Genomic DNA, 144179 nt, shown 5'->3' on the forward strand with positions numbered 1-144179 from the left:
ACCTCATGAACCCATTCCACAAAAATAGCAACATTATAATTGATCATCCAGGTAAATTAAAAGGCTTCACCTGTCCAGAATTCACAGCTGAGTGCTGTCCTGAGCAAGTGAAGATCACCATGGTGACAAACTTGACCAACTCAGCCACGGTGGTAAAGCTCTGTGGAATTCCTGAGAATTAGAAGGAATAAACTGACTCAAAGACATCCAGATGACTAGTTGAGTTAGGTTTGCATTATGATAATATAATATATAAATGTGCACATAAAGCATCATTTATCACCATAATGAGCTTTTTTTAATTAAAACTCACCTGTGCATGCTTGGGAAAGAAATCCACGTTCAAAAATGTCTGAAATCCACTTCTGCAGTTCGGAGTCTTTCTGGACCTCAGCGTCGTTCTTGTAGTAGAAGCTGAGCACTCCCTGCACAAACCTTTGAGAAATGTAGATAGATAAAATATAAAACACATTCCTAGTTGAGATATGCGTTGTTATACACACTGCAGTAGTGAGACAGTCTTTGTCTATGATTTTATTTTTATTATTGAGTGGGGAAATTACAATGTATACTCCATTTTGTTAGAGATCACTACACAAAGGCCACCACACACACACACACACACACACACACACACACACACACACACACACACACACACACACACACACACACACACACACACACACACACACACACACACACACACACACACACACACACACACACACACACACACACACACGTGTATTTTTGAGATTCTTTACGTTAAGCTAAGATAATAGCCTCTTGGCTGTAGCTCCGTACTAAACACACAAACATATTGATCTTCTCACATCTAACTCTGGGCAAGAAAGTAAATGTTTATATTCATACTATTTATATAGGTGAATCATTGATTTCATTTAAACCCCAAAAGAAATGCACATCCATAGTCTGTCATTCCAATACAGTCCTCTCTGCCATATTACAAATGATTATACTTGGATATCACCTCAGAGCTACAGGACTCAACCACACTGATTATTGTTTTTTATTGAAACTGACACCTTCAATGTTTAAGTGTAGGGATGCATCTCATCTCATCTCATCTTGCCGAGGTTCTCTATCAAAGTATTTATATCGATACAATTTCCTAACCAACTGCCACTCTACTCAAATCAAGAGGCAGGTAGCTAGGGCGCCAAGTAGCTCACGTGGTAGAGTGCGTGCCCATAGTGTGGTAACTTGAGGTAACTTCATCAGCGATGTCAAATTACTGTAGGTGTTTGGTTAATAGGCGTGTTGGAGCTCAAATGTTGCAGATTAGTAGTTAATACCTTTAGATCATGGACAGGAAACCCTACACAAATGTTGGCTAACTCAAAATTATTCATGAGAAATTGAACTGAGTTACATAAGAGAACAAAAGCTAGCTACTAAAGAGGGCAGGACTTGGGCTGCTTTTTTCCTCAATATGGGGACATCTGTACTACCTTTGGATGAGATCCCAAAGCTTGAGTCCATCATCCCTGTAGTAGAAGTTCGGCAGAGCCTCCACACCACGCTCAGCAATGTCGTCTGGTATGCAAAGGGAGCTGTAGGTCATTGAGGACAGTGATCTCTTCAGGATTGTCATCATACCCTCTCCACCAGAAGCTGAAAACTAGATAACAGCCAGATATGTAAGGGATGTAGTTAGAGACAAATACTGTAAATGAAATTGAAAAAAAAAAAAATTTGTTTAGTGAGCTTCTTGGTATTAACGTACCTTTGTAAAAACTCCAGTCTCAGATATTAAAACAAGTCGAGCTAAGTGGTTGATCTGCAGAGTGTAGCGAGTGTGAGGTATGAGGAGCTGAGGGAAAGAGGGAACTCTGTTAATAACACTGTTACATGTTAACAAAGTCAGAAATCTTGATGTTTCTATACCATTTAGCAGTGAGAAATGCTTGCAAATAAATACACACAAACATGATTCATCAACTTTGGAAGATAAAAAAAAAAATCTACAGTGAGTTCAGTATTCACCGTTCAGTTACCTTGTACAGTGGATGCACCATTGGCACATTACGCAGCAGTGACACTGAAAACACTTCAGCCAGCAGATGAGTGCGCAGCAGGTGAACATTGAGTTGATGCTCATTGAAATCTGCACTTCTCACAAAAATCTTGGCCATCAACCAGTCATACTCAGAATCAGTAGGAAAGAAGATGGGGTTGTCATCTGCTGGAGTCTGCTTCAGCTGCAGGAGAAGGAAGGGGGATGTGATTTATTTATTCAATCCATTTGATCCATTTCCAGTACTGGTTAGTAATGTTAAAGAATGTTCTGTATCTGTTGTATGTGGTTGCCTATTTACTATAGGTTTCATCTGCTATTTAGTTAGATACTATTCAGTTAGTTGATCCCTTAAGAGGAAATTTATATTTTCATTGAATCCCAGGTCAGAGCACAGGATCAGTTGATCCTCAATCATCAGTGATTTAATGGATAACTTCTTATGTCTTTGACAAAAGGAAAGAGGGAGGTAGGCTGTCTGGCAATTCCAATGAAAATACTTTATATGTAGCTTTTTCTCTAAACCACATTCTTCATATGCAGTATCTTTGCACTCCATTAGTGTAATTTTACTAAAGGTATTTCTGTCTACCCTGTATATATACAGTATATGACATGTACAGTATAGTAGTGCATGTCTGTCAGTCCTGGAAGAGGGATTACTCCCTAACTAAAGCTTCACTATGAGCTACATTTGAGTGCTAATCTCACCTGGATAGCAATTGGCATCAGTTTATCATCAGGTGTTTTGTGGAGCAGGACGAGAGGAGCCATCAAGTACTGCTTCTTCCCATTGATTGTGTTGGCTTTCACTCCATCCAAACGCTTGTAGTCACACAGGAATATGTTGCCTTTCTGTTTGAAAGTTTAGTGAGGATGAGAAATTATTTGACTCACACGCATACAGGGTGGATTCATACAATAAGTAAACATTCAACATGCAATTCCTAATTGAACATGTCATGGGGCAGAACAAGATTGTTTCAAATACTAAGGTCAATCAAGATCAGGATATTCACCTTCATTTCATTTGTCAAGTTACCCTGTCCACGGAGGAAGACCATGTCATCAGTGACAGGAAAGTTATCAGGCAGAGCTGAACAACGTCGGATCAAGATGGGGTTGACACCATTTAGATACTGGTAGCCAAAAAAAGCGTCCTCCTTCCAATGTTCCTGGACATAGTCTGGAAAATGATCAGAGTTAAACTTGACTGAGTTTCAAAATGTTGGCTAGAAAATCTTACTCCACCACTGTTAACAGCTTAGGTGAAACTGAAACAAGGGAAACAATGTGTTACACATGGCAACATGGACCATGTTCATGTAATGTCCATGATAGTACCTGATATATCAGTCCGTTTGCAGCAGAACACCCGATTGATAGCATCAATATCTGTCCACTTCTCCATGCAATTAGCCAGACCCTTAAGTTGCAGTTCAGTCAGCCTAGAAAATAAAAGTAAAGTAACTTCATTATACTGCCTTAAATCGCTTTGATAGTCAGGTACATAGTAACACAGATAGATTTCTGACTGAATTTAAGGACCTCACCCGGTGGATGCAGTGTAGAGAAACTCTGTGGTCTTAGTAAAGGAGAAGCGGACTTCATAAGGCAAAGAAAGAGGGTTCTCTGCCTTCATGCAGTGGGGTATTCCCTCTACATACACATGCCAGCTGGAATAAATATAGAGGAACAGAGAGGTGAGGAACTTTGGACTACATACCAGTGTAACTGCCATTTATCTAAGAATAATGTACTGTCCTTGGCATGTATTTATTTAAGTAATATTTCAGCATATGTTGTAGTATAATGCACCCTGACAGGTGTAACGTAATATTGTGGTTCATTTATCATTGTGTGCCATGAATGTATATTAACCAAAGGTGGAGGAGGTTTGGAGGCATGTTAGTTTTGGAGTGTATAAAATAAAAATGTGTTGTTCTGAGCTCTCACAGATAGTCCTTCTCTCGTTGATCCAGTTCCTTCTGCCGACTGTACCTGCCAAGATGATGGTTGTCTTCGAAGACTGTCAGAGCTTGGAGAAAGAACCACAACACAGTTTACATTTGTTTATATTGTATATACAGTATAGTATGTTGGCATGAGTTTACTCCAGCCTCCCTATAGACCAACTTGCAGAACGTGTCTTTCTTTTATGTCTTCTGTGGTCAGTGAACAGCGTACAGGATGTTAAACTAATTTTCACAGACCTGTTCCTTCTCGGAAGCGGTGCACCTTGCTGTCAGTGATCCAGCGGTAGATGGGAAAGTTGTAGGTATCTCCTTCAGGAGAGTTCACTTCCACCTTGGTGGGGAACCAAGAGTCTTCAGGGAACAATGGGAGACACTGTTTGTCCAGCTCTATCAGGACCAGCTTTCCAATGGAGACAGGGCAGTACACAGTAAAACTAGACACCTGGAGTAATAAAAGAAATGGTTTGAAAATGTTTATACATTACTTGACATTACAATACAAAGCAACTTACATTAAGTCCATTCAAACATTCGGATACAACTTGCAACTTCATCAAATATGCTGAATATAAATGGACTGTTCTTATATAGTGCTTTTCTAGTCTCAACAACTACTCAAAGCGCTTTAACATTGTACAGGAACCATTCAGCATTCACACACATTCATACACTGTGGCTGAGGCTGCTGTACAAGGTGCCACCTGCTCATCAGATAATCAGTCACACACGTTTACAACTCAGGGTTCAGTGTCTTGCCCAAGGACACTTCCTTACAGGGCCAAGGATCAAATCACCAACCTTCCGATTGGGAGGCAACCGCTCTACCACTGAGCCACAGCCGCCCCTGAACTGTTTCAAGTGCTACATTGACAACTTCAGCCATGCTTTAGTTTGTTAGAAACATTGCCCGTTTCTTGTTTTTGCCTTACTAACTCTCATGTCATTTCAGACTCTGCCACTCCCTACTGCTCTGCGCTACCTGCTCATTCCATTCACCTGGCCTGTCCTACCCCCATATTCACCTGGCCTGTCCTACCCCCATATTCACCTGCTCCTAATCAGCCCCTTATGTACTGGTCCATTTCCTAAATTCTTTGCCAGATTGTCTTATGTGTAACTCCAGCCTGTATTTGTCTGTTCTGTCCCTGCTTGTTTTTGGACCTTGGATTCTGTTTGCCCATCTTTGGTTTTGTTTGTCTGTGGGACTGATTTCCTGGATTAACCCTGCATAAACACTGATAAGTAAACTGAACTTTCCAAGCAATTCTGACTCAATTCTGACTCTTGCCTGCAGTTTTGTGAAACCTGCCAGCTACATTTAAAAACAAGAGATGAAGATAAAGTGTATTTGATAACCAAGAACTGAGCCGTAACATCTCAATATTTATACAATTCCTGAATGTAAAAGAGTGGAGAAAATCAAACTTGTGCAATATAATCACAGTATTTGATGTGAATAAAATCTCATATAGGCAACCTTGAGGAAGCATGTATACATTTAAACAGAGAGAGGGATATTTCAGACTCACTGCTCCAATGGTGAAGGATGAAGCTCCTTTGAACCCCATGAGCCACTTGCGTTTGCTCTCCCCGTCTGTTCCTACCAGCTTAATGAAGACGTTGTTAAAAGTGGTGGCACCGGCAAGATTGCCAGTGGATACAGTCACTTCATAATTCACCATTTTGACTCTGGAAAGCAGCAGAATCTTGGTGGGGAGAGATCAATAATAACCATTCTCAGCATGGATTAGGTTAACTACCACTAGATGAAACTGAGTGCAAATACTCTTTGACATACTGGTATCACAATGAAAATGGCATTATAAGACCTACTATTAAATTGGTCTTTTAAATGTCATAAAGCTTCTCTCTTACCTGTTCATGAGACCAAAATGTTCCTTTGATGAAAGTAATCACCTTTGATTGCTCTTTTTATACACGCAGCTTTGTGGGAGGTTCCTGTCAGTAGGAGTAGTCAGCTGTGGTGACAAATGCTTACATGACGTATGGACAATTCCGGCACTTGCAAAACAGGATGATAATGCAAATAATAGGAACACACCGACTTATTGGGAATTTAGCTTATTCACTGTAACCCCCAGAGTAAGACAAGTCGATACATACCCTTCTCATCTCCGTGCATACTGTAACGCTGCCTGACGGTTCCAGCATTTGCTCAGCCCAGCACAGATCCTGCAGGTAACTGGTTCCAACTAGCCTACTGCTCCGAATTGTGACAAAAGTGACAAAATAACGCCAACATGTTCCTATTTACATGTTGTGATTTGTATAGTCACAGCGTGTACAAAAAACAACGTAACATGAGACACAGCCATCTTCTAACAGTAAACAAACCAGATATTCTATATATTCTATTCTATTCTATATTCTCAGACAGGCTTGCTGCGAGCATATCACTCCGCCCAAGTACTATATTCTTATATGAGAAATTAGTTCCCGGTTTGTTTACAGTTAGAACAAGGCTGTGTCTCATGTTACGTTGTTTTTTGTACACGCTGTGACTCTATAAATCACATGTAAATAGGAACATGTTGGTGTTATTTTGTCACTTATTCGGAGCAGTAGGATTACTGGAACCATTCACCTGCATGTTCTGTGCTGGCCTGATGCCGCTGGAGCCGTCAGACAGCATTACAGCACGCACGGAGATGAGAAGGATACAGTATGTATCGACTTGTCTAACTCTGGGGGTTATGGTGAAGAAGTTAAATTCCCAGTCAAAGTGTTACAGTCAAATGAAAATATTACAAAATAACAAAGGGTTATCCAGATTCATCAGATTTTGTTTTATTATATAAAAAAAACTAACATGATGGTAACCAATTTCTGTGGTATTGCAAATACATATAGTGGATTATACAGTAGAGTAAATTCAGTGACAAGTAAAGAAAGTAAATGCAAATACTAGTTATGAATAGAGTTTCTAACACAAACATACACTCAGTGGCCACTTTATTAGGTACTCCTGCTCAATTCAATGCAATTCAATACAACTCTGCCATATATTCTCCCCTTTCAAAGTTTATAATTTTCAGTTTCTGTTGACATTCTTAGAAAAGTGTTTTAATGATATGTTTATTATTGAGGTCATAGTAAAAGGCGGTGTTGTACTGCACTATAGTTAGAGGTGTTTCTAATTGTTTGTCCTTCCTATTGATGCAGGCAGAATGTTAGAAACACTTCTGAATATAATGTGGCTGGGTACAACACCACCACCACTAACTATTAGCCTAATGTAATAATCCCTAGATCAGCTGGCTGAAATCAGACAGGCTGACAAGATATTTATATTGGTCACAGACAGCTCAATTTATCAGTGCAAAGCTACAACAACACTAAGCAGTTGTTCCAGAAATAATTGATTCAATCATTCTTGTTTTGAGACAGAAAATAACAAAGTGATAGCCCTGTATATTTGTTGATGAATTCAAACTGGATTAAGAATGGGATTATTTCAATGCATTTGTTTTTTCATTTTGTACCAGAGTTTAATAAGAATGTGTTAAAAAAAATATCAGCTCAAAGTGCAAAATACAGTCAGTTATAAAAGGGAGCGTGGCTTAAACAAAGGGGCGGGCCAAACCATCACCAATGAAGAAGGAACTCTCTGTACCTTAGATGGGTCAGCATTTATGAAAGGGGCGTGGCTTAAACATAGGGGGCGGGCCAAACCATCACCAATGAAGAAGGAAGTCTGTGCTGAGTTCAATGATACCTCACACTAGACTCTACCTTAGTTGGGTCAGCATTTATGAAAGAGGGTGTGGCTTAAACATAGGGGGCGGGCCAATCCATCACCAATGAAGAAGGAAGTCTCTGCTGAGTTCAATGATACCTCACACAAGAGTCTACATCAAATGGGTCATTAGTTATATAAGGGGGCGTGGCTAAAGCTTAGGGGGCGGGTCAAATCATTACCAATTATAAAGGAACTCTGTGCTGAGTTCAATGACCTCACACAAGACTCTACCTTAAACGGTTCAAATGTTATGAAAGGGGGCGTGATCATATTATAGGGGGCGGCTCAGTATCACATGTAGATCACACATTATAAGTTTCATGTAAATTGGATGATGTTTGTCATATAAGGCGCATTTCTTGTTGCCAGTGTTTCATCGTTAAGGTGTTGGGATGGTACAGACCAAGTTTAAAGTCCATCGGATGAAATCTCTAGGAGGAGTTCGTTAAAGTATAGCACCTTGACTTTTAGGCCTACTTCCTGTTGCCACTAGGGGGCGCTATGACTTTAAGTAAATATCGGCCGTCGTTTGTCCTCAGGGTTGGACTCTTATGAATCCTGAAAAGTTTCGACCCAGGTGGACAACGTACACTCAAGTTACACCCGGCAGACGCCGCTCCTTGCGACCGTGTATTTGTGCGCCAATCAGACACTGCAAATCGTCACCAATGAAAAGGGAACTCCCCGCCGAGTTCAACGATACCTCACACAAGATTCTACGTCATACGGTTCATTAGCTGTAATAGGGGGCGGGCCAAACCATCGCCAATAAAAAAGGAAGTCTCTGCTGAGTTCAATGATACCTCACACAAGACTCTACCTTAGATGGGTCAGCATGTATGAAAGGGGGCGTGGCTTAAATATAGGGGGCGGACCAAACCATCATCAATGAAGAAGGAAGTCTCTGCTGAGTTCAATGACACCTTACACAAGGGTCTACATAAAATGGGTCATTAGTTATAAAAGGGGGCGTGGCTAAAGCATAGGGGGTGGGCCAAACCATCACCAATGAAGAAGGAACTCTGCTGAGTTCATTGATACCTCACACAAGGATCAACCTTAAATGGTTCAAATGTTATGAAATGGGGCGTGGCTTAAGCTTAGTGGGCGGGTCAAACCATCACCAATTAAAAAGGAAGTCTGTGCTGAGTTCAATGACACCTCACACAAGGGTCTGCATCAAACGGGTCATTAGATATACAAGACACACAAGACTCTACCTTAAACAGTTCAAATATTATGAAAGGGGGGCCTGAGTAAGTGGGCGTGGTCATATTATAGGGGGCGGCTCAGTATCACATGTAGACCACACATTCTGAGTTTCATGTAAATCGGATGATGTTTGTCATATAAGGCAGATTTCCTGATGCCAGCGTGGGGCGCTATGACCAAAAGTCAATTTTGGCCTGTAGGTGTCCTCTGGCCTGGACCCTTGTCAATTGTGAGAAATTTCAGGCAGATACGACAACGTACACTCAAGTTACAACAACTTCTTTGTTCATCGCTAAACACTCAAAATGGCCGCCACGCCACGCCCACACCGTCTGACGAAAAGTTTTTCTTTTAATACATTTTCATCGTTTAAGTATAGCACCTTGACTTTTAGGCCTACTTCCTGTTGCTACTAGGGGGCGCTATGACTTTAAGTAAATATCAGCTGTTATTTGTCCTCAGGGTTGGACTCTTATGAATCCTGAAAAGTTTTGAGGTAATAGGACAACGTACACTCGAGTTACACCCACTTCCTGTTTCGGCGGCAAAACGCACAAAATGGCTGCCCCGCCACGGCCACGCCCTATGACAAAAAGTTTTTCTTTTAACAACTTTTCATCTTTAATGTCTTAAGATGGCACAGACCGAGTTTGAAGTTGATCGGATGAAATCTCTAGGAGGAGTTTGTTAAAGTACGACATGTGGAAATGGCCAAAATCGCACTAATTTCGAACTTTGAAATCAAAATGGCGGACTTCCTGTTGGGTTTAGGGTATTTAAGTTTTTAGGGTATTACGTTTTTTGTACATTTTGACATTTGACGTTATGTGTACCAAGTTTCGTGACTCTACGTTAAATGCACTGCAGGGGCTAAAGTTTTTAACTTTCTAGGGGGCGCTAGCGAGCCATTTTTGCGCGCCTATTCCCGAAACCCTTTAACCCTTTAAATACGTAAATTTTCACCAGACTTGATGCGAACGCCAAATTTGGTGAGTTTTTGAATATGTTAAGCCCCTCAAAAAGGCAATTCATTTGACGGGAAAAACAATAATTCCTTCAGTTTCAATAGGGCCTTCGCCGCTGTCGGCGCTCGGGCCCTAATAAGTCCCTGTAACTACTTGGTCGGAAAGAGGCTATACTGTATGTTATATTTGTTGTGAACTCTCATTTGACCTGTGTGGCGTAAACCCATGTGTGTAACATTAAGTGATTTCACTACAGAAATGTTAGGAAATCTGATTTTGAAACCTTTGTATCTATCTATGTATATACGATTTCATCATACACAACAGTTATTACAGAAACCAAAATCGAAAAATGTATAGACTTGTTGTGTAATGCAATGTACTATCAGGAATTTAATCTGGAATAGATAGCTTTAATTACATGTTAGGGGGAAGAATATAGAATATAAAATATAAAAATAGAACTGCAAGCAGTTATGAATGGGGTCCAAGCCTCCCCGGAGCCAGTCCCCCCTGGCGCCAGTCGCCCCTGATGACGCTGATGACACACCCCCCCACCATGTACGGTTTAGGCTGTAGCATCTGTTTTATCGGCGGAAGAATAATAATAAGAAACCTTAGAAAAGCAATAGGGTTCCACAGCCCTGCTGTGCGAACGGCGTAGATTTGCTACCGCCGATTCTTCCAGCCTCGGCCTTGGACCCGTAATAATAGGATTTAAATGGTAAATGGGTACAGTAAAGCCTGAGTGCACAGTGAGTGCTTATTGCTTTGCCTCAGAGCTAACAATAATGCCACTGGTGCGGTGCACAGAGATGTGGATGGCATTTAAGCACAATTGAGTCCTTTTATTGACCTTAAATTCTGTGACCTGCACCACTGAAAGGTCTGATGAATTACTGAGGTTTATCATGAAACTCAGATGTGGAATTTCAAGTGTGGGGTAGTCATCACACTGTGTGATGATGAAGATGATGATCAATCATCAAACTTCATGTGTAACAACCCTGATTTCTTACTTATGCTTCAACTTAAAGCACATAATGATTACTGCACAAATAGAGCTATGGCCCCGTGCTGATTACATACAGTTCACAAACAGCTTTATTTACACTCCAGTCTCTCTGCAGATACATTTTTCCAACACTTTGTAACTGTTATTTTTTTTTGAGTTTTTGCAACCAGGTTAGAAACTGATATATTACTGCTTCTCCCTAAAAATGCAGGACTGTCTCTTCAATTAAGGAGAACTACTTATTTTCCTCCCTTTCTTTCCAACATATGGAAGGAGGACATCTTTTCTAAATTGGGATATTGCCTGAAGCAGTATCCCTGCTGAGTTTTAAAATTTAAGTTTGGCTAATTTATTCCAAAGAGAGCACAAAAGGAGAATTTATAATGATCAATATAGTTCTCACTTCTGTTACGCTGAAGCGAGGCTAAGGTTCTAGTGTGTTTTAGAAAAGAGGCAAAGACACAACAGGTTTTTACCATACTGTACATTAGACCTATAAACATATAATGTAGTCAAACCCAAGCAAAACTCAACCAGAGTAACGGTTTCCTGAGGCAAGTCTTTTCAAATACACAAAGATGTATGGCTATCTCAGGATTTCCAGGGTTTTCCCCAGACTGCTGTGGATTTTACAAGACAGAGGTCTGAATATGGGGGATTAGTGTTTTTGCAAAATCTTTTATGTTAACAACACAAGGGACCCTATTTTAACAGTGGTGAAACAACCAGTGCAAGCAGCACTCACACAGCTTGGTTTTTTTCCTGAACTAGACATTGATTTTGCTCATCTGTGTGGTATTTTGATTCTGAGCGCAGAGCGAAGAAATAAGGCAATAAATCTAAAAATGTAAGTACTATGACTATTTTAACTACTATTTTCATTAAACACTAATTATTTTAATTACTATTTTACTTAAACACTCTCTAGCTAATAGATGGGTTTACATTGGCTGCTTTAGACTGTATGAAAAGCTTCTCCTGCAGTTCAATAAAGGCAGGGTTGGTAACTATTTCTAATATACACTTTTTTATATATAGTTTGAAATAGTCTTTACACCCAGACAGCAATAAATAACTTATGGGCTATGAAAAAGGAGTGTAAAAGATCCGTCTTCTGTAGCTGCTGTAATCCTGTAAAAATGTCTACCAATCACTGCCTCGCCGTCCACTTGGAAAGAACCAATGAAATGCCTCCTTGCCCGGCAGCGCGTACTCTACCCCGCCCTGGTACGAGCCTAATGCGCGTCGCATTGCTAACAGGAGTCATGTCTGTTTTAAACATTCGGTATTATAATATGAGGTGTTTGCTTTGCGGCGAATGAGACATGAAGTTAAATTGCATTACTTTCTCTCCGCCCTGCTCTAAAGCAGTGGTGCTCGTGCACATCTGTGTGGGGGTCGGAGCCCCAAGGAGATGATATTTTCAAATCTTGCTAGCTTCACTACCAACCCTGCAGCCGTCTGAAGGCATCAGGACAGATATTAAAATAAATCTGCAGCCTTTGATTTGAGAAGTATTGAAATTGAGGATTTAATAATATTTCCGCAGAATCTGGTATTATCAGATCATTTTTTAATTACTTTTGAATTCTTGCTACCTGACCATACTAAACCAGATAGCAGCTTCTACACTAGATGCCTATCTGACAGTGCTATAGCTAAATTTAAGGAAAGTTTTCCTACATCATTCCAGTCTATGTCGTGCCTTAACATAACAGAGGACCTCTATGTTAACCTCAGTCCCTCTCAAATTGATACATTTGTAGACGGTGCTACGACTTGCCTACGGACGACCTTAGACTCTGTCGCTCCTCTCAAAAAGAAGACGATAAAGCAAAGGAAATTAGCTCCTTGGTATAACTCCCAAACTCGCAAATTAAAACAAATCTCACGAAACATCGAAAGTAAGTGGCGCTCCACCAAAGTGGAGGAATCCCGTTTGGAATGGCAAGACAGTCTGAAAACCTATAGGAAGGCCCTAAGAAAGGCCAGATCAGACTATTACTCATCATTAATAGAAGAAAACAAGAACAACCCAAGGTTTCTTTTTCAGCACTGTAGCCAGGCTGACAGATAGCCACAGCTCTACTGAGCCATCTATTCCTCTAGCTCTGAGTAGTGATGACTTCATGAGCTTCTTTAATGATAAAATTATAACAATTAGAGATAAAATTCAACACCTTTTGCCCTTAACTTCTAACAGTTCATCTTTAAATGCAGGACCGCTAGAAAGAACGGCGACTCCCGACATATACTTGGACTGCTTTTATCCTATAGACCTTCAACAATTAATGTTAAAGATATCCTCAGCTAAGCCGTCTACCTGTCTCTTAGACCCCATCCCAACGAGGCTACTCAAAGAAGCGTTACCCGTGGTAAACACTTCATTATTAGATATGATCAACATGTCCTTACTAACAGGTTATGTACCGCAGTCATTTAAAATTGCTGTGATAAAACCTCTTCTGAAAAAAACCCACCCTAGATCCTGAGGTCTTAGCAAACTATAGACCTATATCAAACCTTCCCTTTCTATCCAAGATCCTTGAGAAGGTGGTTGCTAATCAGTTATGTGATTTTCTACATAGCAACAGTCTATTTGATGATTTTCAATCAGGATTTAGAAAGAATCATAGCACAGAGACGGCACTGGTGAAAATTACTAACGACCTTCTAACTGCTGCAGACAAAGGACTTGTCTCCATTCTTGTTCTACTAGATCTTAGTGCTGCATTTGACACTATTGACCATACTATCCTGTTACAGAGACTGGAACACTTAGTTGGCATTAAAGGAATCGCACTAAGCTGGTTTAAGTCCTATTTCTGAACGATCCCAGTTTGTTAATGTTAATGATAAACCCTCCAAGCACGCTAAAGTTAGCCATGGCGTTCCTCAAGGCTCAGTGCTTGGACCAATTCTATTTTCCTTATATATGCTTCCTCTAGGTAATATTATTAGGAAACACTCGATTAACTATCACTGTTACGCAGACGATACCCAATTATATCTGTCAATTAAGCCAGATGAAAGTGGTCAGTTAGCAAGACTTCAAACGTGTATTGAGGATATAAAATCCTGGATGACCCACAATTTCCTGATGTTAAACTCAGACAAAACTGAAGTTATTGTGATAGGACCAACGCACCGCCGAACTTCGTTTTCGAAAGATATAGTTACTCTGGATGGTATTACCCTGGCCTCCAGCACTACTGTCAGAAATCTAGGAGTTATTTTTGATCAGGATATATCCTTCAACGCCCACTTAAAACAAACCTCAAGAATAGCCTTTTTCCATCTTCGTAACATTGCCAAAATTAGGAATATCCTGTCTCAAAACGATGCTGAAAAACTAGTCCATGCATTCGTTACTTCTAGACTAGATTACTGCAATTCCTTATTATCAGGTTGCCCAAATAAGTCCATTAAGACTCTCCAACTGATCCAGAATGCTGCAGCACGTGTTCTGACGAGAACTAAGAGAAGAGATCATATTTCTCCTGTATTAGCTTCTCTGCATTGGCTTCCAGTGAAATATAGGATTGAATTTAAAATCCTCCTCCTGACTTACAAAGCTCTAAATGGTCAAGCACCATCATACTTAGAAGAGCTCATAGTACCTTATTGTCCCACTAGAGCACTGCGCTCCCAGAATGCGGGCTACTTATGGTTCCTAGAGTCTCTGGAAGTAGACTGGGGGCCAGGGCCTTCAGCTATCAGGCTCCAGTATTGTGGAACCAGCTCCCAGTCGGGGTTCGAGAGGCAGACACCATTACCACATTTAGGAGTAAACTGAAAACCCTCCTCTTTGATAAAGCTTATAGTTAGGGAACGAGGAGTTGAAGCGTCCACCTAACCCGGCCCACTGCTTCTCCTCGTAGTCATCAGTTTTTTTTTCTATACTGTATAATTAATAATCGAGCGAGAGTAGAGGGAGGCGGTCCAGTACAGCCCGACCCGGTTGGGGGAGTTCTAGCCCGACCAGGCACCTCTCTTTAACCTGCCTCTCTTAAGTTATGCTATTACAATTCTAGACTGCCGGGGAGGCTGTTCCTCCCTAAGACACACTGAGCTGCTCTCTCATCTCTACTTGTTACTTTTGTATGCATCCTGTCCCAGAAATGCTTGTTACTAATCTAGCTCTGGGGAGTTTACTCCCCGGAGTCCTTATGTTTCTTCTTCGCAGAGCTATGCTCTGCGATTCTCTGCATTTCCCGGCTGCATCCTGCTGCGTCCTGCTGCATCCGCAGCCTCCCCCCGTGCTCTGCAGCGCCACGTTACATCCCGCTACGCCCTGCTGTGATGTTCATACGCACAGAGTAGTCAGGATCCGGTATAGGAGACTGCAATACTCAGTATGACACGATGTGCCCTGCTATGACATGAACTTCCACGATAACCTTCAAAGTCAATGTGACTTCTAATGTGACTGTTATCACCACTGTTCATCACGCCCCCAACCGGCCCGTCAGACACCGCCTACCAAGAGTCTGGGTCTGCCGAGGTTTCTTCCTAAAAGGGAGTTTTTTCTTGCCACTGTCGCAATAGCCACTGCTAATGCTTGCTCTTGAGGGAATTACTGTAATTGTTGGGCTTTTGGAATTTATAGAGTGTGGTCTAGACCTACTCTATCTGTAAAGTGTCTCGAGATAACTTTTGTTATGATTTGATACTATAAATAAAATTGAATTGAATTGAAAAAATTGAGAAGTGCGGCACTAAAGCGCAGTGCCATTACGCATGGACACCCACTGTGTTAACTTTCATTAAATTACATTCAAATGACACCAAGCTGCTGCAAAATAACCCCACACACCTCTACACACATCACACAAATGCCCTATACAGCAATATTAACAAAGGTTTTAGGTTTTCCTTGGCCCATGCTATCCAATCCAATCCATTTTACATGCTACACCGTTCCAACAAGTTTTATGAAAATTGGGGCAAGAAGTTTTTCTTTAATCTTGCTGACAGACAAACAAACAGACAAACTGAGCCAAAACATGACCTCCTTGGCGGAGCAAACTATAAAATCCTGTCTCTCCTGTTTGTGTCTTGTGACTGGAAATATTTATTGTTGTAAAATAATTTAAAAAACTGAAAATATACTACAATTGTTTTTTTACATACATTGGTGAAAGCTACTGGGTGTTGATTGTGAAAGTGGAATAGTTTTCTTGGTAATTATGATACATATGGATTGTGAAACACTGAGTTGTGATAGTGTTGGGGAGTAATTTCACATGAAAATGTTGAAATAGGACAAACACTTCTTTAGAAATTCCTGGCAAAATGAAACAGTGTGTGTGTGTGTGTGTGTGTGTGTGTGTGTGTGTGTGTGTGTGTGTGTGTGTGTGTGTACAATAGACAGTATTAAACAATATCAAGTCAGTTAAATTATACCCTAATTAGAGAACTTATTATACTGCTTATCTGGCCAACATCCAATACAAAAAATATGTAAGACAATCTTCAAGATAGCGGTGTGGAAAAAAAAAAGCTTTTTTCCTCTTAACTGACGGGAGGGAAGGAGCAGGATGAATAAGAGATATGAGAAAAGAAAAAAGTGGGTCTTAGTGGGGGATTTGCTGGAAAAACAGAGTTAGTATCAGCACAAGGACAATGAACAACCCCAGAGTGGTATGTAATGGAATAAAAACTCTTGAGAAAAAAGAGATTGACCTATTTCTGAGAGTGTATTGACATTATTGCTACATATCTTAAGACAATTGGTGCTTCATTCTCGCTCAAATGATTATGTTCACTAAATCATATCAGCTGCCACAAGAACATATAAGGCCGCAGCCGGTCTTACAGGGAGGTATCTTGAGGTGAATTTTTGGCGTATTGCTATCTTGAGGCAGCGGGAAGTGATCGTGCCTTTGACCAACCCTGCAGCCGTCTGAAGGCATCAGGACAGATATTTAAATAAATCTGCAGCCTTTGATTTGAGAAGTGCGGCACTAAAGCGCAGTGCCATTACGCATGGACACCCACTGTGTTAACCTTCATTAAATAACATTCAAATTACACCAGGCTGCTGCAAAATAACCCCACACACCTCTACACACATCGCACAAATGCCCTATACAGCAATATTAACAAAAGTTTTAGGTTTTTCCTTGGCCCATGCTATCCAATCCAATCAATTTTACATGCTACACCGTTCCAACAAGTTTTATGAAAATTGGGGCAAGAAGTTTTTCTTTAATCCTGCTGACAGACAAACAAACAGACAAACTGAGCCAAAAACATGACCTCCTTGGCGGAGCAAACTATAAAATCCTGTCTCTCCTGTTTGTGTTTTGTGACCGGAAATATTTATTGTTGTAAAATAATTAAAAAACTAAAAAAAGCTACTAGGTGTTGATTGTGAAAGTGGAATAGTTTTCTTGGTAATTATGATACATGGATTGTGAAACACTGAGTTGTGATAGTGTTGGTGGAGTAATTTCACATGAAAATGTTGAAACAGCCGGTCTTACAGGGAGGTATGTTCAGGTGAATTTTTGGTGTATTGTACTTTGACCAACAAAAACCTGGTCTAAAGTCATTTAAAGTCAAGTAGCATTTCATTGTTATTTTAACAGCGCATTTGTAAAATGCGCATAGGCTTGTGCACAGTGCGTGCACACTATGTTTGTTACACACACACAGGGATGCACAGCAGCAGTCAAACATGCAAAAGATTACAAATAAAAATGTTACGGTGCAAATCCGGTAGCAATCATAATAGCAATGTGCCAAGGTACAAATGTGCCTGGCTTTTAAAGGGAATGGGAGATGACACTCTGATTGTTGTATTGCATGTTACACCCTAAACACACCTATGAATTAATGGAGAAACTAAGTACAACCCTTTTGAACCACGTGCCTGGCGCACAGACCCTTTTTTTCCGCCATTAAATGAGGAAAAGTGGATTTGGACACACCCAAAACTTACTTGTGCCATGAGCTTCACGCAGTGCGCTTAGATCGTTAAAATAGAGTCAGTATGTTACATAATGCAGTGTAAAATCCACGAGCTGACAAATTCCATTGTGGTACATTAAACCTTGGAATTACAAGTACATGCCAGTTGTTTTACAGCAGAGAAAAACCACCAGGTACCTAGACATCTAAATCTAGATTGTCCTGATTAACCCCACAGAGGTCTTAATATAATCCACTTTTTGTGACCGCAGACACCCACAACATAGCTTTGGCCAAGATCACAATAAAGGTGACAAAGGGTTATTAAATCCTGTGAAAGTGGTCAAATCCCTTTTGTTCATGTGGGTTAGCCTGAGGAGCCTTCAACTAGCAGGAGGCTCCATTCTCCAAAATCCTTGCTCTAACAACTAATCCTTACTGATAAATGGCTCTTTAACCCCCTTCACACAATTACCATTCCACTGATCTGTAGGGTGAGAATTACTCCTTCTGGTCCTTTGCATATTGTACAGGCAAGGTTTTCTGGGCCACTATATTCCTATACTTCTGACCTTAAAAGAAACTGTATAACAGGTGGACACTGAGTTGTAGTGTGTAGTCTTATCTTAATCCACTGACTCCATCTATTTCATACTTGATGACATCAATAATTGTATTTCAAAATCTGTGTTTTTATTGTTTTATCTTCCAACCTACTAGCTTGAACAAGACAAAAACACTTTTGTTATGGTTCTTTTAAAGGTGTTTGTAAAGAAGTAAATGTATTGTCCAATAATTCTTCTACTAGCTCCCACAGTTTACTGTATATTTACAAGCGTACTCACACTATTTACTGTATTTTCTCTCTAGCTCTCTTTTTTCATTCCTTACACCACTTTTTTCTGTCACTTGTAATGTGTACAAAGAGTGCAACACTATGAATGTTGCATCTCCTTCTCCGTCCTCCATCCTGACAGACAGCTTTTCACTTAGCCTTCCAGTGCACCAAAGTCCACCAAACCAAACATTTTTTTCACCTGTTCTGAAGTTATTAACACAGGAAGGAAAAGAGTTTAGATCATGGATCATCAGAATCTTTTTCCTTACTTGCATCTCAGTTAAAGTTAAAGTAAGTTAAAGTGTAAAATGCAAGATTTATAGAGCTTAAGTAACAGAAAGGTTTAAGTTGGAGCAGGTTTGCTAAGGTAAATTCTGCTCAAAACAACCTTATCTTACATGTGTTGTATTTGCTTTGTTGGACACAATCAAGTCTCTGTGCATGGCTTCCTGATGTGCCTCAGCAGAGAAAGATTGTGCAATGTATTTGGATGTTAAAATGCCACCATTATAGGGACTTTTACGGGACTGGTAGGTAAATTTCTTAATTTCAGAGAATTGGTAAGGATACTCCTCTACTGCGGATGTCGACAGCAATGATTTTTCGCCTGCCGGCTTCGGTCCTTTTGGTGGGCCCGGCCAATGACAGCTCACAGAGGTTGATGAAGTCCTCGGCCGAGATCCTCGGGGATACTTTCCGGTCGCACAGCGCCAGAGGCTCCCGAGACTACAAGAAAGGAAGTAACAGGAGATCAGACGAAGAGAGAAAAGGGAAGTGTGGACTTTCAGAGAATCTGTGAATGGAATTTGAATTATGGAATTTGAATTAGTAATCATTGTAAATGGACACAAAAGAGACAGAAAGAATAGTGGTAGGTTGGATATTATTGTTACCTTAAAAACAGGAAAATAGAATGATGTATTACCATAAAAACAGTACAACAGCTCAGAGAGCACCACAGACGACCAGCAGCAGTGACCAGAACACGGTCCTTTGCCAGTTTCAACGTGCGCTGCCAAATGGGTTCATTAAAGCACCGAGGCGTGGCTGCAGCAGGCCCTGATCTCTGCAAAGGTGAGCAAGTGTAATACTGCTATAATTCCCAGATTCCCTGAAATCATTTTAAGCATAAAATGTGAAAAGAAATGACGATGCTGATAGTTTTTTCCCTTAAAAACAAACAAACAAATTTATTGTGGTCATAAAGCATTCCGGCACTTAGTATATTCTGCACACTGCTCAGAGATTATAATATAAAAGTGTCAATAGAAGTTTACAAAGGACCATTTTTCTAAATCTGATATTCTCTCAGTAATAGGAAAGTTAGGTCTTCCTGTACAGACAGAGTTGCACTTGACAGATGAATCAGGGACAGAGGTGGGTGCAGATGTTTTTGAGGAACCTTTACAAGCAGGCGACCTTACCATCAATGTGTCGACAGAAAAGTCTACAGGTAAGACTTAGCTTTGTTAGGGAAAAATGAGGATCATGAACTGTAATGTACTGTGTACTGTAGAGACGTGAAGGTATAACCAATTTTTTGGTGTATTTCTTTTAACTGTCATGCAGTTGTGCTTCAACAAGATCTAGCAGAAATTTATTTTGAGTCGAATGCGTCGGACACCTTATCCCACGCCGATCGGGAATCAGCAGAAGTGGTATATAGCTAATTACATTTTCTAAATGTATGAAATTAGTTAATAAAACTGAAACATAAAGATATTGTGCAGACAAGCTGTGGTCTTGTTGCAGTAAAGGTTAACATGATAACTTATTTTCAGATTCTTTTTATTTTTAGATGGTGAGAGATATTCTTCAGTCCAAGCCAGGGGGAGAAAAAGTGTTGACGGAGACATTGACGGATGGTACATGGCGACATATGATAAACCTACTAGTGGCTGACATGATTGAAGTTCATGGGTAAGCATAAATCAACAATGTCTTTTTTTTTATAGAATAAGATGTGCACTTGTTACAGAACCCTGTTCCATTATTAAAAGCTATTTTTAACTATTGCTCATTAAAAAGGGGCTTATGGAAAAAAAGATTGTGTCAGAATAATTAAACAAAACTTGGTACCGGAGCAAAAAAGTCATCTCTGGAGAAAAGCTATTAAAGCAATTAAGTTATACAAATTAATTAGCCAATGGGAACACATCCCTGAAAAAAAACGGGCAAATGTATGATCAGTGCGAAAGAAGCAAAGGGAATTGTAAACAAAAAGACTAATAGTTATCATGATAACACAAATCATTTGTTTGCATTAATAAGGTTTACTTTAGAGATGACTTTGTCCTTTTTTTTGCCTTATTCTTAATAATAATAATAATTCTTATTTTAGTTTGACATTTAAGATTCTTTCATTATTTGACAAAAAAGCTAATTTCTATACTAATTTTAAAGCTTGAAAAATGTGTTGCTACTTTTAAAGGAGGATCCCACCAACCTATGTGCGAACAAAATACGCTCTTGGCATCATCAATCTATTCCTTACCTCAGTGATTCTTACTCAAAAAATGGATATGTAAGTTTGTAAATGAGCCATTCATTTACAAACTTACATATCCATTTTTTAATACAATTTATATAAGCTGTTCATTCACAGGAGGTTATTCTGAATTTGCATTGTATTGCTGTGACCCATTAGTTATGTTTAGTTTTGTTCTTTCATCTTGAATTTTACAGGAGCTCTTCTATGATGCTGACAGTGGATCTGGTTATTTGGCCTGGAGGATAAAGACAGTCCAGCGCAACACTGCAGTTGTCCCGGAGATGCTCAACCACCACTACCTATAAAGATGGTCCAAAGAGCAAGAGGGAATTTCTCCTAACTGACAAGCAACTGTTTGGCGAGGAAGGCCGCAAGGCAGTCTCCATGTTGAAGCATACAACTGATGAATCGGTTGTCAAAGAGAAAATGAGGGCAACATTTCAATACCGTCAGACACTAGTTCAAGACTCTTCAACAGTCCTGGATGTTTTCCCACGTTTTCTCGATACACCTGGCTTGGTAAGAAATGCATATGGTTTAATTTATTTATTTTTAGAGTGAACAGCTAGAATTCGAATGAGTATGTTGAAGACCTCTTGTCTAGGCATCAATCCTCAGATGAGTCTGGTAAGCATCGCTTATTATATTTTTAAAACACAATTTACTTGCCTGATTCCAAAATCTTGAATGTAGCATAATGTGAATATATTTATTTTCACATGTAAGTCTTTCTTACAATCTTCTACTTTCTTCTGCTTTCACCATAGGCTGGGACAGTGTCCTGTCAAGCATCCTACTGCTGGTTCACCTACTTCCCCCTACTGCAAAAGGGCCCAAGAAGATTCCTAAAATTAGCTCACATCAAGCAGTCAAACATGTTGTGAGATATATGAGGTTGTAGTAATTACATGGTAAGATCGCGCGTGCATGTGTGACGTCATCACACGCACGCGCATTCTTGCCATGCTATCCAAGGGGGTAAGCTTCGCTTCAGAACACGAACCTCCGATGGCGCCATTTTGTTCCTACGAAGCGATCACCTCTTGTTAGCATTACACTGACCGCCATTTTTTTTTTACGTCACTTGACTGCAAATAACTTTACATCTGAAGCGTTTAAAGACTCTATTTGTCCATTGTTTATTTCTAAAGAAACACGACAATGTATAAAAGGCTCCATTACCTTGTATCTCACGTTACGGCTCCGTAGCAGACGCTTTTATAAAAATAAGCTAACGTTTGTGTCATAACCAAGTGACTTACTGTCGCATAGTAGAGGAATTACCGTATAGTACAGGAGAAGCTCGCAGGCAGTTTCGACTTACATAAGCTGTTTAGGTTTAATTACTAGTGTTAACTAGCATGTTAGTTAGCAATAATTAGCCTGTGCTTATGTTATCTCCTTACATATACCTACACTCTCCGTCTCTATAAGATTGGAAATGATTGAGATTTCTCTCAGCACAGCTACCAGAAGACTTACAACTTTCAGACACGTTGCTCACGTTGTCTCTGTCAGTTGGAGGCTGCGCAGTAAAGTAAGAGATCACCGGAAAAGTGCTTCTAATAGCCTTCAATGATCTCCGTCCAGAGCAACGGGGTCTATTGGTCCATTATATATATGTCAATGATGCTATCTGATGATATGAGCGTGCGTGATGACGTTGCGGCCGAACGTCGGTACTCGCGATCGCCATCTAGCGCCCTAATATGGTAGTGCATCTAATAGTCGAAGCTGCGCGCGCATACCGCGAGCGTAATGACGTAGCGGTCGAACGTCAGCACCCCGCGAACGCCATCTAGCGGCCGAATATGGGAGCGCATCTCGCGAACGTGATGACGTAGGTAGCGCGGTCGTCCGCCTCACTGGTGCCCTTGAGCGGAGGCTGACTCTCACAGATGTAGCTATCCAGCTAACAACGGTGGACACTCGTTCATAGTGCGTAGGCGTGTAGCTCACTTTTTACCACGTTTCGTTTTTCCACAACAAAAGGCCATCTGGAGTTTGTCTTATGTTTTGGTGAAAACAATGAGTTTTTCAGCAGTGCACTGTTTAGCCTTTTGTTTCATGCTATTTAGCTCTTTTTTTAGATCCTTTTTAGCTAGTCTGGTAGCTAGCTTGCTACCACGTTTTTCCACATCAAAAAGCCCTCTGGAGTTTCACTTTTTAATTCTTCTTGGTGCAAGCAACGCTGTTTCGTTTTTTCAGCAATACCTACAAGTGGTAAGTAAATTTAAAAAGCAAATCTTGTGTTTAAGAATGTTCAAAGATATTTAATTCATTCAGTCATTCATGAATTAGCTAAAACTTTGACCGTGTGCGTAATGCTGGTGGGTTGTACCATATGACGCTAGTAAAAAAAAAAGTGTTAAAAACTTGTGTTAGATCAGTTGTTAGCTTGTAAATGTGAGGTCTATTGTTGTGAGTGTTAAATCGTCATAAAGGGGCTGGTTTGTGGTGCTGCTCACTTTTTTACCTGCATTTTGTAGCTAAGCGGCTAGCTAAAACTTTCCCTCGTTTTCTCAGTCTTCCTCAACAAAGACCTGTGAAGAAAGAGGATTCGTTTCCACAGAAATGGCTGCGTTTGGTGAGTAACTTTAAAAAAAAAGCTTATTGTAAGGTATTTAATTCATTCAGTCATTTGTGACTTAAAAATGTTTTTTTTTTGTTGTATAATGTAGTTTGCCTCATTAGGTGATTCTACAAAGAGCTGGGACAACGTGGCTGTGTTAGTTGATGAAAGTATTATACCACAAGGTAAAAACCTATAAATATATTATACACTACAGCATTAATTGATTTAGTACTGTGTTTTCATTCATTTTGTTTTTGTTTTTAAAAAGCGCTGTGTAGCCCAATCCTACAGACCCCAACACGACAGAACATAAAACAAAAGGCCACTCTAATAAGGAATAAGAACGCTGCAAACAGGTATTTACGGTTTATTTATCTCTTTCAGGATGTAATATTTATTACTATTTAATTTATCACTGTGTTTATAGTCATCTAATATATATATATTCTGTGTCTAGACAATCAGCCCCTGAACAAAGGATCCGTAAGGGCGACGGCTACTCGCTAGCCCATGTGGCTAAAATCAACCCTGTTAAAAGGACATGTGCTTCTATGCCCCTCTCTGTGAAAGCTGCTACCCCTAAAAACATTCGCCATCGTAAGCCTAAGAAGCAATTTATTGAGGTGAGTTGAAAAGGAAAACAGTGAAATAGCGTGTTGTATTTAAAAAAAAAAATCGAATCTAAAGCTAATTGCAGCCTGAGAAGCCATACCCGAAAGGCCTCCCGCCCAAAAGCAGCCACCATTCCTTTGTTCCGGTCTCATCTTACCCGGCCACTGTATCTTATGATCCTAACACAGCTTCAGAGGTGAGAAACCCTTTTGTATCTAACATAATATATTTACATAGTGTTATAAAAGCTTTTTAAATAAAATGTATATATTGTTAAAAAGGCTTTTCCTTTGTTTTAGCAACTAAAGGCTACGGAAGACTTAGTTTCATTGTATTTGACGCCTGAGGACGATTTCACACAGTCACCCCCGTGGAGCAGAAACGGATGTCTACACAAGCCTAAGAAGGGATCTAAGAAGAGATCTATTGAGGTGAGTTGAAAAGAAAAACATGAAAATAGCGTGTTGTATTTAAAAAAAAAAATTCTAATTTAATGCTTATTTCAGCCTGTGAAGACATACACGGACGGTTTCCCGCCCAAAAGACGCCACACTTCCTTTGTTCCAGACTCTCCTTACCCGGACACTGTATCTGCTGATCCTAACACCGCTGCAGAGGTGAGAAACGCCTTTGTATCTAGCAGAATATATTTACATTGTGTTATAAAAGCTTTTTTAATAAAATGTATATGTTGTTAAAAAAGGCTTTTCCTTTGTTTTAGTAACTAACGGCGAGCGAAGACTTAGAGTCCTTGCATTGGTCGTTGTCTAAGTGTGATTTCACACATAGTACACCAAAGCCCTACCAGCCGCCAAGTGTCTCCATTGAGAGGGAACAAAAGGATACCCCTTTACAAAAGACATCTGATGAGGTGTGTGTGTGTGGGTGTGGGTGTCTTTATTTAACCAAAAAATATGTTGTTATACCTCTAGACAATCCATGCCATAGAAGCAGGAGAAGGGTCTGAAGACACCGGACTAACAGCGACAGCCCCTACATCACGCCAAACAAATCGGGAAGCTACAGGAGAAGGGTCTGAAGACACCGGACAATAAAGAAAACGCACCTGAATAGAAATATAATAATAAAAAATAAAAAATGTATGTAAAACACATTCATTTAATGTCACAGGTTTACATACAACACTGACTTTTCACATAGTTGAATAAAGAAAACACACCTCAAATAAAAAACGTACCTCAATAGAAAAAATAATAAAAATAGGTTTAAAAAAAAAAAGTAAAATATAAAGTAGTGTAATAATAGAAAATAATAAAAATAGGTTTTAAAAAAGTAAAATATAAAGTAGTGTAATAATAGAAAATAATAAAAATAGGTTTAAAAAAAAAAAGTAAAATATAAAAAATGAGTGTAATAGAAAATAATAATAAAAATATGTTTAAAGTAAAATATAAAGTAGTGTAATAATAGAAAATAATAAAAATAGGTTTAAAAAAAAAAAGTAAAATATAAAAAATGAGTGTAATAGAAAATAATAATAAAAATATGTTTAAAGTAAAATATAAAGTAGTGTAATAATAGAAAATAATATAAAAGATTAAAAACTAGCCCGAGTCTTAGCAACGGATGGTGTAATACTAAAGGTTCTAGGAGTACTAGTTGCTCGTAAATCAGATGGCGTACCATGTGTAAATACAGGGGCCATTCTTATTGCTCTAGGAGTGCGAGGGGATCGTAAAGCAGCCATAGGCGTTTGTGTATTAGTTTCAGATGATGCAACCGTTTTAAAAGCCTCAATAGAACGGCGTACAATTGTGTTTGGGATTACGGATAGTGGCACATTTAAGCTAGCTAACGTTTTTAAAAATATGTTCCACCCTTTTGGTCTAGAGTGGTCTGGAACATTATTATGGCTTGTGACAATTTTCAGCAGATCATACAGATGACTGCCTGGCACATTCTTATTTTCAACAACTATTTCCCCTTGATTTGTCCAAGATAACTGGTCATTGTGGCGGGATAATGAAGCCAATATGTATTCCGCATTTCTTTTGTTTCTTATAGGCATATGTTCTTCATCTTTTGAATCATCCTTTGAATCAACTTCAGGCATTGATAATGTAATCACACTTTTCTTGCGTTCACCCTGTTTTATCATGACTAGGTACCTCTGTAGAATACTTGAATATCGTTTAGCTTTTTCATATACATCAATGTCAGGCTGTTTCAATATATCACTCATGGCTCGGTCCAATTCACTTTGTACAGACTGTCGCAGAGATACATTTGAGGAGTCAGATGTTTGAGGATGCTGTAATGCCGCCAATTGATTTTGTGGAACCAAAAACATTTTCTGCGTGTGTTCCATCTCAATTCCTGTTAAGACTTGCTATGAATGGGATAGCGCCCACCAGTAGAGGCAGTAGAAACCCACCTGTTTGATTGATTCTTTTTTTTTTTTTTTTTTTTTAAATGTTTAACTTTTTTATCAGCTATTAGTCTAATAACTTTCTTCTTCTTTAACAGCTTGTACTGAATATTAGACAGTGGTATGTGGCCTCTTAAGACGTTCAAAGCTATTTCACAAAGCGCATTGATAAAGTCTGGACTAGCGTTGCTCACAATGACACCTCTCGCTCTGGGTGATGCCTTATGTAGCATGTCTAACAATGTAAAATTCCTCTCCATTCGGCTTGACATTATTACACCTTTTTTCTACGAACGTATAAAACCTGCTGTGGGGATATCAGAGCTGTTCTGAGTCTTAAAAAATCGGGGGTTGTGGATTTATAATCTATCAATAGATAGCCAAAGGTGTTACTAGTGGCGTCGTTAAAAGCCTCTAAAAAATATTTAGTATTTCCGGGGAACATTTGGCGTGCCAGTAAGCTTATCTGATGTTGATCTCTAGCATTTTTGAAAATAATCATATAGTTTGTGTTCAAACTGATTGTACGACTAGCTTTACCTTGATTAAACAGATTCTGCACTAAATATATACAGCTAAGACGTCTATGATGGACATACTGGGTGAAAACTTTTTGAAATTCCAAATTATCACAGGCTTGATTCATTAAATTGTCTATAATGAGCAAATTATTCTTAGTAGTAGGCAAGAGTGTTTCGTCGCAGAACGATTCAGGGAGACCTTGTACAAAATTTATATTCACTGTTTTAAGCAATTGATCATATATTGGTTGCCAGCATGAATAGATGTATACAATGTTATCGATTTTTTTGTGAAATAACAGAGGACATGTTTTCAATAATGTCTTTGATAAAATATGTTTTTCCACAATTAGAGGGGCCGCTGATAACAAGGCTGAAAGGGTGTTGAAGCCTACCGTCAAATCCTGAAACATCCCTAGTAGCCATAAGGGACGGTTGTATAGTCTTGGAGCACCCGTCATTTGTTGTAAACGACCTGTACTTGTCAAGGTGTCGTTTCTGAGATGGAACTGTTTTTTGTCGCGCTTTATTGTGAATGCTGTTGTGGTCAGACGGTTAGGAGGCTGCTGCTTGGTCACAAAGGATTGAACAAGACCAATTAACGATTCATGTGTAACCACTTTGACATTTGCGGCGTTAAGGGTTACACCCTTGCATTTAACTTGTGTATGTCCTTGAGCGGTCCTATAAGCATAGCATTTAGCAGGGCTTGACATTAACTTTTTGAGGCACTTGTCCTTCGGACAAGTACATTTACGTTTCGCTTGTCCATGAACAAAAGTCACTTGTCCGGGTAAAGATTAATCATTTTATAATTTTTTTTATGTTTTGCTAATGCAGAATTTTAAGAAACCATTGAAAGCATCCAAACACTATCAACATTAATACAATTCAGTTTAAACAGTAGAAACAAATGTGTCCCAAGAATAGATTTCCCCTTGAACAAGAAAAAAGGATCTCCAGACTCATAATACAAAGTTATACTTTGCACGCTGGTGTGCAGAAGTTAATATATTGAGATTCTAAGTGAATATTTTAAAGTTTCTCATTACTTTCAGATTCCTAGTCAATATTCTAAGTTACTATGTCAATTGAGATATTTTGAGATATTGAGTCAATATATTGAGATTGTAAGTCAATATTTTGAATGTTCTCATTGCTTTGAGATTCTTAGTCAATATTCTGAGTTACTAAGTCAATATATTGAGATACTGAACCAATATGTTGAGTTACTAAGTCAATATATTACGATACTAAGCCAATATATTGAGATTAAGTCAATATTTTATAGTTTCTCATTACTTTGATATTCTTTGTTTATATTCTGAGATACTGAGTCAATATATTGAGATACTAATTCAATATTTTGACCAGAGGTAGTGGTGACTTGAACTTATACTATATCTAAAATAATTTTGTAGACATAACAATGGATTTTGCCACTAAATGTTGGTGTCAACGTTTTTTTTTTTTTTTTTCTTTCTACAATTTCACTTACCATGGGATCCTTTAAAAAGGTGTAGCTACTTTACAGTTGATTATTACCTGATATTTAATCCGCTACAAACGAGTGGCGGAGCAGCTAGTAACGTTACGAGGCAGAGAGCCAGCCGTCAAGAGTCAAATTGACTTCATGCTTCATCCGCACAAAGCACACTTCTATCGCCACGAGTGACAGCTTTATTCGGCTCGTTTTCTGTGAACGATGTGGGGACGGGGTAACGTTAAAGCGTAGTTAGCATGCTAACGTTAGCTAACTAACACCGGCTGCCTGGCTTGCTGGTTCCGCGGTGCTTTCATGCTGTATCGCTTACAGAGAAGGAGCTGAACAGTGGGCTCGGTCTCCCGCTGCTGCTGGGTCTAACGTTAGTTAATGTATTTGTTTCAAATCGGTAAAGTAAAATCTGTAACATAAACGGAATGAGTGGCACATAATAACGTATATAATGCTTCATCCACACAAAGCACATTGCTATCGCCACGAGTGACTTCTGTTTTCAGCTTGTTTTCTGTGAACGATGTGGCGAGGAGGTAACGTTAAGGTGGAGTTAGCAAGCTAACACCGGCTAGCTCGCCGTGCTTTCATGCTGCTTCGCTTTCGGAGAATGCGCTGAACAGCGGGCTGGGTCTAACGTTAGCAGCCCGCCGACCCGCTGCCCGGGATTGTGGGGTAAAATATGTATTTGTTTCAATTCTGTAACATTGACGAAATGAGTGGCATTTTGATTTGTTTGAGTTTTAACTTGTCCAGTGGGGCAAGTAAATTTCTCTTCCACTTGTCCTACAAAAAATCCACTTGTCCCGGACAAGCGGACAAGCCTTAATGTCGAGCCCTGGCATTTAGGACCCCCGGAAACAAACTCCATTATATAATCTTCGGTAGGAGCCCCGCAGACGCTGATGCTTATTTTTTAGAGCAGCCACTCTGTTATGGAACTCAATGCACAGATCACCCTGTGTTTTTTTTTTTTTTTTTTTTGGTGAGAGGATTGATTTCACCTGGCGCATAGCACTTATCACAGCCGTGAAAAAAGCAGCCATTAAATTCATAACACGTGTTTGTGGCTTCATAATAGCCATCTACAAAGAACTGCCCAAATGACTTTTCACCTCTGTTCAGAGTGTGCTGTATGTCAAGGCCCTCTCTGTCTGCAACATACTCTAGCCACCGTATTGAAATGTCAGAACACGTCTTGTTTTGCCTAACGTAGGCACCTTCGTATGTCAGAGCAACAGAGTCTTTGGGGAGGAACAACGTTTTAAATACACCCATACACGAGGAGGCCAATGTAGCGTATGCAAACGGGTCTAGGCCTGTGCACTCGTGGAAGGCCTCTCTGTATATTTTGCATGCTTTAATCAAAACCGTTACATCGTTAACACAATAGCTGAGCAGCTTCTTTCGAAAGTCAAAAGGTGTGTCGCGGACCGTAACGTACCACTCCATAAGATTTGATATCCAAAAGGTCAAAAGTTAAGTTCACTATGACAGCATAATGTTCTGCAAAAAACACTTTTGTGGCTGTTAATTTAATTTTGGGGCATTTTCAGCGTTTATTTATAGAGGACAGCTGAAGACATGAAAGGGGAGAGAGAAGTGGAATGACATGCAGCAAGGGGCCACAGTTCAGAGTCAAACGCACGGCTACTGCCTCAAAGAGTAAACCTTTATATATGGGCGCCTGCTCTACCAGGTGAGCTAACCAGACGCCCCTTGTGGCTGTTATTTAACAGCATAACACAGAAACAGAAGGGAAGACATTTGGTCAGATACTGAATTGGTGACACTAATCTTGGGTGCCCACCTTGACGCTGTGGTGATTTCTTTTTGCCAAAATAAAATAATATTCACTTCATACCTTTTATTAAATTGCTTCAACGTCTTACCTACTTAAGGTCTGGAATGCAACTTGACTGATTGGCGGAGGCATACAACTGCAAGGCGGTAATTAGGGCCCGAGCGCCGACAGTGGTGAATTGAAACTGAAGGAATTCTTCTTTCTTTTCCTGCGCAATGATTCATATGTATCATGTCAAGACGTGCAAAAAAGCTCACTCACATACCCTTAACGCAACAGGAAGTCCGCCATTTTGAATTGAAAGTTCAAAATTAGTGTGTTTTTGGCCATTTCTACATGTCGTACTTTAACAAACTCCTCCTAGAGATTTCATCAGATTGAAATTTGGTCTGTGCCATCTAAAGACGTTAAACATGAAAAACCTTTCGTCATAGGGCATAGCCTTGGCGGGGTGGCCATTTTGTGCGTTTCGCCAACGAAACGGGAAGTGGGTAGTATGACGAAAAAAGTTATAAAAAAGTCATAGTATAGTATGTTGAAAAAAGTCATAGTATATCATGTCAAAAAAAGTGACAAAAGGCATAGTATAATATGTCAAAAATGGTCATAGTATATGTTGTTGAAAAAAGTGATTAAAGTTATAGTATAGCATGTAGAAAAAAGTGATAAAAAAGTAATAATATATCATGTCAAAAAAAGTTACAAAAAAGTCATAGTATAGCATGTAGAAAAAAGTTATAGAAATGTCATAGTATGTTGAAAAAAGTCATAGTAGAACATGTCAAAAAAAGTCATAGTATATAGCATGTTGATGAAAAATTACAAAAAAGGCACAGTATAGTATGTCGAAATAAGGGATAAAAAAAGTCATAGTAAGGTATGTCAAAAAAGGGATTGAAAGTCTGAACCCCTCGCTCTGAAAACCATTGCCAATGTGTCCCATCCTTACTGTACACAGCTTGGATGGTTCCCCGCTTCCCCCTCCTGAGGTGGCGAACAGTTTTCCAGAAGCACCTTGGTGCCGACCGAAAGTCCTTCTCCATGTCTTCTCCAAACTTCTCCCACACCCGCTGCTTTGCCTCTTTCACGGCAGAGGCTGCAGCCCTTCGGGCCCTTCGGTACCCTGCAACCGCCTCCGGAGTCCTCTGGGATAACATCCCGGAAAGACTCCTTCTTCAGTCGGACGGCTTCCCTGACCACCGTTGTCCACCACGGTGTTCGTGGGTTACCGCCCCTTGAGGCACCTAAGACCCTAAGACCACAGCTCCTCGCCGCAGCTTCAGCAATGGAAACTTTGAACATTGTCCACTCGGGTTCAATGCCCCCAGCCTCCACAGGGATGCACGAAAAGCTCCGCCGGAGGTGTGAGTGGAAAGTCTGTCGGACAGGGGCCTCCTCCCAATTTACCCGCACTACCCGTTTGGGCTTACCAGGTCTGTCCAGAGTCTTCCCCCATCCCCTGACCCAACTTACCACCAGATGGTGATCAGTTGACAGCTCCGCCCCTCTCTTCACCCGAGTGTCCAAAACACACGGCCTCAGATCAGATGAAACGATTATAAAATCGATCATTGACCTTTCGAACATGGTGTTTGTTATAGACAATCCATGACTAGCACAGAAGTCCAACAACAAACAACCACTCTGGTTTGGATCAGGGAGGCCGTTCCTCCCAATCATGCCTCTCCATGTGTCTCCATCATTGCCCACGTGCGCGTTGAAGTCCCCCAGCAGAACAATGGAGTCCCCCACTGGAGCCCCATGCAGGACTCCAGTCAAGGTCTCCAAGAAGGCCGAATACTCCAAACTCCTGTTTGGTGCATATGCACAAACAACAGTCAGAGTTTTCACCCCCACAACCCGCAGGCGTAAGGAGGCGACCCTCTCGTCCACCGGGGTAAACTCCAACGTAGCGGCGCTCAGCCGGGGGCTTGTGAGTATCCCCACACCCGCCCGGCGCCTCACACCCTGGGCAACTCCGGAGAAGAAAAGAGTCCAACCCCTATCCAGGAGTATGTTGGTATGGTTCCAGAACCGAGACTGTGCGTAGAGGTAAGCCCCACCAGATCTAACCGGTAGCGCTCCACCTCCTGCACCAGTTCCGGCTCCTTCCCCCACAGAGAGGTGACGTTCCACGTCCCCAGAGCCAGCGTCTGCTGCCCGGGTCTGGTCCGTCGAGGCCCCTGACCTTCACTGCCACTCATGTGACAACGCACCCGACCCCAGCGGTTCCTCCCACAGGTGGTGGGCCCATGGGCTGGAGAGATGGGAGCCACGTAGCTTTTTCGGGCTGTGCCCGGCCGGGCTCCGTGGCAAACCCGGCCACCAGGCGCTCGCCGACGAGCCCGCCATCTGGGCCTGGCTCCAGACGGGGGCCCCGGGCTTCTTCCGGGCAGGGTCACTCCATCTCTTCCTCGTTTATTCATTGGGGTTTTTGAACCATTCTTTGTCTGGCCCCTCACCTGAGACCACTTTGCCTTGGGAGACCCTACCAGGAGCACACAGCTCCAGACAACACAGCCCTCAGGTTCACAGAGACACACAAACCTCTCCACCACGATAAGGTGATGGTTTACGGAGAGGTACATAAATAGTATATCATGTCGTTTAAAATATAAAAACGTCATAGTATGGTGTCATAACAATGTCATAAAACGTGATAGTATAGTATGTCATAAAAATGTCATAATACAGTATGTTATGACTTGGCTCTGGGACCATGACAAATAAGAGAAAACACATGTGAGGAGTAAACTAAATGAAAGGAGTTTTATTTAATAAAGGTCAATTACAGTACAACAAATGTAACCAAAACGGTTAAATCTAATATAGGAGAGTGGCAGGAAAACATGCTGCCAGGTAAACAAGAATACTGCAGAATGCAACTATACAGAAAACAGGAAGGAACTTCAAAATTACATTTTGTGTTGACAGGGGAATTGAATATGGGCTAAAATATGTGCCACCAGAAACTGAATTTGAATCATTTATATTTGAATTTGAATTGCTAAACTTGAATAATTGCATTGAAAAACTGAATTTGAATCACACAATTTGAAATTGTATTGTTTAATTTGAATCACTGCATTGAAAAACTGAATCTGAATTTGATCCTCACTGAAAATTCAACTCTGTATATATCCTCACATTCAGTTCTCACAATTCAGATTCAGATCACCAAATTCAATTTCAAGTTACTGAGACAGACATCCGGGGAGTTGGAGGATGAAGGAAGAGCAAGCGAGCACAGATCGATAGAGTTCAGTGGCGCAGGATCATCAGCACTAAAGATGCCAAACTGTTGTGCTGCTTATGGATGTTCAAACGACAGAAATAAAAAAACAGTAAGGATAACATTGAAATGAGGAAGAAGTGCTTGCCTTGCCTTGACCCAGAGACTTTTATTTTATATATATATATATATATATATATATATATATATATATGACTAGATGTTGCCTGTTCATTGGAACAAATGTGTCAATAAAGCCGGCATCTTGGCGCAGGGAAGCCACTGCTCTACTATCTCATAGATTAATCCATCACTATTGATTGAAAAAACACTTTTTGCACCCAACAATGCTGAAGTCAAAAAAAGATCTGCACACTGTACTAATAGCTCCCGGTAGATTTAATGTAACAGAGCGCTGCAATCTAATGAAGATCCTTGTCAAGCATCGTCATATTATAAAGGTCAGTTATCTTTCATGCTGAAGAAGATGTCGTCCAGATTAGGTTGGCATGGCTGACTCAACAGCAGACTATTGCAGGTCAGAGACTAGTGCATGTTCTCAAAGATTGCGAATGCTGAAATGAATTGAGGAACAAGTTTGAAGATGGCTCCACTTTGAGGATCTTGCCAAATATGCCCTCTTGACGGGAGTCAGACTGGAAGATTCAGGGTTCTCGTTGGCAGAGATCGCTGTGGAAGTCTCAAAGCGACTCTGTGGCAATGTGCTTAGGTGAATGAATTGGGTGGGAAATGCTGTAATGTAATTAGGATTCCTTCACGAGGATACCAACCCTATGGGGGAAAGAGATTCTTAATATGCAGGATAGTTATCCATAGTCAGAGTCGGGAAGGAGCTTGCACCTTAATTTACTGCAATACTCAAATAGCTCTATTTTCCACCAAAGCAGGGTCCATGTTTCAGACAGACATACAGGTCTGTCTGGAAGTTATGCAATTAGTAAATATGTAAAAGTTCATCTCAATGTCTGTATGTTCTGTTGTGTCTGCCTTTGTTAAATCTTCGGTTCTGTTATAAGATTACAGCCAATGATTAACCCCTCTCCCTCACCCCCTCCTCTACCACCACCACCACCAATGATATTAAAAATCAACCACACTAGCCTGTGTAGTGGGAGGCAACTGCAATCAACACCTCAACACCTTTGGTAGGTGTATTTTTGACATTTGGAGAGATCAGTCTTTATGCTAAACTAAGATAATAGCCTCTTGGCTGTATGCATTGTTATACACACTGCAGTAGTGAGACAGTCTTTGTCTATGATTTTTTTTATTTTGTGTTGATCCCCAGTGGGGAAATTACAATTTACACTTGGTTTTGTTATGAATCACTACACACAGGCTTGAAATCCACACACACACACGCCAAGGGTCAGTGCCCAAGAGGTCAAGCGGCAGCTACCAATCCACACTCTGTACCTTGGTCCGCAAGGCAACTTGAACCAGCGACCCTCTAGTTCCCAACCCAACTCCCTAATGACTGAGCTACTGCCAGCCCCAATGTTTTGGAACAAGTAATGATCTGGGTTTTACAGCGAGGTAGGCTTTGGTAGGTGTATTTTTGACATTTGGAGAGATCAGTCTTTATGCTAAGCTAAGATAATAGCCTATTGGCTGTAGCTCCGTACTTAACACACAAACATATTGATCTTCTCACATCTAACTCTAGGCAAGAAAGTAAATATGTTTAAATTCATACTATTTACGTAGGTGAATCATTCATTTCATTTAAATCCCAAAAGAAATGCACATTTCATATTCTGTCATTCCAATACAGTCCCCTCTGCCATATTACAAATGATTATACTTGGATATCACCTCAGAGCTACAGGACTCAACTACACTGATTATTGTTTTTTACTGAAACTGACACCTTCAATGTTTAAGTGTAGGGATGCATCTCATCTCATCTCATCTCACCGAGGTTCTCTATCAAAGTATTTCAGGCAGGAATATTGATGAAATTTCATAACCAACTTCCACTCTACTCAAATCAAGAGGCAGGTAGCGTGCGTGGAAAGAGGGAACTCTGTTACTAACACTGTTACATGTTAACAAAGTCAGAAATCTTGATGCTTCTATACCATTTAGCAGTGAGAAATGCTTGCAAATAAATACACACAAACACAATTCATCAACTTTGGAAGATAGAAAAAATCAAGTTGATAAAACTACAACTACAGTGAGTTCAGTATTCACCCTTCAGTTACCTTGTACAGTGGATGCACCATTGGCACATTACGCAGCAGTGACACTGCAAACACTTCAGCCAGCAGATGAGTGCGCAGCAGGTGAACATTGAGTTGATGTTCACTGAAATCTGCACTTCTCACAAAAATCTTGGCCATCAACCAGTCGTACTCAGAATCAGTAGGAAAGAAGATGGGGTTGTCATCTGCTGGAGTCTGCTTCAGCTGCAGGAAAAGGAAGGGGGATGTGATTTATTTATTCAATCCATTGGATCCATTTCCAGTACTGGTTAATAATGTTAAAGAATGTTCTGTAATTGTTGTGTGTTGTTGCCTATTTACTATAGGTTTCATCTGCTATTTAGTTAGATACTATGTAGTATGTTTGCACTCCATTAGTGTAATTTTACTAAAGGTATTTCTGCCTACCCTGTATACATATACATATATATATATATATATATATATATATATATATATATATATATATATATATATATATATATATATATATATATATATATATATATATATATATATATATATGACATGTACAGTATAGTAGTGCATGTCTGTCAGTCCTGGAAGAGGGATTACTCCCTAACTAAAGCTTCACTATGAGCTACATTTGAGTGCTAATCTCACCTGGATAGCAATTGGCATCAGTTTATCATCAGGTGTTTTGTGGAGCAGGACGAGAGGAGCCATCAAGTACTGCTTCTTTCCATTGATTGTGTTTGCTTTCACTCCATCCAAACGCTTGTAGTCACACAGGAATATGTTGCCTTTCTGTTTGAAAGTTTAGTTGAGGATGAGAAACTATTTGACTCACATGCATACAGTTTGGATATTACATACACTAAGTAAACATTCAAAATGCAATTCCTAATTGAACATGTCATGGGGCAGAACAAGATTGTTTCAAATACTAAGGTCAATCAAGATCAGGATATTCACCTTCATTTCATTTGTCAAGTTACCCTGTCCACGGAGGAAGACCATGTCGTCAGTGACAGGAAAGTTATCAGGCAGAGCTGAACAACGTCGGATCAAGATGGGGTTGACACCATTTAGATACTGGTAGCCAAAAAAAGCGTCCTCCTTCCAATGTTTCTGGACATTGTCTGGAAAATGATCAGAGTTAAACTTGCAGTAGAGTATCTGAATAAATACAGTGTAGTGTACTATTATGAATACAGTATCAAGTATTTCATGAAACGTCCATGATAGTACCTGATATGTCAGTCCGTTTGCAGCAGAACACCCGATTGATAGCATCAATATCTGTCCACTTCTTCTTGCAATTAGCCAGACCCTTAAGTTGCAGTTCAGTCAGCCTAGAAAATAAAAGTAAAGTCACTTCATTATACTGCCTTAAATCGCTTTGATAGTCAGGTACATAGTAACACAGATTTCTGACTGAATTTGAGGACCTCACCCGGTGGATGCAGTGTAGAGAAACTCTGTGGTCTTAGTAAAGGAGAAGCGGATTTCACCAGGCAAAGAAGGAGGGTTCTCTGCCTTCATGCTGTGGGGTATTCCCTCTACATACACATGCCAGCTGGAATAAACATAGAAGAGCAGAGAGGTGAGGAACTTTGGACTACATACCAGTGTAACTGCCATTTATCTAAGAATAATGTACTGTCCTTGGCATGTATTTATTTATGTAATATTGCAATTTTGCAGCATATGTTATAGTATAATGCATTTAAATGAACCCTGACAGGTGTCATATTGTGGTTAATTTATCATTGTGTGCCATGAATGTATATTAACCAAAGGTGGAGGAGGTTTGGAGGCATGTTAGTTTTGCCTCTTTATTGACCGACTTGCAGAACGTGTCTTTCTTTTATGTCTTCTGTGGTCAGTGAACAGCGTACAGGATGTTAAACTAATTTCCACAGACCTGTTCCTTCTCGGAAGCGGTGCACCTTGCTGTCAGTGATCCAGCGGTAGATGGGAAAGTTGTAGGTATCTCCTTCAGGAGATTTCACTTCCACCTTGGTGGGGAACCAAGAGTCTTCAGGGAACAATGGGAGACACTGTTTGTCCAGCTCTATCAAGACCAGCTTTCCAATGGAGACAGGGCAGTACACGGTAAAACTAGACACCTGGAGTAATAAAAGAAATGGTTTGAAAACAGTTATACATTACTTGACATTACAATACAAAGCAACTTACATTAAGTGCATTCAACCATTCGGATACAACCCATAAATTGCAACTTCATCAAATATGCTGAACTGCTTCAAGTGCTAGTGACAACTTTAACCATGCTTTAGTTTGTTAGAAACATTGCCCGTTTCTTGTTTTTGCCTTAATATACTAACTCTCATGTCATTTCCGACTCTGCCACTCCCTCCTGCTCTGCACTACGTGCTCATTCCATTCACCTGGCCTGTCCTACCCCCATATTCACCTGCTACTAATCAGCCCCTTATGTACCGGTCCATTTCCTAAATTCTTTGCCAGATTGTCTTGTGTGTTACTGTCTAACTACAGTCTGTATTTGTCTGTTCTGTCCCTGCTTGTTTTTGGACCTTGGATTCTGTTTGCCCATCTTCGGTTTTGTTTGTCTGTGGGACTGATTTCCTGGATTAACCCTGCATAAACAACCGTTTTGTGAAACCTGCCAGCTACATTTAAAAAAAGCCAGGACATCAAACAAGAGATGAAGATAAAGTGTATTTGATAACTAAGAACTGAGCCGTAACATCTCAATAATTATACAATTCCTAAATGTAAAAGGCTGGAGAAAATCAAACTTGTGCAATATAATCACAGTATTTGATGTGAATAAAATCTCATATAGGCAACCTTGAGGAAGGATGTAATACATTTAAACAAAGAGAGGGATATTTCAGACTCACTGCTCCAATGGTGAATGATGAAGCTCCTTTGAACCCCATGAGCCACTTGTGTTTGCTCTCCCCATCTGTTCCTACCAGCTTAATGAAGACGTTGTTAAAAGTGGTGGCAACGGCGAGATTGCCAGTGGATACAGTCACTTCATAATTCACCATTTTCACTCTGGAAATCAGAAGAGTAATTATAACCATTCTCAGCACTGATGTTACTTGATGAACATGAGTGCAAAAAAAAATAATTTAAATACTGATATCACAATGAAAGTGACATTGGCAAAACATAATATAACTAATATTAAATTTGTCTTTGCTCACCGATCCATTACAGTCTAATGGCTGCTAACTGAATAATTTCATGAAGCCTTTCTCTCACCTGTTGATGAGACCAAGAATTTTCTTTGATAAATTCCCCTTTAGATAAAAGTAATGACCACTGATTCCTCTTTCTATACATACAGGTTTGTGGGCAGGAATGCGTTGTTGTGGGAGTGTCCAGCCAGTAGCATGATGCCACCCATTTGATAAAGATAAACCGGCTTTTACGCCGTTAAATCTGAGACCATCACAGACAACTAAAATAATTAGTTTGGATTAAATGCAGCAACAACAACAAAACAAAGCATTCACCTACACAGTACATCCAGACTTATCCGATCGTTTTTTATAAAACTGTAATATGATAATTGATTCAACCATTCACGTTTTGAGACAGAAAAGAATAAAATAGTGCAATTAGATTTTAGATTTCTAAATATTTTTTATGAGATGCCCTGTACAATCTAATCAAGCTTGGTTTTTAGTTTGTATCCTCTCATCTACTGGCTTGACCTCTATGAGTTGACTATGAAAGCATTTATGAATGCTCGGAGAACAAAGTGACATGAAGCAGAGACACAAGAATATATACATTTAGTAACAATTGCCCAATTCATCTGAATGACATGAGAAATAAGAAAGGGGCACCAGAAAAAATGAGGATTGGTTCAAAGTACAGTAGGTTCACAGATAAATTTTCAGGGAGGACAACAGTGTAACAATTTATGATTTTATGATACCAGTTAAAACATAAGATAGAAATAAGAGAGGCTTTTCTCAGAGTTTTCACAGAATTTTAAAAAAACACAACTATCAGTATGTATGTCCAAAAGTTATTTAATTAGTAAATGTGTAGATGTTCATCTCAGTGTCTGTATGTTCTGTTGTGTCTGCCTTTGTTAAATCTTCTGTTGCGTTATAAGATTACAGCCAATGATTAACCCCTCTCCCTCACCCCCTCCTCTACCACCACCACCACCACCACCAATGAAATTAAAAATCAACCACACTAGCTTGTGTAGTGGGAGGCAACTGCAATCAACACCTCTACAGAAAAGCGAGGTCGTGCAGTAGAATACAAAGTATTACTGTATGAGCAAAGTCAACAACCATGGTGGAAGATAGTGTTGGTTTGTTACAAACTGACTTTCACAACTTCCAAGTTAAACCATTCCCATGGAGTATCGCTTCCAGTAAACAATAACACTAACAATGAAAGATGATGTAGTTAGGTATTAATGATGATAATAATGATTTCACACTCATTATGTAGACTTAGCCAATACTTAACCTTGGTGAGGAAATTTGGTCACAGTTTATAGTAGCTCTTAAAGACAGAAATAGATATTAAATCTTTAGTGCGTAACGTTTATATATTAACAAACGTCCGTTACATTGCTACAAAGCTAATTAAGACTATTGGCTCGACACAACTCTCTCTGTATTTCTCAGTATGGCTATCTTCAGAAGATTGTGTCAGCCGGTGACTTTCCCACGCAGAAGCTCGAGTGAAGATAATTACCTCTTCTGAAGAGTCTATGTTTTTTAAATCCTCCCGGTCTCCTTTGCTACTAGCAACTGCGTGGAGGAGGGGTGGGGGCGTGTGCGCGATCACCGAATGCTTGTTTCATGTGGGCGGACAGTGTTGTTGTCATTACTTAGAATTCCTTATGAGGATGACAAAAACTACGCACTATAGCTTTAAAAAATTACAACACAGAATAAATGAAGAAATTCACACACAAATTAACACGGCAACATAACAAGATAAGAGCAAATTTCTATAATATAAAGAATGTATAGAATATAGACAAATCATTGAGAAGTTAAATTGTTTTTTATCATTTTGGACAATATGCTAAATCAAATGTGTGTAGCACTGGGCTAATTAGGGCTTTGCTATGATTATTAAATGACGAATGAGCCACACCATTTTATACTCATGTGCACCACTTTTGTTTTTATTTCTATAGCACATTAGGTTCACTATAAAAAGCTTGATTCAAAGTTTTGTCATAACACTTTATAATAGTGGTACATGAAATATCATGAATTAATGCTTTTCCATGCATTAAGTCATGCATGAATTCATGATCATTCATGTACCATTGTTATAAAGTGTTACCAAGAAGCTTCTCAATGCAGCAGCTTCACATTTTTTATTTTACATTTGTAATTTATTTTAATAAGATGCCCCGTGTAGTCATTGATGAACTAAGAATATTTAAGATGTGCATGATTTAAAACAGCACCTTTTTTTCACCACAGTTTAATCAATCAGACTGTATACATAAACACAGATCAGCATGCAACAATCCCATGCAGTCATTTCTTTCCACTATAGTATCAGTTAAAAACAGAAAAATGCAGTTCTTCCCTTTCTCACTTTTGTTAATATGAAGCTGAATTTGGCCAACAGCTGAGGAGGTCACACCTTCTGATATTTAAATGGCAACGCTGTTTTCTAGCTTTGTTGGATCCATGTATGTGTAGGGGACCTCCAGCCTCTTGTTTCTGACATTGATGTCCACACTTAACACTTCAAGCTCTCCTTGAAAATCCTTTATCAGCTTGCAGGGAATCTTCTCATTGAAATGGTCCTCTGGGTATTGGCCAAGAGGGACCTAATGAGATAAATGATACATTTAAAAAAAACTGTTTAGAAATGTTTGAACTTAAACTATTGGCAATATAATGTACAGTTGTAGTGAGCATGATTTGTTTCTGTGGCTCAAAGAGGGTGTCTTGCCCTAATGACATATTGACCTACTTTTACAACCTGAACATAAAGGTGATTTACGTTCACCTTAAAGATTATTAGGAACACCTGTAAGATTTCTCGTTAATGCAATTATCTAATCAACCAATCACATGGCAGCTGCTTCAATGCATTTAGGGGTGTGGTCCAGGTCTAGACAAGAACTCCAAACTGAATGTCAGAATGGGAAAGAAAGGTGATCTAAGCAACTTTGAGCGTGGCATGGTTGTTGGTGCCAGACGGGCTGGTTTGAGTATTTCCCAATCTCCTCAGTTACTGGGATTTCCACGCACAACCATTTCTAGGGTTTACAAAGAATCGTCTGAAAAAGTAAAAACATCCAGTATGCGGCACTCCTCTGGGCGAAAATGCCTTGTTGATGCTAGAGATCAGAGGAGAATGGGCCGACTGATTCCAGCTGATAGAAGATCAACTTTGACTCTAATAACCACATGTTACAACCGACGTATGCAGCAAAGCATTTGTGAAGCCACAACACGCACAACCTTGAGGTGGATGGGCTACACCAGCAGAAAACCCCACCGGGTACCACTCATCTCCGCTAAAAATAGGAAAAAGGGACTACAATTTGCACCAAAATTTGACAGTTGAAGACTGTAAAAATGTTGCCTGGTCTGAGGAGTCTCGATTTCTGTTGAGACATTCAGATGGTAGAGTCAGAATTTGGCGTATACAGAATGAAAACATGGATCCGTCATGTCTTGTTACCACTGTGCAGGATGCTGGTGGTGGTGTAATGGTGTGGGGAATGTTTTCTTGGCACACTTCAGGCCCCTTAGTACCAATTGGGCATCGTTTAAATGCCACAGCCTACCTGAGCATTGTTTCTGACCATGTCCATCCTTTAATGAACAACATGTACCCATCCTCTGATGGCTACTTCCAGCAGGATAATGCACCATGTCATAAAGCTTGAATCATTTCAAATTGGTTTCTTGAACATGACAATGAGTTCACTGTACTAAAATGGTCCCCACAGTCTCAAGATCTCAACCCAATAGAACATCTTTGGGATGTGGTAGAATGGGAGCTTGGTGCTCTGGATGTGCATCCCATAAATATCCATCAACTGCAAGATGCTATCCTATCAATATGGGCCAACATTTCTAAAGAATGCTTCCAGCACCTTGTTGAATCAATGCCACAAAGAATTAAGGCAGTTCTGAAGGCGAAAAGGGGTCAAACACGGTATTAGTAGGGTGTTCCTAATAATCTTTTAGGTGAGTGTATATAATAATATTTCATTAACTCTCGGGCACTTACGAAGTCAGACGACTGCTTGCTGAGTAGCCACATGGTGGACATTCCCTGAACTGTTGTGTTGACGTCAGGGAATGTCTGCAGCATTGTGGCCTCGCTTGTTTCCCCCTTTTTGGTTGGTGGAGGAAGTTGCAGAGAGATGGGAGTGTTGGGCATCCAGCCACCATAGTCATACTGCAATGAATTAATGATGGACAGATTACTGCTTAATATTCTTTGAAGTCATGCCATGTTAGTCAATAGGTCAGTCGGTTCACCACTTTGGTCCACACTGATTCATGGTCCCCAGAGGATAGATCCTAATGACTTTGGTGATCCCCTGGCGTTTTACTTAGCGCCACCATGAGGTTAACATTTGTTTTTAACAATTTTCTTTGCTAGATTACATTAAATCTAGTTCACACGTTAATGTTGGAATCACTTTGGTGATCCTCTGACTTTTCATTCAGCACCATCATCACATCAAAATTATATTTGTCCAATCTTTATGATCCAATACCTGCAAAACTGACATTTCCATCCGTCTCAGCTGTTCTTTGTATTTTGTGTTAATTACTAAATGTTTGCATGTTAACATGGTGAACTAAGATTGTGATCTTGGTAAACATAAATACTAAAAGTCAGCATGTTAGCGTTTTCATTGTGAGTATTTTAGCATGTGTTGCATTTAGTTTGAAGCATCACTGTGACTAAGTGCAGCCTCACAGACCTGTTAGCATGGCTGTAGACTCTTGTTAATGTCTTGTTCATCTTTCTTCAGTTCACAACAAAACTGCAACACCTCATGAACCCATTCCACAAAAATAGCAACATTATAATTGATCATCCAGGTAAATTAAAAGGCTTCACCTGTCCAGAATTCACAGCTGAGTGCTGTCCTGAGCAAGTGAAGATCACCATGGTGACAAACTTGACCAACTCAGCCACGGTGGTAAAGCTCTGTGGAATCTCTGAGAATTAGAAGGAATAAACTGACTCAAAGACATCCAGATGACTAGTTGAGTTAGGTTTGCATTATGATAATATAATATATAAATGTGTACATAAAGCATCATTTATCACCATAATGGGCTTTTTTTAATTAAAGCTCACCTGGGCGTGCTTGGGAAAGAAATCCATGTTCAAAAATGTCTGAAATCCACTTCTGCAGTTCGGAGTCTTTCTGGACCTCAGCGTCGTTCTTGTAGTAGAAGCTGAGCACTCCCTGCACAAACCTTTGAGAAATGTAGATAGATAAAATATAAAACACATTCCTAGTTGAGATATGCATTGTTATACACACTGCAGTAGAGCAAGTAATGATCTGGGTTTTACAGCAAGGTAGGCTTTGGTAGGTGTATTTTTGACATTTGGAGAGATCAGTCTTTATGTTAAACTAAGATAATAGCCTCTTGGCTGTAGCTCCGTACTTAACACACAAACATATTGATCTTCTCACATCTAACTCTGGGCAAGAAAGTAAATATGTTTATATTCATACTATGTAGGTGAATCATTAATTTCATTTAAACCCCAAAAGAAATGCACATTTCATATTCTGTCATTCCAATACAGTCCCCTCTACCATATTACAAATGATTATACTTGGATATCACCTCAGAGCTACAGGACTCAACTACACTGATTATTGTTTTTTACTGAAACTGACACCTTCAATGTTTAAGTGTAGGGAGGCATCTCATCTCATCTCGCCGAGGTTCTCTATCAAAGTATTTCAGGCAGGAATATCGATGAAATTTCATAACCAACTGCCACTCTACTCAAATCAAGAGGCAGGTAGCTAGGGCACCAGGTAGCTCACGTGGTAGAGTGTGTGCCCATAGTGTGGTAACTTGAGGTAACTTCATCAGCAATGTCAAATTACTGTAGGTGTTTGGTCTGTTGTTAATGTTATTTGGAAAAGGACATTAATAGGCGTGGTGGAGCTCAAATGTCGCAGATTAGTAGTTAATCCCTTTAGATCATGGACAGGAAACCCTACACAAATGTTGGCTGACTCAAAATTATTTATGAGAAATTGAATTGAGTTACATAAGAAAACAAAAGCTAGCTACTAAAGAACGCAGGATTTGGGCTCCTTTTTTACAATATCGGGACACCTGTATTACTTTTGGATGAGATCCCAAAGCTTGAGTCCATCATCCCTGTAGTAGAAGTTCGGCAGAGCCTCCACACCACGCTCAGCAATGTCGTCTGGTATGCAGAGGGAGCTGTAGGTCATTGAGGACAGTGATCTCTTCAGGATTGTCATCATACCCTCTCCACCAGAAGCTGCAAACTAGATAACAGCCAGATATGTAAGGGATGTAGTTAGAGACAAATACTGTAAATGACATTGAAAAAAAACTTTGTTTAGTGAGCTTCTTGGTATTTACGTACCTTTGTAAAAACTCCAGTCTCAGATATTAAAAGAAGTCGAGCTAAGTGGTTGATCTGCAGAGTGTAGCGAGTGTGAGGTATGAGGAGCTGAGGGAAAGAGGGAACTCTGTTAATAACACTGTTACATGTTAACAAAGTCAGAAATCTTGATGCTTCTATACCATTTAGCAGTGAGAAATGCTTGCAAATAAATACACACAAACACGATTCATCAACTTTGGAAGATAGAAAAAATCAAGTTGATAAAACTACAACTACAGTGAGTTCAGTATTCACCGTTCAGTTACCTTGTACAGTGGATGCACCATTGGCACATTACGCAGCAGTGACACTGCAAACACTTCAGCCAGCAGATGAGTGCGCAGCAGGTGAACATTGAGTTGATGTTCACTGAAATCTGCACTTCTCACAAAAATCTTGGCCATCAACCAGTCATACTCAGAATCAGTAGGAAAGAAGATGGGGTTGTCATCTGCTGGAGTCTGCTTCAGCTGCAGGAGAAGGAAGGGGGATGTGATTTATTTATTCAATCCATTGGATCCATTTCCAGTACTGGTTAATAATGTGAAAGAATGTTCTGTAATTGTTGTGTGTTGTTGCCTATTTACTATAGGTTTCATCTGCTATTTAGTTAGATACTATTCAGTTAGTTGATCCCTTAAGAGGAAATTCATATTTTCATTGAATCCCAAGTTAGAGTCTCTGACAAAAGGAAAGAGGGAGGTAGGCTGTCTGGCAATTGCAATGGAAATACTTTAAATATAGCTTTTTCTCTAAACCACATTCTTCATATGTAGTATGTTTGCACTCCATTAGTGTAATTTTACTAAAGGTATTTCTGCCTACCCTGTATACATATATACACATACATATATATATATATATATATATATATATATATATACATACATATACATATATATATATATATATATATATATATATATATATATATATATATATATATATATATATATATATATATATATATATATATATATATATATATATATATATATATATATATATATATACACACAGTACAGGCCAAAAGTTTGGACACACCTTCTCATTCAATGCGTTTCCTTTATTTTCATGACTATTTACATTGTAGATTCTCACTGAAGGCATCAAAACTATGAATGAACACATATGGAATTATGTACTTAACAAAAAAGTGTGAAATAACATGTGAAAACATGTCTTATATTTTAGATTCTTCAAAGTTGCCACCCTTTGCTTTTTTTGATAACTCTGCAAACCCTTGGTGTTCTCTCAATGAGCTTCATGAGTTAGTCACCTGAAATGGTTTTCACTTCACAGGTGTGTCTTGTCAGGGTTAATTAGTGGATTTTTTTCCCTTATTAATAAAAAAGCAAAGGGTGGCTACTTTGAAGAATCTAAAATATAAAACATGTTTTCAGTTATTTCACACTTTTTTGTTAAGTACATCATTCCATATGTGTTCATTAATAGTTTTGATGCCTTCAGTGAGAATCTACAATGTAAATAGTCATGAAAATAAAAAGGAAACGCATTGAATGAGAAGGTGTGTCCAAACTTCTGGCCTGTACTGTATGTATATATATATATATATATATATATATATATATATATATATATGATATGATATGATATGATATGATATGACATGTACAGTATAGTAGTGCATGTCTGTCAGTCCTGGAAGAGGGATTACTCCCTAACTAAAGCTTCACTATGAGCTACATTTGAGTGCTAATCTCACCTGGATAGCAATTGGCATCAGTTTATCATCAGGTGTTTTGTGGAGCAGGACGAGAGGAGCCATCAAGTACTGCTTCTTTCCATTGATGGTGTTGGCTTTCACTCCATCCAAACGCTTGTAGTCACACAGGAATATGTTGCCTTTCTGTTTGAAAGTTTAGTTGAGGATGAGAAACTATTTGACTCACATGCATACAGTTTGGATATTACATACACTAAGTAAACATTCAATATGCATTATGTATGTATTCCTAATTGAACATGTCATGGGGCAGAACAAGATTGTTTCAAATACTAAGGTCAATCAAGATGAGGATATTCACCTTCATTTCATTTGTCAAGTTACCCTGTCCACGGAGGAAGACCATGTCGTCAGTGACAGGAAAGTTATCAGGCAGAGCTGAACAACGTCGGATCAAGATGGGGTTGACACCATTTAGATACTGGTAGCCAAAAAAAGCGTCCTCCTTCCAGTGTTCCTGGACATAGTCTGGAAAATGATCAGAGGTAAACGTGACTGAGTTTCAAAATGTTGGCTAGAAAATGTTACTCCACCACTGTTAACAGCTTAGGTGAAACTGAAACAAGGAAAACAATGTGTTACACATGGACAAAGCATAAAATTAGGAAACCCTTACACATTTCGATACGTTTACTTCTGTAACTTTTTTCCCTTTTTTGAGCCAAGTACAGAAGCCAATGAACTATTTAGTATTCAGTAGTTGTTGTTTTTTTTAGGTAGGAATGCAGTCGAATATCTGAATAAATACAGTGTAGTGTACTACTATGAATACAGTATCAGTATTTCATGAAAAGTCCATGATAGTACCTGATATATCAGTCCGTTTGCAGCAGAACACCCGATTAATAGCATCAATATCTGTCCACTTCTTCTTGCAATTAGCCAGACCCTTAAGTTGCAGTTCAGTCAGCCTAGAAAATAAAAGTAAAGTCACTTCATTACACTGCCTTAAATCGCTTTGATAGTCAGGTACATAGTAACACAGATAGATTTCTGAATGAATTTAAGGACCTCACCCGGTGGATGCAGTGTAGAGAAACTCTGTGGTCTTAGTAAAGGAGAAGCGGATTTCACCAGGCAAAGAAAGAGGGTTCTCTGCCTTCATGCTGTGGGGTATTCCCTCTACATACACATGCCAGCTGGAATAAATATAGAAGAGCAGAGAGGTGAAGAACTTTGGACTACATACCAGTGTAACTGCCATTTATCTAAGAATAATGTACTGTCCTTGGCATGTATTTATTTATTTATGTAATATTGCAATTTTGCAGCATATGTTATAGTATAATGCATTTAAATAAACCCTGGCATGTGTAACAACGTAATATTGTGGTTTATTTATTATTGTGTGCCATGAACGTATATTAACCAAAGGTGGTGGAGGTTTGGACGCATGTTATTTTTGGAGTGCATAAAATAAAAATGTGTTTGAGCTCTCACCGATAGTCCTTCTCTCGTTGATCCAGTTCCTTCTGCCGACTGTACCTGCCAAGATGATGGTTGTCTTCGAAGACTGTCAGAGCTTGGAGAAAGAACCACAACACAGTTTACATTTGTTTATATTGTATATACAGTATAGTATGTTGGCATGAGTTTACTCCAGCCTCCTTATAGACCGGCTTGCAGAACGTGTATTTCTTTTATGTCTTCTGTGGTCAGTGAACACCCTGTAAAACCATTTGTATCATATTCGCTACGCAAGTTTGTGAAACTTCTATCTCATCAAGTTGATCAATAATTTCCTTAAACACCTGTTGTATATAATCTGATACATGTATTCTGCCCTCTAGTGTCGTATCATTCCACTACAAGCAGTGGAATTCTTTATTTTTTTTTACCTTTTCAAAATGGCTGCTGTCATTAAATCCTCCACACACTTTTGGCAGGGAACAAGTTGCTAATTTTCATATAGTTATGGTAAGAATAACATTTATATTATTACAATTTTTTTTAAATAAATATCTTCTTTATTAAACCAATGCATAATTACTTAAAAATTAATTATTTATATTATAGTTAAATCGTGTTAAAAATGTGTGTATCAAATTTGATACTGCAGGTATTTAAGGTTCTTTATCCCTGAACTTTCATGTCACATTTTTGTAATGTAATCTACATAATGCCTACCACTACAAACACACACTATTTTGATGATTTAATTAATGTAATTAATGACTAAAATGCCATCTTAAAATACATTTTGGGTATTTTCAAAATAACAATAACATAATCGCTATGCTATATCGACCAATTTGTGTATTTTTAGATGTCAAAAAGTCTAGAGAAGAAGTATATTAAAAATGTCATTAGCATGATAGTACATGGCAAATCAAGTGACATGGAGCAGTTAGGGGAAGATGATGATGAGGAGGAGGAACGGACTCCTAAGGTTATGCATGATAATGGAAGTTCAGATAGCAGTAATGAGGAAGACTATCCAGATGAAAGTGTAGCCCTTACAAGCATGGAAGTTGAGGTCCCAAAAACAAAAGATTTTTGTACCTCAAATGAACATTGTTGTGAGCAAAACGTTGCCCAAAACACCCAATGTATCAAACATGATACAAAAAATATACCATAAACAAAATCATATGGCAAAATTTTTTTTTAATTTTCTGGTTATTTATTTATGTGTCAGGCTTTAATTTCCACAAACCTGTTCCTTCTCGGAAGCGGTGCACCTCGCTGTCAGTGATCCAGCGGTAGATGGGAAAGTTGTAGGTATCTCCTTCGGGAGATTTCACTTCCACCTTGGTGGGGAACCAAGAGTCTTCAGGGAACAGTGGGAGAGATTGTTTGTCCAGCTCTATCAGGACCAGCTTTCCAATGGAGACAGGGCAGGACACAGTAAAACTAGACACCTGGAGTAATAAAAGAAATGGTTTGAAAATGTTTATACATTACTTGACATTACAATACAAAGCAACTTACATTAAGTGCATTCAACCATTTGGATACAACCCAAAAATTGCAAGAATCATGTAACATCTCAATAATTATACAATTACTAAATGTAAAAGGGTGGAGAAAATCAAACTTGTGCAATATAATCACAGTATTTGATGTGACTAAAATCTCATATAGGCAACCTTGAGGAAGCATGTACTACATTTAGGGCCCTATCTTGCACTCAGCGCAATTTCCTTTGTATCATTCCTATTTTGCACCCGACGCACAGCGGACTTTTCCCCCCACAGACACACGTCGGTAAATTAGGGAATGTATTTGCGCTCCCGGGGGCGGTTCAGCAAAAAGAGTAGGCGTGTTCGGGCGCAAACGTTCCCAAGTGCTATTTTGCAGTTTCAGAAAACAATTCTGCCATTGACCACAAAAAAACTGGTCTAAAGTCAGTGGCGCTAGTCTAAAGTTAGTGGCGCGTTATTCAGATGTTATTTTAGGGGCGCATTCTTGGCCATAATGTAGCGTGTGCACAACGCGCTTATGCTTTGCTTCTCTCATCTACACGGACGCAGCAGTTCCCATTTTTGCAAACCATACATACTTACAAAGAAAAATATTACTGAAAATGCACTTGGATAGGTCAGGAGGCCCTTTACAGTACAGTCCTCAAAAAGTCACAGCATTCTTTGTGGCTTGTTGTGTTTTACACAACATTTCCATGAATCATGGATGTGTTGATGACATAAATGAGGAAATATTAGAGGACTTAAGGAGACGTGATGTTGAACTACGGTGGGATTGGATACTCCGACGGAATCTGGTCCGGGATTAATGCGATGTGCTCCTGATGGAGAGGGTGGACGGAGATGGAGTGGGGGGAGGAGGAAGGGGCACAACAGGAGCAGGTGGTGCGTTTGAAGGCCCACAGGTGAATGGTTCCAGCAATCCTACTGCTCCGAATAAGTGACAAAATAACGCCAACATGTTCCTATTTACATGTTGTGATTTATAGAGTCACAGCGTGTACAAAAAACAACGTCTCAGTTCCCGGTTTGTTTACTGTTAGAAGATGGCTGTGTCTCATGTTACGTTGTTTTTTGTACACGCTGTGACTATACAAATCACAACATGTAAATAGGAACATGTTGGTGTTATTTTGTCACTTTTGTCACAATTTGGAGCAGTAGGCTAGTTGGAACCAGTTACCTGCAGGATCTGTGCTGGGCTAAGCTAATGCTGGAACCATCAGGCAGCGTTACAGCACGCACAGAGATGAGAAGGGTATGTATCGACTTGTCTTACTCTGGGGGTTACAGTGAATAAACTTAATTCCCAATAAGTCGGCGTGTTCCTTTAAGATTTGCGTCGGGCGCAAGACTCATTTATCCTGCCGGTATAATAGCAACAGCGCCTAGATCCGCCCACAAAGCTACTTGCGTTTTGCGTTTCATATCGTTAAAATAGGGCCCTTAAACAGAGAGAGAGATATTTCAGACTCACTGCTCCAATGGTGAAGGATGAAGCTCCTTTGAACCCCATGAGCCACTTGCGTTTGCTCTCCCCATCTGTTCCTACCAGCTTAATGAAGACGTTGTTTAAAGTGGTGGCACCGACGAGATTGCCAGTGGATACAGTCACTTCATAATTCACCATTTTGACTCTGGAAAGCAGCAGAATCCTGGTGGGGAGAGATCAATAATAACCATTCTCAGCATGGATTAGGTTAACTACCACTAGATGAAACTGAGTGCAAAAAATCTTTGAAATACTGGTATCACAATGAAAATGGCATTATAAGACCTACTATTAAATTGGTCTTTTAAATTTCATAAAGCCGCTCTCTTACCTGTTAATGAGACCAAAATGTTCCTTTGATGAACTCTGTCACCATTGATTGCTCTTTTTATACACACATCTTTGTGGGAGTGTCCTGTTAGTAGGAGTAGTAAATAGTAAGCTGTCGTGATGAAATGCTTACCTGACATATGAACAATTCCTGCACTTCCAAAACAGGATGATGATGCAAATAATTACTTAAGGCAGCATCACAGTCAAATAAAAATATTACAAAATAACAAAACAAAGGGTTCACTTAAAAGGTTTATCCAGATTCATCAGATTTTGTTTTATTATATAAAAAAAAAACTAACATGATGGTAACCAATTTCTATGGCATTGCAAATACATATAGTGGATTATACAGTAGAGACAATTCAGTGACAAGTAAACAAAGTAAATGCAAATACTAGTTATGGAATCACCAAATGCACAAATCACTGAGTTATTTTTATTGTTTCTAACACAAACATAGACTCAGTGGTCATTTTATTTGGTACTCCTGTGCAATTCAATGCAATTCAATACAATACTCTGCCATATATTCTCAGCCTTCAAAAGTTTAAAATTTTCAGTTTCTGTTGACATTCTCAGAAAAGTGTTTTAATTATATGTTTATAATTGTTTTATTATATCATAGTAAAAGGCGGTGTTGTACTGCACTAGAGGTGTTTCTAATTGTTTGTCCTTCCTATTTACATACATGAGGCGGGCAGAATGTTAGAAACACCTCTGAATATAATGTGGCTGGGTACAACACCACCACTACTAACTATTAGCCTAATGTTTAAACATTGAACATTATAGTCATCATAAAAGTAGACTTCATGGCAGAACAGTTGTATTTGATTGCATTACCCTATAAAGTGGCCACTGAGTGTATAACAGTTCCCTAGATCAGCTGGCAGACAGGCTGACAAACATCAAGATATTTATATTGGTCACAGACAGCTCAATTTATCAGTGCAAAGCTACAACAACACTAAGCAGTTGTTCCAGAAATAATTGATTCAATCATTCTTGTTTTGAGACAGAAAATAACAAAGTGATAGCCCTGTATATTTGTTGATGAATTCAAACTGAATTAAGAAGGGATTATTTCAATGCATTTTTTTTGTTTAATTAGAATGTGTTAAAAAGAAAGTCAAAATTTGTTTCTTTGCTTCAATATCAGCTCAAAGTGCAAAATACAGTCTTTCAACTCGTCCCTTTTTTTATGTGAAGCCTATCTGGGGTCAGATTTGAGGGGAGGGGACAGTCAGGAGTCCAGTGGGCTTCAGCCTGTTGATCCCTCCATCCAGGATACAAACCCGTGGGAAATTTACCTTGACCAGGTGTGCTGCAAACTGGGAAAAAATGAAAAAAAAGTGAAAGAAAATGATTTTTCCTCCCGACAGGAATTGCAAGTATACCCATCACCTCACACGACTCCCAACATCTTTATGCGGTTTCCTTGAGTTAAAACTCAGAACTCCTGCAGTCGCCACACATGAGAAATATCATTTACATAATTACAGCCCATTCAACAATTAGGAAACCGCTAAATGTAGTATGTTATGCATTACATAATGTGTCAGGTATGTCAGTGTCAGAGCAGACACAAGACAAAAACTGTATGTAGTCATGTTTCCATCTAATTGTCAAGCAAATTTTAAGCAAACTTTTAAAATGTTGCAAAAAATAAATTGTGAATTAGAAGCGTTTCCATCAACTGGTTTAGAGCGAAAAAACTAGACTACACAAAGCGTAGTTTTGTCACAAGTAGATGTTATGCATGGTTGTAGATTGCAAACTGGCTTGCTAAATCAAAGAGTTTAGAAGCTAAGTTCTTTGGCTAAATGGAGAGAGGTAGCATAGGGTTGTGGCATAGACATTTGGTGTCAGCGAGACAACTGTTCACCGCTTTATATACGCAGTGTGCAGGGCCATACGATTCAAGCTGTTGAACCAATTCGTCAATTTACCCGACGTGGCTGAGGCACAGGCTATAGAGCACCATAACTCCACTATGCACCTTGTGCCACAAGTGTACGGCACACTGAATGGGACACATATCCCGAACCTTCCCACATACGATGGATACCGGGAGTATAGTCATGCGAGTTACATGTTCTCTACGTCACAACTTATTCAGCAAAGCTCTTTTCATCTCCCATTTTGTGCATTAACTCTTTCGAAAAAGGCAAAAACCACCTCAAGCGAGCGTAAAAACGTTTCTCCGAATCTGAGGAATTTTGCCGTTTCCATCAACATTTTCTAATGCGATACTTCAAAATGCGCATAAAAATACGTTGATGGAAACATGACTTGTGACTTTGAGGAAGTAAAGTGAGAATTAAACTGACAAAGGTTTTTGCATAAAAGAAAAAGAACTTGACTTTTTTCTGTCACAGTCTTTTGTGCACTCACTGTTGATAAAACACCTCAGAGTATTAAGCTGCCTGATATTTTGTATATGCAGTATACCCAATATTTTGTCCCTCTCTATTTGCTGTAGATACATCTTCCAATACAATGCACTACAATCCAATAACACCACTAACTATAGACTCAAAAGGTAATTCAACACCTCTGTGAGACAACAACAATTACATATTAGACTGAAACATAATACTGTAAGCTAAAAAAGAAAGTACTCATTAAGGTATCAAATATTACAGGGTAACATACTATATGTTATTTTTGTTGTGAACTCGCATTTGATCTGTGTGGCATAAACCCATATGTGTGACATTAAGTGTTATTTCACTACAGAAATGTTACGAAATCTGATTTTGAAACCTTTGTATGTGGTTGTAAGATTTCATCATACACAACAGTTATTACGGAAACTGAAATCGACAAATTGATAAATTGACTTGTGGTGTAATGCAATGTACTATCAGGAGTTTATCTGGAATGGATAGCTTAAATTAAATAAAGATTTTCTGGCCATTAAGGATTCACTGAATTTGCTTTTCTTCTAGTTTGTCTTTATTCACAGTCTACAGATATGTCTGGGCATTTCACATTAAAGCTTAATGACTATTAGTGGATTTGTATTGTGATACGATGTTATTGCTTTAAAAAGGATTTTTTTTCCCCCCCATATGATTCAATACATGTAGTATTAAACCAATAATACATAAAGTTACTGAATCCTTTATTTTAAATGTGTAAAGACGTTTGTGTTATGTAATGACTAAAAGAGGAAGACAGTTCATTGGACTGAACATGGGCTTAATGATTACCTAAGACAAGTCTGGCTTGTTGTCTGTCTGTTTGTCAGCAGGATTGTGGAAATACTACTGGTCCGATTTTCATGAAACTTGCTTAAAGTGTGTAGCATGGGCAAAGGAAGAACCCATAACATTTTGGAGCGGATCGGAATCACAGGGCGGATACACAAATTATTTTTCACTTTAGGTATCACTGCGAGAGAGGGCATGGCCTTGGCAGAGATCTGTGCACTTGTACTTATTTCAATGGTACATCACCTTTTAAAAAGCTCACCAGAAAAATAATAACAATCAAAAATGCAGGTATTATTTAAGCAAAATTAATCAAGCTTTACAGATGAGCTATGTGCAAAATCAACCTAAATGTAAAGACAACAAAATAACAAAACATTCACAATGTGTAAAATTGTCCTTAAAGTTCCTGCTCAACCTCAGATGTTTTCAGTTATTTTGGCTGATTAGAGCTCTAAAATAAGGAGTGAAAACCAGCAACAACTTTTGTGCAAAAATAATCTTTACAAGTACATTAATACAACTGTATTGAATAATTCATGTGTCTATCACTAAGCAACAAAAACTTTTGTCTGCCTGCGTTGTTGCTCACACTCTCAGAGCGGTTTTGTACAGTTTAAAAATTTAAGATTCAATCAGCTGAAATGTCGACATAAAAACTGAGCATTAAGAATCAGGCTTACTTCTGAATGGCAATAGGATTTAAATGGTAAAGGGGTACAGTAAAGCCTGAGTGCACAGTGAGTGGACTCATTGCTTTGCCCCAGAGCTAACGATAATGCCACTGGTGCGGTGCACAGAGATGTGGATGGCATTTAAGCACAATTGAGTCCTTTTATCGACCTTAAATTCTGTGACCTGCACCACTGAAAGGTCTGATGAATTACTGAGGTTTATCATGAAACTCAGATGTGGAATTTCAAGTGTGTGGATGGTCTAAATGCGGTGGGGGTGGGGGTGAATAGTCATCACACTGTGTGATGATGAAGATGATGATCTCTCAATCATCAAACTTCATGTGTAACAACCCTGATTTCTTACTAATGCTTCAACTTAAAGCACATGATGATTACTGCACAAATAGAGCTATGGCCCCGTGCTGATTACATACAGTTCACAAACAGCTTTATTTACACTCCAGTCTCACTGCAGACACATTCTTCCAACACTTTGTAACTGTTACTTTTTTGGAGTTTTTGCAACCAGGTTAGAAACTGATATATTACTGCTGCACCCTAAAAATGCAGGACTGTCTCTTCAATTAAGGAGAACTACTTATTTTCCTACCTTTCTTTCCAACATATGGAAGGAGGACATCTTTTCTAAATTGGGATATTGCCTGAAGCAGTATCCCTGCTGAGTTTTAAAATTTAAGTTTGGCTAATTTATTCCAAAGAGAGCACAAGAGGAGAATTTATAATGATCAATATAGTTCTCAGTTCTGTTACGCTGAAGCGAGCAAAGTTATTTCTGTGCACTGAAATGTCAAAGACAATGATTTATGTAAAATACAGTTTCAGCCTCGGCTAAGGTTCTAGTGTGTTTTAGAAAAGAGGCAAAGACACAACAGGTTTTTACCATACTGTACATTAGACCTATAAACATATAATGTAGTCAAACCCAAGCAAAACTCAACCAGAGTAACTGTTTCCTGAGGCAAGTCTTTTCAAATACACAAAGATGTATGGCTATCTCAGGATTTCCAGGGTTTTCCCCAGACTGCTGTGGATTTTCCAAGACAGAGGTCTGAATATGGGGGATTAGTGTTTTTGCAAAATCTTTTATGTTAACAAGACAAGGGACCCTATTTTAACAGTGGTGAAACAACCAGTGCAAGCAGCGCTCACACAGCTTGGTTTTTTTCCTGAACTAGACATTGATTTTGCTAGTCTGTGTGGTATTTTGATTCTGAGCGCAGAGCGAAGAAATAAGGCAATAAATCAAAAAACTACTATTTGACTATTTTAACTACAATTTTCATTAAAGACTAATTATTTTAATTACTATTTTACTTAAACACTCTCCAGCTAATAGATGGGTTTAAATTGGCTGCTTTAGACTGTATGAAAAGTTTCTCCTGCAGTTCAATAAAGGCAGGGTTGGTAACTATTTCCAATATACACTACCGGTCAAAAGTTTGGGGTCACTTAGAAATTTCCATTCCACTCCATTCCAGACACATTACCTGCTGAGATCAGTTGTATTGTTTTTTTTAACCAGGGCAGCAGTTTTCAGATTACATTATTTGCTTACATAATTGCAAAAGGGTTCTCGACTGTTGTAGAAAGAAGTGGCTGAAGAAACACTTGAAATTCATGCTTTTTGGTCTAAACGTCATACCCAAATTAAAAGTGGTACAGCTCCCATATACTTTGACACTCAGGGGTGTGACTGATATCATTGGAAAGGTGATTGATGTGGGTTTGTTTGTGTATTTGAGAAGTGTTGTATTTTTTAGTTTTTGGCCTTTTTTATTTGCACTTTTCAAATAGAAATAAAAAAAAACGACAGACATATTTGTAGAAAAGAATTCATATAAAATCCTTTTTTGAGTCTTTTAGCTTCTGAATTTTTTTCTGTAGTAAGCTGAGACGTGGCTAATGCTGTGTTGTCTGTCACCTGTCAGATGTGTTTACAGCAGTGTATTTTAATAATTTTACAGATTTATAACTTGGACAGAAATAAAAAATCTCCATTCTAGTCAGTAAGGCCTAGAATCACCCTGACACAACTTGAGTGTTTCCTTTCCAATGATATCAGGCACACCCCTAAGTGTCAAAGTATATGGGAGCTGTACCACTTTTAATTTGGGTATGACGTTTAGACCAAAAAGCATGGAATTTCAAGCATTTCTTCAGCCACTTCTGTCTACAACAGTCGAGAACCATTTTGCAATTATGTAAGCACATAATGTAATCTGAAAACTGCTGCCCTGATTAAAAAAAACAATGCAACTGATCTCTGCTGGTATTCTGTCTGGAATGGAAATTTCTAAGTGACCCCAAACCTTTGACCGGTAGTGTACACTTTTTTATATATAGTTTGAAATGGTCACCCAGACAGCAATAAATAACTTATGGGCTATGAAAAAGGAGTGTAAAAGATCCGTCTTCTGTAGCTGCTATAATCCTGTAAAAATGTCTACCAATCACTGGCTCGCCGTCCGCTTAGAAAGAACCAATGAAATGCCTCCTTGCCCGGCAGCGCGTACTCTACCCCGCCCTGGTACGAGCTTAATGTGCGTCATCGCCGCATTGCTAACAGGAGTCATGTCTGTTTTAAACATTCGGTATTATAATATAAGATGTTTGCTTTGCGGCGAATGAGACATGAAGTTAAATTGCGGTACTTTCTCTCCGCCCTGCTCTGAAGCAGTGGTGCTCGTGCACATCTGTGTGGGGGTCGGAGCCCCGAGGAGATGATATTTTCAAATCTTGCTAGCTTCACTACCAACCCTGCAGCCGTTTGAAGGCATCAGGACAGATATTTAAATAAATCTGCAGCCTTTGATTTGAGAAGTGCGGCACTAAAGCGCAGTGCCATTACGCATGGACACCCACTGTGTTAACCTTCATTAAATTACATTCAAATGACACCAAGCTGCTGCAAAATAACCCCACACACCTCTACACACGTCACACGGTCCATTATAACTCTGCATACTGTCCATTTAATCGGGAATCATGGGAAAATGAAATAGTGTGTGTGTGCATGTGTGTGTGTGTGTGTGTGTGTGTGTGTTTGAACCATGTGCCAGGAGCATGGACCCTTTGTTTCCCCGCCGTTAAACAAGCACAACTGATAAAAATTTACTGAGAAGAGAACAATCACACCATAAACGTTATCTCCTATGTAAATCTTTATCGTTTCTTCTGGCCTTCAACTTTACTCACTGATACTCTTTCATTGTTTTGTTGTTTCCTGTCTGTGGCTGATAGCCCATCTGTCTCATATACATCCTATGGTCTCAATGAGGATAGTCATACATCAAGGTGTGTTTCCAGGTAATCTATGAATGTAAAAAGTCCAAATGATAACACTATATAACTACTCAGAGAGCGCAGACATCTGCCAAGGCATGTCCTCTCTCACAATGTTAATGCAGTGTGAATTTTCCTGGTTAGAACCTTATTTTTCAGAATATCCTGACACCACATGAATGCAGCACAAATGCCCTGTATAGCAATGTTAACAAAAGGTTTAGGTTTTTCCTTGGCCCATGCTACCCCCTTCCACCAAGTTTAATGAAAATCGGGGCAAGAAGTTTTTCTGTTATTCTGCTGACAGACAAACAAACCGAGCCGAAAACATGACCTCCTTGGCGGAGCAAACTATAAAATCCTGTCTCTCCTGTTTGTGTCTTGGGACTGAAAATATTTATTGTAAAAAATATTTCAAAAACAGAAAATATATTACAAAATAAAATTGGTTACATACATTGGTGAACGCTATTGGGTGTTGATGGTGAAAGCGGAATAGTTTTCTTGGTAATTATGGTACATTTGGATTGTGAAACACTGAGTTGTGATAGTGTTGGGGAGTAATTTCACATGAAAATTTTGAAATCGGATAAAAATCAGGATGATTCCAAACAAACACTGCTTTAGAAATTCCTGGCAAAATGAAACTGCGTGTGTGTGTGTGTGTGTGTTTTCTCACCATAGCAGCACTTTTCATGGGGTGGCTAATGATCACAATGACACGTCCTCTGTAGTTCTGGAGTATTCCTGTTGAAGGACACTGCACCAGCTCACCATCAGGGCTGAACGCTGTGCTGAAGGGAATGTTGATGCTGCCTGAAATATGGCCTCTGCTGAAGCTGGAGGTGGTGTGGTTAAAGAGCACAGCTTTGAACAGGTACGGCACCTGCCTGGGACCAAGGCCAAAGAACCTTGTTTTGTTTTTCTCCCTACAGTTATAAGTAACGATAATATCCTTGGTCAACATGGATACAATAGACTGTATTAAACAATATCAAGTCAGTTAAATTATACCCTAATTAGAGAACTGAATAAGAGATATGAGAAAAGAAAAGAGTGGGTCTTAGTGGGGGATTTGCTGGAAAAACAGAATTAGTATCAGCACAAGGACAGTGAACAACCCCAGAGTGGTATGTAATGGAGTAATAACTGTTGAGAAAAAGGAGGTTGACCTATTTCTGAGAGTGTATTGACATTATTGCTACATATCTTACGACAAGTGGTGCTTCTTTCTTGCTCAAATGACTATGTTCACTAAATCATATCAGCTGCCACAAGAACATATAGAGTCAGTATGTTACATAATGCAGTGTATAATCCACAAGCTGACAAATTCCATTGTGGTACATTAAACCTTGGAATTACAAGAAGCACATGCCAGTTGTTTTACAGCAGAGAAAAACCACCAGGTACCTAGACATCTAAATCTAGATTGTCCTGATTAACCCCACAGAGGTCTTAATATAATCCACTTTTTGTGACCGCAGACACCCACAACATAGCTTTGGCCAAGATCACAATAAAGGTGACAAAGGGTTATTAAATCCTGTGAAAGTGGTCAAATCCCTTTTGTTCATGTGGGTTAGCCTGAGGAGCCTCCAACTAGCAGGAGGCTCCATTGGCTAAAAGGAACTGCCATTTCAAAATCCTTGCTCTAACAACTAATCCTTACTGATAAATGGCTCTTTAACCCACCTTTACACAATTACCATTCCACTGATCTGTAGGGTGAGAATTACTCCTTCGGGTTCTTTGCATTTTGTACAGGCAGAGTTTTCCGTTCAGAGTTTTATTCCTAGTAATAAATTAAAACTGCCCATATGCAAAAGCATAAAAAAGCAACAAAAAAGATGGGTAAAGATGCTATTGAATGTGGCAAGTGGTAGAATTGTTCCATTTTTAATCTTACTGTGTGCAAATTGTGTTTCTGTGTGTTCTCTTTAACCGTATGCAAAAACCAATCATAGCTTTTACAAAGATTTGGCATACACTCAAAGATGTGGAACTCTGACCTTAAAAGAACCTGTTAAACCTTGAGACACGCTCATCAAAATATAAAACTATAAAACTCAAAGCAGAGGAGTCTATCTGTATATCATCCAGGTGTAGTGTAGAAGATCACTGTCGGAGAGGCTACCGCACAATGGACACTGGGTTGTAGTGTGTAGTCTTATCTTAATCCACTGACTCCATCTGTTTCATACTTATATTTCAAAATCTGTTTTGTATTGTTTTATCTTCCAACCTACTAGCTTGAACAAGACAAACAAACGTTTGTTACATTTCTTTTAAAGGTGTTTGTAAAGAAGTAAATGTATTGTCCAATTATTCTTCTACTAGCACCCACAGGTTACTGTATATTTACAAGCGCACTCACACCTTTTTTTTGTCTTTTCTCTCTAGCTCTCTTTTTTCATTCCTTACACCACTTTTTTCGGTCACTTGTAATGTGTACAAAGAGTGCAACACTATGAATGTTGCATCTCTTTCTCCGTCCTCCATCCTGACAGACAGCTTTTCACTTAGCCTTCCAGTGCACCAAAGTCCACCAAACCAACATTTTTTTTTTCACCTGTTCTGAAGTTATAAACAAACACAGGAAAGTTTAGATCATGGACCACCAGAATCTTTTTCCTCACTTCCATCTCAGGGCTTCCATAAGTTAAGGTGTAGAATGCAAGATTTATAGAGCTTAAGTAACAGAAAGGTTCAAGTTGAAGCAGGTTTGCTGAAGTAAATTCTGCTCAAAACAACTTTATCTTACATGTGTTGTCTTTGCTTTGTTAGACACAATCCAAGGTTGTTCAAACAAGATCAAGTCTGTGTGCATGGCTTCCTGATGTGCCTCAGCAGAGAAAGATTGTGCAATGCATTTGAATGTTAAAATGCCACCATTATAGGGACTTTCATGGGACTGGCAGGTAAATTTCCTAGCTACAGAGAATTGGTAAGGATACTCTTCTACACTGCGGATGTCGACAGCAATGATTTTTGGCCTTCCAACTTTGGTCCTTTTGGTGGGCCCGGCCAATGACAGCTCACAGAGGTCGATTAAGTCCTCGGCCGAGATCCTCGGGGATACTTCTGCTTTCAGGTCGCACAGCGCCAGAGGCTCCCGAGACTACAAGAAAGGAAGTAACAGGAGATCAGACGAAGAGAGAGAAAAGGGAAGTGTGGGCTTTCAGATAATCTGTGAATGTAATTTGAATAATGGAATTTGAATTAGTAATCATTGTAAATGGACACAAAAGAAACAGAAAGAATAGTGGCAGGTTGGATATTATTGCTACCTTAAAACCAGGAAAATAAAATGATGTACAGTACAGGCCAAAGGTTTGCACACACTTTCTAATTCAATGCGTTTCCTTTTTATTTTCATGACTATTTACATTGTAAATTCACACTGAAGGCATCAAAACTATCGATGAACACATATGGAATTATGTACTTAACAAAAAAGTGTGAAATAACTGAAAACATGACTTATATTTTAGATTCTTTAAAGTAGCCACCCTTTGCTTTTTTATTAATAAGGGACAAAATTCCACTAATTAACCCTGACAAAGCCCACCTGTGAATTGAAAACCATTTCAGGTGACTACCTCATGAAGCTCGAGAGAACACCAAGGGTTTGCAGAGTTATCAAAAAAAGCAAAGGGTGGCTACTTTGAATAATCTAAAATATAAGACATGTTTTCAGTTATTTCACACTTTTTTGTTAAGTACATAATTCCATATGTGTTCATTCATAGTTTTGATGCCTTCAGTGAGAATCTACAATGTAAATAGTCATGAAAATAAAGAAACACATTGAATGAGAAGGTGTGTCCAAACTTTTGGCCTGTACTGTATTACCATAAAAACAGTACAACAGCTCAGAGAGCACCACAGACAACCAGCAGCAGTGACCAGAACACGGTCCTTTGCCAGTTTCAACGTGCGCTGCCAAATGGGTTCATTAAAGCACAGAGGCATAGCAGGGGACTGAAGCCTGGTCTCTGCAATGGTGAGCAAGTGTAATACCGCTATAATTCCCAAATTCCCTGAAATCATTTAAAGCATAAAATGTGAAAAGAAATGACGATGCTGACAGATTTTTTCCTTTAAAAAAAAAAAACAACCAACAAACAAATGTATTGTGGTCATTAAGCAGTCTGCCGCTTAGTATATTCATTCATATGCAAATCAAATAGGGTAGAAATACTAACAGCATTATCTATGAGTTTCAGCACACTGTGTGAAAGCCATTAACAGAGCAGAGACAGGCTAACTGCATGTTGAGTATGGTAAGTGCCAAAACTGCACCACACATAAAATGTTTGAAAGTAGTTAAATCCACTGGCTAGCTGAACAATCCGTTCACGCAACAGTGAATAAGTCAGTAACATCTGTGAGTCCAGGATTTAATAAACAATTCTGTGCACTGTCCACCTCAGCAAGTAGGCCTACCTTTAAATACAGGTATTATTAGTTTTTGATCACCCTGACAAGAGCTACACTTACTGTAGTTCCATTTCATCTTTCAAATTTTCTCAAACAATTGGGTTTTTGTTTCTGATTCTAATAAATATTCATAGCCTGATTATTTCAATGGGTATCTGATTTCAACTGTGACTATAGCCAAATCTGTCTCAATTCTCTATAGTAATAATTTGTATGAATAAAAGGGTGCAGCTTTACTCTGCTGCACCAACACAGATTCAGAATGGGAAAAGAGAAGAGATTTGAGGAGAGGTGCATTGCAGAAGCAGAGCTATGATCTACATATTCATAATGTCTAACTGCCATGACCAACAATTTGGTTTGTTGCAACGAAAGTCACTCATCTTTTACAAATGTAAAGTAAATGAGTGAACAGAAAAATAAAAACACCTGTATCTATTTGATGCAAAATCAGCCCTGCAATAAATACTACCATACACATAATGTTAAGTTTTTGTTCAGCTTATCACAAGTTGTGTTTTGAATCAGGGTTTTGATACTTTGTTTTGGTGGAATATAAAACAGCATTTTATTGAAAGGTGTTTCTATTTATGATATTAGAAACGCATTACAATATCAAGGTTTCCACCAGGAAATTGTAGTGATGCATCTTGCCTCAACGTGTAGGGGTGTGCTCTCTGTTGGGCTCTCTACATCTTTTTCAAACAAATTAACTATAGCCTACAGCAAATATACACAATTATTTCAAATTATGTGAAAGATAGAGCATAAGGAAGGATTTGATTTTTGTTTCATCGTTGTTATCTCAATAAACATTTTGAGAGATCAGATGGCCCTTTATTTAAAAAAGTTGAAATGAGCAAAATGTAAGCAGCAAGTTGTTGAAAACACATATAGCGGGGGAAATAAGTATTGAATGCGTCAACATTTTTCCCAGTAAATATATTTCCGATGGGGCTATTGGAATGAAATGTTCACCAGATGTCAGTAACAACCCAAGTAATCCACACATACAAAGATATCAAAACATGTATGTCCATGACAAAAGTTATGTGTAATAAAGTGGAATGATAATGGGAATAAATATTGAACACATGAAGAAAAAGGGGTGTAAAAAGGCATGGGAAGCCAATAAACCAGCTGAAATCTGTCAGTATTTAGGAAGCAATCCTGCGCCCTATTAGTGCAAATTAATATCAACTGGATTAGTCCAAATTGATGGCCTATAAAAAGGTTTCTCATTACCAAGATGTCACTCAAGAAGCATTTTATGATGGGTAAAAGCAAAGAGCTGTCCCAAGACCTTCACAAGCTTATTGTAGAAAAACATACGGATGGCATTGGTTACAGACGAATATCTAAACTTCTGAAAGTTCCAGTGAGCACTGTTGGGGCCATTATCCGGAAGTGGAAAGAACATAATTTCACCATTAACCGGCCACGACCAGGTGCTTCTCACAAGATTTCTGACAGAGGAGTCCATAAAATACTTAGAGTTGTCGAAGAACCAAGGACCACTCGCGAAGATCTTCAGAAAGACCTGGAAGAAGCAGGTACAGTTGTTTCAAAGAAAATAAATTATGCACTCAACCGCCATCTATGCACGCACACCACACAACACACCACTGCTCAAGAAAAGGCATGGGGAAGCTTGCTTAAATTTTGCTGCACAACATCTGGACAAGCCAATGACATACTGGGAGAATATAATCTGGTCAGATGAGACCAAAATTGAACTCTTTGGCTGTCATAGCATACACCATTTTTGGAGGAGAAATGGCACTGCACATCACCCTAAAAACACCATACCAACAGTGAAGTTTGGAGGTGGGAGCATCATGGTGTGGGGCTGTTTTTCAGCATCTGGCACTGGCAGACTTCATATAAAGGAAGGATGAATGGAGAAATGTACCATGACATTCTTGATAAGAATCTGCTGCCATCCACCAGGATGAAACGAGGGTGGACATTTCAGCAAGACAATCATCCCAAACACAAGGAAGGAGGAAACTCTGAATTGGTTTCAGAGAAAGAAAATCAAGCTGTTAGAATGGTCCAGTCAATCACCTGACTTGAATCCAATTGAAAACCTCTGGAAAGAAGAGGTTCAGAGAAGATGCCCCCAGAACCTTCAAGATTTGAAGACCATCTGTGTGGAAGAATGGGCAAAAATCACAGCTGAGCAATGTGTGCGACTAGTTTCTTCATACAGGAGGCGTCTTTAAGCTTTTTTACAAAGTATTAAATTAATTTCAGCACGTGTGTTCAATATTTTTTCCCTGTGTCATTTCAATTTATTACACACAACTTAATTTATGGACTTATTTGTTTTGATATATTTGCATGTGTGGATTACTTGGGTGGTTAGCGGTTATCTGGTAAAAAGTTCATGCCGATAACCCCATCAGAAATATCTTTACTGAGAAAAATGTTGACGCATTCAATACGTATTTTCCCGCTGTAACTTCAGTGCATTTAAGCTCCAACTACTGTACAAGGCTGAAAGAAAACCGTGTGCATCTAGGATTTAATCTTTGTTTAACCACAGAGATCAGTTAACATGCTCCAGTGATAGATAAAATGACCTGGTAGATGGTAAGTAAGTTAAATACATTTTTAATTTGACACCTTCACATAAGAACGTTTTACATACTGTCACTGTAAAAACATGCAAGCTGGAATTTGTTAGACGTTATTTATCCCCAAAGAGAGATTCATGTCACAGCAGCAGTCCATGAACGAAACCACATTGAACAAAGAATAGTGCAAAGGAATCAAATATCAAAACAAAGTACTAATATACAGTAAGTTAAATTAAAAAGTAAAAAAAAAAAGAAGTATGCCCTTTAAACATGTGCATGCATACAGTGTGCAGAAAGGATGCGCAAAATGGAGGTCATAAGTTATATGTACAAATGTACAAAACATGTAGGCCTATTGTATTAGACTACATTCTCTTTAACTCTGGTGCCAGAGTTACAGAGAATACCGTGGCTCCGTCTGGTGCTTAGCGCTGCCCAGGTCGATTGTGATTGGTTTGAAGAAATGCCAATAAACCAGAGTAAGTTTTTCTCTCATCCCGGAATGCTGTGTGGACTAGCCAGACCCTTCTCCGCAGCGCTGTGGAGGAAGGTCTTGCAATGCGAGACTCAAAGAATGTAATAGTGAGTCCAGTTACAGTGAGTGAGTCCAGAAGGACCTAAGCAGCCTCCCTGATGTCCATTCTATGACAAGAATTGTGGATGAGTTAAAATATTTGATGGCCACTGTTAGGAATGACCTCCTCTGCCGCTTGGTGGAACACCTTGGTAAGACTCTTTAGCTGAAGACGCTCCTCTTCTCAACCAGCATGCCGTGGAAGGGCTGGGGGACGACTTGGACAGCATCCTCTTCTCTGTCATCACCTCCAGAGGGTCCAGCTCAAGTCCTCCTCCCATCACTGAGCTGGCCTTCCTAACTAGCTTGTTAGCATCTCTCGCCCTCATGCTCCTCCAGCACAGAAGTATAGAAGATTGCGCTAACCCACCACGAACTGGTATAATAAGTATCCTTCTTGTAGAGGGCCTATGTGTTTCCCCTCGTCTAGATGTACTCCAAGGCAGTTTTCATGTGTGTGCATAAATCAGTAGTGTACTAGATGCTGGTTAAAATAAAATACAATTTGCTTGTCTCATGCAGGGAGTTACTAAATCTAATGAGTAAACATAGGGGACAAAGCATAAGAGAGAACACAAGAAGAACTGGTCCTTACTGATAAATAAATGCTAACTCCAGTCTACTGTTCAATGGTCTTTGGGAGCGGTGTACATTATCTGCATTTGTCTAAATGAACAACAAAAATACAAAAAGTGGTGAAAATTGAAGAGTGGGTTAATCAATCTGCCTTTAAGGAATGCTTTTAAAGGATTACTTACAAGAGTAAAAATGCCTTTCAAGCACAAGATACACAACAGAACAGACAAGCAGTTGTTTTGACAACCCACTAATGCTATTTGTTTCTCTACACATCATTAAAACATAACTAACTAATAAACTGTTAGAACATTTATGTGGAAGGTCTTCAGCTATGTTACAAGCTTTCATCACAGAATGTCATTGATCTTGACGAATTATTAAAAAAACCTACAGGTTAGTTGGAAGGAAACCAATTGCAGCAATCGGCTGATTCATCATGTAGGAGCAGTGGTTCTACTCTGTTGTTTGACACAACTAACAGTGCTAAGCTGTGGACCTTTGAACCAACATGGTTGCATTGTTTATGACTTTGGATATAAGGACTTTAGACATCTCCATAGAGCTGAACGGGCTCAGTTGCTTGGCTGAATATTTTCAGTGTGCTAATCAACAAAGGGGAGTGTTGCAGTCAGACAAAGAGAAGACGAGCATAATTGAGGCCATGATCTGAGAAAAATGCTGACAACAAATACCTCTCACCGCGGCCTCACACATAAACACACACATACAAACTTCCACAAAGGAAGATTTAAAAGTCAAGAATCCTACCAGCTTTTCATAAACTTCCTGTTTGTATTATGGCCACACAACAGTTAACAATATTGCTCAAACATGAAGGATTTCTAATGAAAATTCATCTCTATTTTTGCTGACAAAAGACATGCCCTTTGTCAACTGAGTGGCTGAAATATACAGTAATGCTGCATTAGTGTGCCATAAGCAACTCTGCACTTTACTTGTGATTGAGCTTTTATAATATGAAATAAAACCGGGGGCTGAAGGTAACATGTATTGCAATCCAAAACTTTACAACAGCCCTGAAATAAATCCTATCTTTGTGAAGCTTATAGGTTTCTAATAGGTTATAAGTCTTACACGTTTCTGTTGACATCAAGTCAATGTGAGATGCTTTCAGTAAACTCTAGGGCCATTTGTATAATGGGTTATATTGAGAAATGTTTCTAATGGTTGAAACATGTCATATTGTCAACAAAACTTTATATAATAAGTTTCCAAATGCTACAATTTATTGCAGAGATTTTGTTTTAGATTGCATCATATACTGTACATTATAGAGGTATTTGTGTGATTGTGTCTTAGTAAGTGAAGACTTAGTTACACATTCACAAAACATCTGGAATATGTAACCCTACTTAATTGGGAATACTCTAGTCGCTCACAGTTTTACATGTTCATGGGTACATGTGGTGCACAAGTCCTGAACAACTGGAAGCAAGATCCATTCCTGTTTACTCGTGGACATTCACTCGCCCAATATGAAATACGGGCTCTGCCAGCTGTTAGATGACAGTGAGAAAAACACCTGCTCATCCATGGCAAATGACACTGGCTTCCTGTGCACTGTATCACATTTAGTTTATTTTAAATTTCTCAAAGCTACTAATGTTGAGCATAACTTTCTAGACAATAGTAACACCATCCTCTTTATGCACAGTACATTACAGTTGCCCAAATTCTGCGACATTTTGGCTGCCACAGAGCATGGTTACTGACTTGCAAACAGTCGTGCACAAATCTGCGCCATTATCAATGAAACATTTGAGAAAGAGGGAGACTACCGAACTTGATTAACTAACTGGAGACAAACTAAATTCATGTCAAAAATTTATGAGACAGTCGATTTAATTAATCACACTTTTGTATTTGTTTTGCTATGTTTACACCGTCTTATTAGTGGCTGAGAGAAAGGAAAAGGAGAGCCTGTTTTCTCCAATTCACTCACTCAGACCAAGCTGAGTGGACAGCAGCTGTCCAGTGAGATGAATGTCTGTTTACTACGAAATCTGAGAATCTGCTGACAAAGCCTCCTGCTCTTACCAGAGAGAGGGGCGATAGGCAAGCATTTAGCACAAACCTACAGCATATGCATCAGTACAGTGTCAGCCATAACAATATTTTTGGGAAGTCACTACATTGTAGAGAACTAAAGAAAATTGGCCATATGACTGTTCTACATGTCAACAGTAACAGTGAGTATTGTATGGTGCTTTATTACAGCATATTTATTTTTATATATATTGGATTTTTTAATTACATTTTAACCTAAAGGATACTGTAGGATACTGTAAGTCTGTCCTAAAACAATAGTTAGGTGCGCATATGGACATTAACAGGTTTTGCTGAATGTAATCATTCCTATTGTCCATACTGGCCCTAAGGAGGTCACAGTCTTTTGTGCACTCACTGTTGATAAAATACCTCAGAGAGTGTTAGTGCAGCTGCCTGATATTTTGTGTATGTAGTATACCCAATATTTTGTCCCTCTCTAATTGCTGTAGATACATCTTCCAATGCAATGCACTGCAATCCAATAACACCACTAACTACAGACTCAAAGGTAATTCAACACCTCTGTGACATAGTCTCAACAACAACAATTACATATTAGACATAACTATAATATATAAACTATAAACTATAATATAATTATGTATAATTAACATAATACTGTAAGTTGAAAACGAAAGTACTCATTAGGGTATCAAATATTACAGGGTAACATACTATGTTATTTTGTTATGAACTCTCATTTGACATGTGGCATAAACCCATGTGTGTGACATTAAGTGTTATTTCACTACAGAAATGTTACAAAATCTGATTTTGAAACCTTTGTATGTGGTTGTAAGATTTCATCATACACAACCGTTATTACGGAAACTGAAATCGACAAATTGATAAATAAACTTGTTGTGTAATGCAATGTACTATCAGGAGTTTAATCTGGAATGGATAGCTTATATTAAATGTTGGGAGAGGGGGAGAAAATAAAGATTTTCTGTCCATTAAGGATTCACTGAATTTGCTTTTCTTCTAGTTTGTCTTTATTCACAGTCTACAGATATGTCTGGGCATTTCACATTAACGCTTAATGACAATTAGTGGATTTGTATTGTGATACGATGTTATTGCTTTAAAATGATTTTTTCCCCCCCAAATGATTCAATACATGTAGTATTAAACCAATAATACATAAAGTTACTGAATCCTTTATTTTAAATGTGTAAAGACATTTGTGTTATGTAATGCCTAAAAGAAGAAGACAGTTCATTGGACTGAACATGGGCTTATTGATTACCTAAGACAAGTTAGGCTTGTTGTCGGTCTGTTTGTCAGCAGGATTGCGGAAATACTACTGGTCCGATTTTCATGAAACTTGCTTAAATGTGCACATCATGTTTCAGGGGTAGTTTTTACCCCCAGGTAATAAGGCTACTGAATTATAGTACAACAGGAAGGAGGACTGAGGTCTGAGCTTAGTTACTATGTTAACTGTGCTTGGATGTTTTTAAATGTTATTTATAATTGTTACTTATTGACTGGTGCTGAGAGAGTGCCAAGACACATTGTATTTCAACAGCTTAGGACAATAAACTTGACCTTGAACTAAATTGTGTAGCATGGGCAAAGGAAGAACCCATAACATTTTGGAGCGGATCCGAATCACAGGGTGGATACACAAATTATTTTTCACTTTAGGTCTCAATGCAAGAGAGTGCATGGCCTTGGCAGAGATCTGTATAGACTGTATAAAGCAATACTCTAATGGAATTAGTCAGGGGCATTTCTAGGACTTGAGGAGGTTCTGGGCTTAGCCTGGACCCATTTAAATATACAAAAAAAATAAATAAATAAAAAAAATAAAATAAAAAATATATATATATATATATATATATATATATATATATATATATATAGCAAAACAGCAATTGGCTTGCCCAGCTTGTTAATAACCAGTGTATGTTCATTTTAGCTACCCAGTTTGTAGATGTTGGTTTGATAGCACCAACATTTGGCCTAATCATAACTGGCCTGGCAACCCAAATTCTAAGGTTTTGTTTCCAGATCTGTGTGGCAAGTTATGATGCTGAGGGGTCGGAAATGTTTTTAGCGTTAAAAACTTTTTATAAAATGTTTATGCACCCATTTCTACCTTTTTCTGAATCAATTTATGCTGAAAATATCTTTATGTAAAGGGAAACGGGACAATTCAAAAAATAAAAACATAATGGAATATTTTGCAGTAAGGCTCTCAGGCATTCTGTATTGCTTTTAACTATTTATTCTCCTGTAGATCGACTTTTCGAATTATATCTGAGTCAGCACACATGTAGCCTAGGCATAAATTACTCTTCCCTCCTCTTTTGCGTCTTTTGTTGGGAAGAAACCTCCTTAAAAGGAGAATTCCGGCCAATTTTTACGTTCTTGATCGCTATAAATATGCGAGTATGACAATTGGACATGACAATTTTTCACCTCAATGATACATGAATTCATTTTAATGAATTAATAAACCCCTGGACTGTAATATTTCAGATGTGTTTGAGCAAGATTTCTGCTCATATCCAAAACTTTGTGCACATTCAAAATATATCTGTGTTCTCTGTGATTTGGAGGAGTTGTGATATTTTGAGAAAGATAATGTGATAATAGGAAATTACAAGAATACAGTCACTATATTTCAGAAAATAATCTACCTGCACCATAGTCTGCTGTGCATTACGTGGTTGCTCTGCTGATATGGTAGATCTCAGACCTGACAGACAGAGCCCCGTTTGAGACTCTGGTCTGTCTCTGAATGACACAAAGTTTAGCTAGGGAAGTGGCTGTACGCTGCTTTACATCAGAGGTGGAAAACCGCAGAATGCCCACAGCAGAGCGCGTCCTTTATAAACCTGAAGCTGCACAAACCACGGAAGCCACGCTGCTCATCTCTATTTTTACAGAGAGAGTGGACACTAAAACAACGCACAGGTCTGCTTCAGAGGCACATAGAAATAAGGCAACTTATGATTTTGGGGGTTTACATAGGCTATTGTCCGGTTTCATACAGTACAGGCCAAAAGTTTGGACACACCTTCTCATTCAATGTGTTTCTTTATTTTCATGACTATTTACATTGTAGATTCTCACTGAAGGCATCAAAACTATGAATGAACACATATGGAATTATGTACCTAACAAAAAAGTGTGAAATAACTGAAAACATGTCTTATATTTTAGATTCTTCAAAGTAGCCACCCTTTGCTTTTTTTGATAACTCTGCAAACCCTTGGTGTTCTCTCAATGAGCTTCATGAGGTAGTCACCTGAAATGGTTTTCACTTCACAGGTGTGCTTTTTCAGGGTTAATTAGTGGAATTTTTTTCCCTTAATAAAAAAGCAAAATTAATTCTGATATACATATATCGGAATATTTTTGGCACATTTATGTATATAGTGTATATTTATTTAAGTTCTAATAACTTATACTGTCATATTTTGTGCAGAACTGTGTTCATTGTCTTTTGGCAATGTTGGATATATATTTATTTTATTTTTTGGGGGGGCGGTGCTCGAAGGGGTTCTCGACCAGGGTGTAATTCAATGTAGAACCGCCACTGGTGTGGATGAGTTAAAATGTTTGATGGCCACTGGCAGAAATGACCTCATGTGCCACTTGGTGGAACACCTTGTGGCCCTAAGGAGATCCCTTCTTAAAGCAATTTCAAAGTGAAAAAAGGGATGAGGGCCATAACTCCCAGTCCTTGTTAAAGCTAATCTGAGGCTTCAGCACTCTGAGTTATTCAAATCAAGTGAATCTTCCAAGTCACAGCCTTTTTATTACAAAATTCCCTTGGTGTGGTGCGGTCCCTCCACATCTTAGTACGGGGAAACCGAATTAGGTAATTTGGTAATAAAAAGACTAACTTTGGAGGATATGCAATTTGTCTAACCCAGACTTCTGAGGCCTTAAGTAAAAAAATAGACACAAGCACACTCTTGTAACATCTTTGTTATGTCATTCAAAAACACAGATTGGCCCAGAAGAGTTAACTGTAAATACATTTCAAAATAAGTGTTAATTTGGATTACAATGTTGTTATTTTTAAGGTGAAACAATCGTAAGATTAACACTGGACTACATAAGACTTTTTTACTTTTTGAAGATGGACCTATATTGAACATATGGCAACATACAGTAGTTGGTGCTAAGGTTTTATCAGAAGATACTATTAGATACTGAACTGTATGGCACCAAAACTAGTAACATTGGCTGTTCAAAGATAGCTCACATGCTCTGATAGCAAGTCAGTTTATGCTGATTGTGGGTTTTCATGAGGCACTATTTTCTGATTGATCTTACAGAGGCAAGAGACTGCAAGTTGTCAGATGTGACTTAAACCCTAAACCAGCCCATACCATAACCTTTCATTTTATTTTACCACCGTCTTCACTTTTACTCTTGCAGCACGTCATACACCATACAAACTGTTAGCAGAAGACTTCACTTCGGCTCTTCAAACTTTGCCGACACGCGAAATAAAGTGTAATAAGTATAGACTGTATAATATTAATGGACAAAGCATGTCTGACATTACCCATTGGTTTGTGGAGATCTGCTAGGAGTTGTCGAGTTTGCCATGGGCGCAGCCATCCTGGTTGCGGATGTGACGATTTTAGACAAGAGGGAGGAGTGAGGAAGGAGCCCTTACACTCTACGTTACGTTACACACTTTCACTGGCAATCACATCATAGACACACCCTAAAACACCCCCTGCTTTATTGCCGATTTTAAAATCAACCAGACCATGAAATGAACATCATTCTGTGTTGCAGAAGACTTAAAACTAGCGATTGAGACCATAAACTCACTATGAAAATGTTTACTGAGGTAATAAATCAAGTGAGAAGTGGGTCACTTTCTCATAGACTTCTACAAAAACCGAACTCCTTTTGCAACTGCACATGTCGCCCCCTGCTGGAATGCAGGTTTAAGGCACTTCCGCATTTGCAGCACTTTGCCGAACCGGATGCTTTGTCCATTAATATTGTACAGTCTATAGTAATAAGCAAAGAATTCCTAGATTAACATTTAGATTGCTAAATTCTGGATTTCTTCTCTGCAGTTATACTGTACAATTAGTGTTGTGTGTACTTTATGTGTGTGTCTGTGGTCAGTCCAGTGACGAGAGTGCCTGAATGTTTTCTGAAGAAGAGGTGTGGTGCAGATAGATGTGGCAATGGATCAATGCCACCACCTACCCATTTCTCATTCGGCTTCGGCTGAACCAGAGAGATTACAGCAATCACTTGGGCACACAGCAGATAGGAGCTGACAAGAGTGTTTGGGAGCTTTCTGGACAAGATGCATTCAGGTGTGAAAAGGCAAACAGGGATGCGCCACAAAAACTAAACAAAGACAAAAGGCCTACGTGAAAGACAGCATCACATCAGTAAACACTTCTCAGAACTAAGTATCGACACCTTTTATGCTGTTTTTTTTAAATACATTTTTGCAATTGCACATATATCTGGACACGTACTGTATATCTGTATCTTATGAGGGATGGTCTTAGAATCGCACTTGCTGCTATGGAAGTTAAATTAACTTTGCTTTGGACAAAAGCATCTGTCAAATGAATCTAATTTAATGTAATGTATTTTGTTTATTGCAAAGCATTTTGTAACCATATTTTAAAAAGTGCTACATAAATAAAGTTTTACTTTATTTTTTGTATTAATGCATTTTAATACAAATCAATATTTGGCCACTTCGGGAATTAAAGACAGAGTTTGTCATGTACTGTATCGGGCATTAAACTAACTTTTAATTCCTGAGGAACTCATTCTAACATGAAAAATCAATACAGCTCAACATTCCTACTGGAGTCACCGTGCTGCTCTACAATCAGGTGTTGATAAGTGAAAAGAAATGGTGTTGGGTGATGTGAGTCACTATTTGTGCAAATCAGAAAGAGGGTGTAAGTAGCAAGAATTTATAACCTCAGAGTAGAATAAATGGATGGATGGCAACAGCCTGAAGAGATCACAACCTAAAATCAGCTGCTGATGATACACATTAATACACCTTTTATAAATCACCAATCACGTGTGTACAGTACCAATCTGTATGGATGGCACTGAATAAGATGAAGAAAAGATCCTGCAGCCTTGTTTTACAGATTGCTCATACTGACTATGTAAACACAAAATACATGCTCTAGATGTATCATTGAATAGAAATAAAAAATACCATACTAGACCAATTAGTTGTTTATTGATAATCATAGGCTGATTTGATTGATTCATATTCATTCAAACCAGTCATCGCTGCATTTAAAATTGAATTTTGACAGCATTACCTTAAAACTAAAATTATAATAGAATTTCAGCATTATTTTTTGGTAATTATTGATTAGTTTTTACTATTACTTTGAGTATTAGAATACAAATTACCCCAATATTAACAAGCTTATTAGGGCTGAATGATTTGTGGAAAAAATCTAATTGCGATTTTTCTGCCAGAAATGGCGATTTTGTTTTTACAGATAAATATGGAGCATTATAACATGAAACACCATCAAAACTGCTCTATATTATTATGCAAGGATCAGAATATGAATTGCCAGCAATAAGTGTTTATCTTTTAATAAGCATGAAACACTGAACAGTCAAACAGAACATTTATTACAAAAGCTAAAGTTATAATAATAAAAAACAAATTTCAATAAAAAATGTTAGTATTTTCCTGTAAACTGAAATTACTGACACGCCTAAATTCAATAGCAGCATCTACATATTGCACCTTCTACGATCATGTTAAATAACTTTTTTTAAATGAAAAATCCACTGAAAATAGGACATTTCTGTTAACAATCTGTGATATGTAACATTCTAGCACTTAACTTATGAAAAATCTGTAAATATAATAAGAAGAGGAATAAAAAATGTTAAACCAAATGTTACACCAAACATTCAACTAAATATTGCACAGTCGATTAATCACGGTCTTCACGATTAGCTAATCCCATTCTTTCGAATCGCGATTTTGATTTGAAAACGATTAATCGTTCGGCCCTAAAGCATATGACCCTGTTATTACCCCACTATTACCTATTTTTCATCTAATTAATACCTTAACTTAATATAGAATTGTTGCTGAGAAAAAAAAAATAGGGCTGTCAAACGATTAATTTTTTAATCGCGATTAATCGCTGAATTTCTATAGTTAATCGCAATTAATCGCATGTTTTTATCACATGATAAAAATTCTATCATTTTGCATTTCAGGACTGTTTTTTAGTACATATTAACAATGGAAAGCAATTCTTACCAGTGTATCTTGATTGGCACCGCATTTCGGTATCCAAACCCTAGTTACCAGAGTCAATATAGTGTGCAGTAACTTCTAAATAATTTGGATTACTCACTGACCTCCAGTGATCACTGGTTAATGAGACAACGTTTGCACTTTGCAGCAGTTCCAGTTGGGCTGCTTTCTCCGTGCAGTACAGGCTGTGTGTGCGTGATCTTCTACGATGCTGACAGGTCTGCAGTTAGTTGCCACCCATTTCGCAAGAGCTGTAGTAATTTTTGGGGATTTGGTTTCATCAACAGGTTGGCGAGTAGCACTCTCAAAATAGTGCTTTGCCTGAGCCCACTAGCATCAACCTGAGTCACGTTAACTGTACTATAGCTCGTAGGTGGTAGCTCAAGCTTGACGTGCTTCGGTGATATTTTAATTTGGCTTTACACAATGTGCATATGGCTTTCGACCTGTCCGGGAGTTTTGGAAAATAAAATGCGCCATTCAGAATTGTGTTGCTGCTTTCTCCATCATGCCTGCAGCAGCAGGAGTTGTTACGAAGTATGGCAGCTTGATGATAAGTAAAGGTGCGGCAAAGGGGTCAAAATAGTAGCCTGTTAGGCACGACACGAAGCCGAGTGAAGTGTAAGATAAATTAATAAATAGTGGCATGCGAAAAAATTAACGCGTTATGCTCGGCCTGAGCTGACAGCCCTAAAAAAAAATATTTAACATTGTATTTTGAGCAGATTGTTAACCTGTATTTACTGCCCCATTATTCCCTTGAGACATTTTCCCTGAAAATCAGTATTCCATGACATCAAATGAAACCACAATATGACCAAGATACTTTCATTTTTCTTAATACCTTCAAAATTACCAAAACATTACCCCGTTATCAATGATCAAGTTTAAATGCAATGCATTATCAATTGCGTCATCACTTGTTTGTTAAGATATAGATTTTTCTACAGCACATCACCAGCGAATAGGTTATGGTGAATTTAATTCCCGTAAAAACTCCTTTCTCACTCCGTCTCTGTGTTGTGTCTCGTTGAGGCCTTGAATAGTCTGAGTGTGTTGAAAGAGACAGCTCATTACCTCAGATACCTTGTACTCTATAAAGGGTACAGCATAAATCAACAAATAACATAAAAAGTAACAGCACACAACAGAGGATGAATAAAAGGAGACTGCATTCATTGTGTGTGTGTGTGTGTGTGTGTGTGTGTGTGTGTGTGTGTGTGTGTGTGTGTGTGTGTGTGTGTGTGTGTGTTGAGTAAAACTCACCAGGTCTGTCTTGGCCATGTCCTGGTAGTCAGACGAATAGTATGTTGCTGCTTTCCCAAAGCCGTTGTCACCAGCGGGCTTTGGTGGCTGAGCATGCTGTCGATAAGTAGCGCTCTTTGGAGTCCAGCAGAAGAGGTTGATGGATTCACGAACACAGCGCTCAATGTCAATTTCTGTGCAACAAGAAAGACAAGAGAAAATATATGAAAGTCACTTGCCAATGATGTATGCCAGTTGTGATATTAATCATAACCTATGAGCAAAGTCAAAATCAATAGAGCAGCCCTAATACCACTTCTATTAATGAATTGCTTTTCTTAACCTACACCCAGTGTAATCACTAAAAACAACCATTTTTTTTTTTTTTTTTTTTTTAAACTAAGCCAACTAAGCATTCAAACATGGATATTTTATACATCAGAAAACCTAGTAATTATCAAAGAAATTTGGGAATTAGCAGCCTTTGATGAAGACAGCAGCTTTTTACATTACAAGACAATGCTATGCCAAGCTAGCACCTCTGTGAGGCTGCAATTAGGCACAGCAGTGGTTTGAGCTAACATGCTAACAACAACAATGCTAACATTCTGAAGTTAAGCAGGTATATTGTTTGATTATTCACTATCTTAGTTTAGTGTGTTAGCAAGCTAAACACAAAGTACAGCTGAAGCTGATAAGAGTTGCATTTTTTCTGCAGGTATTTGCTAATAAACCAAAGTATTGGACAAATAAACATTTTGACCTGATGGTGGCACTAGATAAAAACTCAGAGGACCACTAAATTAATTACAATTCATCCTGAGGGGAACAGTATTGCCTGTGCAGAATGTAATGGCATCCCATTGAATAGTTGTCAAGTCATTTCACTTAAAACCAAAATAAAATTTACAACAGAGAGTATGCTGCTAATCTCTGGATTTTCATTTACCACTGACATAATTTTACTTGCACAAATGATTCAACTGCTGTGAGATAATAGAATTAATGAATACGAATGCGATTCCCTCACTTGAATCAGACATAAAGCATACAGGATTATGTAGCCTAAATGGAGTGTGGTAGGTTTAGTTGCCGAAGTGAGCAGCTTGACCTTGGCAATTTTCTGCCATTAATAATCCTAAATAGTCATCCAGCAGTGCCAGTAGCTCTTCGAGATAATAAGTGGCCATTGTTTAGCTGCTGTCCCTCATCTGAGCTCTTGTATCAAAATAAGTTTTTAGTGCAAAGCAACATTTTCTTCTCCTTCCCCTAATGCCTCTCCAGCAGTATCCATCCTTTTCCTGCTTCTCGCATTGAGAATAGAGAGGATTAGGGAACAGGGACTCGCTGGATTAGCCGAGGATTTGGGTAAATTAGGAATTCTTTTCTTCAGTCTTTCGCACTGACAACCACCCTCTTTCATTCCCCTTTTCCGTGGATAATAAGAAAGTCAACCTAATGAGTGCTCCTTGGTATGACCAGCACCTGGCCCAGGCTCAAGTGGATTATATAAGAGATATATCTTTCCCCCCATTTTATGTCCCACAGCAGCGTCAAGGTTAGGGGGTTGTCAGCTCTCATGGGCTAGGACCTCACAGACTCAGTTACAAGGTTCATTCCAGTGAAAAACACACTGGTGGTCTGAGATTCCTCACCGACAGGCTCACAGGCAATTCAGGGAAACTCTTTCCCTCCCTAGGGCGACGAATGCTGCATGCAATCACTCCTCCAGCTAAAAGAGGTAGTAGGAATGAGGAACAGGAGATTGATAGCAGTTTTAACAAGCCCTGGGCTCAGCTGGGCATTCCAAGGCAGCCAATTCTGTTAAAGAGCAATTTTTCTTTTTAGTCAGACAAAATTACATTTCAGTGATTATGTAGAGGTGTTGATTGTGGGCTGCGACTTGTTGCCACGAATAGTAGAATGGCATTATTAGTCAGGAGCAACTCGGGGGAATTGTGTAATTGGATTGTGGTGCAAAGGAAGATAGACCTGACAATAATGGAGATGAGAGAATTGAGTGAATTAAAATACAATCTGTTGCATTATAATGTTCCAACCCTTGATATTATAACAGACAAACCATAAAAAGTTACTCTTGATCATCAACCCATATATTATAAAGCCAACCATCAGCTGTGACAATTCCCTTCTCCCTTTTTGATTAGCTCTTTAATTGTAAACCATGCGGATATTGATAATATTGAAAGCGATTATTGTCGAGGGGTTTGTCCATCCATATTTCATACAGTTATACTGCAAACCACAAATTATATTTGGACAACACTTGAGGGAATGATGCATGCAGCTGCTCTATTCCATTTTCAAAATGGCACTAAGACATGAGAACGTGTTTCATTTGGTTTGATGAAACTTAGATGGATGATGTGCATTGTGTTTGCATGGATTTAAGTTGTGCATGCATCATTCTTGGAAGAAAACAGTAAAGTTTCCATAATTGTGTCTTTACTAGCACTGCTCCCTTTTCAGTGATCAATCAATGTTCAGGGCGCTCATTTATCCAAAATATTTATCCAGGATACAAGATCATGTAACCTAAACTGAGACTTAACTGAAAATTAAGAAAATGCTTTGGGAAGCCACAACTGTGGTTGCTTTTGTTGAACTTAAATTACAAGATAAAAAAATAAAAAAATGGGTTAAGCATATCCTGATCCTTGATGTTGTGGCCAAATGACCCAGCCGCACATGACAGACAGATGCACTAGAAACAAGGAGTACAGTTGTGCCAAAGCATTGTCTAAGTTGTTATAGTCTCCAAGGCATGTTCACAAAGTAAATAATTTTATAAAAAAAATGTACAATAAATAAAAAATGAAAAGACTCACTGGATAAAATGCAAGATGCAGCATTGGATTAAAATCAACTTGTCTGCAATGTTTTGGTTTGTTTGTTTTTCTTAATTAAATTGTTCACAGAGCAGCCTGTCCTCTGAATGTGTTGATTGCACACCAAAACCACTCTATAGTACTACATAATAGTATTATTAATTAAAATGTTATGGTTCTGAATGCTGTAAAACACACTGTGTCCGTCATTCTCAAATGATAACTTCTCAATAGTGTAGGGAGCTCAGAAATAACTTTTCTCTGAGATCTGAGTATTTTTAGACATAGTTCTTTGAGCACAATTCCTGGAGTGAATCCGAGATTATTAATAAATTCAGCCCCAGGTAAATACTGTCAGGACACTATGGATATTACCCAAGTCCTCCTTAACCCTGGTTGCTTGTAATAGTAATCTTTTATTTGTAAACTCATTTTAAAATGCTCCAGACAAGACTTTGTCAAATCCCCAAATGTAAATGTGAATGTTTTGTCAAATTCGCCACTCACTTCCAACACTTAACCTTCAACATCAATGTTCTACTTCTCCTTCTGCTCGTGTTTTCAAGGTGTCCCTGTGTGCAACGTTGCCTCGAGCACTGTTTTTCTCAGAACTAAACGTCTATAACTAAAGCTCATCGGTTCTGTGCACAGCACTGCTCATTGAGACAGATGCTAATGTCCCGTGAAGGCAAATGCCGCTGCATCATCAGTAAACACGCGGTTCCTGTCAGCCGGAGAGCTTCTTTGGTCCATTGTGAATCAATGAAGTCTCCAAACGAGAGAAAGTTATAGATTACCCGAGGCTACAAGACTAAGCAAATGGGAATCACAAAATGAGATTAATTGCCAACAAAATGGCAGGCTGAGATGTATTGCCTGCTTCAAGGCAAAATGTTGCAGTACAGGTCTTACATTTTATTTTATTTCAGACTCCGATATACTGTGTGATATCGTTCAAAAAACCTAATTGAAAAATAATAGTAACATATTGCGAAAAAGGAAGTTGTGTGGAGGATGACGAGTAACTGTATACATGAAACTATGTCAGTTGAGTCATACATACACAGTACAATCAGTATACTCATCATCCTTCACACGACTTTCTCTTGAAAGTCTGGCAATTAGGGACATGACCTTGTCTGTATCACTTCCCTTAATTTTGGACCTCTCCTCCTTGTTGGAATATTGGCAACTATAGACTTCACAGTGTTATGTGTAATAGGCTTGTCATTGAGAACTATTGTCACTGGCCCCATTTACTGCCTAGAAGGAGGGAAAGAGAGGAGTGTGTCTGAATCATTTAAAAGCCACTGTCCTGTAACATTATCTTGGCCGTTAACTTTTAGTTCAACAGTTGCAAACAGGAATGGAAAGAGAGCTGACTTTTTTTCACAACTGAATGTCCAGCCTACTAATGTGTCTTGTAAAGTTCATCCACTTCTATAAACCTAGATTAAATCAAAATGTATGTTCCTTTACATTTTTACCACTGACAGTCATCACCACTAAATACAGGCTTCCATTATGCACAGGCTGAAATTAACAGAAATGTCAAAGATGATGTGTACCAGACATGAATGGTTCAAAGTGGTTGATAATGTGCTCCTACAGAAGCAGGTTTAGGTAGTCACTTGCATGACAATTCAGTTTAAAATGGTTACTAGTTTACAATGTACGGTGTTAATATTTGTTTGCTAATTTACATCTTTAATTTATTCCTTGAGGGTTTCAAAACAAGATGTACATTAAAAACAGCTATATCCTATATTTTTTTAAGTATGGTTAGAAAATAAATGATTATATTTATTCTAATAATTCTATTTGATTTATTTTCCCTTGTGTGCTACATAAGCTAAATTGAGTGTATTTTTCGTCTTTTGTAATGTCCAGCCAGCATCAGGGTACATTTTTGTGGCTTCACACTTGCAGTTTCTGTAACTACAAGCATGTGGAGCATGTGGAGTCTGCTCTGAAACAAATGAATGTAAGCCTCAGTTGTATGAGGACATCAATTCTGCACGCTTGATAGCAGGAAGGAGCAGGTGCGGGCCACAAATTACAAGATATCTACCATGACTCACTGTGTGTGTGTGTGTGTGTGTGTGTGTGTGTGTGTGTGTGTGTGTGTGTGTGTGTGTGTGTGTGTGTGTGTGTGTGTGTGTGTGTGTGTGTGTGTGTGTGTGTGTGTGTGTGTGTGTGTGTGTGTGTGTTCATAACTACATGAATACGGCAAAGCACATACTGTACAGACTGACCTCCAAAACCTAGCTTCCAACAAAGGCAGGCTGACAAATCAGAAACTGATGCCACATTTCCACTGCATGGTACAGCAAACAACAAAATTTGTGATTAGCACCTGGTACCTGGTCCTTTTTTGGTACCACATCAGTTGAGTTTTCAAGCGAGCTGTCGATACTACAAGGTGGAGTTAAAACACTGCTGACCACTGACTGTTCAGAGAGGACTGTCACAAGAATCGTCACTTTTAAATAGTCAACAGATACCGTCAACAGCGCCTGCAATTTGTTTATTCTCTTGACCCAGATTTTTAAAAATAGCAGCCCAAAAAACTACGCCATACACTACGTATAGAGATGTAACAGAGAAAAGTAGCCGACACAACAGTGAGTTGAGTCAACTCGAGCCGAACCTTGCACTGGAAATGAGGCATGATATAACATACTTATGTAACACAGCCAAACCTACTGTGTTTACTTTCAGGTCTGATGCATTGCCTCACATGCAGTGCATGTCTATAAATGATATACCCACTCAAAATATTTAAAAGACTGACGTGAACAAGACTATCAGACTACAGACAAGCTAGCAGCTCTGTGAAGCTGAACTTTGGTGTGGTAGTACTTTGAGCTAAATGCTAACATCAGCATGCTAACATTCTCACAAGGGCACTACTAAAAAGCAGATATGATGGGTAACATGGTCACCATCTTAGTTAAGCATGTTGCAATGCTAACATTTGTATTTAGCCCTTAACATAAAGTATAGCTAAGGTGGCAGAGAACGTCCCTTGTTTTTGCAGGAAGTTGGTCATTAAACGAACTAAATTTTGAGCTGAGGACGGTGCTTTCAGAAATGTCAGGGGATCACCAAAGTCAGTAGGCTTCATCCTTTGGGAACCATGAATGCCTGTACAAAATGCCATGGCAATCCATCCACTTTTTGTTGAGAAATTACAGTCTGGACAGCACAGACACTGCCATCGTTTTAGCCATTCTGCTAGCATGGCTAAAAAACAAACCCTGCACATTACAGCCAATCAGGCCCCAGTAGTAAGACCTCTACTGTCATTTAGTAGCAGTGATGAATATTGTGCTAAACCGTTACTGGTATTGGAGTGGATTTAGCAGTCTGTGTCTGTTACAAGTTATATAATACTCTCTCTACTCCACCTTGCTGGAAAGTCCTGTTTGAGGTCAGTGTACAGCCCAAAATTCATTCCTAATATAGCTTAGAGAGAGTGCCAGATACTACACTGTACGTACCCAGGTATATACAAGCTGTAATAATAAGGCTGGAAGTGATATACAGAAACAAGCTGGCAGTGGTAGCCACTCTGAGGAAATCTTGCCAAAGAAGCTGCCTGCAGCTCTAGGCCAACATATTTTACCTTTATAAGGAGAGCTGGCTCTCCCTTTCCCTTCCGCCTCAATCACATGAATCTGTTGGACAGTAAAACACAATGAAGTATGGCAATGCTGAATGTAGGCAGGAGGGAAGGCTGCTTGCTTAAGTTTACTGAATGTTCCAACACACATTCTGGACAAATCATCCCTGTCTCAGCTGGTTTTGAAACGCCAATGTCATTCTGCCTTTCAGCTAGAAAATAGAGGACTGAGCAACAATTTGAAATAGAGTTTGAAAGGAAATTGTTTGAGCTACCCCCCAGGCAAGAGTTACATTCTGAAGACATACATTATGAATGCCGCTCTTGGATTTTATGTCACCGATATTTTGCTGAAGTAATCACTTTGTGCTGCTGAAAAGGAGCAGTAAAGAGGGAACTTTTTAAGAGACACAGTTAGGAGTCTTCACTCTGTGTCATATACAGTTGACAAAAACATCAAAATCCCTGGGGCAATGGGTCAGTATTTGCCTTTACCACGTTTAAAACCCCTTGGACAGTCTGATAAAAGTACTTAAAAAATCAAGAATCAACCCACGGAATTCCTCTGTGATTTGTCAGCCCTCCTCAGAATTACTCCTCTTGCATGCAATGCAACAAAACCTGCTGGGATTAATAACCATATTACTGAGGTAAAAGACTATATTTCAATATCTGCCACCTCACACACCTAACATTTGCACTAGGTGGTATAATGAGAGGTCAGAAAACTGTAATGGATTACACCCAGTCTGTCTGACAGTGCTATTTACCACCACCACACCATCTCTCTGTGTTAGTGGAATTTTTAATACAAATCCCTGTATCTTTGTAAAGTATAAGCAAAGCGGACAGTTGCTGCCCAGCCCTTGGCTTTATTTATCTGTGTCTACTGGCTTTTCTTGCATGAGTAATCCTGCATTTGTTGTCCAGGGCTGAAAAAGTGCCACTTAGTCTCCCTGGTTCATGTCTGATAACACAGAAGAACCCCAATACCGTGAATTTACTTCAGTGGCTAAACAGTCTACATGGACTTAAGATGGATTTAAAGCTATGAATGAAGATTATAAGTGATGGGAATGCTGGAGTACCATAGAGGTTGTGATTTCTGTAGCAGACAATTCCCAGGGTGCAGCGGTTGACTGTTCAACAGATGCAAAGCAGCGCGTGGCACACCTAGAGCACATCACAGAGGAAGTGTGTCTGTAGGAGAGCAGAGCTGTCTGCTTTGAGGATATCATTAACTGAAGACACATCAGCACACATTATTACTCTGAGGAATTAAAAAAATAGCCTCTTGCAAATGTCAGTCCTCACACAGATGGACAAACCTTTGAGTCAGGTTTAGGAAAGGCAGACAAAAGGATTTGTGTGATTCTCACTTGTTTGTAACTGCAGAGGCACAACGGCTTAACACATGCAGTAAATAAATAATTAAAGTTGTTGTTTATTATCAAGTAACATTTGGCCTAGCCCGAGTATGGAACACACCTGAAAAGAGGGACTAAGGTAGGACATAGTATTATACATAATTACCAGCTAATATTCTCACCTGGCAGGTCAGAGAAGAGTAGGATGCACTCATTGAAGCCATTTGCCAAGAGACGGTCCCTGAGCTGCTGCAGTATGGCCACGCCGATACAGAAGGGGAAAGAGGAGTTACCCAGCAGCAGCGTGTCCCACAGGTGGAAGATCTTGTGCAGCGGAAACACATCTGTGTGGCGGGTGCAGAAATAAGCACAACAAAAGGGGAGATTTTACAATTTTACTAAATATGAGAATGCCTGAAAAGACATTTCCTTTGTACAATAGGATCCTGCAAGCGGAACAATAGCATGCAACATGTACACAGTGCGAAATGGGGAATCAGCTTGTACATAATGGTTGTGATTTGCATGTGCATAGCACATTTGCTTAACATGGCTATATGGCTTTAAAATGGGAGGCTCACTTAGCAATATTGTGCATTGGCAAGGTTGCCTGGAGGGATATTTGATGTTGGGGAGGCAGCTGGGAAAATGTTTTTAGGTGGGTGTTGTTGTGGAAAAATGACAGGAAGAACATCAGGGGGCTGAGCAGCTTTAGAGCAAGGAGCCAGCACAGGTTATTTCAAGCCAACTAAAACCACATCCGGATGATGTGTCCCGCTGCAGTTCTTATAATAAGCCATATTACTTTCAGTATATGAATATTTCCTCCCGGTTTAGATTTATGCATGAGAACCAGTACTGTCCACCTGCTTCTATCATCCTGCGTTTTTTAAGGTGGATGCTGGGCAGTGGACATGTGTGTGTGGGTGTGAAGTGTGACTCTGGTGAGGCCGAGAGAGCAGGAGGGGTGAGAAAATGCCTCGGAGGGTCCGCGCCACATTTGTAGTCAGCTGAGCAGACCACTGCATGTGAGTGACAGGCAGTGTGTCGGAGTGTGTGTGTCTCCGTGTGAATTGAAGATGACCCTCCAACCTTGTCTCATATTGGATTGGGGACATTAGCAGTCAGAGGGGCACAGCTGCTGAATACTGGACTCACACACTGCCTCAGGGGGAGGATAAGAGGTAAAAGGGTCACACCTCCCACTCTCCGCCCCAGGAGTGGTCTCTGTGTGTGTGTGTGTGTGTGTGTGTGTGTGTGTGTGTGTGTGTGTGTGTGTGTGTGTGTGTGTGTGTGTGTGTGTGTGTGTGTGTGTGTGTGTGTGTTTTTTGAAGAATGAAATACCTCAACGCAAAGCGCTGATCAAGATTAATTTGGCTAAAATTAATGTATGATGGGTTGTTCTGGCTGTAAAAGTCTGCAAAGTTCTAATGCAACGATCTAAAACGATATTGAGAAGTCAAAACGTTCTTCAAACAGTTGGTACTGTATAATGGGTCTGTACTTAGAAGACACAGAGGTTAAGTGAATATTATTTAATTAGTGACAATAATCTAGGACCCCGGCTATATATGCTCATATTTCAGAGATCCAACTGCGCCCTGTGGAAGATAAAAGTGTAGTGCTGCCATCAACTGACAAACTGCAAGCTGAGAACCAACTTTATGTACCTCTGATGCAGCACAGAAGGTAAAAGGACTTATATATGATGCCAATATGAAATCAACCCGATTTCCACTATTAAGCAAGGAAACCTGCAATTATTGCTGAATTTTGTAATATTTCCTAATCTTCAGCAAATGCAACATCTCAAACATGTAGACATCATCAAGATCTAAAAATTATCACTACGGGTGCTAAACTCTTTTGGCCACCAGGACCTAATGAGTGACAGCTACTATAAACAAAAACTAACTCGTTAAAACTATTTTATTTTTATTCCCTGTACATACTGGGAAATGAGAAAACATTGCAAACACAATACAATATAATGTAGTCCAAGTTAACATAAAACAACTACACTCTTTTAAATGTCCCTAATTGTATTTACACTTTTCAACACTCTCAAAATAAAAGCTTGGTAGGTCTCAACAGAAGCCGAACATTCCAAGCTTTCACAGCAGTAGCAGATACTGCAGAGCTATTCTGATGGATTTTATTAGAGAGAGGATTTTTGCTTCTTTGGTAGTACTGCAAAAGAAGCTCATAGTGAATAGCTCTGCCAAAAGGTCCTCATGACCTTTTTTCTAATATTTCTGATTTTTTTTCAAAGATTTCAAAGACAAATCTAGCAGCATTGACCCCTACATCCACAGCTGCTCTTGGAGTTATGTTAAAAGGAACACGCCGACTTATTGGGACTTTAGCTTATTCACGGTAACCCCCAGAGTTAGATAAGTCCATACATACCCTTCTCATCTCCGTGTGTGCTGTAATGCTGCCTGACGCCCCCAGCATTAGCTTAGCCCAGCACAGATCCTGCAGCTAACTGGTTCCAACTAGCCTACTGCTCTAAATAAGTCACAAATAACGGCAACATGTTCCTATTTACATGTTGTGATTTGTATAGTCACAGCGTGTACAAATAACAAGGTCACATGAGACACAGCCATCTTCTAACTGTATATAAACTGGGAACTATATTCTCAGAAAGGCGAAGCACTGCTATTTCTGCTACTTGGGCGGAGTGATATGCTTGCAGAACCTGAGAAGACCAGAGCAGCTTCGCCTTTCTGAGACTATAGTTCCCCGTATGTATACGGTTAGAAGATGACTTTGTCTCATGTGACCTTGTTATTTGTACACCCTGTGAATATACAAATCACAACATGTAAATAGGAACATGTTGCCGTTATTTGTCACTTATTTAGAGCAGTAGGCTAGTTCGAACCAGTTACCTGCAGGATCTGTGCTAGGCTAAGCTAATGCTGGGGGCGTCAGGCAGCGTTACAGCACACACGGAGATGAGAAGGGTATGGACTTGTCTAACTCTGGGGGTTACAGTGAATGAGCTAAAGTCCCAATAAGTCGGCGTGTTCCTTTAAAGAGGGAAAAGATGAATGAGTAGGATGTGGTACAGAAAATCCAATTTAAAGGCACTCAAGATCGTAAAAATAAATAAGTCTTTAATAAATATGGGCGTCACAAGTTATAAAAACTCATCACGCACCTCCTCAATGTTCTCCTAAGGGAGGAAAGTTTGCAGAGTGTTGATGCATTTTTCTAATGTCTTAAATCCATATCTATTAAAGGCTTTTTATTTTTACCATCCTGGAAAAGAGCGTCTGGAATTGATTTTGTCTGCCACGTCCTACCCATGGACCTAGACATCCTGTATTTTCCTTCTTAATGTTGCCTCGAAACTCTTCTCACAAACTGTAGGTTAGAATACATTAATTGTGTTTTTTTCAGCAGACTGTAAAACCATGACAATGTAATCAATATTCTTGAAATAGCTGTGTGATAACAACTATTCCAACACCCACAATGGCTTATATACTGTATTTCATAAAATATCTTCGGCACAATTTGGTGTTATTTTCCTTACTTGGTGCATCAATAGTCTTGTGAGTCACTACTTAAGACGCAGAAATTGGTGCAGACTGGCCCACAGGGAGCACTTTAACAAGCCTGTGAAGTCTACAGCGCAGTTCTGCCACTCTGTTTAGTCACAGAAACGTGACACTTTGTACAGACATGTATCTGCATACAAAGCCTTTGCCTTGTAAAAAAGCAGTCTCAAAAGAGACCATTTTATTAGCATGTTAGTTCAAAACAGTCCTGCATTTACAATTGTACAGTGTATAAGTTATAAAATGTTAAGAAGTTTATTTTATTTCATTATTACTGATTACTGCATTAACATGTAAAAAAAAAAAGAAAAAAAAGTTGGTTGAGGAGGAGCTAATTCTAACTGCTTTATATTGGTACTTTTGGGAACAACAAACATCTCTGAAATGTAACTAGTACTCGAGCTGTAGATGGAAATGTAGTTGAGTAGAAGTATTAAGTTGCAGAAAATGGAGATAAATTGGTAAAGCAAAAGTACCTCAAAACTGTACACAAGTACAGTACTTGATTAAATGTAATTAGTTACTTTTCATCACTGGATTTAAAGCCTCTTAGATGCAAAGTCAGTTCAGTTAATTGACTGAACCTGAAACATTAATTTGTTATTTATATCAGTTGCCTACATGACAATGTAGTTATAGATCATCCAGTTGATCAGGTCAGTTACATGATGACAACTGAGCAAACATCACTGATGTCAAATGTCAAATGTGGTTGAAAGCTTAGTAAAAGCTAGTAAGTGGACCTTGAGTTAAGTAAGTAAGTTTTGTCAAAATATGTGTGATGTTTGTGGCTGGTTCTTGGCTTTCTGATATTTTTCCACAAGGAGGAGAAACATTGCCGCAAGCAACTATCTAATCAGCTTTATGTTAGGATTTTAAAATGTGCCCAGATAAATGCAAAATAAATAAAAGATGTGCTGGTGAAAATCTGAGGTAGTGTAGGACTGAGCAGTCGAGTCCTTTCCCTTTAGCACCGGAATTAATTTGCAGCTAGAATAAAGGCCAACAAGAGATGAAAAACACAAAAACCTAAATAACCGGTCCATACTGGACCCACTGACCTTTACAGTCTTTTTTACTGATACTTTAATTGAAGCAGACTCAAAATAGACCTTTTTAGATTTCCCTCAGTGCTACATCATATCCACATTGTGAGTACAAAGAAAAGCTACTTACGTGTAAACATAGTCAGGAACCACGGAATAGCATACAGCTGTGTGGTAAGAAAAAAAAAGACAAAAGATATAGGCACATTTCTGAGATAATGCATCATTCATTTGTATGCAATATTCAGTATGTCGAAACAAATTGCTGAGAGCTCAAATGAAATAAATGAATTGCTTTCTAACTAGAGAGATTTTTTTAAAGAAATGCAGCAGCACACATCTCTACGGCTTTTGAGGAACAGAAACGGCAATAAAGAGCAAACTGCTGAGTTTGGTTATTAGTCAATGGGGAGAAAGGTGACAATGAATCTCATTATACAGATCTTGTCATCCACCCTTCTTTCCCCTCTTCCTCTCCATTCCACATTTTCCCCAGAGGAAATTCATAAAATTGAAAAGACTGCGCACACACTCTCATTAACCACCTGTTATAACACCTGCCAATCGCTGGCCACCGCCACTGAGGCTCTGTAATATTCAGTAGCGAAGGGTCTGGAGCAGAGTCTGCAGGAATTGGAACTGGAGCTTATCTCAGTCAGTTAATTGATAGTTAATTGTGTGGGAGCTGGTGTCTGTTCAGTAGACCTCTTCTGTGCCCCAGGAGTGATGACCAGGAGAGAGCCACTGCAGTCTCAGCCTCAATTTCAAACAGCTCGGTAGCAGGACTGCGAGTCCAGCCAGATTGGATTAGTGTAGGTGTAAATGGCAGACCCAGGAGAGCAGATGTGGCCAAATTGAGAATGGCCTGAATTAAACCGCTGGCCACATGCAATCTGACTCTCTGCCGGTTGGCTTCAGGCATTACTGGAGCGGAGTCCTTGAACACCACAACATTTCCAAAGATTACTTGTGGTTTCTACTTGCTTGCACAAGACAAATTGTATTGAGCTAGCCATGTTTTGGTATGCATATATGGGAAATCAAATCCACTTTCATACTGCAGTGACATTTGGTCTTTTAGGGCCCAATAGATTTATTGCCTCAGTAAAACAACAGTTAGAGAGTGTTCTCTAAAGTTCGCAGAGGAAAGGGGGATTTATGGTCTCTAAAGTCTAATTACTGGGATTGACATCAAGCATGAAAGCTGTATCAACAAAGCTTGTTCCAATATCATCCAGGCCTAACAACGAAAACATGCATACAAAGTCTCCTTTGAAAGGCAAGTCAATGCTGGTAGTACTGTGCATAAGTCAGCAGCATAACAGCATGCTTTTCTTTGAAGAGCCAAGTCTGAAAAATTGAGAAGCAAGATAGTGAAAGAATCACAATGGGACATCTGTTCAAGGGAAGAAAACAAAAAAATAGCACCAACAACTACAGGTAACATTTGTGAAACAAGCCAAAGTATCTTTTCTAATTTTCTTTTTCCCGATACTCTTTACATTATGACAGACAATCAACATGCACAGTTTTGTGTTTCACTTGCACCACTTTAGAAAAGAAGCTACAAGGAGAAGGATGAGGAGGCTTTAATCCCTGACTCATCTATGATAAAGCCCCACTTTTCACTGGGTAATGTCCCAGGGGCCGGTCCACAGGTGACACACATCCATCTCAGCACACTAACTGAAACCCTAGAGAGACCGTAGAGACTTTAACCTTGTCACTGTCAGAGCAGAGCTGTAAAGAGGAAAGTTAAGGGCAGGGAGAGGTGGCACAGAGTAAGAGGAATAAGGTAAGCCTGGCAGAGGACTATCATTAAGTGTGCCCGGGAGACATTAGTCGCTGTATAAATCATCACTAGTGGACTACTGGGAGAACCTGACCCTCGCCACAAATTCTGGAAGGGAGGATGTGGAACAAAAAGTGTCAATGACAAAGAAAAGATATACACAGTGATCTATGGTTGGCCATATCCTTTGGCCCTGGTGCGGAGACAAGAACTGGAATAATGTCTTACTATCTTTGACTTTCCATTAAAAGGTAAACTTCCACTTCCCTCCACTGCTGCCTATTGTCGTCAGTGTGTCGGGGCACTTGCACTCTTGGTAACTTACGTCTGGGATGAATCCAATCTCATTTAGATGGTTGCTTAGCTCTGGGTCATGGAAGGCAATCATTTGGGAGAAGACGGTCAAGTACTCTGAAACACAGGCAAAGGGGCAAGAGGTCTATACATAATCTATTGTGTAGCTTGAGTGCTCAAAACTTGAAAGAAGTCTTCTCGACCAAAGACTTTACAGTCAACAGTGAGAACGCAAGAGGGATTACACAAGACGTAAACATACACAAACTTAATGATTGGATTTAGTCAATCAATCAGTCATCAAGCAATGAGATCACATAATTCAAATACTTTTTTATCAAAATTAAAATTAAAAATTATTCTAATTCTTTTTTTTTTTGTATTATTTTATCAACAAAAGGGGCATCGACCAGACAGATAAACATTAGCTAGCTCTCCAAGGCATCTCGCAGGGGAAAGGAAGGATAATATTCACATTCCCCACAGAGTTCAAGAGGTGTATGGTGTAGCTGTTTATCAGTCACATAAGAAATGCTTGTGACATTTCTCTGCAGGCATTTACGGTTTCATTTGTTTTCCTATCTCTAAATGATGTGGCTCAGCTGCAAACTCCATTAAGACAAACTGAAATTAGTTTTCGCAGTTTAGGAACAACATGGAGCCAAAATTTAATCAACATTGAGCTGACGGCCTGATGCTCTGTGCCAGCCGATGATAATTTGTTTTTGAACTTAGCTGAATGCTCTGACCATGTTTAATACTTATTACTTAACTTGCAGTGGCAGTTGACATTAGCGCAAAAACACTGGATGGCCGAAGTGGAAACAAGTAAGATGAAGGAGAGTGTGTAATTTATATTACAATCAGGAGAAGCAAAAGAAAACTTAAAATTAAACTTCAAGATCACAATATCGTATTACTGCGCAAAACACAGCAGATCAATACAACTTTTCCAAACACAAGTGCTTAGTCTAGTATATCTCACCTTGAATGACATGAGAGTTGTCCTTCAGGAAAAAGTTGTACAAGTACTTGGGGATGAAGGCAGACATGCAGGCATATGCCAGGGCTGTAAAGAGTATAAGATAAGTATGAAAGGAAGGCATAAAACTTTAAAAAGGAAGTAAGCTATTAGAATTAAAATGATTACCTTCATTATTGAAATTCAAGTAGAGGAATGGGGCACAAAGTGAATCCAAACCTTAAATGATGCAAAGAAAATCAAAACAAACACAGTTTCAACTGAGGATAAGGAAGGGAGTTTACAAGATGGAATGTGAGCATCACCTAGTGTCCAGTCATATACAGTACATTAGAGATACAGAGAGAGATACAGAGAGAGAGAGAGAGAGAGAGAGAGAGAGAGAGAGAGAGAGAGAGAGAGAGAGAGAGAGAGAGAGAGAGAGAGAGAGAGAGAGAGAGAAAGAAAGAGAGAAAGAGAGAGAGAAAGAAAGAGAGAGAAAGAGAGAAAGAGAGAAAGAGAACAAAAAAGGAGAATAAAGACATAACAAAACATCCAGTGAGAGAGAAAAAGAAATTGACGGAAGAGTGTCTGACCCTGCCAGTAGACCAGGTCAGGGTGGGAGACCACCCAGGCTTTCAACACACGCCTGAACTTGATGTGGCCCTGAGGAGACGACAGCAGCTCGTCGTACTGGTGGCAGCGTGGGATGTCCACCTCAATCTGTAAGCATACACAAATACACACCCAACTAAATAATGAAGCTAAATTGTGTAAGATGACTTGACATTTACCTAGTTTTAAATAAGTTACCTGTCTGTCAGTTGGTATGGGAGTATCCTTGTCTATGCTCTCGTATTTGGCTTGAATGTCCCCCTGTGTAAAAAATTAATGAAAATAAAGATAAGTGTCCGCACAAGACAATGTTAAAACTGCACCTTTTCTCAACACAGGACTACAATTTCTCTTGTACCTCAATGCCCAGCAGTGCTGCCCACGCCAGGCCTCGAACAAGAGGGGGGACATCCACCCTGGCCTCTTTCCACACCAGGTTCTTTTTGTAAGGATAGGCCTGATAACAAAAAATTAAACAGAGTATATATTACCCAGTTTTAATTCAACAATAAACTGTTATAAGATAATATTTCAGTTGAAACAATCGCCAGGCTCTGACATATACACTAATTGGGAAAGACATGCTCATGTGTGTAGCATCCCATGTGTACATGCAACTGAAAGTGTGTGCATATATGTCTGTGTGTGTGTGTGTGTGTGTGTGTGTGTGTGTGTGTGTGTGTGTGTGTGTGTGTGTGTGTGTATGAATTTGTATGGAGCCCAGACCTTGAGAAGCCTGTCAAAGAGGATGATGCGGATGAGTTGGTACTCGGTGTCTCTCTCGCGGATGATGAGTGGGAGCGTGACGGTGGCCGACAGCTCATTGCTGCTGTTGGACTGAGGCAGACTTGACTGTCTGCATGAGGGAGAAGTAAAGGCAATAGGACATTACCCGAGCCAAAATAAATGACGGTGTGAAAGGAGGGGAAATAGTGAGAGGGTAGGAGAGGGCGAAAGCAGCAAGTTCAGGATGGAGATTGCTTACTCGTCTTCCAGTAGAGGGTAATAGGCTTCTCCTGCTACATCCTTTAGCCTCTGAAAAAGGAAGAAAGAGGATTAAAAAAAAAAAAAATAAATCATAACTAAGGTTCAATTCTGTTCAAAAAGGTGCATTTTGAAACCACTTACAACATAAATAAAACACCCACTATTACCCAAGTGTGTTTGCCACCATCACAGATCAACATCGTTCATAGGCAAGGGCACATTTGACAAAATAAAATACAGTGATGCATTGTTTATAAAAAACAGTTGCCATCTAGTGCGATGAACAAGCAATCATCGATACAAATAACGTAAAAGGTTAAGGCTATGTTGTTGAAATGATTTCTTCCCTTTGTTTGGTACAAATGATCAAGTTAAAAAAAGGGGCATGGAGAGCATTTAGATTAGATAATTAGTTTTAAAACTGGAAACATATTTGAAAAGGTATCCTCAAACACCAACCCTATACACAATAAACACATTTACACAATACTGTACATGTCTTACATTTTTGAGTTGGCAGAGAGACAGTGTCACTGTTGTGTCGTCAAGCAAGAAACTCCGATCCCTTCCCTGGCCAAATGACTCTCCGTCTTCCAGGACAAAACTTAAGAAAAGAGAGGGAGACATGTTATTATGTCTGATTATCATCTGAAGCTAGCAAATGCCTTCATCAGTGTATGTATTGTACTTGGGCAGTGTGCAGATTGGAGGTTTGGACTGGATGATCTCCTTGTTGGTCAGCTCCTTCTCCAAGTCTCCCCCTGCCAGACACCACAGATGGTACACCTCATCTATGGCCCGCTCTGACAGGTAGTCTTCATCATCTACACACACACACACACACACACACACACACACACACACACACACACACACACACACACACACACACACACACACACACACACACACACACACACACACACACACACACACACACACACACACACACACACACACACACACACACACACACACACACACACACACACACACACACAAAGTTTATTAGCAAGTTTAATCATCATCTCCTCACATGAAGACATGTGGCAGTGGAATCTCGATTGGACATAACTTAAAATATATATTTCACATAATGCGATTTCACAGTTAAAACTAACACAGTACAAGTAAGAAAATCTCTTTAAAAATTAAAGAGCCCAGAGGAAACAGTTGATCTTGTGCAGTCAACATGATGTTCAATGTGGAGCTCTTGTCCTTGTGGAGTCACTGAACTGTGTTTTGGAATTAACCACTGGACCGTATGTGAAACAGCGAAGCAACAATCTTGTTGAAATGGAAAAATGTATCCCTATCCACAAAGAAGTCCCCACAGTGCTTTACACAGAAAGTTGGAAATAAGAGGTAGGAGCAAATGTACAAGAATATTAATTATACCAATTAACTATGCTTTCAAGAACGCGAATAGGATGATGAGATTACAGGTTATTTGAGATATCAAATGTAAAATGTCTTAAATATCAAAGAAAATTCTCACAGGACACCAATTAGACCTTTTTGACGGTAAATACTTCTATCTACCTGCTGCTATTATTAATATTGATGCTAGCATGCTTAATTAAAGCTACTTCAAGATAATCAATTCTTTTCAATTCTTATTTTTGAAGTTTTTAGTCAAGAGGAAGAAGGCTTGACGGGTGAATGGTGTGCATGTAGTGTGTAAGTGTGACTGTAAGGCTGCATGTGCAGTTGTCTGGAGTTGGGGCAGACCTTTGCAAAGGTCACTGATGTCTTCTGGGAGCTCCAGATGTGCACAGCGCAGGGAAGAGGAAAAAAGACTCACAGGCTTCTGGAAGGGCGTATAGAGGAAGGAGATGCCACTAAACACAGGGTCTCCCAGCAGCTCTGCAGGGGTCGGCCTGGAGGACAAAGGCATAAAGGTCATGCAAGCAAAATATCTACAAACATGGAGTGTGCATTTAAGCTGTAATTTTGTAACAACTGACAAATTATTGTATAAACATTTAGTTATATAAAGTCACAACAGCTGTTTATCGCAGTGTCAGGCAATAACTTGCATCGGTTTATTTTGGTCTCATTTCCCTTGTTGGTTTTAGCATGCTGGAATCCTTTCTGACGTACATGCAGCAACTAGTTCATAACCCGTATGGCCAAAGTGTTTTGGAAACTAAACGACCAATGTCCTCCAACAACAAGATAAATCCATTGGAGACGGTATTTACCTTTTGGATGGAAGAAATGTCAAGCATTTCCTTAATAACTCGAGAACATTCTCAGGCAGCTCCTGTAAAAAAATTACTTTATTAGCTATAGTACGCGCAATACATACAAGTCTCCTTTAAACATCCAATAGTCTCACAAAAAAGTTAAGAAAGATTAGGAAGAAAAACTACTTGTGAGACTACATGTCTAATTGAACTTATTCAAATGCATAAAACTAAGTTTAAGTGTGTAATTCTAAATTAATGGACAGTATAAAAATGTGTATTTATTATAATTTCTGGCATGTGACAGCGCTTACATGCAAATGACCCTTAGAACACTTAGAAACATCTTCAAAATCTATCCATTGACACTTTTGAGTACCAACCGTAGCACTGACTATAGATAACTGTTGAGTATTGTTAAGGCAATCAAATGCTAACTCTAAAAGGCCTTTTTATAGTTGTGCGTCGAATCAACGGCGTACCCCCGCAGACCCCTCTGCGTCTACGCCAGACCCTACACCGTAGCCTGACGTGCACCTCTCGAAAAATTTAACTACACGTCGCAGAGATGCACGTCGCTCGGCCGTGGCTTGGTAGCGTTGCATTTCCCCCGACTCATTTCCTGGTTCTCCTTCTCCATAAACAACATGAAATCAAGGAGAGGGTTAACTTTTCCTGCTACAGATTTCCCACCGTGGTCAGAAAACACAGGGGAGACGCTTTGTTTCTCTCACGATGACTCTAGAGTCGGTACTCTCTCCGAAAGTAATCACCTTCACACTCACTTTCTCCCTCGCTCTACCACACTCACACACATTATTTTGATCAGATATTTTTTTATCAAAATCAGTAAAACTAAAAAAACAACATTTTATTTAGGCAAAGATCTTTATTCAACCATGACGCATTGAGCAGATTGGTATTATAGTGAACATATAAGATTTCCCAAACTAAGATATTATAAAAAATTATTGTTTTGGTATCAGTACCTGAACTTTGTATTGTTTTATAAATGCCAATACTAAAACTTTTCAAAATGATACAAAGCCCTTGCGCTTTATTTTTTAAATATAAATTTGATGCAACCTAATTTTTCTTATTATAAAGTATCTTATTGACAATGATCAAGGCTGCCGGTGATTTTTACTGTACCTTAATAGCATCAAGGCAACCATGTTCCTCAGCAAGGACAGTGACAATGTCGTCCATGCAACCTGAGAATGACAAACAATATCTCAGCGTGAGCCTAATTGAGTTTAAGAGCATATTGCTCAGTACTTCAAATAATTACGTCCTTTTCACTCACCCAAGGTTAGAATGAATTTCAATCTCTCACTTATATGAATATTCTGCAGCAGTCGTCTACCCTGTAATTGATTCACAGCATTAGAATTCATAGTGAAAATTATCTCTACAGCATGAGTACAGCATGCAAAACCCAAACAGCATCAAAAAAAATTATTCCTGTATGAAGATGTTTATGAAGGATTCTTACTGCACATAATTCAAAGAGCAAAACCCCAAGAGACCAGACATCTGTCTTGGGTCCTGAAGGCAGAGGAGCTGCATCATGGGGTGAAAAGGAGCCCTGAGCGATCACCTCTGGAGCAAGGTATGATGGGTACCTGCGGTTATGTTCACAGAGCAGGTAAGCACATTACTTTGAATTCCCTATATTATTAATAACTATAATAAAGAACTGCTTTACCAGCTCAGTGCAGAAACATAATGTCATAGTGTGTTAATCAGTGAGCTTTGTTTAATTATTAAGTAAATTAGTATATCCTTTCCATATTATAAATTTATATTATTTAATTGCAAAATTACTCTATGATATTGCTCACATTTCTGTCATTATGTGATGCATATTCAGTTGTTCCTGAGGACAATCTGCATAGCTGTTTGACAGTTACAATTACTATTTCCATCCAGATGTTTCATTGAAAGTCATGTGTATGTGCCATCATTCTTCTTTTCAATCTGCGAAAGGATATTACACAGAGATACTTGGTAGAGCATAAAGGCCTTTGGATTAGGATAAAAGTCCAATGATTTGTTACAGTTCCTAAACCAGGAAGCTATTTTGATTTCCTAAAAGCTGCTTTCTAAGACAAAAGCATGGGCCATTATGCATCAATGTTATGGTCACGTCCTGTTTTTATGATTTGACTAACAGCAAACAGACACAAGTGAACCTTTGATCCTGAACAGACTGCTCACATAGCTCAGTCCCAACAGGTGAAGCATTACAGAGAAGCACTAATGGACCTTTCTCTGTGATGAATGAGGAAAAAAAAAGACGTACCCAATGGGAAAATCTACATCGGCCCCATGATCCGTCATATGATAAAGGCCAAACTTTGCCAGCTTGACATTCCCCTACAAAGAAAACCATATATCTTAGAATGACAGTAATACATTTAAGCAATCATTATATTGTCTTTTAATTGGAGAGATAAACATAGACATAGATAAGCTAAATTTTACCTTGCAGTCCATGAGCACATTGTGTGCGCTGAGGGCTCTGTGCACCATACCATGTTTGTTCATAAACTCCAGACCTTCAAGGACCTCATAGGCTATCTGCAGCACTGTCTCTGGGCTAACACAAACAAAAACACGACAGTGTGTCAAACCAAGTAGTGGCTGGTTCACAGAAAAGACATTTAAAGAAATGATCTACATTTTCAACACTTTAGTAATAGAAATTCCTATTCACTGTTGTTAATTTGCAAACTTATCCTCAGAGAGTAGATGGCAATGTTAATGCATACTACTTCCCTGTCTGTCATATACAATATAATCTAAATATACAACACAAAATGTATCAATAACTGGATACAAGTGAAAGTGAAGGTAGAAAGCAAAATGGGTCCATCACATATATTGTAATTACTTCAAGAGAATTTTAATGATAATCTCACCTGGCTGTTTTCCCCTGTTTTTGAAAATCACTTAAACTGTTTTCAAAGTGTTCAGCAACAACAATCAGGCGTTCTATAGAGCAAGAAGAAGAAACTGAAGTTAAAGATATGCAAGATACAACAAAACCCCTACTAGGCACAAGTGTCGTAAATTAGCTTTGGCTAAAAACACTATGATACATACATCAGATGACTGTTAAAGCTTATCTATGTTTTTTTGTATCCGTCCCTATCTAAATAAACCTTTAATAATAATAAGCAAATATTTATTGATATGTATATATAATAAATAAGCATGTATTGATTCTACCCCTCTTTGTACAATAAAAAGTGAGGTGAAAATGCATATTAAAAGAAAAATGTAAAGTATTTAGTTTTTTTGACACATCTACAATATAAAGTAATGCAGTAAAAAACAATAGCCGTCTAAGAAGGTTTGCCATAGAGACAAGGTTTGCCATAGAGGGTGTTTCCACCACAGAAACTTTCCCAGGGGACCAAGCACATTTTAAGGAACTCAGAAACTAAACCTGCGTTTACGAGGTATACCCACCTCTTTTTCTGGCAGTTTACAGTATATCCACCGATCAGCCAAAAAGCCTTTTGATTATATAGGAGAGTATACCCACTTCCTCCTCAGTAACCTACCCATCTAATTTAATTTAATTTATTGTTATTTATAATGAATTATCACCATGGACCATGGTCTCAGAACACTTCACAACAAAATTGAAAATTTACAATTTTGTCAATAAAAAAGGCAAAATTAAATATAAAATCAACAACACAAAAGGATGTAATTGGAATACCACAAGTTAAAATTATTATTTTTTTATTTATTAAAATTATAACGAATGATAGTGCAAAATAAACAATAAAACAATGGTTCAAAAAATATGGATTTTAAACATGTCCATAATACTTTGAATAAAGAAATGTTTTAAGTCTTGATTTAAAAATATCCACTTAGCCTGCCTCCCTAACCTTGGATGGAAGACCATTCCAGAGGGAGGATGCGCCAAAGGCATAGGCCCGTTGGCCAGCTGATCTTTTTTTTATATTAGGAACAATAAGAAGACCAGCAGCCATAGAATGAAGGGGGCGTGTTGGGATATACGGTGTAAGTAGCTCACTTAAGTAGGCAGGCGCAAGTCCTTTTAAGGCTTTGTAAGTCAAAAGAAGAACCTTAAAATCAGCCCTGGCTTGCACAAGTAGCCAATGTAGAGCAGCCAAAACTGGTGAAATGTGGCTAAATTCTTTTGTCTTAGTCAAAACTCGGGCTGCTGCATTTTGTACGAGCTGGAGACTTTTGGTCGTACAGGCAGGGAGGGCTGAAAACAATGCATTGCAGTAATCAAGTCTTGATGAGACAAATGCATGAATTAGTATTTCCGCATCGTGCATTGACAACATTGGTCTTATTTGAGAAATGTTGCCTAGATGGTAAAAGGCAGTCCTAGTGATGGCCTTTATATGTGGGCGGAAGGTTAAGGTTTTGTCAAAGGTGACACCTAAGTTCTTAACAGTGTCACTGTCTGTGATCATTAAAATTTAAAATTTCCTATATTTGGTTGGCCTCACTATGAGCAGCTCTGTTTTGTCTGCATTAAGCAGCAAGAAATTTTTGCCCATCCAATTTTGAATTTCTGCCATGCATGCCTGTAATTTCAGAATCTGTGAACGGTTATTTTGAAATAGAGGGACATATAGCTGCGTGTCATCTGCATAACAATGAAACTGAACATCAAAGCTGCTGATGATCGAACCAAGAGGGAGCATGTAGATGGAAAACAGCATAGGGCCCAGTACTGACCCTTGTGGTATACCACAGCCTACCTTGCACAGTTCAGAAGTAGATTCTTTAAAAATGACACGCTGAAATCTATTGGATAAGTAAGAATTAAACCAAGAAAGTACTGTCCCTTTAATCCCAACATGTTTCTCAAGCCGGGCGAGAAGTATAGTGTGGTCTATTGTATCAAAAGATGCGCTAAGATCGAGGAGTACTAGAAACGATGCATGGCCACCATCACATGAAAGCAAAAGATCATTTCTGACTCTCGTCAAGGCAGTTTCCGTGGAATGACCAGACCGGAAACCAGATTGAAATTTCTCAAATAGGCTGTTGTTAGATAAGTGAGCAGTAAGTTGTTCCACAACAGCCCTCTCCAGAATTTTGGACATGAATGGTAGATTGGATACAGGTCTATAGCTTTGTACAACATGAGTGTCTAAATTGGGCTTTTTAAGTAATGGTTTAATGACTGCTAATTTGAATACTGCTGGTACCATACCTTGTGTGAATGACATATTAATAATAGAAAGAACATGGTTACAGAGAATAGGAAATAGTTCCTTAACAAGACTGGATGGTATTGGGTCCAGTTAGCATGTGGTGGGCTTTGAAGCTGAGATTAAATTCATTAATACATCAAAAGTGATGGTATTGAACTGTGAGAAAATGCTAAAGTGGGGGGACTCTACATCCCCTTCCTCTTGAATAGAAGCGGCTAATGGGCAGCCAATTTTTTCTCTGATCTGGTTAACCTTTGAAATAAAAAATGTCTACCTAGTAGTACTCACACCTTATCAACTACCACTACACGACAGATGCACAGGCATAGTTGTTCTATATCTATGTGCACAGGATATAACCTACACCCCTTTCAAAGGGTGAGTCAGAAAGTCATACCGTGTTTCCCTCTGGAGATGTCCACATATTGGCAGAGTCTGGGGTGAGTGATGGTCTTGAGGATCTGGAAACGTCCCAGGATTTTGATAGAGTTGGGGGTAAGAGGGAGACCATTGCTCCCACAGACATCATGAGGGAGAGCTGAGGCAAAGAAGGTGAAGGCCCCCAGCTGGGCGTCTTTGAGGGGCCTCATCTCACCACTGGCTTCAAGAACTGATAATGGGGGAAAAAAAGCCTTCAATATGAATTATATGGGATAATATATAAGTATGAATGTGAGGAACATTCTAATCTTCAGCATGGTATATATTACAATACAAGTTCACATTGGTGCCATCCAGTATTAACCAGGGGGTTAAAAAAATACGTCAAATTGTAATATTAAATTAATACTAGATATTTAGCTGCGACCCGACACCGGATAAGCGGACGAAGATGGATGGATGGATACTAGATATTTAAAGTTTAGGAAGTCCCGGAAAAGGGGCAAGAGCACTTACTCATTGCACATTGTTTGACAATTTTACAGTCAAAATAGCAACAAATAAGTGCATTAGAGTTAACTGTTTAGCCACAATTCAAGCTGTTTATGTTTATGTTATGTTGTACGCTGGTTGAGGCAAAGACCATCATTAAATTAAGTGATCGGTCAAAACTGTCATTGTAAGTAACGTTAGGCCTACTAGTTAAGTTATGCAATATATTTACACGATATAGTTGTACTGTAGATTAACTTCGGAAACAAAAGACACAATGTCCACAGTGATGCTGCAGTTAAACGGACTGTGAGTATGTAGTTAACTTATGGAAATAACTGCCTTATTGGCTCGGGTAGGAAAGAAACCAATGATGTAATGTGCATTACATCCGAAAGAATGTGAGTACTCACGCTTAATGGAGAAGCTGTATGGCCATGACGACAGAATTAACTTGAAATTATTGATAAAATATGTTTGAAATGAATTCCTTCCCTGCCTCTGCGATGTGATGGAAATAGCCGAGTGAACGTGATCAATGACGTTATTTGTATGCGACAAAGTAGTGCACACAAAAAAAAAAAAAAAGTTTAACGATTAATGAAATTATATCAAACAAGTTATTTCAAATCCTTAGCAAAGTTCTTCTTGAATTATTGTTTTCGTATTTTTGGAAGAGTTTAGTTTCTGATTTGAGTAATTACATACAGGCAAAACCCGTTGCCTCCTTACATTTTGAGACAGTATCCGATCTATAGAACATATGGCTAGTGAACGCTTAAGGACTGCTTCACATCCGGATAGTGCAGAGATCTAACAACGGGCCCTGAATCAGCCACTCCGCGGCCAGCTGCCAGCTGCCTGCCTGCCTGCCTGCCTGCCTGCCTGCCTGCCTGCCTGCCTGTCTGTCTGTCAGCTAGCTCTGATAGCTGATGTAGCTAACGTTAGCAGGAGTAGCAGCTGTCAAGCCCCCACCTCTCCGTGAAACGTGTTGGGGTTGCTGCTCCGAGTTCATGTAAGTTTCATAAACCTTTGTGTTTTTTATTATACTGCTTTAACTAAGTGATTGTAAACCGTCGATAACGTCCGTTTAGCTAGTAATATTAGCTCACCAGTGCTATAGATAATCGTAGCCTAGTTGATTTTCCTTGTCTCAGTTTAAGATAACGTTACCAGTTATATGTGAGCTGATGAGCTAATAGCTTATTTGATTTACCAACAAACCCTAATTAATTAAAAGTTCCGTAAATTACACATTGTTGAGCAATCCATTCTCTACAAATCACAGTCAATTCTAATTTTTGTCATTAACATTTACTGAATATAAAATAAGATGACTGTCGTTTGATTAGGCTACTTTGATTAGCAAATGATTCCATGCTTTAGTTTTGGTTTTATTTTCTATCTATAACGTTAGGTAACATTAACTTTAGGCTTTCATTAGCGATTAAACTGTCGAGTGTGTCACAATAAAACCCCAAGCACTAATTTCAAAACATTTGAAGTAAATCCTCACATTTCATTTAAGGAGTAAATAATAACACAAGTCAGTAAACAAATGTGCAATAATACTGTAAGCTGCCTGTTTGGAATGTATAAGATAAGTACCTTAAACAATTATTTAAAAACAAAATCAATGAATTTGCTGTCTGTGATCATGTCATTTCAGCCCTCTTCTAAAATATGTCTGTACAATGACTTCTCTTTTTAAACAAATAAGAAAATATAGAAATAGAAAATATCACATTGGACACTTGACATTATAATGACATTTTATACTCAAGATTTAGTAGTGATATTAGTTTAGTAGCAGTGTTTTTTTTTTAAAGAACTGATGAACAGATAATGAAGTGATAGATACAACCCTAAACATTAGAGTCTCACTACTTCTGTCATGTTCCCAGCTGTTTTCTATGCAGACATTGACAGCAATTGGTATCTTTTTATGGCTTTTCAACCTCAGATTATTTATTATCCAATTTGATGAAATATCATATGCATATTGTAAATAGTTTCAGGTATGCAAGATTTTAAATCAAATTTACCTTTGCATTATTAAATACTGAATGTCTCAATTATGACGCTGTTTTTCACGTGGTTATGTGTACATTTATTTTTGCATGTGCATTGTAAAAAACAAATATAAAATAGAAGAGCACATATATGTTTTGAAAAGCAGTGGATATAGGTACCTGGTGCAGAAGACTACACATCTCATAGTTTATTTTAAGTTTAAATGTATGTAGGTCCTTCTAATGCCTTCAGGTGGTGCTGGCATACTGCTCTCTCTTTTCATTTCATGGTCTAGTTGGCAGACAGGTAGGGAAGTATACCCCTTACCCCTACAGCCTACAGTATATTTTTACTGTGGGAATGAAGCGTGAAAAGAGGAAACTCTTGTATTCTGGTGGGTCTGCTCCCACACCACCATCATACCGGAGAAAGCTGCTGGTTAAATGTAACAGATTTATAGATTTGATTCAAACACCCTGTGTAGTCCGTTTATAGCTATGCAGTTTTATTTTGATATTTTAATTTAAAAATGGATGAACGTGAAATGTTAGCTTGGGCTATTGTGAACTGACTAAGCAAACCAGTCATGCCTATTTTTAGGAGATTGATAAGGCAGATGCCTTCACCAGTTGAGCACCAACTGTCCCTTGTATAGCAAAGTTAACCTACTAAATTTATACAGTTGCAAATCAGGAGATGAAATAATGAATGAGATATTTTGATTTCCATACAGTGAAGACAGGTAAATTAGGCATCCTTAAGGCTGCTGAGAGCCCACGTCACTTTAACATTGTTAACACATTTGGGTATTTCCATCTGAAATCCAAAGCTGAAATGACCCCTTGATGCTGCAGACCATACCTCAGCCCCAGGACCCATTTTCAGGGGTTATCCAAATGAGATCAGCCTTTTTGTGGCTCTTGTCATTACTCCACCACTGGTCCTGTTTAAATCAATTCAGTTTCTCAAAAAGCTATGCTTTGATCCTTGATTTTATCAACTCCAGCTCTTTTGTGTTTCTAATTTCCTCATCCCTTAACATTTTGTTTTCATCTCGGGCCAGCGGTTGTTTCCCAGCGCCTCCCTGTAATATGTGTAAGAACTTTTCTTCTCCATGCCTCAGCCTTGTAAAATCCTTCTTTTCCTCTCCAAGAAGTTATTACCAAGCTCAACATGACTTTACTCCAAACCCAAACTGGTGTCCAGTTGTGTTTTGGTTGCGTGGCCCAAGAGTGGCTGATCCCTTTTGAACTTGAACTTAATGTCCAAAACTGAATGCGTATGATTTGGATGCAAAGTGTGGTTTAATGGATAAATCTGAATGTCACTTCTTACTTGTCACTTCTCTTATCAATTGTAACTATAAAAAAGACATGAATTCATAGAAAATAGAAAACATGTCTGATTATGATTGCTGTCAGACATATTGCAATATGACATCTACAGTGCCTAACTGTTGCTTTAGGAATTTTATTAATCAAGTAAAATACTGAAGTAAACACTGCCACTACATAACATTGTGACATGTTTTAACAAAATATGAACTCCCAGTACAATGTAATGCAGTCAACAGCCCTGCAACACATACCACCTTTGTGGAAAATAAAATGTTTTTGTTGAGACTGTCAGAGAAGAGTTGATTTTAGAGGCTGTAGTTTGTGGTGCGTGGTTCTGGAATGCAAACCTTGTAACCCCAAACATGTATCTTTGTAGATGTTCAGCATAGTACTTAAGAATGCCATCTCTTTTTACAGTACTTTGCTAGTGTCACTTAAGTAAACTTGAAATGACATGGAACATGGTAACTTTATATTCACTCTACTTGTGAGCTTGATGCATGAAAATTTGCCTCCATTTAAAACAAAAGGAAAGCTACTCCAGCTGTAAAACCCAGAAAGATATTGCAGAACTGGGCCCTATATATTGTATTTCATGATGTTGGAATGTAATCTGTTCTATATATTTTACAGCTCTAAAATCTAGCTGTTTGTTGTGTTGTGATTGATTGCTGTATGGCTTTTTTTGTCTATTAGGTTTTTAGCTCGCTCCCTGTTCAAGATGTCAAGTCCCAATCCTTTATTGAGGCTGGAGCAGCGAGCAGCCGAGGCTGACCAGATCATCGAGTACCTGAAACAACAAGTCCAGCTGCTAAAGGATAAAGCCAGTAAGAGAAACACAACCATACACCAACATGCTTATATGTAGAACATTATTAACATTTTTTTCAGCGGATTCCTGGCTAATTCATTGTAACAGTCTTACAAAAGCTATATTTAGGTTTATATTACATTACAGATTGGTCTAGATTGGCTACATTTCTATGCAAAAAGTCCTTACGCTGTGCTCAGGTGTAGTAAATAATGAATTTCTGTATTGGCTGTTGGAGTGACATCACTTTGGTTGAAGAGCTGCTTACGTACATGATTCACAGTATCATAATTTAAAGAGTGAATCCCCTCTACTGGCAGTTTTATGAAACCTGAGGCCCCAGTTATGGCAAAGGGCACTTACATTTACAAGAATTGTCCTTCTGAAGATAATTTCCCTTGGTATCTTTAAGCTTTACTCATAGAACAGGTCTCCAAATCAGCCAAATATATTCATACACTTTAGGCGTGGAATTCCACTTACCATTAACTTGAAATTAATTAATTTATAAATAAATAAATGTTGTATACATGTTGTTATTGTTGTTAGGTAGAGTTTTGTCATATTTTAATAAACTCATGAGTGAGCAGAACTTTCCTTTTCTGTTGCAGTTGTGTAAATGATTAAGCTCCACTTAGAATAATCTCCATGATCTTGTGTAATAACATCCTTGTTAATGCATTGCAGGCACAATGGAAGAAATGTGAATTATGGAATATGAATTATTCCAAAAGGGTAATAAAGAGAGTGTTTTTATGTAATTTAAAACAGTTTGGACTATTTTTAAATCCCAAAACTGGATTAATGGACAATTTCATGGCTTTTTTAACTCCAAAAGAGACAGAATAGATTTTAATAGTAACCATTTTCAATTCTATTATATTTGTACTAGTTCAGCAGGTCTTAAAATGTCCTGTGGGATAGTGAAATTTCATTCCAGTGCTGAGAGCTAACAAGAATTTGCTTCGCTGCAGTCGTCCAGGCCAGTGTCAGAGAAGAGAAGAAGCTGATGGTGGAGAATGCCAAACTGAAGAATGACATTGAGGAACTAAAAAAACAGCTGCTGGAAATAGAGAAGAAGAGGGGAGGTATGTTGGTTTTGGCTTCCAGCAAAGAATGGCATTGCAGATCAAATGTTTGTTTGTCTTTAAAAAAGACCTTGATGTTGTTATCCTTTATATCTAGTTATAGAAGCGTCTGTGTGCCTTACATAGAAACATTTGATGTCAGTTGTTGCTCATTATTGCATTGTTTGGTTTGTACTATCAATGATAACATCTTGTGCATTCTCGCCTCAGCCCATTATAACCAGATCTTCTTTTTTGGGGGTTTTATTATAAGCAGCCATAGTGCTTCAAGAATCCCCATTAGAGTGATGGGGACAACATGTCTGCCAGCTATTTTGTGTCTGACATGCGTTGACATTTAAGAGCAAACAGCTCAGATCATTAACACACATTTAATGTTTTTCAGAAAGACGCTCCAGGAATAAAGGGGGACTGGAAGAAATAAGCAATTTAACCTTATTCAAAAAGACTCAATATGTTAGTGTTGGAACATAGAAAGAATGCGTTCCAATAGACCCGAGACTATGTTTTTCCACACATTGTATCTAAAAGTGATGTTTATTTTCGAGATTTCTTTTTAATGGCTTTAAGTTGGCATGAAATTGCTTGAAAACATGGATAAATATGAACCTTTTTTAAAGGATGTTCAGTCGCCTTTGCTGATTTGTACTCGTGTACTCATAAAGTGAAATTTTCATGCCATGGGACCTTTTAAAGTTGAAGACGAGCGTTGGTCAAAACCACAAATTATATATATATATATATATATATATATATATATATATATATATATATATATATATATATATATATATATATATATATATAAAACATGAATATAAATTTTATTGCAATCAATTTTTGGGTCCACTTTGGTTGTCATATTATCTTCTCATCAAGTTGTTATGGCAAACGTGATTGCAAATGGTTGTCTATTTACACACTTAGCAGACATTGAGTAACATAGGCATTCATTTGGTATTGTGACAAATTTAATTCCAATATTTGCTCCCCTTTAAGCTCTGCTTTGGTCTCCACCAGCTCCTGATCTAAATATCTGGCTCTTTAGTTGCTAAATGCTTTATTGTGTTCACCAGGTAGTTGCTAGGTCAGGGTAAAAAAAACATAACTGGTAGACTGGTGGGTGATAATTCACTGTGGGTTTGTCACTACTAGCAATCCATTACACAGTTGTTTAATTTATGTTTAATATAACACTATTGATTAGTGCAGATTTAAAATTGTAGTAGAGATGTCAATGTTTCCAGGAATACCTGCGAAAAAAGTGCAGAGGACATCTACAATACTTTCATTTGATTTAATAGTGCAACCATATTTAAACGTAACTGTAAGCATCATACGGTATGTGACATTATCACATATTTTGCAAAAAGTTGGTTCTCGATGTCAAAAACCCTAAGCGAAAACTTAAGCGGAATGTCAAGAGTTTAAGAGGTTGGTTTGTTAGGTCCTTATCTCAGGTCCTAACATAGAATTAAGGTAATTAAGAGCATTATGGCGACGGTGGTGTGCCTGCAGACCGATGTTTGTCAGACATAGGAACTGGATTTTGTAGGAATTCAAACATCAGGCGCCTTAAATGAGGGGTTATTTTTTTTTTCTGGAGAGTTATTGTAGGACATTGTTCCCTGCTTTATGGCTCCATTTTCCTTGTTTCTATCAACTTGGACAGTGTGTCATTTTCTCATCCAAACTGTTTGCATCAGGAGAGCAGTCCTCCCATTTGGTGTGTAAATAAAGTTCCCTCTGTATCATTTCATTGTACTATGTTGATGCAACCAGCTCTCTGCGTGAAAAGGGGCAACTAGAGGTAGTGTACCCTGTTTATTTGTAATATAAATAATCTCTTGTACGGCAGTGCTGCTATGCTCATGTCTTTTCATACTTTCACACAACGTTTTGGAAACCGCGTGCAGAGAGTATCAGTCAGAGATACTTAAAGGTGCTCTAAGCGATGTCACGCATTTTTTAAGCTACACTTTTTTGTCACATACAGCAAACATCTCCTCACTATTTGCTAGCTGCCTGTCCCCTGAACACACTTTAAAAAAAACGCGGTCTCTGTAGACAGCCCAGGCTCCACAAACGGCAACAAAAACAAACTGCGCCAACCTGCACCACGAAACATAACAAACAGTGTTCCAGCCAATAACCGACAAGGAGGATTTGGGGGTGGGGGTTGGGGTTGGGGGGTTAGTGTGCGGAAGGGAGGGGGAGGGGACGAGATGAGGAGGAGGGAGGGGCGAGCTAGCCAGTGTTTTGTCTGACAATACTTTGAACGTCAACAAGAAGTGACGTCACCCAACATCGCTTAGGGCACCTTTAAGAAAAAGTCTTCCAGATAGTAACTATGATCCACTATTTGATCATTTATTTCGACTGACCCTTTGCCTGTGTCCCTCCTGTAGTGCAGGCAGTACCCATGCCATTGGACGACAACCGTGACGAGTGCATTTTGAAGCCCACCCCTCCCAAACCCTCTGGGCCGGCTCCCTCTGCTTCCCCTGCTGTTGCTGTCCAGAGCGCCCCTCCTAAAGACGAGAGTAAAAAGAAGAAACCAGAGAAAAAAGGTAACAGCTGGAGAGAAGAAAAAAGAAACTATGGCACATTGCAGGGTTTTATTATGAGTCCTTTTTGAAGTTTTCACATCCAATAAAATAAAATGAAACCTCTAGATATGTCATCACAGCAACGTTTGTGTGTTGTATTTCAATTTCAGATTGTCAGTAGGAAAGCCCATATAAGGACCGATTCATTACTCTGTTCTTTAAACCTCCTGTTGTCCTCGGGACAGATTTCACCCGTTTTCAAGAAGTTTCTATATCAGAAATTTGGGTTCATTTCAACCAAATTGTCTCACAAAAAATAACGTGGATGGTTCCATACAACCATTACTCTTCACAAGTAAAATAAATGATCAGTTCACTATTTTCATTGAATCACGGTGTTTTTTTTCAATTTTATAGCATTTGAAAAAAAAATGGATAAAAGAACGTTGGAAAAAGTAGCAAAAATTAACGAGAAAACGCTATAAAAACAACGTGCAAAAACGTCAAAAGCGCAGATCAAATCGACAAAAAACATCGGAAAAAGACGACCAAAACGTTGAACTTTTTTTATTATTGCCCAGAAAAAACATAATGTTGCATGGTCGACGGTAAGACAACACAAGGGTTAAAAGGCAGTTGACGTTTCTCCAAACATGTTTTTCCACGTGAATTTGTAATATCAGGTGATAATGGATGTTCAATTCAATTTTATTTATAGTATTAAATCTTAACAAGAGTTATCTCGAGACACTTTACAGATAGAGTAGGTCTAGACCACACTCTATAATTTACAAAGCCCCAACAATTCCAGTAATTCCCTCAAGAGCAAGCATTCGCAGTAGCTATAGCGACAGTGGCGAGGAAAAACTCCCTTTTTAGGAAGAAACCTTGGCTGACCCAGACTCTTGGTAGGCGGTGTCTGACGGTGCCGGTTGGGGGTGTGATGAACAGTGGCAAAAATAGTCATAATAAAGATAATGGAACAGTGACTACAATGGTATTCAATGTCATAGTAGGGCACAGCAGGGCGTTACGGGGTGTAGTCTGGCACAGCAGAGCATGGGTGGATGCAGTGGACGCGGCAGGATGCAGCCGGACACTGCAGGGAATCGCAGAGCGTAGCAGGGTGTAGCAGGTCCACAGCGACAGCTGCACCCAAGACCCAGGTCTTGGTGCCATCCTAATCCAAGGCAATATTCTGGGCAAAGTTGGCAGCAGTATTGGCCTCTTAAGGTGTCCAAGATCTCTGGGCCTCGGTAGTAAGACGTTGAGTGAAGTTTCATTTGTTGTGGCATTTTATGATTAATAAGCTACATTGTCACTAGTAATTGAATCCAATTTAAGAATGATTTAAGAATGGTTTTGTGGATGTGCGTCATTTTAGGACCCCATCATAAAACCAAAGTATGTGTCAAATATAATGGCATTAAACTGTTTTACATTTGTGATAAATTTAGAATAATAAAAAAAAACAAAAAAACAAGAAAATCCTTTCCACAGAATTTAAATTAATTTGCAATAAATCACTCAAATACTTAGTTTTGTTTCAGCAATAAGTTATCCAGAATAATTAGAGGAGTTGTCAGGCATAGACAGGGAATAATTAGCACTGGATGTGTTTACAGGGGTTATAATTTAAGAAGAGAACGAAACAAGCTTTAAGACACTGACAAATACATTTCTGTGTCTGGAATTATTTACATCCAGATGTTATGGAGCTGTTAATGAGAGTTACTTCTTCCTCTTTTATAAGGTGGTGTACATGATAAATTCCTCGTCTGTCTTCTCACTTCATCCAAACAGTCATCACTTGTTAGTCTACAAACCCATGTGTAACCTTAAAGTAGTCGGTGATGTTTTACGTCGCCATGCTGTCATCACAGCAGAACATTGATTACCCAGGAGACATGTTGAATATCAGGGTTGGAATTCATATTATTCAGAGCTGGTGTGGGCTCAGAGGAATGATTAAAGACTGTAATCATTTGATCAGTGCAACCCACTGGAATGAATGTGTAAGCAAACCAGGCGAGTGAAAGGTACTTTGTCTCCCAGAAGGGAAGCATCTGCTCTTCTGCTATGTCATTGGAACGCGTAGCATTCAGCCAAAAAGGGGGTATTGGTATTGTCATTTAGTCAAGGTATGTGCGTGCCCGACATTTCTGGGAAGAGGTGAAAAAGTAATTTTCTTTTCCTTAATTTTTTTTATTTACTTATGGATCAGATGAAACACATGCCCCTGCCCCTGCATGCAACCCCGAGGCCAGTTATTGGTGGGCTTTGTTTTTGTTTATAGGAGGAAATTAAATCAGATTCCAGACAGATGCCCAGTATTCTTTCAACTATGATTTGTTTTTTATATAATTTCCCTTGGAGCGATACCAGTTGGCTGAAATATTTTCAGTGCATTAAAGCAAACACTTCCGATAATATCGTGCACATTTAGCATGAAAACTCTCACATGTGCCTCTGTTCAGCAAACCTTCCCTCAACACATGATTTAAGCTACTGTCTGACTTTCCAACATGACATCATGACTTCGCGTAAACATACACGCCACTTTCTAAAGCCAAGTGGTGTGTTATCTGTACGCATTGTGCATCCAACTGAACACCCGACCAAAGTGTTATACCAAACTTGTTGAAATAGCATAAATAAATTGCACAGAAATATTAAAATCGATTCAATACAAAGCATGTAGTAACAGTGTTTGCATCTTCTTCTTCTTTTTTGCCAGGAGGGGAGAAGGCAGAGAAGAAGCAGGCAGCGCCCAGCCAAGAAGATGCCAAGGTGGACGTGTCTCGTCTGGACCTGCGCGTTGGACGTATAATCACGGCTGAGAAGCACCCAGACGCCGACAGTCTCTATGTGGAGCAGGTGGATGTGGGGGAGGCTTCTCCGAGGACGGTGGTCAGCGGGTTGGTCAAGCACATACCTGTGGACCAGGTACTGTACAACTCATATACACTCTATAGCTTAAACGATACCAAAGCTGTAGCAAACAGGCAACTGAGTGGAATTTGCAGAATGGGAAGACATTTCTGGAATATGATGTGATAAAATTCAGTGTAATTAACAGAGGTCAGGTCAGGGAACTTTGTCATAGGATGAACTGGCCACCTCACAAAAATCCAGATTATATGTAGAGATTCACACCCATTCACTGATTTAGTTTGAATTTTAATGTCTCATCAAGCTCCAGGTTGCAAGCCTGTAGATGTCAAACTCCACATATGCCATGCCTCCTACAGTGTCTGCTTATGAGTGAGAAAAATGTGGACTTCAATACAAATTAGATTTTCTTTATGAATCCCTGAAGAGACTCTATTTGAGACTTGTCTTTACTAGACACACAAGCACTGCTGTATGTGTACATTAATGGCTCACTCAGGTCATAAGGATATATTAGTCAATTTAAAGTGACTTATTAGGTAAACTCTGTGCTGACGGTTCTGCTTAGAAACACAACATTTCATGTTGGTGATTCAGGATTGCATTGCATTGCACTTCTGCATTACACTGTATGTAGACAGTGTATCACTTAAATGGAACCATGTGCTTGCTGAAACCATGTGTAACAAACCCTGTCTGACGTTGTCAAAAAAAAAATATATATAATAAAAAGCTATTATAACCTAAAGGAAAAATATTTGGAAGTGACTACAGTTTTTCAATGAGCACAGACAAATATTAGACATTAGCTTCTTACTGTAAAACTGTTGACACTGTTGCAGCAATGGTATTTTGTGGCACAGTCTGATTTGAAGTGACTACAGGCCAAGCTACTTTAGTGTGTCTGCATCAGTACATTACTTCCAGTCTAAAATCAAGTTATTACTTTTCTTTATTTGTGTGAGCCATTATCTATTTCTGTCAAGCAAGCAGGAATGAACAATCTGAGGAAATATATCATGGGTTTTATGGCAGTACTCCTGATTGTCTGTACTATAAATAAATATAGGGGTTGTTATAAAAGTTCAATAAGAGTCTGAGAAAAATTATTGTTAAGTGTCTACAGTGCACATAAAATATTGTTCAAGTCAAACAGTTTGTTTTGTAAATATTGTTACAGAACATTCACATACTATCCTTGACTTGAGATGAAAAATGAAAACAACTACCAAAACCCTGTCAAAGCAACATGAGGGATTTTAGATTTATGTAGTAATTTCTTAGAGGATGTCCCTCAAAAAAAAGGTATGATTAATTTCTGGGAACTGGTATACATCATGTCATGGAATGCTGGATTTTGCTTTCTCTCGGCTTTTGGCAGAAACTGCCTTAGGTCTTCTTTTAAATTTTGGTAAGCCGCAGAGGTCTCCAGGCTCGAGTTTTAAAGTTTTCCTGTTTGCGCTCTTTGGTTTATGTAATAAGGCAAACAAACCATAAACCTCGGACAAAGAGATTTGGAATTGGCATTATTGTTTATATTGGATTATGACCACATCAGTTGAAGGTGTTTTTTTTCTGAAGTATAAATTGGGTATACTTTGTTTTTCTTCTCTATTGTCAAGGGTATTTGGGCTGTAAAAATGTATTCAATCTTCTGTCCCCTGTGCAGATGCAAAACCGCATGGCAGTTCTTCTATGTAACCTGAAGCCAGCCAAGATGAGAGGAGTGGTATCCCAGGCTATGGTCATGTGTGCCAGCTCACCAGACAAGGTCGAAATTCTGGATCCCCCAAGTGGCGCAGCACCAGGGGACAGACTTACTTTCCAGGGATTCCCAGGTACCAGCACATGATTACTGTACCCCTCAAAACATAAACACTTAAATGTTACAATCATATTCAACCAAACAGACATTATGCTTCCTCAACACTGAGTGACTGTCAACGATTGTCATGGAATTAAGCCCGCTGAAAGAATTTTCCCAGCCTAGTTTCCACAAAATGCCTCTGACTTTAGGAAATGTAGGGTGTCGTTTAACCTTCTCACTGCCAGAAACAACACCAATCACGATGTGATCTCAGACCCCACTGAAAGCTCTCATTGAAGGACTCCTCAGTTCTGTTTGGTGGTGGCTAAATGGCCTGTGACTGCTGATTTGACAAACTAATCAACGCTCATTGCTGGGAATGTAACTTCCTCTTTTTTTTTTTTTTTTTTTTTAATAGTCAGTCGGAAAGATAAGTGTCCTACAGTAATTCTTTTGTTAAGTTTGACCAATGAGATGAGTTTGTAAAAAAGAACACGTGAACCCTTTTTCTTATTAGTTTACACATCAACTAGACCGTAGTCTAGGTCTAGGTCCCTCCTGTGAAGTATTCGTAAACACAACCTCTAATGAATGCGGCCTACAATCAAAGACCAACACCAACAGAACGTGATTTAGGTCTCTCTCCTTCTAAATAATCACACTTATAATCTAAGTTTGCAAAGTGGAATATCGGTGAAAAGCAGAGGATTGGTCTTGTTGTTCTCATATTCTTTTGAGAACAACAAGCAAAATGGGAGTTCCCTGTGGAAAAAAAAAAAGTGAAGAGGAGGATATAATGAAGGTGGATCTGTGGGCCAACAACCCGCAGCCCAGCTGCATCAGCCGAGGCTTTCATCCCTGCAGTACACATGTCCCAGCCACTCTAAAAGCTTGATTCATGAGGGATCTCTTTGGCCGGAAATTATTTTTATGGATCCTTCATTAAAAAGAGTCCTATTCAAAACTTGGTTGAAGTACATATAATGGAAAATAAAATGTCTCCTACTTTTCCTTTTTTCTCCCACCAAAGCGCCATAGTACAGATTCAATTACAGCCAATCCACTGCTGGTGTGATTACATGGTTGTAATTGCCCACATTTCCCCAACTAATGGAGCCCAGTACTTCTGCTTAAACTGTGTTCAGAATGTTTAATTAATGTTTCTGGTTAGAATGTGGTCAAGATGCTTATCAAAACCTTTTTCACGCTTCTGATCAAAACTGATTGTTGCCACTCTTGGGTCATAAACCAGCAGAAATGGCAGCGTTGGGAAATGAAACACAGTTTTGTCCTCCTACACTGAGATGGTTATATAGAGAGGAACAAGTTGACACCAGACAGAAGCCAACCAGTACCGTCTGATTTTTCACAAATGCCAGGCAAACATCAACAATAAAGGCATCGTAAAATGGGAACCTTGCTTTATCGTATTCCCTGGATGCATATTTTTGATTCTGAGAAGTATGGTTTACATTGTTCAATTGTCGCTAAGAACAGATGGCAGTTTCACAAAGCTGACGCTCCAATAGAACACAATAGAAAGTCAAACTATTCATGTGGGAAGAATAAAATTAGAATAGGCCTGATAAATCACAGCCATTTTCTCACAATTTGTATTGGCTTTAGTTTATAGCAGATCATATCAGTGTACATGCTGACTATGACAAATCCATGAAGGAAAAGTTATCAGTGTGTCGCAGGAGGTTATGCAAGGACATGATGTGCCACAAAAAGTTCATAAAACATCAGTGCAATGCATCAAACTGACTTCTCGATTGCAGGTGAACCAGACAAAGAGCTGAACCCAAAAAAGAAGGTGTGGGAGCAGGTTCAGCCAGACCTACGCACAGACAGCCAGTGTGTTGCAACCTACAAGGGAGCTGCCTTTGAAGTCGCCGGCAAGGGAGTGTGCAAAGCCCAAACCATGAGCAACAGTGGAATAAAATAAAATACCAGAGCTGCTTGAAATAGCTTAGTGTTTACTTCATCTGCATAATGACGATGATGGTGTTGAGAAAAGGGAGGGTGATCAATTGAAGTAAATGCTTTGAAGATGTTCAATAAAGGGATTTGAAAAAGTGAGTCCTAAGAATCTCTCCTACGACAATCCATTCTTTTTGTTTGACCGCTAAAATATACACAGTCATGGTCTATAAAATGAAGTTAATCAATTCAATTGTGTTTCTGCTTTAATTCACCAACTTTCCGGAGACACATTAGCTTGATTGTGCTTTGATTTTGAAGTTATAACTCTTAAGGACATACAGCACTAGACTTGAGTGAGCATCATTGGTTTCCACTTCATCTAGTCCTTGGCATTTTAATGAGCAGGAGATGAAACTGTGATGTTATACTACAAAGCCCAACAAAAACAGATCGGGTTCTCAGGCTTTTTGCAGTGGGCTATTTAGATGGTACTCAGGCCCAGCTCTCCAATCTCCTGGCCCACTGTCGGTATTTCAATCTGGGCTCTGTGATGCCAGTGCCATGTGCTTTGTTTTATTGTCCCCATGAAAGAAAAAGTCTACCGACCTCCGGAAGTATCAGACTACACAGAAGAAACAGACAGAGAGCTGTGCACCAAAGCCTCTAATGTTACATAAGCAGTAATTAAGGCCATCCAGTCTACAAAAACATCTGTCATGGGTCAAATCCAACCATCGCGCAGAGCTTGTGCTTACTGTTCCGAATCCTGTTCTTAGTAGTAGTAAAGTAAGTAATAGTAAATAACTGTCGTGTATTCTCTTTCTTAATTCTATGGAGAGATTGTCACCCGTGCTGTGATGAATACACCACCAGTAGATAGAGGAAACCAGGAAACCACAGATAGAGGACATGTATACAAATAACAGTTTTTCTCCAATATGTAGAATTGAGTCCACCCATATTGCTAATAATCATATGGTATCTACCCCCTACCTCTATACACACAGGATGACAGAACTTCTAAACTTATGAAAAAAAGGCTACAGTTAAAAAAAAATCCTGCCATTGTAAAAGAACACTCACTATCTGCAGATTACTCACTATCAACATTGCAGAAGCCATAATACTCTCCTTAGCTGTAGAGGGTGCATCTCAACATACCTACATCTTAACTGATTTTACTTTTGTTGCCAATAGATTGCGCAGTATTAGATTTGACCTGCAGTTCTGGAACTGTTGCTATCACCCATCACCCATTGTTTTCGCCTGGTTTTGGGGTGCTTCACACCAATGACACCGTCATTATTCTTCTGATGTAGATTGAGGACATAACCATGCTTCTGTCGTAGCACACATAGGCGCTTTAACACCTGCCAGATTGTCAAATGAACCAGTGTCCTATGGTGGTTATATGGTTTTAAATGATGTAATGACCCCTTTACACATCAAGTTCAAATAACAATTTAGGAATCGTCAATGAGGAAAACCTCATTTTGGTTTAGATGACATAGACAGCTGTAGTAAGTGACCTCCGCTAAAGCATATTCTCACCTAAACCACTGACTTCTTCTTGGGTTTTCTGTGACCACAAGAAGTGTTGCAACCTGAGAGAAAACTCACTCCAGGATATTTTGAGTCAGATGTTTGGAGACCACACGTTTCCTAATTGAATTTTCAGCTGCAACTGGTGTACACTATGTGAAGCAGTTACCTATTTTTCCTAACAGAATATCTGCTCATAGGTCTGTCCATATCTAACTGTAGGTTATCAGAGTACTTCTACGTTTCTCTATTTAGATCTAGCATTATAAGTTGGTGTGGGCCACTCAGGTTTTGAGTAGTATTGTGAGCCAGTTATTTGGGCCATAATTACTTATTTCACATATTGCCTATGCTCAGTTATAAGCCATACATCAAAACATTGCCTTTGTACTTGTAATGTCCAACTGCAACTCCTTTATGCTCCAGGCATTTTTGATGTTTGATTTTCAGTGCCAAAAAGCTAAAATAAAGACCTGTAGGTATTAGTTTCACCTCATTCTTTGTCCTCCATGTTATCATGTCCTCAACATGACTATTATGGAGGTGGACACATACAAATGCAACACCTTCAGACATGACTGAAAATTAAGAAAAGGAAAAAGAATGTCTAGAAAAACAACTCTTTTGATGTGATGGAGGCTTAACTCACCCACCTGAAAACAAAATGTAGTGTGTCCATGTCTAACAGGCAAATGTAATATCATTTTTCTCTAAACGTTGGGTTTCATGATGCCAGAACATCATGAAACAGCAGGGGCCATGAGGAATATATTTCTCATTTCTGAAGCCAAGTAGTCCGTTAAAGGCAAGGCGTGGAAGTCAAACTATGACAGGTCTTTGTAAAGGAATGCAAACCTCTGGGATGAAAATCATGATGTTGGACAGCATGATTTGCATTGTGATAGTGCATGATCTGATTTGGTGTGAATCAAGACATCATGTGTTTCTTGATTACTTCAAGACCCCTTGGATGTGCGTAGGGTCCTGTCAAAGTGATAAAGTTGTTATTGTTTTTAACATTTTCCCCAACCTTGTTTTCAAAAATGATGCATGGGTTTACTGTGTTGCAATAAACACGTGCAAGTTGACTTTAACCTTTTGTTTAACAGTGGCCTCATGTTTTCAGTGTATTTAACACTGTAACAAAGACACAGTTATAGTTTACATATATTTTAGTGTGTTTACTGTAACAACAGATTTTGCTCTTTGAATGCATTGTGTGGCATTTAGGACAAGTACGATTTTGAAATTCATCTTAACAGATACATTTCAAACTCAAAATAATATGAAACTTGAAGTGATATTGTATAATTTATCAATATTAAGGGACCAAAAATATTAAGTCTTTACTCTGATTTTTGCTTCTTAGATACTGGAACAAGAGCCCAACCTAACCATCATTTGTACATTTCTACAATGAAGTACTGTTATATCCAAATCCTCATAAATATCTGTCAAGCTAAAGTTATGGCTATAATCATTTTTAAATTCTGAAATAAAAATCCCCTCTCTCATTTTGCAAAGTACATTTTAGTGATTAAAGCAGCATTATTTACTTAATTATTTGCCACTTTGGGGCAAAGGCCACAACAATGCTGACAGACACACAGCCCTGACATATGGCGTTACAAGTTGTTACATCTCACATGTTAGCAATTATCCATTTACACATCAAGTAGACGTGTAGCAATATTCATTTGGAGCTGTGTTTCTGATCACCTGATGAATGTAAGTTCAATATTCTCTCTCCTCGTGACTCTGGCTAGACCCTAACAGCTAAAAAAGTATCTGGGTATTAAGCTTGCTAGAGGTGAGACTTAGCTGTACAGTAAATTGGTGGGTAGTAAAACCAAAACAATTACTGTGTGCGACCTCTTTCATGTAGTCATTTCATTTTTCCTTATTAAAAAAATACTGATAAGTGGAGCTTTAAGTGAATAAACTCTATGCTTTATGTTAATAATACAGCAGATTAATTGTAAATGACAGAGATGGAACCTTCTGTGCTGCTTAACATGCTGGGGATCTTTTCTGTTAAAATCTGAGTGAATATGTATGAACATATTGCATCAGTCTAAAAGCCTAATTGATATCCTGGCCTCTCTGAACAACCACCACAAACCATGGAAGTCATTTATCACTTTAATTCATTTGATTGACTGTGACACCACACCGTTTTATTTATACCAAGTCCAAAGTGTTAAGTCAGAACGATGGTGCTTGAAATTGAAAATATTTGCAAATAAACATTTCTGTAAAAGTCATTGTGACATAATCTCCTCAAAATCCTTACACACTCCATCGTGGTGTATGTATTACATAATGGAAACTTTTTGTTAAATGCGACCAATCAGAATTTGGATCAGATCACCAATATACAAACAGCCTGCAAATTAAAATAATCAACAGCTTTGTTTGAATAATTACAGTAGGTGGGCAGAAACATGTTTAGGGTGGAATATACTGTAGAGTGCTGAGGGAAATACAAACCTCTGTGGACATTTGTTGGCTGTAGTTGAAAGAGCAGCTCTTGCATGCTCCTCTGTGTGTGGTTTCATGCTTCGCCAGTGTTCATAATGAACAAAATTATCCAAGCTTCCCTTTCAACTGGAGGAAATCTATTATCCATATTATGGGCCCATTTTAATTATTTATTTTAAGCAGTGCTTACATACAAGCCAACATGTATCTTGTCTGAGTAAAGTGAGTATTTAGATAGAAATCTAAAGAGCTAATGCAATTTCAGATGCTAGCATTAGTGAGCACACTCTTGCACATTGTCTTCACTTGTTACTCACTGTAATTGCTGTAACTGGCTGGACAACAATAAGACAACCAAAGGAGTTACAGAATATTTCCTGGCGAGCTTGTATATTGGACAGAATATTAGAAACTCGCAGACACTTCTGGTATCAGAAATAATGGAGCAACACCAAATTTATAACGTCTTGGGTTTTCTGGTTCTGCTTTAGTGTTTCTAATATTGGTGAAGAAGGCAAACAATGAACAGATGACAGACAGCGAGTAAAAGAGAGAGAGAGAGACTGCGATGTGTGCTCAGAACAGCTTAGACCTTAATAAAGGCTCTTATATACTAGACGCAGCCCAGCTGGCGCTTGCAAATGTGACAAATGTGCCGCTATAAATCTGGTGCGCGCCACCTTACATGCGTCTAGTATAATTCACGTGTTACGGTACAGATCCACTTTTGCGACACGACTGACGCGTGGTGTCGCGACGTCATACAGCCATGGTTGATGCTCCACGCCCCTGACCAGCAGCTGATTGAACGAATGCGTGACGTGGGTGTGGCTACTCGAGAATTTCAACAGTGTCATGGCGGCTCGTTGAGAATACAATCTCGTATTTTACAAAAATAGTTCACCGAAATGTGTTTCTGAAAACATTTTAAGTGAGAAATAGACCATGCAGTTGCTGAATCTGTCTACATTTCAGATTGACAAAGGTTAGTTTGAAAGATTTCCGTCTACTTCTACAGGATAGTTGTGTCGCATTCAACAGATTAATTTGCATAAAGCTGGGCATCGGCCAGCTTTTTGACACGCAGCATTTTTTCCAATGTAACGCCACCTTCCAGGAATGCTTTGAAGGAGCGTTGAAGTCGCTTGACGTCACCCATAGGAATAGAGTGGAGCGTGGTGCGACAGAAGCGTCACACAGACAAGTGGATCTGTACCGTACACACTGGATGCGCCACGCAAGCGTGTCAGCTGCGTGGCGTGTCCGTTTATATTTCGGCTCCCATGTTAACAGGTTAGAGCTTAGCCTACACACTGCCTGCGTGACAAGCACGTCTCACGCAAGCGTGTTGGAAGCGTTTCCAGGCAAAATAGGATAAGACAAAATGTGTATATATCATTTTGACACAAATACATATTAATAAATGACATGTTGATGTTTGAAAGTCTCTAGGTTTTGACATAAATGCAGATATAAATGTAATTTTAAAAAACAAAATCGATTTTCTAATATTGCACCTGTCAATACAGAACAAAATATTCTGTATCCTATTTTGCCGCCAATACTGTCGACGTTGTCTTTGCTGTAATCAAATCAGTAAATATTTATGTTTAACATGGTATTTCATTTTATCAATGGGAAACAATGTTTTAAACGGACCAAACTAGGTAGGTGTGGAAGCAACCTAAGTCACATACAGTACATTTCAACATTTCTCTCTCGTGTCTCACTTAATAGAGTGTATTGTTAGAGATTTGAAGTGTCAATGAAAAATAGCATTTGAAATACATCTGACATGTATTTTGTTTTCTGTCCTTGTCTCTGTATCTATTTCCATGGTTACTTAATCATCTCATTACTTGTCTTGTGACTATTTCCATCACACTTTTAATATTTACAAGAATGTCCCAGTAGATTTGGTAATATAGCCTATCACACTGGCTACATGTTTATTCCACAGCAACATACCGTTGGCCTGTTTCAGAGCAGATTTTTGTAACTTTTCATAGGAATAGCATAGTTGTTATTAATAACATTAATGTTCTATTCAAGTACCCCGTTAGCCAATACAGTGTGACAGTGAGCCAATATGCACAATACCAGGACCCTGAAACTGAAGCCGCTTTGATAGATTCAGCCATCAATAATTGTATTATTTACACCTTTTCTAACTGTGACATGTCAAAATGTGCTGACGAACTGAATAACTCAAAATAAAGGGAACATTTTAAAGCAAATCAAAGCTTCTTTGTCTCCAGAGATAATTGACAGTGTACAGAAACCACTGAACAGGAAAATTATTGTACCTCTGAGACACCTTGAGAGTTGCTGTGCTGACCACAGGAGGGCAGAACCCCACCACTAAATTACCATCCCCAGCACACAAAGAATAGGCTTTGTGCGTTTCACTGAAATTTAAACATGCTTGATTGAGCTGACCTTTAGTATGGGGAATTGTCTTTTTTCCCCTCTGTTGACATTTAAGCCAATTTGAAGTGGCAGAAGGAAAGTCCTACTTATGCAGAATCATTCATTGCTGCAGCAATGTGTAAGAGGATGCAGAGGAGGAGGAAGTATTATATGACTGTATAATTATCCTTCTGAGGAAAATGCTTTGTTTGTGCTTATCTGATCCATTTGTGATACTGATCCATACCAGGCTGGTACATCTAGCCATCCATTTCTTATCAATGTGCAAAGTGATGAAAGGCTTTATTGGAAAAAGAAATTGATGTAAAAAAAATCTATCAGAACAGAGTAAATAAGGATGTGGTTAGCCTCCCTAATTACTGGACCTGTTGCCAAATGAAAATTTAAAAAAGAAAAGGCTGCTGAGACATATGTTTTAAGTTGCACCCTTCACTCTTATAACCTCATTTGTCTTAGGAGATGGCTCAGAAACAGTATAACTTAAAACATTTTGTACAGGCTTTATTTGTCAGTAGAGATCATGGATCAGCTTTTTCAGTAACCTATTCTAAGCTAAAAAAAAAATTAAAATAAAACTCCTCACCCAAAGGTGACCCTGGACTTATGTCTGGGGCAACTAAAACTCTGCTCAGGGTCTAGCATCTTGATGAGCTCATTCATCATTCAGCAGTCAACAGGCCTGTGGAGACACTTCCACATGCCAAAGAAGATAACACAATTGACAGAGAGTGTCTCCAGCAAGACTTCAGCGTCCTCTCAGACAGTTCTGGCTTGTCTTAATTTTCCTTGACACTTAATGAGTCAGTCTGAGTGTGTCTTTAGGCCCATTATGGGGGGAGGAGGGAAGTTCCCAGGGGGGGAACTTTTGAGGTGAGGACCATAATTAGAAATGAAACAAGGACACCACTGTCCCCTGCATCCACAGGTGAAACTCAAGATAAAAAAGGAAGGGAGATGTGAATGGGAGCTTTTTGGACAAATTAAGGCTTGAAGTTGAGACATTTTACCTATTTGGTTTATGGCTTTTTGCCTATGAAAGGGCCTACTTATAACATATGACTGATTTGCATGCCACCAGTTTGAACGATGGGTTCTTGGGTATGATGGTAGATGACAGTCAGAAGTGTAGGGTAAGAGGAATGTTATACTTTGTGAATTGGTGAGCACAATTATTTGATTTACAGTGTGAGAGTTGGACTGGGAGCTCTTGTTTCGCTGTGGTTGTTTTATAACGCATTCTTATTCAGGGAACAAGATCAGTTTACCTTTCTAAGCTCCGTCAGGGATTTTGTTTGAGGACAAAGTCCAACTCACATGAAAGCAGACAAAGTGAACATCCAGTCAATTACCATATGTGGACAAGTGATTATTGTATTATTAGTGAAAAGCACCATGTAATCCAGCTTTGTCTTGAATAACATGCGGTGCACTCAGCAGAGCAGCTGTTTTAGGTATAAACAACGAAGACAGGCATTATTGGTGCCCACAGTCCTTACTGTAGTTGCCACATTGGATATAATGTTTCTGTTTTAATGCTTGTTGATTTGGTTTATTTGCCCTAGCATTTTTTGGGGGAAACCCCTCGTTCATGGATAGGAGGGGAAGTGCTGATGCAGGGTTTTTGACATCCTGGCCCTGAACCACAACATAACCACACATGCACACAATCAAACTGTAAACTAGACTAAGACCAGGCTAACCTTTTATATCCTAGAAATATGCTGACAGGTTCATCACTCTGGATGCTTTTTACAAGAGAAGAGCACATGGGTTTCATGTTGTCAAGTGAACATTTTAGATTGAATTGAAAGTGTGGAGGGATAACTTCTGTTTTGATTTCACAGTCACACTATGAATAAAGTTGTATTTAATTTAATTGCCAATATGGTATTTCATTATCAATATTATTACACCAATAATCTGTTCAGATGTGGCGCTGGTGATTCCAATATTAAGTATTACTGCTTTTCAACTGCGTACATGTCAGCAGCTGTGACTAATGCGACTAATGCTCTGCCAGAGTATTTGGGGAACCACTCACACAAGCTCTGCATCACTCCAGTAACACAACATCAGACAATGGAAATACTGAGTGTTATGACTTCAGTGTCTCATAATAGTCAGACCAAAGGGCTGAACTCCAGACCCCCAAAAAACACACCTGAACCGTGCCACTGACTCACCACTGTGTGTGTGTGTGTGTGTGTGTGTGTGTGTGTGTGTGTGTGTGTGTGTGTGTGTGTGTGTGTGTGTGTCCTAGTTAAAAACGCCACTCAGCAGCCAAGGTGGGCTCTGATGAGTGGAAAAACACATAAGCCGTGACTGTGCCTGACCTGATCTCTTGCTCAGTGGTGAAGCAACACTCACTTTTAAGGAATAAGTCCTTCTGTCACTAATGGAGACGGTTACATCTGTTGGATGTTCAGTGCCCGCAGTGTGTTGAGTTTGTTTGTGGGGGACGGTAATGTCAACCGTCTGACAGTCGGTCCACCACTTTCAGACTCAACAGCTGTTTAATGACATTTTGTAAACACATTCATGTTGTATGAATCCTAATGATGTTGGTGATCTTTTGACCTTTTCTCTAGTGCCTGAGGTCAAACTTTTCACTAAGCCAGTCAAATATCCCAACTTCTACAAGATGGATTGACACAAGATTTTGTGCTGACATTCATGGTTACCAGAAGATAATCCTGATGACTTTGATGATCTTCTGACTTTTCCTCTAGTGCCACCATGAGGTCAACCTTTTTATCTGACATTCCCATCAGCCTCAGCTTTACTTTATGTTCTAATTAGCAAAGTATAGCATGCGAGTTAGCAAATGTTAGCAAAAAAAAAAATGTTGGGTAAGTATAACTACTAAACATCAGCATGTTAGCATTGTCATGGTTAGCATGCAGATGTTAGCATTTAGCTTAAAGCACCTCTACGTTGAAGTACACCCTCACAGAGCCGCTATGGTTCTAGACTCTCAATCTTGTTTCTCCACAATGAAGCCCACAAGTGGTAAGCCAAACTACCACAGCTCCTCACAGTCAACCTCACAGTCTAAAGCGCAATCATGTAATTTAGGGTTACCCATGATAAATCTCAGGCCCTGAATCCAGTATAGTGACCCTCAGTCTGAAACCCTGTCAGTCAGATCAGCCTAATCATCCAACAGTTGATTGAGAGATACACTCAGTGTCACATAGAAGTATAAAGCCGTCCCCTTTACTGATCTTATCTCACAGGAGGCCTCGGATTATGTTACAGGAGTAAACAAAAAAAGTCACATGAATAAATGGAGCTCCATACAGACTCGTTCCTCTACATAATAACAAAGACATGCAAATCATTTCCCCAGACAAACACACTATAACAGGCTCCGTCCATTAGGTGTACTGTAGATATAAATCTGTATATAAATATGAAATCCATTCTGAACCAATTAGAGAGAAGGGGGAACATTTTTCATGGTTGTTATCCTTCAGAAACTTTAAAAGTAACTTTAAAGACAAGCATTTCATAGCACTTTGAGGAAAATGATTTGCATATGAAGTACAGCCTGTGCATGTATGAACAAATGTTTAGGATTATGTCACTTAGGCAAAGGCAGGCACTTCAAAACTGAGCTGTCCAATGTGCTGAATCCCGAGAGAAGGGTTAGATAGATGAGGCAAAAAACGTACTGAATGCCATCACACAACTTTTAAAAAGATAAAGAAAAACAATCACAGGTTGCTTTTATTTACAACTCTTCTAAACTGGCTGTTTTGCGGGTTTTAAGTAGTTTAATTTTAATTATTTGATCTATTTATTTATTTGATGTTGACATCTCTTTTTCTTTAATTACTTTATAACTACTTAGGACATAGGTAGTTTCTATATTTCTAAATGTTTTTGTTTGTGAGTGAGTGTGCTATGTGTATAGGCCATTTGTTGGTTGTGTGAGAAGAAAAGATTGCATGGGAATCCTGCTTTTTTTCTCATAGTGGATCACTGAAAGGATGTCCACTAAAGAATCACATCAGACTGTCCCGTGGAGACGCTTAGATAAACACACAGCTAAAATAGAAGGGGAGTCAAGTTGCACCATGAGGTATTGGTAAGAGAAAGGAGAAGCAAAAAGCATTGTGAAAGCATTGTGGTCGCTCTATTTTCTGTCCCAGGTAATTTTTTCCCCCCTCTTTGCAGACCGGACACCCATAATTTCTCAAACAAACACAAAAAAACATCCTTCAAAGCCTCAAAACAAAGGCCTGGAGACCTGATATAATAATTGGAGTTGGGTGAGTATACTGGGTTTGTCTCAGGAGTCAGGCATGGCCTGAGGAGACGGCTGGACCGAAGAGGTTTTAGGATAGAGCCTTTAGCCAAGTATATCAGTTGATGGTCAATGGGGTCGTGACATGAAAAAGAAACTTTGAAAAGCGAGGGGTCACTTACAATGGTCTTCACTCAGCGTTACCAATTTCACCTGAGGACTCAGTGGATGGTGAGATTGCCACTGACTGATGGTTGAATCACTGTTTGAATCACTGTGCAACATTTGACATCTGGCCTGTGCTTTTTTAGCTGATTGCCAAGTAACTGCCACGCAGACTTTGAGTTACCCAAGAAATATCTATTGTTTTTTCTGAGTTGTTAAACAATACAACAGCAAAATGCTTTTGATTGGGCTCCACCTTATATATTAATATAAAAGCCCTTTGAAAACATCCAGGCCCAAAGTAAAATTCCCCCTCTGAATCACCCACTTGGAAATGAGAGTCAAGCTACCAATAACTTTAGTCAAAGGGTTTTTCAACCTCAAAACATTTCAAGCTGTTGTTTCCTTTGTATCCTCTACCAGAGATGTTTGAGAAGTGAGTGATATCATTTGGGAAGCAAAATAGAGGACCCAAATATAATCAAAGCTGTAACTATTGGTGCAAATATACAAGCGTGTGATAACAGGGTGTTTTAAGCAGATGTTTTTGTACCCAATCAAGTAATATGCCACACTTAAACAATTAATGTGCTAAAGATAAACATTTTGACAGACATTACTTTTGATATTCATGCTTATGTAATGATGAGTATTGTGTAAAAGCAATAAACAAAGTATTGTATTACATCAGGCTTTTTGGAGCAGCACAATGTTTGCCTCAATAGCACATTTTCCACTGATACCAACTTTGATTTCTGAAATTTATCTCATCAAGCGTAAACTGTATGTGGTACTCAAATTGGTATAATAATTATATACTATATATTATATACATTATTAGCAGGGAGAAATTGTTGCATTGAAATGTAATAATCATATGAACTTTAACACTGTTTTATAGATTAAGTATAAACCCATATTGAAACAATACCTCAAAAAAAAAAACAGTACAAACAGAACAAACAGTAGGCTCGTTCGAGATGAGCCAGGTCTGCGCAGAATCGATCACCGGCGATCGCCGCCCAATGCATGCCGGTGAGATTTGTGTCCGACTTGATCCCGACTTCCTCTGACGTCATGCACACGTGGGCAACGATAACCTCACAAGATCAAGGCGGCCGCAGGTTTGAGACGCGGGCAGCGTAGTTGCTTTTCACCGACTGCAAGACCCAGGCGGACCCAGGGCATGCTGGGAAACGCCTGCTCAGCTGATCTAACAACTGATTGGTTCAGAATCGACTCAACATGATGATGTTTTATATAAACTTTTTATTGATTCTGAATTGGATGGATTTTAACTGCTATTTGTCTGATTTAAAGGCTTATTCTGTACAAACCACATGTTGTGTGGCTGATAGTGATGTTTAGAAGTCAGAGAGACTAAATCTGTTCAGATTACGGATCATCTACAGTGTGTTGTTAATTAAAATCAGCAACAGCTCGCATGTAGAGCATTTTGACAGCTACTCTGTCATAATTAAAATAGCTGGAGACTTGTGTACCAGCCGATATATGGGTCTGATAACATTTTATTAAATTCGGAATCGGACCACAGTGTTTCTGTCACTTCCTGTTCAGCCTGAAGGCTGCAGAAAACTGTCCGACTTGAGAGCGGATTTTTGTCACGGCCAGGGGGGCTGCTGCCGCCTGCTCTGTCCACTTTACAGGCGAGGCGCAGTTCATCTCGAACGAGCCTTGTGATTGGTTACCAATAAGTCCTGATGATGACAATGAAGAGACACCAAATATGCAACTTTTGACAGTCCCTATGTGATTTGTCAGGGTTGATTTTCTCTTCAGGCAACAAAGGCTGCAACAAAAGCCAAAACATTTGTTGTACATTGGAGTACTGTTAACTGAACCAAACATGAATACATTTAACATGAAGGCTGACTTTTAATCCCCATCGGGCCTTTATCAGCACGCTGTGAAACAGATATCTAAACACATGTACAGTATAATCTTGCACCATCTGACTCAATACTAATCAAGTCTGTCAGGTATACTGAGCCAAAGAAAAGGAAAGCAATCATTCTGCATGGTTATGCATGGGTAGAGTTACTAGAGGAAAACACCAAAGATCATTAATAATATGTAGAGATCCGTGCGCACAAGACACCTCATTGCACCTTTTTTCCAAACAAAACACAGAAGGTCTCCATCATGTGAATGGCTTAGGTTTCATTAAATTACTGCATGGCAAAGTGTTACGTCTGTGAATCTCTTTAATGTCACACTATGAGGTGTATTCCTAATAACCCAGCAGATGCACATTTATGCAAGTGCTTATGCATCCATTTGTTCCAGAAAATCTTACTAGAGTCACCATGGATACTCAACATGGTTTTACGTTAACTTTTATAGAAACTGCGCAAAATGTATTGAGGGGATAAGAAGTTGTTAATTTGTTATGACAGCGTAGGATATAGTTTCTGATAAAAGATCAGTTTACCTGCCAAAGACTACATTTCTGCAGCAGGACTTGCTTGGCTGCACTGGATCAACAGATTGTGTTATTTCTGGTTCAGTACCCCCGGGTGTCAATAAAACCTCCTTTGAAATAAAATGATCCTTTATTTATTGTTAAACTCAAAAAGTGCATTTCAAAAAGAGAGTAAATTACCCATAAAAGCTCAAGAGTCATAATTAGCCTGCTAAACGTCTCTCAGTATTTCAAAAAATGAAAACAGAGGCAAGAGTTTTCTTGAGTGAGAAAAACTGTGCTAAAGCATGGGAGCGCTTAATTTCACCAACAAGATTAAGAGTATCATATTGATCATGCACTGCAGCTGATTGAAGAAATATGTTACACCATAAATGAAGCCTAAAAACTTCAAACAGACTTCCTTTATGCAACCACTCGACTAACTGCGTATTGTGCTGAGTTCAAACACAGTTAGACCCTTATTAGTCTTTCAGATAAATATAAATCATTTCCCCTGACAAGTGATGTAACCTCTGATGATACATGACGGCTCTTGCTGTGACTCCAAACAGATAGAGAACAAAAGAAGAAATATACAGCACATGAAAAGCACTATGTACAATGAGTGATGAAGAATACATAATGGACCAAATCATTAATACAGCATGGTGCCTTTGGTGCTGTAATATATATACACACACAGTGGGCTACATGTCCTGCCATTAATCTCAGCTCTATATATACCTTTGATGGTTGAATTTTTCCTTTTTTTCTGGACGCTATTGGCTGTTGAAACCCTTGAAGCAATGATAAATAAAAACCAAATGTTATGTAATGTAACATGAAAATAGTAGTACATTTTAGGGAAAGATTTCCACAAGTGAAGTAGCCCACACAGGACCTCACTCCCTATCAGTTATCGTAAATGAATCTGGGTGGTAGCAGTTAATCAAGAAGCGAGTGGGATGTCACCTCAAGTGTCTCTGAGAAAACCTCCCAGCGAGCCGTTGAAAAATGATGAGCTGGCAGCTAGTTTTGCGGTTGTGTGTGTGTGTGTGTCTTTCTGTGTTTTTGTGCATGGGTTTGCCTGTATGAGAGAGGATGAAATCATGGCGGGGCGCTTCACGGTGTGCACATGGGCATTTCTGTAAAAGGAAATTAGAGGCCAATGTAAAGCTGTGGGCGCAGCCAAAGGTCCTGTTGTGTGTGTGTGTGTGTGTGTGTGTGTGTGTGTGTGTGTGTGTGTGTGTGTGTGCTGTGTATTCAAGTGTAGGAATGGGTGGGAGGGGGAGCTGTCTTTTTAAATGGCCAGAGAGCGGAAGGATGTCTCCAGCTTTGACTCTGGCGTCCCTTTGTTGTTCATGAAAACAAAACAAAAAGAGAGGAGGACAAGGGGAAAGAGGGAGTAAAAAGAAAAGAAAAAAAAGAGCATGAGGAAGCGGACGAAAGGAGGGAGGGAGAGGGAAAGCAGTAAGTTAGAGCCAGTCACTGACAACAATGCAGTCTGCTCTGTGACAGAGACATGATGTCACGTTAGTGGAGTCCCTGGTGTGGGGGTGGGAGGACGAGCAGGCTGGGTGGGGCCATACCTCTGTCCTTCCTCTCGCCGTGTGTGTCTCCTTTTTTTCCTTTCTTTGATTTTAGTGAATGAATCTTGGGAAGCATAATGGGCCAGGCTCGCAGCTCCACTTCCGCACACCTGTCATTTGAAACAGTGAGATTTCCAGGTCGTTCATTCATGCCCTGGTCCCCACTGAGTGTGTGTGTGTGTGTGTGTGTGTGTGTGTGTGTGTGTGTGTGTGTGTGTGTGTGCGTGCGCATTGGGGGAAGGCGGGAAGATTGTGCAGGTGGGGGAGGAGAGGAGGCATGTTATTAGCGAAAGAGAAAGAAAACTATCATATGAATGTCACTTTTCCCATGAACACACAACTTGAGTTCGGATGACATCTCCTATTTTGCTCAGTCCATTTTAAAACAGTTCGACAGATAAGAAAATCAAATATATTTTATATTTCAATATTTTCAGATTTTTATTTAGACTTTTTATTCAGTTTCTCGGGTTTCTATTTTCTCTTCAATTATTTCAGAAAGTTTCTGACCAACTTGCAAACTTAATGCAGCTTTCATATCACAAAATTTGCAACTCAGTAATTTGGATTTGGGGAGTCATTACTTAAACTGATTAAATCATTATATTCCTAAGGCCACCATCGATCCTAAATTTCATTCTACACAGCGGTGCGAGACAAGTATGTCCACTTTCTCCCTCGCTCTCCTCCCTCTCGTTTTCTGACTAAATTGTGACATTCACAAGGTAATAATTAATGGATCCTGTTATATATTGTGTGGTCTTGTCCTTTTGGTGCTCCCTGTTTATGCTCAGCTATTTCCTCTCTTATAAACACCCACAGCTTGCTGTTATTTCACATGAAACTTCTAAGCTTGATTGGTAACACTGCACACATTTAAATTGAATCCAAAACACATTCACTGCGTGTGCAGGAACACCTGAGTCTCCCCTTAAGTAAAAGAAAAAAAGAATTAGCTGGCAGGAGTTCAGCTCTATTTATACACTAATTTAGATGCACTATATGATCAGGGACAAGTGTGGATTTGAATCTCCCTGTGGTACATGAGTTCGTGCTTTTTTAATGAATTTGTTCCAGCCAGGAAGAGAGAGAGAGAAAGCAAAGGAGCTTGTTGGGATCCAAACCACCCATCAAGCAACCTTCGGTAAATGCAGCACAGCCTTGGACAAGCTCTCCAGGAGGAGTTGACTCAAAAACAATTTTTAGTAACATTTAGCAACGTTCTCATCTGCCCTGTCCAATTTGTGCAAAAGAAATGACCTTAGGGAAGCTTCCATTACTGCTTTACAGCAGGGACTGAAAAAATAATATCTACAGTCTGCTCAATTAGGGGTACATGGCGTGAAGAAGACGTTTAGCAAAGGCTGGGGCATCTCATGGTGTAAATAAATAGAAAGAATGAGCTTGCATGACTTTGGGACTCTGCATGTGTTTGTCTCACTGTCTTGATTACTTACAGAGTCGGCTGGCTCCCGCTTGCCGCAGAGCCGTAGAGCTAAATCATAGCTGGTAGGGCTGCTTGGAATATTCCGCTATGTGCACCACGGAGCAGTGGGAGGGAACCAAAGATTGATTGCTATAGGTTTTGAATAACAGAAAGATAGATGGACTGAGAACCAAGAGATCAAGGACAGAAGGACAGGCAGATAGAGAAAGGATATGTGGATGCACCATGGGAAGGTTCCAGTAATTGTTGGAGTTTATTATCTAGCCAGAGGAAATTGTACCCTTTGCCACCCACAAGCACTCAATGGTAACTATCAAGTTAAACTGCCAAAGTGAGACGCTGTGACAAAGCCTTCCTTTTAGAGATGAGGGATGACAGTGAGATGGGGACGGGGTGGGGGTTAAAGCTTGTCCCCCGGGAGTAGGAGGGGCAGTGTCACCGTTTGGAGCTGTTGAAAGGAGCACAATGACGCCCGGTATCGAGTTTGCCTGTTTGACAAATGGATCTCCTGCTGTGATCGTGGCGAGTGCAAGAGACCTATCTTTTAACAACGAAAGAGGTAAATATGGAGGATCTTATTAAATGTTTACAAGCAAGCGTGTAAACAAGTGAGCATATGAAGAATTTCTATTGGTATTTGAATAACACTGATACTCAAGTTACAAAATATAGATGAACCAACTCCAAATTCCTCTATGGGAATGGTGATTGAACAACAAAACATCACCCCCTAAAAAACTAAATCCTCATCACTCTTGACTTCCAAGGGGCCATGGCTTGAATGAACACAGGCTGTGTTTGTTTGCAGTAAGTCACACTCAATGTCCCAAAAAAGTGGAAACGTCAAACAAAATGGAAAGACAGGCTGTCATCACCCCCTGTCAATTAAAGACTGATACTGCTGCATTTGCAAATGTGGAAACCTAGTAAGCATGGTTTTGGGAATTCTATGTAAAGAAGAGCTGTATAGGCATCTTAAACTGGGCCATAGTTGGTTAAAAATTTAAACTTTTTAGCTGGTCTAACATGTCCAATAACATGAAAAAGGTCAAAAAATAAATCAGCTATATGCTGAAATTCAGTCATTTAAATGCTTAGTTTTTCAACACATATACAGTAGTTCAGTTTCAACCTGGACACATAGACATCTTTTCACCTGCACCAAAACCACACTTACTAGAATGAGGCATGCACTCCAGCACATGAGACCTCACAATGAGTTTGCTTCAGTTTTTATTCTGGGGAAGTGATAAGAAACACACGCCGGCACTAAATAATGATTTAAGGAGGTCAACATCAACAAATTGTTCCTGAGCATGACTACAAGACAGCCCATCGCCACACACAGGCACACATTTTCATACCTAGTATCTAACCTGTTTTGACATATCTGGCCCTGAAGTCAGCATAACCCTCACCTATGTAGAAAAAAAACTGCCTTTGAACTGAGAGACTGCTATCCTCGACTTACTCTCGCCGATAAAACCACACACAAATCTTCGATCCAGGCCCTGTAAATCAGGGTGAGCGATGATCAAAGCAGGGCTGTGAATCTTACATGGCATATTCTGCATTCCACACTAAACACATTCACATGCTCCACTCAAAAGAATAGCACTTGTTTGTTGACCCCATATCCATTTCAAGCCCTGAAAGTTCATTTAATTTGAAGCTGAATTCATCTGACCATTCCCTTGAGTGGGATCTCCAAACAACATGAAGATTGTTCTCAGCGCAAACATGGAGATTGGTTACACTCTGTCAGAATTTGTGATAGTGTGTGTGTGCGTGTGTTTTTGTTTGGAGTATGTTGGACAAAGTTGACGTTTGTCGTTCGGTCCTTGATAAGAGCAAATAAATTAGACCACTGCTAAAAACGTTTGGCATTACTGACATCATTTGGAGCCGTTGCTTCATCACCTCTGCCCACGAAGTAAGCAGGACACCTTACGGAAATTATCATTTCAGATAGTGACAAAATTACAATTCATATGAAATCAAAGCAACTCTGTTCGATAAACCCCTCCTCAGAACAGTTATTGTTCAATCATAGCTTAGCAACCTTAACTAGGTATGGCAGGTCAATACAGTAAGTTAGCAGCTAGCTATCTATGAAGGGTTGAGGTTAGGGTTAGGTTATAACACAGGGTTTAGCTAAGGGTTGCATCTCATAACTTATAAATGTATAATGAATTATAAAGTAGATTTTTGCTGCGTTTGTCATATTTATTCACATTGCGTTGTGGCAGGGTTCAAATAGCCGTCTGTGTGTTGACGCCAGCACAGTGTAGCATCTACTCCTGCCAAGCTTTTGATTTCTCTACATGTTGAAGTGGTTTGTATGAAGAGCTGAAGTGAAACTTTGCAGGTTCTGCTCCAGAAGAAAGAAAACTTCATTTAAAATCAAATTGACAACTATGCTAATAACAAAGAATTCAGCTTTAGCACAGTTAGAACCTTCTTTACAGTATGATGTGTCAACTGCTTCATATGTTTAGGTTATTTATTTTTTATTATCCATCCATCCATCCATCCATCCATCCATCCAACTTCGTCCGCTTATCCGGTGTCGGGTTGCGGGGGGAGCAGCTCCAGCAGGGGACCCCAAACTTTCCTTTCCCGAGCCACATTAACCAGCTCCGACTGGGGGATCCCGAGGCGTTCCCAGGCCAGGTTGGAGATATAATCCCTCCACCTAGTCCTGGGTCTTCCCCGAGGCCTCCTCCCAGCTGGACGTGCCTGGAACACCTCCTAGGGGGCGCCCAGGGGCATCCTTACCAGATGCCCGAACCACCTCAACTGGCTCCTTTCGACGCAAAGGAGCAGCGGCTCTACTCCGAGCCCTCACGGATGACTGAGCTTCTTCACCCTATCTCTAAGGGAGACGCCAGCCACCCTCCTGAGGAAACCCATTTTGGCCGCTTGTACCCTGGATCTCGTTCTTTCGGTCACGACCCAGCCTTCATGACCATTTTTTATTATCCAATATTGTCATTTATTCAATACTTTGTTTTTTAGTGACCTTTCACAAACACAATTTCCCATAAGCCCTAGACGATCGTGGACTCAACGTCTTGGCCCAACAGAAGATGCTAGTCAATGAGTGAGTAGAGGGGTCGCAGTTAGCTCAAGTATGTCTGTGATAACAGCAGGACCGAGAGGAGCAAACCCTGAGAAGTTTTAGACAGCAGAGATTCCAGATAAAAAGCTGAAATCATTACTTTGGAAAAGAGTGTTGGCAAAATACCCATGCTGCTGTAGTTTTCTTTCTGTTTTTACCCACAAACTAACCATTGTTTAACTTTGTTAAAATCACGAAGTTTTCAACTTCTGATATAGTGTGCTGACTTTGGCCCTCTATGGGCCCTATTTTAACGATCTAAGCGCACGGTGTGAAGCGCATGGCGTAGGTGCGTCCAAATCCACGTTTGCTAGTTTGAAGGCGGAAAAAAGTGTCAGTGCGTCGGGGGCATGGTTCAAAAGGGTTGTACTTAGTGTCTTAATTAATTCATAGGTGTGTTGGGCGTAACATGCAATAAACCAATCAGAGTGTCATCTCCCATTCCCTTTAAAAGCCAGGCGCGTTTGTACCTTGGCGCACATTTGTGTGCTGCTGCGCTTCCCTGTGTGTGTGTAACAAGCAGTGGGGAACCTTCAGGGCCTTCTACGCCTTCAGAAAAGGCCTAAACATAATAATAAATAATAATTAATTTAATTTAATAATAATACTAATAATTAAGTATTCAATAAAAAAAATCTTTTTTTTTTTATTTCTATCTCATTTAATTTAATACAATACATTTAATACATTTTCTCTCATCTATGTTCTAAAGTTAAGCTTACTGTCAAGGTCATGTCCTGAAAACATGTTATCCAATCAGAATCGTCTGTCTCTATTAAGGCCCAGTTAGCTGGCTCATTCATTGCTTAGGACTTCACGAATCTCGGGGAAGGCCAAGCTATGTCTTTTGGTGTGGAGAGTGACGGGCAAATCGACCAATCACGCTTTGATTTCAAGTGGGCGGGAAAAAAACAAAAGATCGTAGGCCTTCATGAAGTCCAAATCTCTGCAGAATGGTGAGAGCGGTTGAGAGACAGAGTTAAATGGCGGAAGACGAGAGTGACGTTGTGGCTAGCTTGATAGCATCGCCTTTTTCAAGGCGGCCTTTCACAGAAAAACTTGAAATAATAAAAAACGGAAGACCAACTCCAGAACTGGAATTAAAAGAAAAGGTTAAGAAAGTGGAAAGGCATTTCAAGACCGAAAATGATCAGCGATATCCATGGATGACGAAGCTGTACTGCTGGAGTTGTTTACTTTTTACAACTGTCAAGTCATCCACCTGGGTAAGCTGCGGATTTGTCAGCTTTACAAATCTGACAAAGTCAGCCCACCGACATCAAGATTCTGTGGCACACCTGCAAGCGACGGTCAGTTTGAAAACTTTTGGGGACACAAGAGTTGATCTTCAGCTAGATGAGCAGCGCCCACCTCCTCCGTGGAGCGGTCTTTCTCGGCTCTGAAGCACATCAAGACGCACGCCAGGAACAGTACTGGACAGGATCGCCTGCATTGGCACTGATGTCCATAGAGAAATCACTTCTTTTGGAGCTCAAATCAAAGGACAAACTTTATGACGCCGCCCTCGCCCACTTTTCATGTAAGGTAGGCCTATGTTATAAACCACCTTGATTATTATTTCAAGGGATTAAGATTACTGGATGTATTTATTGCAGAGGTTGTCCCAGCGCAAATTGCCTTTAATTCAATATCGAATCAATCAATCAATGTATCAGAAGTGTGCGGTTGGATTTTTGTTTTTAGAGGGTTTTTATTCCCCCCATGCTCACTTGTCTGTCCCTTTCCCTGTGGCGAATTAAGGAGGTATAGTAGTACCTATAAATTAAAATTGTGACTTTAATTTATTGCACTATGCGTAATTGCGCATGGAGAGGCATTTGCACTTCATTGCAACTTTAAAATATAGTCTTTGTATTACCAGCTTTGTGTAACTTTTGGCGTATTGTGATTTTGAAGTTGTATTGTAGATTGATGATGCTCATGGATTTATTTGTCAATGTCTGAATGATTTGTAATGCGCCGTGAATTCTTAGCGCTGTCCATGGTGACGGGGTGACATTCTGGGTGACCTAATTTTATATTTCCAGATTTTGGCTTTAGAGTATGTTTATTTAATTTCAACTATTTAGCCTAAATGGTCTTCAGTTTTCTGAAGTTAATGTTGAGTATGTTTCTTGTTGCGGTGAATGTTATTAACGTTATGGTCTATTTGTTTACATCTTTGTCATCGTTAATTAAAGGATTGCACTTGTTAAACCCTTTCAATTCATCGTACTGTTGCTTTTTTCCGCGATGATTTCTTTTCTCGGCGGTGATGGCCGAGGTGAAGGCCCAGCTGTAGTACTCACGGTTCGCCACTGGTAACAAGCATAGTGTGCGCACGCTGTGCATAAGCCTAGTCGCATTTTACTAACTTGCTGTTAAAATAACAATGAAATGCTGCGTTATTGACTTTAGACCAGGTTTTTGTTGGTCAATGGCGCTGTCTTCCCGCTGTCACAAGATAGCAATACGCCAAGAATTCACCTGAACACACCTCCCTGTAAGACCGGCACACCCATGGGCGCAAAGATGGGCGCAGGTGCATTTGCTATTTAAACGACGTGAGCTCTGACGGGAAATTGACAACTGCATCAGTCTTAAACTAGCAAAGACACTTGTGTGGGGCTTTGCGCTGTGCCGGGTCCAAGATAAGGCCTTATACGTGAGAATGGAAAGCAACAGTAACTAAGGCGGGCAGGGGTTAGTTAATGGTTTACTGTCACACAACCAACTGATTCTGTTTTTTTAAGAGTTGTTCTTTGGTCAGCTTACCTTATAGGCAGCACCACATTAGATAGTAGCATTATATTTTCACAAAAACAAATGTTTTATCAATAGATTTGTGCATTTTACTAAGCTGACCTTAGAGTGAGAATGAAAGCAGGTCTTCTGTTGTTAGCTTATAAAAGTCTGTTGTGCTTTATTGCGAAATGTAACAGAAATTGGTAACACATAAACATATGTTTGGCATGAACATTAGCCATGATCACTTACGAAAAACAGACATCAAGCTAGGCAGAGCTAATTTGCTGTACCTAAATCAAACTGACCTGACGTGTGCTTTTTTTCTGTTGTCTTAATTTACTTCCACTTTGTTCAGATCCTGCACTTGCCAGGGTGGCCTTTCTCTCGTAATTACTCACTATTTCAATTGGCTTTACTCCCCATAGTGTTTCCTGAAAAGACAAATCAATGGGTATACCAACAAACAACTAGTTCCCTCCGGGGTTCTCATACATTTTTACACTCCGTAGTCTGGCATCAGCAAAGCTCAAGGAAGCCAAAACAGATGTTCCAAAAGTGAAAAAGTGAGAAAAGTCATGACCCCCCAAAATTGTTGGAGATCAGCCTAAGGCAAGTGGAAATGGGTTTATTATGATAGAAATGGTGCCATGAAGTACAGTTTAAACTCAAAAACTTCTGTACTCAGGTGCTGTCGGATATACAGCACATTCACAATAACAGAGTCAAGTTATATCACCTGACTTTAAGGAATAAGCAATATAAAAGTTCTTCAGATTTAACAAGGTCTCGATAATGTACACATAGTATAAATATACAGGAGGTTATGCACATATTTGGATGTATACATATACGGACATCACCCACCAGAGGTCATATATGTAGCTGTTATGCAAATGTGTGGCCTTGGAAAACAGAAATCATTTGAGCACATGTTGTCTGATTAATAACTTGTGCATGAAGTAATTGGATCTATTATTTGAATGTCCTGCCTAATGTAAATAAATACAGCAATATGGATACAAAGGAAATGCTTGAGGTTTGGCATGTCAACCAGCATTCCTTTTTCGCTGTATCTCAACCTGCCAATAATGAGAAACATCTTTGTTACTCCCTTGATACTTAACATGTCCTCTTAGAAACAAACAGGGAGCAGATACAATAATGATAAAACATCTTAACATGGCTTTAACTTTAAAGTTGTTTAATAAAAATAACAAACACTACAACAAAGTTTGGTCATGTGAAGTTAAATGCCAACTTGCAGCATTTAGCCATTAGAGAGCACAAATTAGCACTTTAATGTGAAAATTTTCAAAACAACAAAAGACAAATAACACAGCTTCAAAGATGTTAAATTGTGTGTGACCAAATCCCCAAATTATTTGGTAAGTCATGGGGAACAGGCTGGAGAGTTATGAGAACATATGTTACACACAGACCAGAGTCATAGAGAGAGAAGAGTTGAGACACTCTTTGATCTCGCTAGCGGGGTGGTCATGTGGTTCATGTAAACCTGTATAGTTCCAAACACACACCGCGTTATGTTCTTCTATGGGAGTGACAGCTATGTATAAGTATTACTTAGATACGTTTTTAAGTTTTGGAGGGAAGGCTTATCATTCGTGTTAGCATGGGTAGCACTAGACTACTGGCTTTAGTGGCTTAACCTTAACTTTTACCTTACTACATCTCTGTTTTGAAATTAAAGACGATTCAATATGCTCTTTTTTGCGCAACTGGACTATTGGATTTTCCTTGATTTTGCTTGTAATTCTGATTTACTTACCCGTGGTCAAAGAGCGATTGAAAAAGCAGAGTAGCAACAGTCCATTCAACATTTAGTGTCCAGCCCACTTCTTCTGATGAGGCAGGAGTTGACCACACAACCATGATAATTTTAAGACTAAGCCATACACGTATCAAATATATTAAAGAATAACAACTCATTACGCTTGGATGAATGAAATAGTATTTTTTTTATTAAACAATGAGTGAGACAACAAGAACGTGTGTGTGTGTGTGTGTGTGTGTGTGTGTGTGTGTGTGTGTGTGTGTGTGTGTGTGTGTGTGTGTGTGTGTGTGTGTGTGTGTTATGATATTTTTTGTTTGGAATAATTTGTGTTCATAAATGTAATCCAACAGCCCTTTCAAGGGTATAATTAAACAAATGCAACCTTATTTCTACTAGCTATAGCATCAGACACAGTACTCAGCTGACTAGCTAACACCGTCAGGTTCAGCAGATAAAACCTTAATAAAACCTGTCCTTAATAACATCAATAACTAACTAAATAAAAGTTTTCTCTATTGAACTTCGTAATTGTTGGTGAGTGATACCTTCACAGCTGGCAAAGTTGAGCTAACAAACTAGCAAATGAGCTAACAAACTAGCAAGCAATCGGTTGGCTACCAAGATAAAAAATATATATAATTACGCTGTGCACATACAAATAAAGATCAGTATATGCATCATAAAGGGCCTCTGATAAAATAAAGACAGTTGATTCAAAAGAGGTAGCTATTTAAAGAAGTTACTCGACAGCCAGAAATGGAAATTAATGATGTCCAACGCCGTAGAATGGATTGTTTGGAACTATGCGAGACTGCATACCCCGGAAGTAGGCGGCAAAAAGTTTACACTGGAGTCCAAATTGCATCAACATAACAGTGGTGGCCATTAACCCACAGGACGGTCAAACATTTGAAAAATTCAATTAACTGGAATCTCAGCTAACATGACACATCTTAGTGGAATTATTGGAAATGCCAGTTTATTTGCTTGGAATTGGAATCCAAAAATGCTTTTGCTTACTGTTACTTCACTTTGATGATTGATATTCACTGTGCAGAATGTTTGTGATAATTTCAAACTAGACGGCAGTTTTTACATTCAGCTGCTGAAGGAGGAATGTTTTCCTGTAATCACCTTAGATCTGAGTTTAACGCATGTATGTATCTACGAGCATGATTTGTGGCATCACATTGGGGAGCCGATCATGGTCCACAAGAACCGCTCTGAGGGGAGACTGTGTTAGTAACGTGATATCATGACTTCACGTAAAACATACACGACACTTTGAATATCTGTACGCATTTTCTGTGTGTGTTTACGCCGAAGAACGGGACGTTGCATTTGGAGCTATCCGCGTGTACAGCGGACGGGTTGGGTTTAGGAAAATAACAACGGGACGGTTGGATTTAGGAAAACAATAACGGGAGGCGGGACAACAACGGCACGGTTGGGTTTAGGAAAAGAAGAACGGAGTTGGGTTTAGGAAAAGAAGAATGGGGTTGGGTTTAGAAAATGTGACACGCGGGACATGCTACAAAGCAATTATGCGTCTTGATAACACCAAAATGGTATACGAATTGGCATGTCATACATACGCCACTTAATGAGATCAGTCTGGTGTTAGCCCTTAAAAGGTCCAACTCCTTCTGTTTTGTGAATTCTTATGTTGTTGCTGTTGCTGTCTTTATGGTGTCTTGTTGTCTTTTGTTTTGTAATTTTTAACAATCACCTCACTAGTTTCAAAACATCTCGCCAGAGGACTACAGTTGAAAATTAGCCAGCTGGCTAACACAGGCACATTTACAGAAATGTTTATTAAGCGTTGTACTTATAAATGAATAGATTAGATGGCCCAAAATACAATGTATGCAAGTGTCATGTGGAAACTTGAAACTTCTAGGTCACATATGCTGAGGGTTAACTTTTCAGGAAAGTAGGAGACATCTTGCATCTGGCAGTTAAACTTTTAAAAACAAAAGACATTTGCATATTCTGGACGTTTTAATGAGGGAGATGGGGTATATGTTCTTTTAAGACAGTGTAAGTAGTTTTTTAAACTTTTTTTTAAACATAAACCATATCAGACAGATTAAATATTCAGAGTATTAAAACATGTCTGGAAGGGATCTTTAAAGTAATTTTCAATGAAATGTTTACAACATTCTGTCTACATCAGACAATGTAATCATTCTAAATCTGAGACAAAAAGCAATAAGATGAAAGTGGTGGCCCATGTAGCAGCTGTACTCCATAAA

The 144179-nt window shown here is 39.1% G+C and overlaps 5 protein-coding genes and 1 long non-coding RNA gene across 13 annotated transcripts in view; 1 reads left to right on the forward strand and 5 right to left on the reverse strand.

The window, feature by feature from the left end:
* Positions 1-6157, reverse strand: part of LOC114567140 (arachidonate 12-lipoxygenase, 12R-type-like) — an 8131-nt gene extending 1974 nt beyond the window's left edge. The window contains exons 1-14 of one of the 3 annotated variants that reach the window (XM_028596100.1): positions 6142-6157; positions 5893-5996; positions 5547-5723; positions 4255-4459; positions 3998-4079; positions 3595-3717; positions 3386-3489; positions 3061-3227; positions 2753-2896; positions 2022-2225; positions 1751-1837; positions 1476-1645; positions 314-435; positions 71-171 (exon numbers count right to left, since the gene is read on the reverse strand). In XM_028596100.1, the coding sequence (XP_028451901.1) occupies positions 71-171; positions 314-435; positions 1476-1645; positions 1751-1837; positions 2022-2225; positions 2753-2896; positions 3061-3227; positions 3386-3489; positions 3595-3717; positions 3998-4079; positions 4255-4459; positions 5547-5699 (1662 nt within the window). In that variant the 5' untranslated portion in view covers positions 5700-5723; positions 5893-5996; positions 6142-6157. The other 2 variants (XM_028596104.1, XM_028596093.1) reach the window with 2 other exon arrangements.
* Positions 6158-17854: 11697 nt separating this feature from the next.
* LOC114567185 (uncharacterized) lies at positions 17855-22729 on the reverse strand. The gene is made up of 3 exons (XR_003694132.1): positions 22696-22729; positions 19648-19788; positions 17855-19448 (listed from the first exon to the last, which is right to left on the reverse strand). It is a non-coding gene; the product is annotated as an uncharacterized LOC114567185 (long non-coding RNA).
* A 13325-nt stretch (positions 22730-36054) lies between these two features.
* On the reverse strand, positions 36055-39074 carry LOC114562807 (arachidonate 5-lipoxygenase-like). The gene is made up of 7 exons (XM_028589422.1): positions 38922-39074; positions 37958-38162; positions 37487-37592; positions 37282-37385; positions 37006-37172; positions 36694-36837; positions 36055-36273 (listed from the first exon to the last, which is right to left on the reverse strand). The coding sequence occupies exons 1-7, from the start codon at positions 39072-39074 to the stop codon at positions 36055-36057; spliced, it is 1098 nt and encodes a 365-aa protein (XP_028445223.1).
* Positions 39075-41160: 2086 nt separating this feature from the next.
* Positions 41161-52249, reverse strand: LOC114567161 (arachidonate 12-lipoxygenase, 12R-type-like). The gene is made up of 15 exons (XM_028596115.1): positions 52167-52249; positions 51821-51998; positions 50076-50280; positions 48860-48941; positions 48436-48558; positions 48227-48330; positions 47721-47887; positions 47399-47542; positions 45939-46142; positions 45652-45738; positions 45381-45550; positions 44365-44486; positions 44122-44222; positions 43276-43446; positions 41161-41857 (listed from the first exon to the last, which is right to left on the reverse strand). Exons 2-15 carry the CDS (start codon positions 51971-51973, stop codon positions 41678-41680), a joined length of 2013 nt encoding a protein of 670 aa, XP_028451916.1. The 5' UTR covers positions 51974-51998; positions 52167-52249; the 3' UTR covers positions 41161-41677.
* Positions 52250-52407: 158 nt separating this feature from the next.
* Positions 52408-104393, reverse strand: tbck (TBC1 domain containing kinase). Of its 6 annotated transcripts, XM_028596035.1 has the most exons (26): positions 103926-104389; positions 103037-103249; positions 100345-100417; positions 99908-100022; positions 99726-99799; positions 98916-99045; positions 98727-98787; positions 98573-98634; positions 97436-97497; positions 96963-97111; positions 95920-96055; positions 95736-95835; positions 95230-95279; positions 94971-95100; positions 94603-94701; positions 94443-94505; positions 94226-94352; positions 93819-93869; positions 93654-93737; positions 92700-92785; positions 90713-90749; positions 86147-86308; positions 78145-78317; positions 62324-62487; positions 60046-60205; positions 52408-53502 (listed from the first exon to the last, which is right to left on the reverse strand). In XM_028596035.1, exons 2-26 carry the CDS (start codon positions 103227-103229, stop codon positions 53392-53394), a joined length of 2652 nt encoding a protein of 883 aa, XP_028451836.1. In that variant the 5' UTR covers positions 103230-103249; positions 103926-104389; the 3' UTR covers positions 52408-53391. The 6 variants fall into 6 exon arrangements, with proteins under 6 accessions (XP_028451836.1, XP_028451862.1, XP_028451845.1 ...); XM_028596044.1 differs by lacking the exons at positions 52408-53502; positions 60046-60205; positions 62324-62487 and adding an exon at positions 77519-77925 and having other exon boundaries at positions 95920-96056; positions 96961-97111; positions 103926-104392; XM_028596052.1 differs by lacking the exons at positions 52408-53502; positions 60046-60205; positions 62324-62487 and adding an exon at positions 77882-77972 and having other exon boundaries at positions 95920-96056; positions 96961-97111; positions 103926-104392.
* Positions 104250-118100, forward strand: aimp1a (aminoacyl tRNA synthetase complex interacting multifunctional protein 1a). The gene is made up of 7 exons (XM_028596127.1): positions 104250-104527; positions 107559-107689; positions 108648-108761; positions 111170-111331; positions 114048-114256; positions 115872-116040; positions 117791-118100. Coding segments are annotated over exons 1-7 (954 nt in total). The 5' UTR covers positions 104250-104525; the 3' UTR covers positions 117958-118100.
* Positions 118101-144179: the final 26079 nt, after the last annotated feature.

Source organism: Perca flavescens, chromosome 2, assembly GCF_004354835.1.
Source record: "Perca flavescens isolate YP-PL-M2 chromosome 2, PFLA_1.0, whole genome shotgun sequence".
In the NCBI taxonomy this organism is placed as follows: Eukaryota; Metazoa; Chordata; class Actinopteri; order Perciformes; family Percidae; genus Perca; species Perca flavescens.

What these genes read in the sequence shown, in the direction of transcription:
- LOC114562807 (XM_028589422.1), bottom strand. Translation starts at nt 39,074, where the DNA reads ATGGTGAATTATGAAGTGACTGTATCCACTGGCAATCTCGCCGTTGCC. An exon ending in CATCATTCACCATTGGAGCA is followed by an intron (nt 38,163 to 38,921) that starts GTGAGTCTGAAA and finishes TTATTACTCCAG; the next exon opens with GTGTCTAGTTTTACCGTGTA. An exon ending in CAAACGGACTGACATATCAG is followed by an intron (nt 37,173 to 37,281) that starts GTACTATCATGG and finishes ATCATTTTCCAG; the next exon opens with ACAATGTCCAGAAACATTGG.
- LOC114567161 (XM_028596115.1), bottom strand. Translation starts at nt 51,973, where the DNA reads ATGGTGAATTATGAAGTGACTGTATCCACTGGCAATCTCGTCGGTGCC. An exon ending in AGACTGGAGTTTTTACAAAG is followed by an intron (nt 45,551 to 45,651) that starts GTACGTAAATAC and finishes GCTGTTATCTAG; the next exon opens with TTTGCAGCTTCTGGTGGAGA. An exon ending in CAGCTGTGAATTCTGGACAG is followed by an intron (nt 43,447 to 44,121) that starts GTGAAGCCTTTT and finishes AATTCATTGCAG; the next exon opens with TATGACTATGGTGGCTGGAT.
- tbck (XM_028596035.1), bottom strand. Translation starts at nt 103,229, where the DNA reads ATGAGGCCCCTCAAAGACGCCCAGCTGGGGGCCTTCACCTTCTTTGCC. An exon ending in CCATACCAACTGACAGACAG is followed by an intron (nt 94,353 to 94,442) that starts GTAACTTATTTA and finishes GTATGCTTACAG; the next exon opens with ATTGAGGTGGACATCCCACG. An exon ending in CTTGAATTTCAATAATGAAG is followed by an intron (nt 93,738 to 93,818) that starts GTAATCATTTTA and finishes TACTCTTTACAG; the next exon opens with CCCTGGCATATGCCTGCATG.
- aimp1a (XM_028596127.1), top strand. An exon ending in GAAGAAACCAGAGAAAAAAG is followed by an intron (nt 111,332 to 114,047) that starts GTAACAGCTGGA and finishes CTTTTTTGCCAG; the next exon opens with GAGGGGAGAAGGCAGAGAAG. An exon ending in AGCACATACCTGTGGACCAG is followed by an intron (nt 114,257 to 115,871) that starts GTACTGTACAAC and finishes TCCCCTGTGCAG; the next exon opens with ATGCAAAACCGCATGGCAGT.